Here is a 128,516-nt window from a genome sequence, read left to right on the forward strand (position 1 = left end):
TCTTTGTTCTAATTGACCAGTGAACTCTGTGGGGTGTGTCTTAGGCTGTTGTTTTGAAGAAGACAAGATGGCGTCCTCAGACATTTTGGGAGTGGGGGAGCTTCTTCTACTTCGCCTTATCTCCTCAAAACACACTCTCGCCTCCCTAGCATATTTTTCTAAATGTTCTATTTGATATAGATAGCTTTGCATTTCTTGCTCATCATCTGGGGAGATGGTATAAAATCTGCTTTCTGCGTGGGAGGATATTTTCTGTGCCGGCAGTTGCCATTCATCAATCGTTTGATAATCTGCGAGGGTCTGGGAATGGAGTGGCTCTGGCAGAGTGGGAAGTTTTGGCTTGGCCCCCAAAAATTCATAATCTCCTGGAGATATTTTAGAAGGAGGAACCACTGACCTCGTTTCGTGGATGTCGCGTCCTGTAGCTCCTTCTCCCATATTTGGCTCGGCACCTGAAGGAATTTGTTGTTCCTGAAGCACGTTTTGATCTTGCTTCTCTGTGTCCGAGGGAGCCTCCTTGTCAGAGGAAGCTGATCCTTCTGTGCTCGCCCCATCTTTCTTTTTCTTTTTTTTCTTTTTCTCCGACATTGCTAATTAGGCTTAGTCGGTTATCTTAAGATAGCGCGAAGAGAAAATACAGCCATAAATTGTAGCCATCTCAGCTGGTATCATCAAAACCAAAACTCTGCATACCAAGTTGTCAGGGGAAAAAACACCCTGTTAGAGATCGATGGACTGTGGCTGATTCCCTTCTGCATATCTTTTGAGATATTGAGAAAAATAAGTCTTTAAAAGTATTCTAATTAATAAACAAACTTTAATAATAAAATAAAACAGAAAATAACTAATTGGTTACATTTTGATAATGAAAGCTTCGTCAGCCAAAAGTTGGCTGCCGAACAAAGAAGAGAGGAATTTGGAATGTGTAACGCGTGCGCAATAAATCACTTTCAGATAAGAACCTTTTTTTGTTTTATGACCTGCGCAATAAAGCTTTCTTAGTTTAACTCTTGAGTGTCAGTTTAGGCAGTTCAGGCCTAGCAAACCTTTTAACATCGTGACAGAGACAAGGGACAGTGAGTCAGACATCAGCATAGAGTTGTTGGATGCTCATTACCGGCGCACTAATAGGCGTCAGGAGCAATTGCGCAGTTACAGGAGGTAATTGCATTCAGCTGATGATAATTAGACTCCTCTCCAGACTATAAAAGGACTGCTTGTGCACACGCCCTTTTGCAGAAGTCAACGCATGAACATGAGCATGAACATGTGGGAGAACAGTCTTGTGAGCGTGGCAGGCTGGATTGCTGCCAGTGCTTATCAGTGCCGAGTTGTTATGAAGACTTATTTGTGTTGGATTGCTGCCAAGGACCTATCTGTCTGTAAATAAATCCGGTAACTTATCTGTGGCTCGGAGTATGTATTGGTGGGGGAGTCAGAACAGAGAAGTAAATACTGGTTTAGGGCAAAAATGTTATAAATCACAGTCACATGACTGGGACACTGCAAATGGCCATAAATACGGGCTACTTGCCAAGCTCCCAAAATGTGAGCACATCACTATGGTAGGGAGGTGGTCCTCAGAACTTCAGTTACAAGTTTAAGTATCTCTTTTGTGGTCTGTCATAATTTAGAACAAGCCGCTGAGTTACCAATTGTAAGTTGAGGATCCCCTCTATTTATAGAACTCCATTAATTGCATGAGACAATCCAATCTCATGAAAGGAATTAAATTGAAATAATTTAAGTTCATCAATCAGATATCATGCAAGCACCTACCATACAATGCTGACTTCTATAGTTATACTTTCGGACTACATTTAACAAAACAGACCTGTGTTTGATAAAATGATGGTTTTTGACGTAAATTTTGCTTTTCTACTAAGTTCCTGTTTTTAGTTATCTTAGGGATGCAGAGGCAAATATCCCTTAAATAAGAGATTTCTAAGGGACCTAATATTTTCTATAAAACATATTCTACAGAAGGATAGCTGTCATTTATAGGAAATGGGAGCTTCCAATTTATCATCTCCATGCTGGATGTTAGTGGAGCTGCCATGAGACCATGGAATGGTAATAACCAATCCGCTTGCTAAAAGAGAAGATCAGTCATGCAATGCTGACACACAAGTGCAGCTGATGTGAAGAAAGGCAAAAGATAAGATTTGATGAGAGAGAGAAACTTTGGAGCTATTGAGAAGCTATCTATTTTCCTGGGAAGAGACAGGAAGGCCAAGATACTGAAGAGGTAGTAAATTGTTGGTCAAAAGATCAAGGGCATAGTAAAGAGTCCAAATGAGACATTACCAAGAAAAAAATACTTTGTGAGATCTCACACTAGTGCTGCGGATAATTAATCTAGTATGGTAAATTTACATATCAACAATATGCATTATTTTTGTTATGCTTATTTATATAATCCTTGAACATTCACTGAATGCATGATAGATTATAAAATCAAATTTTTAACTCTTCCACCAGCCTCTAAAATTTAGCAACAAATTTGAACTTATTCTTTATATATGCAGTACATAAATATATAGTCATAGTTTCTATATGTGTATTTGGGACTCTATTTAATTAAATAAGTAAATATAGCCATTACTTAGATGTTTACAATGAAAGCAGTATCACCATCTTCTAGCTTTTATATGTCTGTTTGTCTATTTGTCCTTCCCTCCCTCCATCATCAGCCTGTCTATTCTATCTGTCTGTCTATTGTCTGTCTGTCTGTCTGTCTGTCTGTCTGTCTGTCTGTCTGTCTGTCTGTCTATCTATCTATCTATCTATCTATCTATCTATCTATCTATCTATCTATCTATCTATCTATCTATCTATCTATCTATGACTTCATATTAAAGACATTCTTTGTAAAAATACATTAAAATTAAATGCCACTGTATTGAAAAAGACACCAAGCTTACATCTCTCTCTCTCTCTCTCTCTCTCTCTCTCTCTCTCACACACACACACACACACACACACACACACACACACACACACACACGTACAGGTATACAGAAAGATGAAGAAGATAATACATGCATTACTCATCTTTCATTCTGCAATTAAAAACAACCTGGAACATCCTTTAGGTTTAATTTGCAACAGTCTCTATTATGTTGGTACGATGGCACATATATTACAACAATTTAGGGTTATTGCTAATGATAAGATAGATAGAATCATGTTCCCCTCATAATGTTCCTTTTGTGGGGCTTAAGTCTCTGAGAAATTTCCATCTAGTGTCTTAAATCTATCCATACTTTAGTTGAGTGAAGTGTAAATAATAATTCAGAGAAGATTACATGCAACCACTTCTATTTTCTAAAGTAAATCTGTCTGGTTTTATCTTTTGCTGATCATCATTAATTCATACTGGAATAGAAAAAACAGAGCTTTGACTTACCATACTGCTCCTCATTTCAAGCCTTGAATTAATGAAGTTACTTAATTACTCTTTCCCTCACATTTTAACTTAAAGTTGAAAGGAGAAAGGATATTTGTTCTAGTGACAATTGTTGGACATATTTTGTTCTGCAATTATTATAAGCGCCCAGAAAATCTTTTAGGCTTAATTTGCAAGAAGGGTCTCTGTGATGTTGGCTTGATGACATACATATTCTAACAACTGAGAGTTATTGCTCTCTATGGTTTTCTAAGTAATTACTTTGCAGTAATGCCTAAACCATGGTATTTTTGATCAAGTACAAAGGAAAAAGAAAAATAGTTTAGAAGTCATCTAAATTAAATTAAGGAGATGGGTAGATAGAATGTTGTCAATTTTACTCCTAAGGTCTGGATCTCATCTGCCTGAGGTCAGAGGTGGGAATTTTAAACAGTCTTATGTGATGACAGCTAGGAATTTGGTTTTCCTACTCTTGGAGACTATTAAATGTTACCCCAAAGTGGTTCTCCAAATGACAACTGTGGGTTACCTGCAGCAATCTTTGCAATCATGAGGATATGTTAGACAAAAGGAGATAAAATACTAGGAAGAGTAAGATTGCTATTTCTGGATCTGCAAAAATGTAGGCAACCACAACATAGTACCATTGTGAAGCATATAACTTTTCTACTGTTTATTGTTAATCCAGATTTTTGTACTCTATGATGCATTGCTTTAAGAAAAAAAATATTTCTAAGGCAGATGTACTATAGGTGGAAGAAATAGTGGGTAGATACTATGTTCACACATCATATTAAGTTAAAAATTTGATTTTGGCTTAGCTCATTATACGGAACTTGCCATTATGGCTTGAAAACTAGTAGATAGAGTACTTGAAAGAAGATACAGTACTTTCTATTCAAGATGTTTTCATGTGAATGTATCCTTTGGTTTATACTTTTTGGGTAGTTCAATGTAAAAATGTTACTTTTTCATTATTGGGACTCTTGCTGGAAACCCAATTCAAGAATAGCATAGACTACTTCAGATATTTAATAGAGACAATGTCTGGCCAGATGCTCTCAAGAAGCTTAATTATTTCCATACTGTAGAAATTTCTACCAATTGCTTGCCATTTTTCATTGGTCTTCCTGCAGAACCATCCAGAGGGCAGTGAAAAGACAAAAGACAATTCCATCTCTTCAGCCTAAATTTCTTGGAATAGGGAATATTACATTCCATCTTGAACAATGCCAATGTAAAGTAATGTATATAATACACCTAATCATTCACATCATACAGATGGACCATCAAAGAATAATATGATTCTCTTCCTACAATGTTTTCTAATATTAACCTATCACAATTGTGGGGGTGGTCATTCCTTATCAGTTTCCCTTCAGTCATACAAAGGTGACTTCTTTGCATGAGCTATCTCCCCTTTAATAGCCCATCCTAAAAGATTTGCCATTCTAATTCTGCTGTAGTTACAAAGATAGTAAGCACAGGGCAACATTCCCACATGCTTGTTCTTTTTTCAAGAAGAACTAGAATTTATCTCAAAACCTAAAAGGGCAGAGCAGAATGATTTAAAACAGAAGTCTTCAACCTTTGCTGTAAACAAAGTCACCCTCGCCAAAAAACAAGTGAGACCTTCCAACTACAATTAAACAAAAACAAACAAAATCTAATCCAAACACAAGGCCAAATGAATCAGTGGAAAAATTAAGGAGCATGGTGTGCTTGGACATAGACAAGAGTAGGATGGCATATTGGCAAAGAAAGACCGATTGCCAGCTCTGATAATAAACATCACTATGGGACTATGAGATATAAGATTAGGATATTTTGGGAGAGAGCTGACTCCCTGTCTAATGGCTTGATTCCACAGAGGTTCATAAAGGTGATAGAAATTTGCTGGGGAAAGCTTGAATTTCAGTTAATAACTGCACTTCCTCTACCTTACTGTTTAAGGGCTGAAAATTCTTAAACCTCAGGGGATAACACCCTTCGCTAGAAAAGCTATAGATGAATCTGGCAGGGAAAGGAAGGAAGTTAACAATTACAAATGTATTCTTTTGTAGAATCCTCTGCAAGCAGGAGAAGGATTAGTGAGGCTTCTTTCCTAACTTCTGCCCCTTGTCCTGTTTACTGACAGGTAAACATTCTATGGAAACTCAGGAGATCATTTATTCATCCACAAGTTAATCATAAGTTTTGTGCGTTAAGCAGGCTAAAATGGACTTTTCAGAAAACGATAAGCTCTGAAGCCTATCTGTGTCCACAATATTAGAGTAGATTCTATTTGGGAACAACTAAATGCTACTTTATAAAAAGAGTCTAAACCAGTGGTTTTCAACCTTCCCAATGCCGTGACCCTTTAATACAGTTCCTCATGTTGTGGTGACCCCCAACCATAAAATTGGTGTCTCGGTTCCTAAGATCATCGAAAATATGTGTTTTCTGATGGTCTTAGGTGACCCCTGTGACAGGATCGTTCGACCCCCAAAGGGGTCTCAACCCACAGGTTGAGAACCGCTAGTCCAAACCTTACATGCAAGGATTTGTGGTTGCTACTATTATTTCATAAATTTTTATTGTGCCTACCAATAGCACATATAGACATAAATGTATTCCTTGGAAGGGCCAAAGTCCACTTTTTAGTACCCGCTTGTATTAAGACTTTTCTTACAAATACTTCTGAGAAGTAGCAAATTACCCTTTTTATTCTGATGATCTGCTGACTGTATACTATTGAGAGCAAATGGACAGTACCTATTGAAATGGACTGATTAGGGTACTGCATCTTCACATTTATAATATAAGCATATTATTATAAATGAATAGGCATTCACTTATGGTCTAAATAAGCAGTTTTATATTTAGAGGTACAGACTGCACACATGCAGATATATTCACCTTTTCAAGTTACTATCCTGTTTCCCCGAAAATAAGACCTCCCCGGATAATAAGTCCAATTGGGCTTTTGAGTGCATGTGCTAAGATAAGCCCTCCCCCCAAAACAAGTCCTCCCTGAAAATATTGCAACACAGCAGCAGCCATGAGGTGATCACACTTGCCGCCTCCTGCACCTAAAAAATAATAAGACCTCCCCAAAAATAAGACCAAGTGGTTATTTTGGGGGTCAAAAGAAAATAAGACCCTATCTTATTTTCAGAGAAACATGGTATCTTTATGTTTTATTACAATTCTCATCATCCATATGCTGATTTGGGTAGTAGTCTCACCCATGGTCACCAAGTTTGAGAAGGAATAAATTAAAAAATATTTCTGATACTACCCATTCTTCCATTATCCTCCATTAGTATGTGATGAATTTTGAGATACTGATTTTGATAGGTGCATGATAGCCTAACTAGTTTACAATTTTGCATGCTTATCTACATGGGTGCATTTCTAGAATTGTCTTTAGGTAAATGATTATTTAATATTCTCACAAAATTTAAAGCAGTTCGCATAACAAATCACTACTTTTTAAATGTTTTTGTGACATTACATTTTACTACTAGTAAACAACTCTCTTATATTAAGCCAAATACTATATTGAAATTTAAATTCTTCTTTTCCAGTGTCATAGAGAAACTTTTAATATTGCTCATAGGAAAGCCTCAAGTAGGATGCTTGGGTGCATATGACAAAGATGAATAGCTTAGCATGGCTAAATTCTTACACACAACTTTATTAAATATTTCTGTACTATTACATATACCTTTTATTAAGGCAGAATAGAAAATATATACTTTTAAAAAACCAAGTGCACATTTCGGCAATATAAATCCGACAAAGGACAAACAAAAAATATTGCCAAGCGCAAAAACATGTGTTTGTCGCAATTGTGCTGCCTTTGCCAGAAATGTGGACGTCAATTAGGAAGAATACACTTTCAATATGTGTTAAGCTTGCAACAAAGACTGCAGCCAAAAGCGGTGGATTTACCAGACGGTGCTCCTAGACTGGAAAATGTTCACCCTCCCTTTATATAAATTGTGCAAGGAAAGCCTTGTATTGTTAAATACAGCAAACATCCCTGTGATTGTAAAAGGAGCCGTCAGATTTTAGCCTGGAAAATCTCTTCTTTAAAGTGACTAATTTACTGGATGATATTAGACTAATTTCTAAATGCTTAATTTGTAAAATGGAGTGTTTTAGAATTCCCATTGCAAGAGCCAGTTTAGTAGAGTGGTCTAGGCATCAGGCTAGAATTGGAGAGACTGTGATTTCCAGTTCTGCCTTAGGTATAAAGCCAGTTGGTGACCTTGGGCCAGTCATTTCCAGTCAGCCCTAGGAAGCGGGCAATGGCAAACTACTTCTAAAATCTTGCCAAGAAAACTACATGGATTAGTTAGCAGGAGACAGATCTGACTAAAAGGCAATAATGAAATAATGCTGCTGCTGATAATAATAATTAGATTCTAGGTTACTATGAAAACACTGGATCATTTATATAGCACTTTATGCATATTTTCTATCCTGGGACCAATAAGGATCCTAACTGCTTAACGTAAACAACCCTTGGGATGAGCAGTAGATACATTTAACATATACTGGGAAATTGATGTTTTTTTCTCATTAACTGTTTTTTTTTTTTTAGAGGCAGTGGGCAAAATAGATAAATCAATCCTGGAAGCACTGTTAATTCTAAATTGAGTATATGAATCATTGCACATTTTCTCACAATATGCATGGTCTGGCTTTGACATTTTTAATTTTTATTAATTTTATTATTTGGATAATATTTGCACTTGCAATTATTGAAATTGCTTATTGAACATTTGCATTTTGTATTATACGGATGGTTTGTTATTGCACTGATTATGTGTATAGGGAGACCTTGTTTAGCAACCACAGTTGAGACTGGTAACATGGAAGCAGTTACTAAGTGAGCACACAACTATGCTTATAATACTTTCCTTTGCTTTACAGATCTGCAAAAGTCCTAAGTGTGAGGCTTGGTAACAAAGTTACTTTTTCATCGCTATCATAACTGTGAATGATTGCTAAGTGAGATGATCACTAAACTAAAACTATCTATATCAGTGATGGTGAACCTTTTTCGCATCGGGTGCCAAAAGCAGATACACGCCCATTATCACATGCTGGCGTGTGCGTGCCCACTCCATAATTTAATGCCCCCCCATGCCATACCTCCTGCGCATGTGATCCCCCCACTGCCCCGCACACGCGTGCATGGCTTTCTTAGAGCCTGGGAAGCGCGAAAACGGGTGCCACCCCAAAGGCAGAAACAGACCATTTTCCGACTTCCAGTGCCCTGGTAGGTCTGTTTTTCACCCTCCCAGGCTCCAGAGGCTTTCTAGGAGCCTGAGGAGGGCAAAAAATGCCCCAACACGCAAATTGGATGTTCGGGAATGGACTTCTGGATTGCACATTAGCCCATTTTTCTCCCTCTGGAGGCTTTCCTGAAGCCTCTAGAGGGTGAAAAACAGCCCAATGCACAAACGGGAAGTCCGTTCCCATACTTCCCGTTTGTGCGTTGGGCTGTTTTTTGCCTTCCAGAGATTTCAGGGAAGCCTCTGGAGGGTGAAAAATGGTCAAAAATCAAGCCCAAAAATCAGCTGGCGTGCATGGCACTGGAGCTGACAGGGCAATGCCTCGCATGCCCTCAGAAATGGCTCCGTGTGCCACTTGCGGCACACATACCATAAATTCGCCATCACAGCCCTATATAATATGAGCTTCTACCACAATTGGAGTCCTTGTCAGTTCAATCATCTGACTGGTAACTAAATTTGTAATCTTATTCCTATTAACTCAATCATGCTACCAATTATTACCTGAGTGATGTAGTTACTGAAGGAATTGTGCAAAATTGGTACAGTGTGGATAAAGGGGGGAAAAGGAAATGTGTGTATCAACAGCATTACTATGGGAGGCAAGCAGGCAGATGGATATATGAATGGATGAAGAGTTGATGATAGATATATTTCAATCTGTGCTAGTCAGCCATTCACTTTTAGAGGGCCACTCATTCTCTGTTCTGATGATGATGGAATAGCCATCCCATCTAATTGGAAGACAGACAGTAGGGAATAGTACTCTGTGTTCATATAAAAATGTTCAAGGGGGGACTTGTATGCTCAAAAGAAGACAGTTGACATATATGGTAAGTGAACTATAATCTGGATCAAAATTAGAGGACAATTGGATATTGTGCTTTGTTTGACTTTATACAGCTCAGCTGGGGCTGGAGCTGTCTTGAATTCAAATCTCCATGAAATTTAATGGTCTCCAAATGATGAAACAGAGTTGAAGTAAAGGTCAGAGGAGAATCTCATGGTCTTTAGAATAAAGGATATAAAACATATGCAGAGTGGAAGAGACAGAGAAGTATTTTAGTCTGTAAATCCCATTTTGCAATGGAGGAACCAATTCAAGTTGTCACGTTCTCTGCTTTCTAAATGAAATGACTCAAGATATTGTATTGCCTCATGGAGTGGTGCTGATGTTTCCTCTTCTAAGAAGTCAATTTGGTGCCCCTTGCTGGCTTGCACTCCAACTCATCTGTGGTGGCAATTAAAGGTTGCAGCTTTTCCCAGACCACAGTGAAGCAGTCTAGCTCTTGTCCTCTATGCATTACTTCTGTCCCTTCGTTATTATTCTTAGTTGCGAGATCATGACTGACCTATCACGACCCCATGGACAACGCTCCTCCAAGACTTCCTGTCCTCTACCATCCTCTGGAGTCCATTTAAGGTCACACTGACTGCTTCAATGACTCCATCCAGCCATCTCATTCTCTGTTTTTCCCTTCTTCTTTTGCCCTCAATCTTTCCCTGCATTAGGCTCTTCTCCGGTGAGTCCTTCCTTCTCACTAGGTGGCCAAAGTATTTGAATTTCATCTTCAGGATCTGGCCTTCTAAAGAGCAGTCAGGGTTGATCTCCTCTAGGACTGACCGGTTTGATAGACTTGCAGTCCAAGGGACTCACACTTTCTCCAGCACCATATTTCAAAGGCCTCAATTCTTTGGTCTTTCTTATGGTCCAACTTTCACAGCCATACATTGCAACTGGGAAAACCATACTATACATACTTTTGTTGTCAGGGTGATGTCTCTGCTTTTTAGTATGCTGTCTAGATTTGCCCTAGCCGTCCCTTACTCCTTTGCATCTCTTGCCTCACTCTGCCTAACCATATGGAAGATCTGGCTTCTTTGATCATGGTTTGTAGACAGCCCCAAGACAGAGAGCCCTCCTTTGCTGGCCCCACGCCTGCTTTTAACTCAATTTTGGAACAAAAGGAAACTACCTTCAAATGTTATTCTGGGGCCATGCCTTCTCTTCTTTGTAGAGCCATTGCTCTTTGCTCCCAGGGCACAGACAGCTGAAATGAAAGAAAGCATCGCATGGAAGGGCCATGTTGTAAAGAGAGCAAAGCCAACCTTGGATTGAAGGAAGCTCCAATACGGGACAGAGAAATATCGGGAGTCAAGTTACAATACTGAGAGGAAGGAAGGCAAAATTTCCTAACAAGAGACTTCAGACTTGAGGAAGTCTTTGGCCAAAACGCTCTTTTGTTTGGGCTGCTTCCACTTTCACCCTGCCTCCGGTTCCAACATTGTTGTTATTATTATTTTGCTCTTGTTTCGAAAATAATCGGGATAGGCGACCATCATTTGTCCGTGGGCTACCGGCTTGCCAGACTACTGGCTTCAGCCCCACTAGCCGAGCCTTAGCTGAACGTTGGCTTCCAACCATCTTTGGAGAGTTGGTGGGGCGGCTCAAACAGGACGCTCGGCACACCCGCGGCCCCCCTCAACTCGCTCATTTTTAAATTTATTTTCGCCCAGTCACAAGGAGGACGCCCCCCATTCACAGCGTGTGCCCCGATTTCCCCCCGTCCCAATTTTGCCATCTGAAGCTTCTTGTTGTCCTCGGGGAGGGAAGGGGACGGCCTATTAACCCCCTCCCCACCACATGTGTTGCCGCGGCTGCGGCGGGAGTCTGCAGAGCCTCTCGGGAGATTTTGGGGCTAAGGGGAGCGAGGAGGGGTGGGAAGAAGCCGCCGCCGCCGCCGCTGCTCTCCCGCTGCTGCCCCTCTTTGGCTCTGGGCTCGGTCTTGGCGAACCTCGGCGGGTGTGCAGCCAGAAGAGCCCTCCTCTCGGAGGCAAGGCAGGGCCCCTCCTCTTGAAACGCTGACGGGACCCGATATAATCATGATGGGTGGTGAAGTCCGCATTTGAACTTGCAGGCAAAGCGCGTTGGGTGCTTCGTTCTGCCGGGAGCTGCAGCGCTTCTCGCGCCCGGGTGGGATCAGGTGCTCGCCGCCTCAGGAGAGAGGGCGCCAGGAGAAGCCCCCGAAGGACCCGTTTCCCAAGTGGCTACTAGAACAGGAGACTTCGCGCCCGAAGGAGCCTCTGGATTACCAGCCATCGCTGATTGGGGCTCCTCTTTTTTCTCTCTATCTCTGTCTCCCTCCCCTTTCCTCCCCCCCTTTTTTTCTTCTTTTTGGTAGCCTCTGCAATAAACTGCTCTGAAAGGTAACTATACCATCCTCCTTTGTATTTTCTGCTGGTCAAGTGAGAGGGGAGAGAGGGAACATCTGGAAGGGGGTTATCTGTAAGACAAAAGAGTTTGGTGAAAGCTAAGGGGTTGGGGAGAAGAAGAAGGGGGAAAAAAGCTGATGAGGATGATTTTGAAGGTGCCGGCTCTTTCATGCTTTCTTTTCATTCATACCTTTGGAGAAGGCCAACGCTTTTCGCGGAGAAGCAGAGTGTAATGCACAATATTGATGGGGGGGTGGGGGGAAGTAGAGAACAAAGAAAAGTGGAAAGAATGGGGAAAGAGAGAGAGAGAGAAAGAAAGAGAAAGAGAGAGAGAATGGCCAGACAAGAGTTCCTCAATGGGAGGCAAGGTAGGGGAGTCCGGCGGCTCGGAAACGGTTAATGGCTGGGAGGAAACGTCTTTTAGGGTCTGGAAGACACAAAGCGGCTCTGGAGGGAAGGAGGTGCTGGGAAACGGCGGATTTGGCGAGCAGGTTGGGCTGCGGGGCTGAGCCGGGCGGTAGAAGCCGTGGAGTTGGTTTGGGGGATTCCTGGAGAACACTTGGGTCTCTTTTTCCAGGCTTGGCCGCGGAGATTTCCTGGCAAGAAAACCTGGGGCGAAGAGTTGGGGTGGGGGTGGGAGTCGGGTCTCCTCTGACCATAGTGGACAGGGGACCGGAGGTGGTGGGGCAGATCACAAAGGTCAGTGAGAAGAAAAGGCGTCGCGGATGGTCAACTTTCCCAATCCCTCCCTTGCTTCCTTCTCCTCCCGGCTCAGCCCTGCCGGTCTTACGGGGAGCGCTTCCATCGATCACTTTGGGGCTTTGTTTTAAGAGTGGGATGTTTTGTTTTGTTTTTTAAACTTGCCGGGAAAGCAACCTATGGAGCAAGGAAAATCAAGAGGGGAAAAAGCGTTTGGGAAGTAAATAGCTGTTGTGACAAACTTTAGCAGCAATGTGAGGTCCCTGCAAGGCTTTGCTGCGACGCTTGAGTAACCCATCCCCCCCCCACGCCAATTTTATGTGATTTCAGGCTCCAAGGTAGAAGTTCGAAATCGGTTGTTCTTTGAAATAAGTTGCGAGAATCTATCTATCATCTATCTATCTATCTATCTATCTATCTATCTATCTATCTATCTATCTATCTATCTATCTATCTATCTATCTATCTATCTATCATCTATCTATCTATCTATCTATCTATCTATCTATCTATCTATCTATCTATCTATCTATCTATCTATCTATCTATCTATCTATCATCTATCTTATCTATCATCTATCTAATCATTTACCTAGGTTAAAAAAAAACTAGTGTTGTTTAACTGACCCACTGATCCAGATTGCAAAAAGCAACATCCCGGGAGAGAATAGTCGCTTCACCCCAAAATGAGTAAGCCTTGGCTAGCTAGCAATGAATGCAACATGGAAAAATCGGGGGTGGGTGTGGTGTTGGCGGGTAGGGTGGGAACGGGGGAAAGGAGGGCTGCGTTTCTTGTGAATCTAAATGTGTTGGGAGATGGGAGCATTGTTTTGTCTGTCTCGGCATGTTGCTGCCGAGTCGGGCGGGGGGCGGGAAGTAAGGAAAATCGCCCTTCTCGCCTTTTCTTTTCGGAGCGTTTATCTCAGTCTTCCTGTGCGTGGCGGCAGCCAAGGAGTTCTGGCTCGATCTCTTTGGCGGGCTCCAAATGTTACAGGGGCGGTGCACGGGGGGAGTGTCAGAGTTTTTTTTACAGGAAAAGTCTATGTCATCGTCAACTAATCGTCTTCTTCCATCCCAGCTGCTTTCTTCTAGGCAGACTCTTCCCCCTTTTTCCAAACGCTGAGAAACCCTAAGGCTGGGGGTGGGGTTTTTTGGGGGGTGGGGGCTTCTTCCCCGCTTTAAAGCAAGCTGGAGAATAAGCCCCCCATCCTGCCCCGCCCAGCGGCTGCGACACACCCTCTTTCCTTGCAAACAGGAGGGACTAATCCTGCCCTCCTCCCGGCTTCCTCCCGCGAGAGACCCGCGAAGGGCTCCGCCGCGCAAACCTCTTTCCGTTGAGCGAATGAATGAACTGGCGCTCGGAGGCGGGCGGCGCGTGCAGCCTTCCCGGTTAAGGAGCTCCGGCGCTTCCCGACGCCCGGTGCTTTAAACGGAGAGCCGGGAAAGAGAAGCGTCCGCGCGTCTTAAAACTCCCAAGTCTTGGAAGTTGGAAGGGATGGCGCGTCTTTGCGCAGTTCCGCGGCTCCCTCTGCTGGAGAAACTCTGAAGGTCGAAGGCGTGAAGGAGATCCAGTCCACATAGGCAGGGTCTTGAGAAATTTCTCACAAGGGGTAAAAGTTGGTGTCAGTGCTTATCCTAGCTGACAAAAAGTTTTTGTTACTACTCTAGGTTACTGAACGTCATGGTATCAGCCACGAATGGCTAATCCCTTGCAGATATTTCTTCTGCTTCTTTTCTTTTGTTCCTTTCTCTTTCCCGGCTGCTTCTTTTTTTGCCGAAAGAGTTTCACATTAACACAATGTTTTTAATTCAGTGAATAATGTAGCTGTAGCATTCGCACAACAGATTACGCTTGATTAGTTTAACTTTATCTGCTTTAGCCTATTGTGCAGACAGATCTTTGTTTGGCTTGTGATTTCAATTTTCAGATTTCAACCCTAGTTATGGGTTAATTTCATCAAATTAGCATCATTCAGTTGCCTTATGAGCAGGTATATTTTGACGCAAAGAACACACCCCGATTCCCAGGATCTATATACTGAGTTCAAACCTTGTTTATATGAAAGCGACATGTTGCAGTTCTGGCCTAATAAATTGTCAATTTGGGATTTACTTGGGCCACGAAACTGTTTTTAAAGTCCTCTGTTCTCTCCTTGGGCTAGAGCGCCAGCTTTGGCGGGAAAAGAGGTACGATAAGGAAACGATTCTGTGCAAGCAGGGATGGGAATTTGCCTTCTGCTTCCCTTCCCTTCAGTCTCGGAAACAGCCCATTCCTAAAGACAGGCTACTCTTTCTAGCAAACTTTGGGCGCTTTGGAGTTTTTGAGTTGCACAGAAAACCTAGCAGAAAACTGTAGCAGCCCCGTGGTTATTAATCTCAAGGAGACGGAGAACTTCCGCGCTGCCTCCTTTATCTGCCCGGATTTTCTTGCCATTTTAAACACCAATGGCTGGTATTTTAAGTTCCCTAACCTCCCACATTACGGGCCTGGGTCCTCAACGAACTCCTCGGTCTGGGTTTTTTTTTAAATAAAAGAAGTGGGAACATGGTTCTCCTCAAATAAAGGGTTAGGCGGGATGGCTCCTTCAGCTGCCTCTGCAGTGAGTGATGGGGAAGATTATGTTCCAACGGCCACATTTTCCTCTTTCCCGGAGAAAGAAAAGCCTGTTCCCATTTTTGCCCATGGCGGGGGTGGGGAGAACAGGAAGGAGGAGGAGCGTGCCCCCCTCTTGCTCTGTGTGAAAATATTGTTTGGCTGGTGAAACGAGGCTGCCGCCCTCGGCGACACCAGCAGGAATATAGATTTGCCCAAGTTGCTGCCCCCAAAAGACTCCCCAGCGCGGATTTAAGAGGTGTTGGCTTTGGGAACTCATATTCCCGCCAGTTCTTCAGAAATACACCCTCTCCCCCTTTCCCCCCAGCGCGCTCGCAGCAAAGCCGGGCGCAGGGCCCTCCCAACAGGCACATCCCCGGGGCCGAGAAAAGGAGCAGCCACCTGGACGGATCACTTCATCTGGGAGGGGATCCTTTGTCCTCCCTCCTCGTCCGGTGGTGTGTGAAGCTGGGAAGTCCCAAGCCATTGGCTTGGCACCTTTTGTTTGACGGAGATGAAGTGTGAGCGCGCGCGAGAAAAAGAGGTGGTGGGAGAGAAATTTGAAAGGGAGGTGGGGCCGGGGGCGGGAGGTTCTGGGGTTTGGCATCCCGACAATTTAAGGAATACATTAAGATGGTGCTAGCGGTGGCTACGGGGAATGGAAGGCGGTGGAACAGTGTAGGGGGGGGGTCTTTAGGGGCTGCTTTATTAGCCAGCACCTTCCTCAGTAAATGGTGCCAAGAAGGAAAAGGATGAATTACAGAGTTGGAAGGGACGTTGGAGATTTTCTGCCCAACTCCCTCAAGGAGAAAACCCTATACCAGTGATGGCGAACCTTTTTTGGCTCATGTGCCACAAGTGGGGGGAGCGCAGGGGGGTCGAGTGCGGGCGTGCCACACCCATAATGCAACGCGCGACCCCCCCAGTGCGCATGCGTGAAAAACGCGCGACCCCCCCATTTTTACATGTTTTTTTTGCCCTCCCCAGGCTCCAGGGGCTTTATAGGAGCCTGGGGAGGGCGAAAAGAGCCTCCCCCGCCCTCCCAGAGGCCCTCCAGAGGCTTCAGGGGCTGTCCAGAGGCTTCCCTGAAGCCTTCAGAACGCTTAAAACCACCCTCCGAGCAAACCGGAAGTGACTTCCGGGTTGCTTGGAGGGTCGTTTTAAGCGTTCCGAAGGCATCAGGGACGGTCCTTGAAGCCTCCGGGGGGGCGGGGGAGGCTCCTTTCGCCCTCCCTAGGCTCCTATAAACCCTCTGGAGCCTGGGGAAGGCGAAAAATAGCTTTTAAAAAGGTGAACTCAACTGGCCATCACGGCCCTATACCATTTCAGACAAATTGTTATACAACCTCTTCTTTAAAACTTCTTCCACAACTTCTGGAGTCAAGGCATTCCACTGACTAATTGTTCTAACTTTCAGGAAATTTCTCCTTAGTTCTAGGTTGCTTCCCTCCTTGATTACTTTCCATCCATTGCTTCTTGTCCTGCCTTCGGGTGCTCTGGAGAATAGGTTGACTTCCTTTATGGCAACCCCTTAGCTATTGGAACACTGCTATCATGCCACATGAAGACTAGCAGGGAATTCTGGCAAGACATTTCTAAGATGAAAAGCTGTATTCTGGACTTTAGTAACCTTCAACAATGAACTGGCCTGTCTCAAAGAGACCACGGGACATCAAAGGTTTCATAAGAGCTCAACCTCCTCAGACCATCAGCATTCATAATTACTGAATACAGAGGCAAGCCAAATGCTTTTGAGTCAGCACAGAGTCAGCATCTGTCTGGCATGGCAAATTTACAGAGATCAGCCAAGAGGGGAGGGGGAAGATAGCTTTCCCATTATTATCTAAAGTTGGTTGAGAAATTGATTTTGCCTCAGTCAGTCACTGAACTCATGGTCAAGTTGGAATTGGATTTGGAAGATCATATCTATGCTTTCAACACTATCTGGCTTTCAAAAGTATATGCCTCCAGTATATGCCTGACAATTCCAACTAGGTTCCACCTTGATTATGTTTTGCAATGTCATATTTATCCAACTTCATGACCTTCAAACAGGTTGCATTAGAATTTTTTTAAGTCCAACCTGTACTAACAGATTAGGGAAACTGCTGTAGGTGATACCAGTAAATAATTTGTCGCATCACATGTTCATATCCTATTCTTCTTGTGCAATATCCATCATTGGATGTTGGCGATCCTATTTTTATCAGCAGCTGCACGAAAAAGTGTTGTTGAGTTTTTGTCCAAACCAGTCCCTTAGATTTTGAAGCCATGATATTCTTCTTCTGCCTGGACCTCATTTGCCTTCAATCTTTCTCTGGGGGATTAAGTGAATATTGGCAAAATATTTATCTGCTCTATGAGAGCATTTTTTTCCACTGTTGAATATAAGTATTGGTATACTTCTATAACTGTTCCACAATGAGTGATTAGTATGTAGACCAACAGAAAACAGAGACACTACTTTGCTCATTTTCAAAACAGTTTTATAGCATCTTAAAACTAGTACATTGTTGTATAACTTTCATGTTGTTACTATTTGTTACATCTATAAAATGTGTTGTGTAATAGATAAGGCAGACATGTGACTGGAGCTGTAAAGAGTGAGTCCAGTTGAAATATAAAACAAAAAACAAAAATGAACCAAACCTTTTAAGTTTAGTTCAACACCTGTCAGGCCCGAGCCCAGAGGTGAGAGAGCGAGATCCAATTAAGTTCAGTCCTTATTTGCTTATATTTAAAGGGCATATTTTTGCCAAGATAAAGATACAATTTTATTACCTAGATATAGCCCAAGGAATTCAAGAGTGGCTACCCTGAACCTTGTCCTCCCCCCCTCCAGTTGTGGGCTGCACAGTTGCCAAAACTGTCCCCGCTGCTTCTACAGGGGTACATTCCATCACAGTTGAGGACATGTCACTAGTTTCCCTGGGATTTTTTTTTAGTACTACTTTGGTTGTCAGTTTGAACAATACAGTAACTTATTTCATGTAGGAAGATAGACAAAATACATGACTCCTGGAGTTATGGAAGATAAACACTTACATAGAAAATATTTGTTGAGGGGTTGTTGGTGGTCTCTCAGCTTCTTTTTTGTTCCTGCAGACATTTCATTACCCAAACTAGGTAATACAATCAGTGCACTGATGTTACCTAATTTGGCTAATGAAACATCTGCAAGAAAACAATCAAGCTCGGAGAGCACCAAGGATCCCTCATTTCAGTCCTGAGCTACAAATATTCTCCTCTATTGATACAATATTTGTTGTCTGAGTGAATATGGGGACAGAATTAGGGTCTGGACTATTGCTACAGGTATGGTGGTATTTGTTTCTCTGATATATGGTCTGCTGCTAGTGAGCAGCTGATTTAGATTGGATGGCTACCTATTTATCAGCTTAACATCTTGCCTTTCCTCCAATAGCTTTAGGCAGATTATATGGGAATCCTCCTTCATGATTGACTAGTCCAGGGGTGTCAAACTGGTAGCCCAAAGCCAGATGCATCATGCAGAGGCCATACCCACCCCAGCTCCGCTAAGGGAAAAAACATCACAATACGTTACATGATGGCAACATGACGCCGCAAGTTTGACACCCATGTACTAGACCAAAGTCAACTAAGGAGCTTCCATGACCGGGAGAGGATGAAACCTTGGTTTTCCGATCCTTGTCTAACACTTTTAACTTAGCATCAACTTTGCCTCTCTTGTGTGAAGCTTTGCTTCTGTATTGTGTTAAGCATAATGTGATCTGCTTGATTTTAATATAGCATAATTCATAACACAGCCATTTTGAATTGCATGCAAACAATGGCTAATTGTTTGATGTTAAGCATAACGGACATTGCAGAGATTGATAAACAGGAACTTCCTCTTCTCTGTTTCATTTCCTTGACAGAGTACAAGAGCATCACCGATTCTCATTTTTGTGGGTCTCTCTCATTGGGTAGGGTTACACAATGATGTCATCGTATTATTCTTTTACAACACTGTGAGTTCCCTGTAACTTCATGTTAGCCTTATTAGAATAGGATTTTGACAAGGCTTTCCTGTCCAGTCCAAGGGGTGCAGTATAAGAGTATACTAAGCACTTTTGCAAAAGAAAAATAAATATAAACATTTATTTCCATTAGAAGGTCTTTATCTGTTTCTCTTCTCAATGCTCACAAGAATTTTGAATTGGGAAAAGCCTAAGCAGCAAAGAATTTTAAAAACATTCTTTAAAATAGTAATATTTTAAATATAGTAATAGTAGTATTTGCTATGTACACTCAACCTAGTCATTTCTCAGATTGTAGCCTTTGTTCAGCCAGGGCTCCAGAAATTGGTTCCATGGGCGTGGCTTGGTAGGCGTGGCAGGGGAAGGATACTGCAAAATCCCCATTCCCTCCCTACTCCTGGGGGAACAATACTGCAAAATCTGATTTCTCTTCCCACTCCACTAACCTGCTTTCCAGCTCTATTCTTCTGTTCGGGACAACAAAAAATGATCAGCTAGGAGGCAGGGGGTGGGGGTGGGGGGCAGTCTATTTGCCGGTTCTCCGGACAATTCAAAATTTCGCTACTGGTTCTCTAGAATCTGCCAGAACTGGCTGAATACTACCCCTCCAGCATTACCTGTAAAACAATCTGTTAAAATCCGATGAAAACAATTACAATCAATTATTGTATTACTTAAGTATTACCAAGTACAGGTAACTGGCTGACCAACCGCACTCAACGTGTAGTTCTCAATGGAACTGCATCTACATGGAGGGAAGTATGCAGTGGAGTACCCCAAGGCTCTGTTTTAGGCCCAGTACTCTTCAACATCTTCATCAATGATTTGGATGAGGGAATAAATGGGGAACTCATCAAATTTGCAGATGATACCAAGCTGGCAGGAATAGCCAACACTCCAGAAGATAGGCTTAAGATACAGAAGGATCTTGACAAACTTGAACATTGGGCACTATCTAATAAAATGAAATTCAATGGTGAAAAGAGTAAGGTTCTACATTTAGGCAACAAAAACGGAATGCACAGGTACAGTATAGGTGATACCTTACTCAGTAGTAGTAACTGTGAGAGGGATCTTGGAGTTCTAGTGGACAACCATTTAAATATGAGCCAGCAGTGTGCAGCAGCTGCCAAAAAAGCCAACACAGTTCTAGGCTGCATCAACAGAGGGATAGAATCAAGATCACGTGAAGTGTTAATACCACTTTATAATGCCTTGGTAAGGCCACACTTGGAATACTGCATTCAGTTCTGGTCGCCACGATGTAAAAAAGATGTGGAGACTCTAGAAAGAGTGCAGAGAAGAGCAACAAAGATGATTAGGGGACTGGAGACTAAAACATATGAAGAACGGTTGCAGGAACTGGGTATGTTTAGCTTAAGAGAAAGAAGGACTAGGGGAGACATGATAGCATTATTCCAATATCTCAGAGGTTGCCACAAAGAAGAGGGAGTCAAACTATTCTCCAAAGCACCTGAGGGTAGAACAAGAAGCAATGGGTGGAAACTAATCAAGGAGAGAAGCAACTTAGAACTGAGGAGAAATTTCCTGACAGTGAGAACAATTAATCAGTGGAACAGCTTGCCTCCAGAAGTTGTGAATGCCCCAACACTGGAAGTCTTTAAGAAGATGTTGGATAGCTATTTGTCTGAAACGGTATAGGGTTTCCTGCCTAGGCAGGGGGTTGGACTAGAAGACCTCCAAGGTCCCTTCCAACTCTACTATTGTATTGTATTGTATTGTATTAATACAAATTGAAATACCTAATAGCTAAAAAGAGGAATCCTATCTTTTTTTCTGAAAAGTGGACAGTTCAGGAGCTGATATGGAGTCCTAAAGTGGATCTTTTTCATAGCAGGAAGCAACACACAAAAAATGTTCTCCTGTGCACTAACAAGTGGATTTGGAAAAAGAGAACATTTTAAAGAGACCTTATTATGATTATTTTAAAGTCCACACGGGTTTATTCTGAGATTTGATTATTCTAATCAAACCTCAACCAACTGAGGATTTAAAGGTTAAAATCAAATGGTCTCTGGGAAACAATTCAGGTAGTCCTTGACTTATAACCACAATTGAGCCTAAAATTTCTTTTGCTTTTTGAGACATTTGTTCGGTGCATTTTGTCCCATTTTACAACCTTTCTTGCCATAGTTGTAACGTGAATCACCAAAGTTGTTAAGTTAGCAACACAACTGCTAAATGAATCTGGCTTCCTCATTGATTTTGCTTGTCAGAAGATAGCAAAAGGTGATCACATGACCCCAGGACACTTCATCTAACATAAATATGCATCAGTTGCCAAGCATTTGAATTTTGATCATGTGACCATGGGAATGCTGCAATGGTCGTAACTCTAAAAAACAGTAATAAGCCCCTTTTTTCAGTGCTGTTGTAACTTCGGTCACTAAATTAACTCTAGTAAGTCGAGGACTATTTGTGTTATGGCTTTAGCATGGTGCTACACCATGGATGTCAAACTTGATTGTGTCATGTGACGTATCATGATTTTTTTTGCCTTTGCGGATCCAGGGTGGGCATGGCCTGAACATGACACATCTGGCCTGTGGGCCACCAGTTTGACACCCCTGTATTACACTGTACTTCTAGTATCATCCAGCACTTAGTAATGTTAAACCAAACAATAAAATGATCATAGAAGTATTGAGATTCATACCCAGGATTAATGGGCATTGCTATAAAGAAAATACCTTTTTTAAATCAATGTCCTAGTTTACAAAAAGCAGTCTTGCATTTATGACACTGTCCAAGTCTCTGTAAAACTCAAGAATCAAGAAACTAGAAATCTAATTGCAATTGTTGAGATTAAGATTGTATGCAATGACCACTTAAATTCTCTTTGCTAATGTATTTCCAAATATCTGGTTTTTCTTGAAATTATTAAAAAAAAATCAGTGAAGGCTAGTTTAAAAAAAGGTGTGAAACTGGAGTTAAAGGGAATTGTACTTGTGTTCTGCTATGTTTTTGTTTAGTTCACCTAATTTTATTTTTCTGATGTTATTTGGAGATTGCCCAAACATTGCTGTATTAACGAGAAGTTAATATCACATTAGGTTCTAGTCCCTGTACAGTGTGAAAACCACATCAAATTAAATCATTCTGGAAATACCAACTTTAACATTTTTTTCTTACTCCCAGCCAAGTTTCTCTTCCACAAACATTATCTAATTAGTTAGATATAATTATATCTAAAGTACATTCTAAGAGCCATTTTATACTTTACACTGAATCATACTTTGATTTGATTTTAATGCAATACACGAGCCCAGCTTATGCCAATATATGATCTACCATAGACCACTAATAGCAGCTTATTTAGAACACATCTCATTTCTGCAGATCTAAATAAGCAAAACTGTTGCAATGGAGAGCAACCTGGTTGGCCAGCTGTAGTTGACATTGAGTTAAAAAATGTGATCTGCTTTATAACTGGCTCGTGTGATCATCTGTCACCGGGGTGGTTGGTGATTATATTATATTAATTTATTTGATTCTTTTTTATTAGTTTTATTGTTTGAAATAAGGATTTATATTCTGTAAGCCGCCTTGAGTTGCTATGTGCGAATAGGTAGCGATATAAATTCAATAAATCAATAAACTACATCTATATAACACTCATGGACTTTTGGTGTGGGACAACTTTTTTTAAAAAAAAAATCCACAGAATATAAATAATGTAAATTTGATGGGGGAAAAAAAACCAAGCGAGGAACAAAATGATTCTCTTGTAGGGAGTGGCAATATAATGATTTGGGGACTCTGCCATGTAGTACTTGGATCACTACAAGGGATAATGAGTTAATCAAGAGACCGTGATTAATTGAATATAGCCCAAATTAACCAACTGTGAGCAGAACAATTAATCAACTGGCAGTAATATGGTAAAACTGGCAATGTTAATTAAATGGAAGACATAATACTTAAGCAGTATAATGTATAGTGCACCTAATCAGTGTTAGGCAATTACCGATCCATCAATAATCTAAAAAGAGTGAAGATGATGTGATGATGAATAAATAGAGTGTAGTATGCCAAGGAGCTTATTAGTTGAATACAGTTGGGAAGTACTGCCTTAGTGTCTGTTCCCATGAAGTATAGGGTTTATTGTCTTTTTCTTCCGCTTCTCTGAAAGCATGAAATCAGAGAAGCAATTTCGGCTTTGGAATTGCAGTTTTAAGTGTATTTACTTGGGACCAAGTTTAATGGAACTGGTTAAATATGCTTTGAACTATACCATGCCAAATTTATGGGACCTAAATCTTCAGAAGATACAACAGCTATTAGCATTGCAAAATAAATCCTGAGGGTGTTAAATGTGTATGGAGCAAGGAATCAAAATATGTGAGGGCCCAAGATGGCAAAGGATGTTACTATCTTTCCCTTTTCTTAATGCAGTAAGCTATATGATTGTTTCCTTTTACTAGCAGTAATGAAAGTACCTGCCAATGATCTTTTCTGCTTCTTTTTTCTCTTCAGTTTGGATAAAACACTATTTAGGCGTTAGCAAATACATTTGTTATATTTTGGCAAGCATCTAACAAGACTTTTCCAGTTGAAAGGAGATCTCTAGTCCTTTTCTTATGACAGCCATAAGAAACAAAAAGGCAGCTGTTGACTGATCAACTTGTTCAGGAAGTAAGGAGCCATTAAGTGTACGTTTCTCAAGAAGTCCTTAAAAAACAGGAGGAGTAAGGCTCAGAGGAAACTTTCTTCTGAGATACTCACAGCATAAACTTACATGCTTTCATGAACCTGTTTGATCCTCAGTGAACTATAATAGAGGCTGCTTGCTCATTCACGCACTGGTGGCTCTGTCAAACCTTATTCTATTTTCTCCAAGTTGTAAATCAGAAACAGCTGCATTCATGCATGCATGTGAGAAGAACAGTAAATATATTGCAGCCTAAGATCCAAGTAAAAAAAGGTTTTTTTTCCTGTTTTTGCCTAAGGGCGGTCATCATCTAAGAAACTCTTATTACCCTAAGGTCTTCCAGCTGCACTGGATTACTTCTCAGTTAATACAACCAACAGCTGGGATTTAGAGTCCAACAGTTTGAAGAACAATAGATCTTGAGGGAACAAACTGGGGAGGCTGAGCAAAGGCAATTTTAGTCTAGAACTTTTTATCTGGAAATCCAGCCTGAAGCAGATGCAGCTAAAGTGACATCATCCAGATTTAACTGCTATTAGCTGATGGTATTGATTATATGACCTTGGGAAGTAGAAACGTGAATGTCTTGTCTTGGTGAACAAAAGGAGAATTGCAGTAAATTACACTAAAATAGGTTTAATAGCAACAAAAATCTTGCTTCTGAATTTGAATGTTACAGGGAATTTTAGCAAGGTTATTGCAATCTTCATGTTGCTGGAGATGCAATTAAGGGACTAATTGTTTATTTGGTTTTGAGCTATTAATGCATTTGGGGCTGATGTCAGCAGGGTGGTTAACAATTCTGGCTCAATCATTGCATGTTGAAAATCCATATATTCTTGTTGGATATATTATCAGTATTTTGTATATATGCAGCTATGAAGAATTGTGGATTCTTCAGGCATAAAATGGATAAAATTATTCTGCAATGCTGGAAGTAGAAATATACTTTTGATTTGCATCATTTGAAAATTGATATGTACTGCTTGATAATGGTTGATTTTTTTAAAACAAAAAATAATGCAGACTTTTCATGATTATTTATAAAATAATGTGCTGGCTTTTTTCCTTTCCTTTTTCCTTTTTCCTTTCTACGCTTATCAGTTTTGAGGTTGTGTTGATTCTTTAATGCTCTTGTGCATATTTTCTTTCACTGACTTGTTTAACATAATAAAATAAAATATTAGAAGATGATATACCTGGAAAGTATTTGGTCACAGCTTGCTCAGCAAACACAGCCTTAGATATTTAATGTGTTGCTGTTTAGCTAATTAGAAAACTGTATGCTCTTTTGTGGCCCTTTAGACAGCATCCAGATTTTATATTTCTTTGTTTAAACTAGAAGAAACAAAACACCTTAAAACAAGTCTGGAAACATCTGTTATATTTTACACTTATTGCAGGGAGTGAAAATTATTCTTATATTGAAATTAGTATACAATTGTATTGCATTAATGCTCCCTGAAATAAGGAATAGTTTATGAAATGTGATAGGTGACCTTTGGGTTTGGATTCAGCTAACGGTATTATGTAGAAAAGGAAGAAGGCTGTATCTAACTAGAGGCCTTCTGATTTGCAAATTATGCCTTGCTTTAAGGTAAATATAAGAATGGTCTTAGAAGGCACTTTCCTGTTTTGGATTAAAAGGAATATTGGTTATACCAGCATTTACAATGTATTGAAAGCCACTTTAGTTGGATTCAGCGTCATTTAAACTGTAAATACCATGACTATCATAAAATGTAGCATATACAATAATTTCCTTCATTGATTCTCATCTTTACCTTAAAGCAGTAGAATTCTATGGATGAATACTTAATGTGAAATTAATTATAGAAGCTTCAGTTTGAGGCTACTTTCCCCAATCCCGTTGTGAACATTTAACTATTTGTGTTCTTGCCAAGAACAATGGTGTGGAATAAGAAAATACTGGGCAATTCTGTAGTGGTGAAAATCTGACATATTTTTGGCAAGAATGTAGTAATTGGACTAAATTAGCTTCGAGCAGAATTCTAGCTTTTTTAGCTGATCTTATCTCTGCCTAAAGAATCTGTTAGGGTTTATATGCTTTATAAAGTGGCAAACCAGGGTAGGTCCATTCCATTTACTTTTCTACTTTTAGGTACAAATTTCAGGTCCAGACATTTTGTCATGGTAACACACACAAAAAATGATCATCAAGAGAGAACTTTGCTTTGTATTTTGAACATAATACATAAATAATTCAGTCTTCAAGAAGTTACAGCACTTCATAAATTCAGAGTTAAGTATCTGAAGTTATAAAATCTATACAGGTAGATTTTATATAGGTAGTTCTTGACCTACCTATAGCCACAACTCAGCCCAAAGTTTCATTGCTAAGCAAGGCATAGGTTATGTGAGTTTTGGCTCATTTAACGACCTTTTTTGCCACTGTTGTTAATTGAATCACTGCAATTTAGTAAATCATGGGGTTATTAAGTAAATCTGGGTTTCCCCCATTGACTTTGCTTGTCAGAAGCTGCTTAGAAAGGTTATAAATGGTGGTTATATGAACCCAGGGCAGTGCATTGATTATGTGCCATCAAGTTGGTGTCAGTTCTTAGTGACCACGTAGATCACAAACTAACGCTGTCACGTTGCCATCATGTGATGTTTTGGAACATGTTTCCCTTCGCAGAACTGGGGTGGGCATGGCCTGCCAATGATGCATCTGGCCTGCGGGCTGTCATAGATAGATTTTCTCCAGAATGATCTGATCCCAACCTGGACCTTCAATTCTTAATGCAGTTTTCCCATCACTGCTGTAATTCAGTCTGTCCACCTTAGTGCTTGCTCCCTTTCACCTTTCCCAGCATTGCAATTTTCTGAAGATAGCAAGCGTTAATTTATAGGAGAGTGAAATGAGCAGATAAAATAGCCAACTGATTTAAGTTTTAAAGCTACAGTAGAATAATAATAATTCTTTATTGTCAGTGCACAACATATGCACAATGAGATTGCTTGAACTCCCTCAGTGCACCCCCTCCAGCACAATACAACTCACAGTGAAGACAAAAAAAAGGGGGAGGGGGGAAGAAAATGAAAAAAAATATCCCTAAACCAATAAATCATATTAACAAACACCCGGTCCTATTGCACCCAGTGTGAACATGTTACACACTGTGGTGGGCCTGGAAATCCATCGTACTACTTAATTATGACGCTATTTTGCATTCAGGAGTCTTGACAGTCCACGGATAAAAACTGTTCTTCAGCCTGTTTGTGCAGCTGGCTATGCTTCTATATCTCCTTTCCAATGGTAGGGGAGTAATAGGATATTAGGAAATAACAGTTTATAACAAAAAACCCGATTATAAATATAGGTAGCTGACTACCTCTTCAACTTATAACCACAATTAGAATCAGAATTTCTGTTTCTAAACAAGGTGGCTCTTAAATGGTTTTATAACTTTCTTTTCATGTTTATTAAGCAAATTGTCACAGTTGTTAAATGAATCGCATGATCATTAAAACAAGTTTCCCCCCATATTAACTTTGCTTGTTGAAAAATGGCGGGAAGCATCATAAACAGTGGTCACATGACTCCAGGATGCTGTATCAATTGTAAATATATGCTGGTTGCCAAGTGTCCAAATTTTGATCATAAGGATGTGGCCATGGTTATAAGAGTGAAGACAGGTCTTTTCATTACTAATGGCTAATGGCCATTAAATAAATGGTTGTAAGTTGAGGACTACCTGGAATTCCCTTTGTTTGCCTTCCCCACACCCTAAGGCAGCTGGTCCCCATATTGTAACCTTTTCTTAGAGAACCCAATGAATATTTTGGTAATCCTTTTTTTGCCATTTCCCAGCTGTATATTATTCACTAGAATTTTGAGTCCTTTCTATAAGCAATGCTATTTCCTGTTCCCTTTCTATTCTTAGTGTGGATTTAGTCTTTTTCACAAGATCTTTATATTGACTTTTCATTGGAAACACTGACTTGGCCTAGATCAGTGATGGGGAAACTTTTCGGCACCGGGTGCCCAAACTGGAATGTCTGTGCATGTGTGTGCATGCATGCGCCTGATCACTGGAAAACTGAACACCAGTTGGCTGGCGTGTGTGTGTGTATGTGTGTGTGTGCCTGTTTTTTGCCTGTTTTTCAGGACGTTTTCAGGCAGTTTTGGGCCAAAAACGCCCCTAAAAACAGCCTATTTTTTGCCAATTTTTGCTTGTTTTTCAGGACGTTTTCCTGTGCCCCAGTGCCCCCAAAGACCAGCTGGAAACCATGCACACTGGAAACTAGAATAGCAGCTGGCAACGGTGTGCATGCCCATTGAGAGGGCTCTGCGTGCCACCTCTGGCATGCATGCCGTAGGTTCGCCATCACGGTCCTATATGCTCATAAGTACCTGAAATAGCCATTCAACTAAGTGGCATATTATTTCCTTGGATTTTTATTGAAAAGTCCTTTGTGGGGCCATTAATCCACAAAGTTGGGTTGATAGTCCCACAGAAGAATCAAGTGTGTGATAGCTGGTTACATATTTAGATGATTATAATCTTTTAAACATCCAAATATAAGCCACTAATTAATAAGAGAACTTATTTATTTTTAAAAATCTAAAAATGGTAATATAAGAATGGTAGATACCAAACAGCATCTTAAAAGAGGCTTAGATCCTTTCATCCTTGAATCTCTCTTAAAATTATACTTGCTGGCAAAGAGCTTAGAGCAAAAATAAGTATGCTTCCTTACTATTACATTTATCATTATGGAAATGTATGGAACCTTAATTATAGATTAATTCATTAATTGATTCAAGCTCATTAATAATTAAGTTATCTTTAGTTGATCATTCCAATCATTCCCAATGGCAGTTGATTAGTCAGTATGAGTAATTGCCCATATCAAGTATATCTGGTGTGTGACTGCACTGAAAAATATTTTGAAACTGAGCTTTGATGTTGAGCTTCAGGATTCTTAAGGGAAAGGAACTTAGCCATATATAAATGCGTCAGCACAATTTTATCCAAATATGGTTTGGCAGCTTGTTCAGTATTTCTATAATTTATTCTTTTTTTTTTTAACAAATGATGGAAAAAAGTAAATATAGTTGCCATGCCATGTTGAAGTCAATTATGAAATCCCATTGACTTGAATAGATTAAGTCATTTTCTGGGTTCTTTAAATGGAGGTGGTATGGGACAGTTATAATTTCCAGACACTTCAAAAAGGCCTAATTTGGGTTGTTACATTTCTCTGTGAATCATTTTTCCAGAGGGGAATGAAGTCAGATTTTTTTTGTTACAGAGTAGATTTTGAAACATGCTTATATGTAGTCCCTTTATGCTCAAAACATTTCCAGCAAACTTCTATGGCACTTCTGTCATAATGGATAAAAGCAAGTTAAAATGTGGTTTTGAAAAAAAACCCACATGTTTCAGATTGCCTAATCATATATGTGTGTATGTACACACATCTGTCAATGCATATATATATATATATATATATATATATATATATATATATATATATATATATATATATATATATATATATATATATATATATATATATATATATATATATATATATATATATATATTATTATTATTATTATTATTATTATTATTATTATTATTATTATTATTAATCCATTTTATATGCCGCACCCTCTCCACCAAGGGACTCGGGGCGGCGTACAATTTACTAATAACAAATAAATAACAAGGAGGAGATATACAAAAAGCATTATACAACATATAATAAATAAATAATCAATTAATTAAAAACAGCAAAAAGCAATTAAAAAACAATTAAAACACCCAAAGTCAAACCTAATTTAAAATTTTATCCAGAGGGATTAGAATAGCTATAATTCAGGCCATATATATGAATATGTATATAAATCTGGTCAATAAAATCCCTGCTATATTGAGAGACTTTGACAAATCTTCAGCTTACCATTTAAGACACACAGATTTCATTTTGGCCTGTCAACTTATTTTCCATCTTTCTAGGCCTCAACAACTCTTCTTCCTCAAATCTTTTTTTTTTCTTGCACACAGAGAAAATCCAAAGTCTAAGACTAAGAAACATAACATTTCTGGAAATTAGTTTATCAATTTCTCTCCAATGCATACTCATTACTTTCTACTTCCTGAATAAGGACCTGCTTTTCTTAGTACAGAGCATGGGAGAGATAAGCAAAGAGATGGCCTGAGAAAGACTTTTCTGAGCTGAGATAGTCCAATCTCTTGAACTCTTCTCCTGGATGATGTCGTCCAGCCCTCTATGTGCATGTCTGGAGACCAATTGAAGCCTTAAGCTAATTTTGTTATTCTCATTTGTGCATAAACGTTGCCAGTTACTAAAATGTTGAGATATTTCATATTATGGGTCATAATTAAGGGACACAATCAAGAAATTCATTTTGCCAAAAAAAGTCATACTTTATTATCCGTTAGACAGTAACAGTTGGTGTAAAATGAAGATAATGAAATGAAAATGAATTTTTATTTTTTACGAATCTATGAAGTGTGTTGGGAGGACAGAAAATGATGACCCAAAATCATCTAGCTGGCTTCCATGCGTAAAAAAGAATTAGAACTCTCGGTCTCCTAGTTTTTTTTTTTAAGCCTGGTGCTTTAACCATTATCAACATATTTACCGTGATTGTTTTATAAGATTATGAAAATATACATTGTGATTATTTTCTGTTCTATTTTTTAGGTCAAAATGTTTAAACATTTCTTGTGGATATATTGGACCTTATCCATAACATGTGCTCTCCACAAAGGTAAGAAGAAGAGAAAGAGGGAGGGAGAGGGAGGGAGGGAGAGGGAGGGAGGGAGGAGAGAGAGAGATTGATTGCTGTCATTAAAATCAACTTCTGGAAAAAAAAGATTTTTGATAGTGAAAATGTATCAGTTATTCTGCAGTCAATAATTGGAGAGATATAACAATATATTTTATTTATTAGTTACATTTATATGCTGAAAGTAAAACTCGAACTCATGGTCTCCTGGTTTCTAGCCTGTTGCCTTAATCACTAAAAGTCTCTGCTTTAATTACTGAAATGTAAAAATAAAACTTCCTTTTAAAAATAAAACCATGATTAATCCTTATTTTGCAGAACTTGTTACAACTTTAGTAATGTGAGATTGTTTGTCAGTACTTCTGATGACTATTATTACCATTTTATATTTCTAGTATTTCTACTGGATATATTATAGCTTGGAGCTTTCCCCACTGAGTTGATTAATAGAAGGTTTTGTGGTAATGGTTGGTTTTACTTGTGAGAAAGTCTAGCTATAATTCAAATTCCATTTAATTAATTTGCTGCTCTCCAGATACTTTTGAAAACTTTTGTCAATTTCATGCTTAAATAAAGCCAGAGTCACAAAGTACCCCAGAGTGACAATATGCTTAATGGAGTATTTGTTGGTACCTCCCAAGCGCCCTTCCCCTAATTTTCTTAAGATTCTTTTAATCTGTAGAAAATGACTGGGAACTTAGTGCGCATTAAAGCACTACCGTATCTATTGGAGTATACGATGCACTGGAGTATAAGACGCACCAAGATTTTGAAGAGGCAAATTAAAAAAAAAGTTTTTGCACTCTGCAGACCTTCCAAAATGAAGGTGAAAACGGGGCCATTTTTTATCAAAAAAAGAGGGCATGCAGCCTTTAGGAGGCTTCTAGAGTGCTCCTGGGGGCTGGAAGAAAAATGAGCCAAAAATGGCCCATTTTTCATTCATTTCTGTCTTCCCCAGACCCCAGAATCACTCTGCAAGGCTCCTAAAAGCTATACACGGCCATTTTGGTGAAGGGGGCGGGATTTTGGGAGGCAAAAAATGCTGCATTGAGTGTATAAGACACACCCAGATTTTCAGCCTCTTTTTTGAGGGAAAAAGGTGTGTCTTATATTCTGAAAAATACGGTACTTTCAAGAATAAAATCTTTTCTTTCCAACAGTTTCTTAGAATAAAACAGACCTCAAAGTCCAGTACTTTTTTGCTTCTGGGAAAAGGTATTTTGCAACCATGACAAACATTGGATGTATGTGACCCACTCAAAAGCCTAACTGTTCCCACTTGCCCAAATCAGTGAAAGACATGCTATTTATTTTAATTAATTTTGCATAAAAGTATAAAGTTAAGTGATTTAATCCCACTTGAAGAATTCTCAATTGTACTCAACAAAGGACAATTTGTTGTGATTTAATATAATCAAACTTAAATAAACTGGTATCTAGGACAGAGTTGAAATAGATAGGATAGGATAGACAACAGAGCCAATGTGATAAAGCAAAGATGTTATAATGGTAATCACAAACTGATTATCAAAGCCCTTCCCTTTTGCATATACATGTAAAGTCTATAAATGTATGTACAAATGAGTGGGGCTTCAGTTATGCAATTATACTCACTATCTTGACTTTTTTGACCTTCTCTGTGAATGGTTCCTTTTCTGAGATTAAAAGGCTTGCTGTTGCTAAACTTTTTAAAATTCCTTATTGCATCTGAGTTTTGCTATTAAGGCTCATGAGCAGTTTTTAATTGCCTCCCAAGCTTTAACAGCAAACTGTAGCTCCTTATATGAACTCAACATAGTTAACTATAAAAAGATAAGAATTATATAAGTCAGTAAACCAAAGGGAAGTGTGTTGATAATAAGGCTGCACGCATCGTTTTCTTTAGATGCTCCATTTCTTTCAGTACCACAAGTGCTGCTTGTCAAAGTGTTGTGGCAACTCACTGCAGAAGCCTCTAAGTATGAGCATGAATTGACAGGCAGCCTGAAAAGACCCTTGGATTGGCTAAAAGGAATTTTTGGGAGATATAGCCACCTTGATATTTAAATGACAGTATTTCTACTATTTAAGCCAACCCAAGGGTCTTTTCAGGCTGCCTGTCAATTCATGCTCATACTTAGATGCTTCTGCAGTGAGTATTGAGTTTGATTGTTTCTTCCATGTAGGCCATTCTTGATAGTAGAGTACCATTTGAGTTGTGCCCAACATTTCAGGGTGGTTTGTAGGGAGCATTTCTTTGCACTGTGTAAGGTAGAATATGATTCACAAAAAAGTTGAAGGGACTTGAATATATATGAGATGACATTTTAAAAACTCAACTATTTTAGGGATATGTGTTATCAGGCTGCTGAAATATAATATATTGAAGTTTGTTTGTATTTTCAGTTCATGCAATGTACATTAGGTTGCTATTGTTAAATTTGTCTGATATATAAATATTGGATATTAATAACTCACAAACTGATGCATGCAACAAGCACTTTTTAGTGGCAAAATACAAGATTTTTTTTAAAGCTATTCATTATAATTTGGCATTGCTCACTGGGCAGAATGTCAGAATAAGAAAGAGGCTGAAAGGTGGTGTATTTTTAATATGACATAAGTTGGCAGCATTGCTGATCTCAAAAAATTAAGCAGAGGGAGACTCAGAATGGATGACAACAATGAAATTCCAGAGCTGTCGAACTAGGTTGGTAAAATAAATCAGTTTTAAAAAAAAATCTTGGAAGAAGTGGTCATGTATCATTTCAGTATTTGCCAAGAAAGAACTGTTTGTGTAGACATCAAAAGGTCTGCTGATTTTGAAGATTTTGAACCTTATCTATGCCTTATGCTTCTTATATTTGTCTACTTTGTTTTAAGTTTTGGTTTTTTTTATAGCAGGTTTTTTGAGATTGGAGTGAGATTCAGCTATAGAACAATTTAGAATTTTGACAATTTAGCACTTCAAAGAGGTACAAGACCTGCTGATTGATTTCTTTTAAAGTTTTTGGGACAATCAATGACAGATCTTCCCCCCTCAGAAGATTTGGTAGACCATTCCTTTATTTAAGAGACATGCCCAGACATAGGCAGACTGAATCCACATTCCATGATGTTTTTTTTAAAAAAAACGACATAGCTTTAAACTAAACAAGCAATATTAGCATAAGAATCACCTGGAAGTTAACTTGACAGGATATTTAAGACTTTGATGGATTGGTTTGTATATACCACCTTGGAAATTATTCTTTCCATTCGGAAGCCTCTCTTTGAGAAAAACCAGTTTTGTCTTTTGAGAAATGGGTAGAGAGCAAAGGACAAGGCTTGCTATACCATTCTAGAAAATTGCCTTATAAGTGTAATAGCAGTACGAATAGCACTTAGATTAATATACCACTTCACTCTCTAAGCCAGTGATGGCTAACCCTTTTCTTGTTGCGTGGCAAAAGTATGCGCGCACACGCACACCAACACTCCCATGTGCCAGCACCCATAATACAATGTGCGGCCTCTGTGCATGCGTGGACCCCCCACTAATCTTTCCCCATGCACATGCGCACACCTACCTCAAATGCTTCCTCCCTCCCCCCCGTTTTGGTCCAATCTTTGCCGTCACAAATGGCCTGCTTTTGCAGAGGCGGCAGCAGCTCCTTCTCCTGGTAGCCTCACACTCCAGGCAGCGTCCGTCCAGCCAGCCATGCCAGCCAGCAGGACCGCAGAAGAGAGAGCCACCCCGACTGCTGCTGGCATGCCACCCTTACCGAAATCCTCCGCTCTGCCCATGCAGCCCGCCCTTCTTGGGGACCCCAAGCTGGCTTGCCCTGCAGGGCCAATGAAAAAAGCAGCGTCTCAAGTATCGGCGCGGTGGCTTGCAATCTCAGAGCAGTTTGAGCCGAGCTCAACCGTGTCCTCACCACACGCACAGTACCACACCATGCACCCTAGTTTGCAAATTCAGCCCTGAAAAGCCCTTAAATTTGCCATGCTGGATGCTGCCCAGAGTGAGGCTGGCAGGAGGAGGAGGAGCCGACCAGTCGTATCTGCCTCCCTCCCTGCCTCCCCGTGCACCCGAGCAGCCCTTCCATCAGCAGCTATTGCTGCTGTTGCTGCTGCTGCTATTCTGGGGCCTTGCTTCTCCCCCCCCTCCACAAACCACTTCAGACTCACTCCAAATTAGGCAGAGGGAGGGGGATGATGAAGAAGAGGTGGTGGCCGTGCACACAAGGATTCCTAATCCTTCCTTATCTCTCTCCGGCATTCCTCCTGCGCAACTCTGCTGCCCAGAAGGGAAGCTGCAGCGGCAGGGGGAAAGGCAAGAGTGACTGGCTGGCTCAGGCACTCAAGGGAGTAAGGCATCATTTGCTGCTGGGTGGCTAGCTGCCCCTCCTGCTGCTCCTTCCCCTAGCCATGTTGGACTTTGAAGAGTTTGAATGGCAGCTAAATGAAAACAAACACCGTAACAAAGTGTGGTTGGGGGCAAGCAAGTCCAACACGGCTAGGGGAAGGAGCAGCAGGATGGAAGCACTGAAGGAGTGATTGTTGTTGTCCCCCCTCCCCTTTCCATAAAACAACCCCCCCTCCTTCTTGCTCTTCCCTGGACCTGCATCGCCAGATGGCTGGCTCAACTTCAGGCAGTTTCCCATTCCATTGCAGGAGAGGTAGCCAGATGGGCGGGCTCTCTCAGCCGTTGCCGGATGAGGATAACTCTCTAAAAAGCCAGCTTGCCTCTTCTTCCCACCCCGAGTGGGAATCGCCGAGAAAGGGGGAGACAGACAGACAGAGAGAGGGAGTGAGGGAGGGAATCAGAGAGAGACTGACAGACAGACAGACAGACAGACAGACACACACACACACACACACACACACACAGAGTGGGAGGGAGGGAGAGAAAGATAGACAGACAGAGAGAGACACACACAGAGTGAGTGATTAAGTGAATGAGTGAGAGACAGACACACCCACATACACAGAGTGACAGAGAGAGAGGAAGGGAGGGGAGAGAGACAGAGGGAGACACACACACACAGAGAGAGAGAGAGAGAGAGACAGAGAGACAGAGACAGAGAGGGGGAGGGAGGGAGAGAAAGATAGACAGAGAGACACACACAGAGTGAGTGATTAAGTGAATGAGTGAGAGACAGACACACACACACACACAGAGTGACAGAGATGGGGGAAGGAGGAGAGAGAGACAGAGATACAGAGAGAGAGAGAGAGACAGATAGACACCCAGAGAAAATGACAGAGGGAGACAGAGAGGGAGGGAGGGAGAGAGAGACAAAGAGCCAGAGAGAGAGAGAGAAAGAAAAAGAAAAAAAAGAAAGAAAGTGGGAGAGAGAGATGAAAGAAAGAAAGAAAAACAACATATGACCACAATTGAGCCCAAAATTTTGGTTGCTAAGCAAGAGTGGCTCTCCAAATAAATTTCAATCGTGGTTTTGGCGAGATTTGGCTCAGTTGAAAAAAAAGGTTGCCCACCACTGGGCTAGTGTGGTGGTTAAGTTACTTTTCAAAAGCTATTTTTCTGATCCAAGATTTGAGAAGTTGTGCAGCGAACAACAAGCCCATCCATCCCATTAATAATTTTAAATCATTAAACGATGTTCAATAAATTGTGAATTTAAAGCTCGTGTTTAATTTATTTTTCAATTAACCTAACCTTAACGAACTAAAAAGTAGATTTCCAAATCCTTAAAAAGTCAAAAATTAAAAAAAATCGGATGTACCTATTAAGGGAGCCGCGGAAAAAATCCGAAGTGTTATGGGAGCCGCAAACCGAAAAAGATTGGGAACCTCTGGATTACAGTATTATATGTTCAAGTTGAGGTTTTGTAATTGTGAATAATATGAATAGTGTTAGAATATCTTTCCCAGAAATATATAATGGTGTTGATGGTATGGCTGCTTAGATAGTACTTACATAGGAAGTACAACACAGGTGCCTCTCAATTGTCATACATTTCATTTCACAGGTTGTAAAGGGGCTATATTTGTCTAAGCTAAAAAGTCAGATCCTGCAACTATTGATTATCTAAAACAGTTGAATTCTGAGTACATATAGACTTATGTGTAGCATGCATTGCTATACTAATATAATTTGATGTAAGTAATGGTCAGATCTGACATTACTATAGTGGGCTGATTAACCAAAGTAACGATAAACACGATGCTGGTCATACCTGACACCTGTTCCATCAGAATTCAATAGACTGTTTCTACACTAAGGTCAGAACTTAGTATAAGGTAAACTTTCTATGGAAATCTCTTTTTTCTCTTTCAATCCTTGGTATCCCATCAGCATGTATTACAGCACTGACTAACGGGAAAATAATATGGGAAATAAGTCTGATATGATGATATCTTTACAATTGGAGTAGTAGTGTGGATAGCTATCAGACACTATTAGAAGCTATTATTTAGTGACCATCATTCATGATGAAAAATTAATTACAACAATGATTCCCATAAGGGTCGTTCATAAATACCATGGGGATTTCTCAGGGTTATATGCTGTATTTGTCAATTTGTCTCTCTCTGTATGTATGTAAAATCTATGAAGCACTAAAACATAAGGTTGAGAGTCAGCCATAGGAAGGCAAGCAGAGCTGCATTATGTCATTAGCATGCAGATTATGTTATTTAGATAGTCGCATTAGACACCATTATGTAATTGTTCCATTTATGGGATTTGCCCCCATTTTTATGTTATGTTCTTGCTGCTAACAGTGCTGTATTAAATTAACAATCTGTTTGGTTCAGCATCTTGTTCCTATATTAGATCACAAAAGGGTTTAAGAGAAGTATCATTTTTCTGATTTCAGATCCAATAACTAGTAGTTTAGAAATATTACTGATTCTAGACTTGACATTAGTTCATAGCTACCATGGCCTGAAAGGATTAAGGCAATGGTTTCTATAGTTTATCTACATGGGAAGAAGTTCCTTATTTTATATGAACAAAATTTGCAACCTTTCAGACCTGCAGTTGATCCTAGCAGCTAGTACTAATACAGAGAAAAACTTTTCTATTAATACAATACAATAGTAGAGTTGGAAGGGACCTTGGAGGTCTTCTAGTCCAACCCCCTGCCTATTAAACTGCTCCTTCATTGCTTATTTTGTAAAACCTTTATCAACACTTTTCTGTTTATTTTTTTTAAACACCATCTTTCCCCAGTATCAGTAGCCTCAAAATGTAGAACTCCATAATCTCACAAATAGATTGTTTGGAACCAGAAATGCTAGATTATTTAAAATTCACCTCAATGCATGTTGCTCAGGGTAGCTGAATAAGGAAGGTTGTTTGACCTTGATGTTAATCAGATCAAGCAACCCAAATTATGCTGATGACAGATAGTTCTTTAGTTCTGAATCATATTGAGCAACAATCAATATTTTTTTCTTTATCTTCATCACTAATTATTGATGGGCTAGAACTCCATTCTAATTTCTTCCTCATTTGGTATTTAGCCACGTTTTCTCTCTAAGCTAAAAAGTCAGATCCTGCAACTATTGATTATATGTCAGTGGTCCAGATATAAGTAAACTCACATATTATTAAAATGTTCTTTATAATCCAATGGAAAGTCTTCTGAGGCACCTAATTCTTGTCTCTCATGCAGTCCTTTTCAGTAGCCTCAATTATTAATTCACACTCCAATGAAGCAATTTCCTTGCAGACCTGCTGCTAAATGAGCTTTCTGAAGTGGCTTGGCTTTCCAAGGTTACCGGTCAGGGTGATTTTGCTTCCTCAGCTTTTAGTCTATTGCTATCAGTATTCCCACTTGCCTTGGCTATTATTTTAACATGATTGCAAATAACTGAAATAGTAGCCTGCATACATTTAATCTGGCTATCAGAAAGCAATTCACTTAACCTGTCACCAGCTCCTGTTGAACAGAAGCAGTTCACTTAACTGTGTTCCATATGTTCTTACTTCCTACATTTGTAGTCCTCGACTTACAGCCAGTTGTTTTAATGGCATTTCAATTTTACAACGGTCTTAGAAAAAGTGACTTAGAAAAACATGAAAAAACATTCTTAGATGCATTAGCCATCACAATAAGTAATCACAGTTTTGGTACTTGGCAATTGGCTTGCATGGTTGCAGCATATTGCAGTGACATAATTGTGTTTTCTGATCTTCCTAGCTGGTTTCCAAAAAAGCAAAGTCAATTGGATTCATTTAAAGACTGTATGATTCACTTAACAGCCACATGATTCTTAGGACTGTGGTGATATACAATTGGCTGCAGTCATCTGATGATGACTTGTTTAATAACTCTATCACCTAGTGACTGAAATTCCAGTTCTAATTGTGTTTAAAACTTGAGGGCAATTTATATGCTAAAGATTCCCCATGATGTACTTTTGTGTGATGCTGATATGCAACCATTTTCTGGGTAAAAAGGGATTATACTGATGTTGGCTTACTGCAGTGGTGGGTTCTGGACCCTGTTCCAACTGGTACAGTTGGAACGGGTCTGGCGGCGTCCACATGGATGCGCACAGCACGTGCATGTGTCTTAGAGCCTCCACGAGCCTCCGCAACACTCCAGCTGCTCAATGGAGCATTGCGCTGGCGCTGTATGCGCCAAGCGCAGAAGCGCCAAAGACTTAAAAGACCGGTAAGGAGCTCAGGTGGGTGGGTGGGCCCTCCAGAGCACTGTATCAGAACGGTATCCAGTGCTCCAGGCAGGCTCCGATACGCCCGTACCGGGGCGTACCGCCTGCAACCCATCGCTGCTTGCTGCCTCAAAACATTCTCATTTGGAGAGAGATCATTTACAGTTAATACAGATTCATTTTGAACTTAATGGCTTTAATTAAGAATCTGATATAATTTAAGATTATAACTTGCCCATGATCATGAGGAGAAGCTCTTTTGGATTCCCACATACTTTAAATCATATAGTCCAGTGATGGCTAACCTGTTTTGGATTGCGTGCCAAAAGCAGATGGAGCGCAGGGGGGGTTGTGTGCGGGTGTGCCCACATCCATAATGCTATGCACGCTACCCCAGTGCACATGTGCATGCTCCCCAGCACTCCCCCCACTTTTGGTGTGCTTTTTCGCCCTCTCCAGGCTCCAGAGGGTTTCTAGGAGCGTGGGGAGGGTAAAAACAGCCCCCCCCTTTGGAGGCACTCCAAAGGCTTCAGGAGCTTCCTTGAAGCCTCCAGATTGCAAAAAACTGGCCCTACAGGCAAACAAAGTTAATGAACGGACTTCCAGTTTGTTGTAGGGCTGGTTTTTGCCCTCCGGAGGCTTCAGGAGGCTTTACTGAAGGCTCTGGAGGGGGAAAAAGGCCCTATGGACAAACCAGGACGTAGGGCTGTTTTTTTGCACTCCGCAGGCTTCAAGGAAGCCACCTGTGGCACGTGTGCCATAGGTTCGCTATCACGGATATAGTCTGTACATTATGCTCCTATTGTTGCTTTTCTTCCAAAGGGAAGCTGTAGAGTTACATTTAGTGACAGTGTTTTTAAGTAACACAGTTCAGATACCAGTAATCATGGTCACCTAAGCTAGGAAGAAGTAGAACTCCTTCCTTCCTTCCTTCCTTCCTTCCTTCCATCCATCCATCCATCCATCCATCCATCCATCCATCCATCCTTTCATCCATCCATCCATGTTCTGCCTGTGCTCTACAGAATTGAGCTTCCATTTTTCTCAGACCAACATCTCTTACAATGTTAGAAAAGTGTGTATTACTAACATTACAGACTGGTCATATTGACCTGAACTACAAAACTAGACATCTATAGCAACAAAATGTTGGCTGCTAAGTGATGGTGTTGTTTTTGCAGATCATATCTGCCAGAAGGAGGCATCTGCTAAGAGGAATAGAAGGGACAGAGTTCCATGTTATGTAACTGGCAATTATATTTCACTATTATGACACATTGTGTTTAATTATGTCGGTTATCATTAGAGGTTGTGGCTCATACATGATCCTGCAACTTTCAAATCCAGTGGAGAGTACTGTTCTTTTGCCAGTATTAAAACATGACTCAGTTTGCAATGTTTTGCCTGTTTTTGGAGAAGACAATATGTTATCCTTCACTTAAACAAAATATCTTGGGATAGCATAAGACAGCATCTCTACAGAGGGAGAGGTGTGAAAAAAGTAAAAAAAAGGTGACTACTACTACATGATCATAGCCATCACTGACTTTTTTTTGACACTCTCCAACAACATGGATGCCGTGTGCATAACCTTAGCAGTAGCTTTGCTCTTTCATTGGATGGAGGATCCATTGTAACTTTCAATTCCTTCCCTCAGGTTTTAGTTTTTTTAAAAAAAAAAATATCACCTACATATATTAATTTATTGAAAGTCCTCATGTACCCTGCATTTCTGAGCATATCGAATTAAAAAAAAGAAAAAAGTAATGTTTGCAAATAAGTAGTACTCATATTGTACTGTGTTGTTGTTGTTAGTTGCGAAGTCATGTCTGACCCATTGCGACCCCATGGACAACATTCCTCCAGGCCTTCCTGTCCTCTACCATCCACTGTAATCCATTTAAGATCATGCCTAGTACTTCGGTGACTCCATCCATCCATCTCATTCTCTGTTGTCCCCTCCTTCTCTTGCCCTCAATATTTCCAAGGATTAGGCTTTTCTCCAGGGAATCCTTCCTTCTCATTAGGAAGCCACAGTATTTGAAGTTCACCTTCGGGATTTGGCCTTCTAAAGAGCAGTCAGGGTTGATCTCCTCCACGACTCACCGGTTTGATCGCCATGCAGTCCAAGGGACTCGCAGGAGTCTTCTCCAGCACCATAGTTCAAAGGCCTCAATTGTGCTATAGATAGGCATTCTTTATTTATAGATATGTGTGTTTCTCAATTACCCTCAATTAATTAAAAGAAAATAAGGGCAGAGCCTGCTTTTATATCCTCATCTATCAAACCACATTGCATAAATTCACAAGGGGTTAAGGATTGGTAGAACTAGCAAATATGTAGGTTCCTGTTCCAGATGCACAGTAGGCAGGTTACATGAACAGTAGCCAACACTTTCCTTAGCCATATACTAACATTGGATGGAAACAGTCTGCTGTAAAGTGTTTGCAGCTGGAGAGATATAAAACGATGGTAAAAGTTCTTTAATCATGTAGGAACCACTCATAGTTCTCATTTTTCCCCTCCCTCCCTCCCAACTACTGAGGAATATTTTATTTGAGTGATCTGTTAAGCCCTGAGGTTGGAAAGGAAATAATTAAACGGGAACAACTGGCTGTCTGAAATATTTTTTCTGAAAAGAAAGAAAATGTTCCTTTTTTCTTAGGATACATGGTAAATATGAATTAACTCTTGCGTAGAATTACTCCATCATTTATTTTGCTGTAACGTAAACCAACTCAATAATATCCTTGGTCCACAGACCTTACTGGCTATTTGTTTTCACTTGATTTTGGAAAACGTCTTTCATGCCTTACGTCTAAATATTGGATTTATGTGGTATCAGCAGGACATAAGCAAGGAATGGAGTTGTTTTTACCAAACCAGCTCTTCAGAGTGGAGAAAAAGCCAGATCATACATTTTTATTGGGATCATTGAATTTCAATGGTCTTTGTTGAAATCCTGAAGGAGATCCAGATAAAGTATCTTGCCATGTTTAAAGTATAAACTAGGCTCCTGCACAGATTACTTCTCAACTTTCCGTTAGAAGCCCTTATATTAAAATAAATGTTGGTTCTTCTCATGGTACAGCTTTTAAAGAGAAAACAGTAAGGTGTACAAGGTTCTCAACTACAATGGGAGCCAGAATTTCTGTCATAAGTTATTGTATCGTAAGTCAAGTCAGATTCATTTTTATGACAATTTTTACAGTGGCTGTTAAGCACATTCAACTTTCCCAATTAGAAATCGGCAAAAGAGGATAGCAGATCACGACCAGGGGACTGCAGGCATCTGCAACCAGTCCTAAATGCAAGCCAGGTGCAAGTGCCTGAACTGTGATTAGGTGACCATAGGGGTGGTGACCATAGGGATGATGTTTGTGGGTGTGAATACAGGTCATAAGTCACTTTTTCCAAGGCTATCCTAACTTTGAACTGTTGTTAAATAATCATAAAGCAAGGACTACCTGCACATATTCTGTTTGCCATCTCCAGAACTCCATTATCAGTTTGAATATTAGTTGCTGAATGTTGTCTTCATCAGGTTTTAGAAGTTTTGAAATGTGATTTGAGCCAGTGCTTAGAGTCAAACGTATATTTTCTTGAAATGTTCACCATCTTACGTTTGTTTATGATTTTTAGTTTACAATGATAAAATCAGTATTGATAGACCAGAAAGGATATTTCTTGTTTTATCATTATCCTCTCACTTTGACTGCTGCTTGAGCTCGTGAGTTGCAAAGAGAAGGGATAATCCTACTGTCCCTGTCTTATAGATTGAATGTAGATCAACTTTTACTAGTTCACTCATACACTGTTGTTTCTTTCAGTGAAAGTGGAAAAAAGTCCACCAGTGAAGGGCTTACTCTCTGGAAGAGCCACCCTCCCATGCTTTTTTTCAACTTTGCCGACATTGCCTCCAAGCTATCACAACGTAAGTGAGTTTCTCCGGATTAAGTGGTCAAAGATTGAACAGGACATAGGTGGAAAAGATCTCAAAGAAACTACAGTGTTGGTGGCCCAGAATGGGAATATCAAGATTGGACAAGGCTACAAAGGAAGAGTGTCAGTACCAAGCCATCCGGAAGACATTGGCGATGCATCATTGACTATGGTGAAGTTACGTGCAAGTGATGCTGGGGTTTATCGCTGTGATGTAATGTATGGAATTGAAGATACCCAAGACATTGTTTCACTGGCAGTTGATGGTGAGAATTCCATTTACCCTACTCTTGCATTTCTTCGTGAAATTTAAATTAAACTAAAATGATATTTTTAATAGTCTTCACAGATTTGGCAGCAATAGTTTATGCCATTTTTCTTTGTTATGGTTATACAGGGTCAGTAAGGATATAATTTATCAGATCTTTTCCTCTGTTGTTTTTGACGGTTCCCATTGAGTTCAACTGGCATAGTCAGTAGTTCAGCCTTCCCCAACCAGACATCTTGCAGGCTTCACTAGATATTTCTCTAGCCTGGCAAGCGAATGAGAAGGCAGCTGAAATTTATAATTGGATGATAAATGACTATAATACCTCTAACTGATTGTAGATGTCATAAAGGCTCTTCAGATTCTGTAGTCTTGCTTTTTCTTTCTATCTCTTTGTATTTGCATTGATAATCTCCCCCTCTGAATTCAAAAGACCTGGCAGATCTCCTGAGACAAGGAGCACTTTCTAGGAAGGGTAGCTTTATTGCACAGGATAGGATAGCCCTATCATACAGGTAGCATTCAATTGCTAGCGAGGTATAACAGATTTTATAGCCAGCCATACTTGTATCATTTCGTTTCTGAATCTTAAATATAGCACATGGAGAAACCAGAAATTGTTGGTGTCTAAGGAGATACTCAGTCATCCATGTCATGGTTGTCCCAAAGGTGCTTTTCAAAAGGCAACTGGACTTTCTTTGTTTTCCTTTCCTTTCTCGTCCAAGAACCTTCTCCAGTTTTTACATTTATAGGTTGATGAGAGACTTGTGGAAAGCAGTTCTTTAATAATTGTGATGAATGTAGCATCTCCCCAGCAATATCAGTATTCCTAGTTGAGAAACATTGGTGCTTTTTCACTTAGATATTGCCAAACTAGGAAATACAGAAATCCACTCAATCCTGCCTTCCTTCCCTCAAATTAGGTATGTCCCTTGTTTCCTGTTTAGATGCATTGAATCGCAAAGCTAGTTTCTTTCCCATCACCACCAATTGGCAGAGCAGCTTTCAAGTCAATTTCAGTTGCTTTTGTTATATCAGCCATGCCCTCCCATGAGTCACAACAGTTAATCTGTCCTTCAAGCCAAGTAGAATACAACATTAAAATAACTGTCCTTTGGAAACTCAAGACTTTCAGGACAACTTCAAACAATTTGTTCAGGTCTAGATTGCCAAGGGGTGGCAGGTGACATCTTTATGTATAGCTTTTCTTTCCTTTTTTTTACAACCTCATTAAGTCAGAGTGTCAGCAATATATCAACCTTTCCGTGTCTCCCTGACAAATGTAAGGAGATGGGCTGTTTTCATGGAAATCGGCCTCCCTCTTGTATTTGAATTAGCAGCACGTGGGAAGGATTAAGTAGCAAAAAAGAGAAAAGGGATATTGAAAAAGGGAGACAGAAGATAAAAAGCAAACATCTTCCATTTTTTTCAATTTGTGGAAAGTTTCTTTTTGCAGTTTGTTTCTCTATTTTCTTTATGTGCTGCTAAAAATAGGGGTAATTAGCCCATGGGAATTTTTAAAATGTGATTGAATATGTAGAAATTCTATGTCATTTTTAAGCTATTGACAAAAGTTTGAAGTGTGTATTTCTTAACTACGTTTATGCAGAGAACAATTTAATTGAGGGTGTATAGTGACGAAGTCTGTATTCAAATTATTGTTGCTAATTAATTAATGTCTTTTTTTATTCCATGTTTACTTCATCTTTCCTTTCTCAATAAACTGTTTTTTCCTTCTTATTCCAAGTCCACTAAACTTGAATCTCCTTATTCCATGATATGCTTCTCTTGCATATGTTGCAGTCATCTGTTTTTTTACTCCATGCTTTCTTGTCTCATTTTATCTCTCTTTAAGTGCTTCCTTTGCACTTTCAACCATCTTACATTTTTCTGCATTCATATCATGTTTCTTTTGAAACAATATTATTGTCACAAGATTCATACCTTGAATTTTCATTCAATGAAATGAGTATCTCTATTGTTTCCCAAGCACACAGATTTCTTCGCATTCTCCACTTTCTCTTCTGTGAGACATCTACCCCATCTCTTGCTCCTTTTTATCTTTTCATTAATAAATTAAAGATGCGCATATACTATAGATCCAGCTTGGAATATGTGTAAAGGATCTAAGCCATTTAGACATCAAATGAATAGGAGCCAATAATGTGATACAGCTGCTGAAAAAAGCTATATGCACTCATGGTGCCAATTTGATATACTTGCACTTTATGTGAAGCCAACTTTGGGGGGAGACTTTGAACTTTGGGGAAGGGGAGGTCTTATGAAAGGATAAATACAGAGAAGTTTTTTGAATGTTTTCACATTTATGCCCTTTAATGAGATCAATGTAGAGATTAGAATTGCTTGATCTTATAGATCTGCCAACTTTTAGGGCTGCTGCCAATGTGCTTTGTACTGTATTTGGGATCCCATGCTCAAATTTACATTGCATTCAATGTAACACTTTATGACAGGGGTGTCCAAACTTGGGAACTTTAAGACTTGTGGACTTCAACTCCCAGAATTCCCCAGCCAGCCATGCTGGCTGGGGAATTCTGGGAGTTGAAGTCCACAAGTCTTAAAGTTCCCAAGTTTGGACACCCCTGCTTTATGACTTCAGCACTTTTTCATTAAAAAATGTGCAAAAGACGAAGGATGAAGGATCCATAGTGAGTGAGAAATCGAATATCTGATTACTGCATATCAGACAATTATATTTGCTATCCTACAAGTTTGTAAGCTAAAAATGCACAATTAAAAGAGACCATCTCCAACCAATTCAAGGTTTACTGACTTGCCTTACCAATCAAAAGATTGCCGCATTTCTCCCATCCCCTTTATAATGAAGAGAAACTAAGAAAAAGCTGGCATGACTTGTCCAGAAATCCCAAAGCTGGAAACAGTCTAAGATACATGTTCTTGCATTTATGTTCAATGTACTTGTCCCATGGTGGTGGCGATCTTAAAGTCTTTAAATCACCTGACTTGATAGGGAATTTTAGGCCATAACAACTAGCATTAGTTAGCTACTAAAATGTTTCAACAATTCTTCCTCTATCCATATGGGACTTACCTTACGGTACATTTAACATAAATAAGTTTAATGTACTTGACTGTTCTAAATCTAATAGTATTAAGACACAGGAATAGGCTGAATCACTTTTAAATGTGATTAGCAAATTTTGCATTGTTCCACATTATCATTGAAAGTTTTGAAGACTGCTACATAAGCTAGATGCTGATGATGTGGCACTGGGCACTGTTAATGATGACGGTAGCACTCTAATATTTGGCAACATTGACAAATCTAAAAATATGAAGGAATTTTTTTCTGAAGCCTTCCTTTCAAGAATTTGAGCAAGAACACTTAAAAGTAAGATTCAATAGCCTCATAAAGTTTCAACAAATATTTTAAAAAACATTTGGTGACTGTGTTTACTTAAAGTACCTTCATGGGCACAAGGGATTTTTGGATAATAGAATAAAAAGTTTTTAATCAAACTTGGAGCCCTTTTTTATCACTGTCTTCTTTTATCACAAAATCAAGTTGCTGAATATCTCTCTCATTCCGGTTTATTGGGGGTGGTGGATTTAAGTGGGGGAAAAAAGAGTGAAGGCCATTTTGGGCATTAAGCTAGTTAAATACATTCTGTAAGTTGTCTAGAGTCACCTGTGGTGAGATGAGCAGCACAAAATTTTAATAAATTGATTAAAATGATTAAAGAAAGAATACCACTTACAATCATTGAGCTTATTGTTATCTAGCTATTCCCAGCCATTTGTACATACACAACTTAAAAGCTATTGTAAATAACCATTTCATGTTGGAAAGCAATTCAGTGTAGTCTCTACTAAGCCTCTTTAGTTGTTTATAAAGCTTTCATAAAGATTAAAATAAATTATCACTGGCACATATCAAAGAATGAGGGCCCTTTTGAGAGCAAAATTTCAGATATATCCTATTGAGTCAGTATTTTTATATTTGCACATTGATGTAATATAAAACACCTCATAGATTCTTAAAAAAAATAGCACTCTGAGGCCTATTACTATAATTTGCCTTAAAATTGTTCTTAGTTTTCTCAAATATTTTATTTGCCCAAATTATAGCAAAACTGTTATACTACTTATTTGCTTTTGATTTTCTTATTAGTGTAACCTCTTCTGAAATCACTGCAACAAACAAGAGAAAAAGAAAACATTTTTTTAAAAAATCACATCAACTTATAAATAATAGAAGTCTTTGACCTTAGTCTCATTATAGCTTCAAGCAGAATTTTCTAACCACTTCAGCCAGTGAATGTGGTACAATTAATCCAGTAATTATAGCAGAATGTTATTACTTAATCACAAAAAAGTGTTGAATGGTATGGATATATGAAATTTAGGTTTGGATCAGAGGAATTTAAAGCAACATATTTGTCCCCCTAGTCATAGAAGACTACTTCAAGAGTAGATTGTTATCTAAAAATAAACTCATCAGATCTCTTAAAATGAGTAAAATTTATACTTAGATAAATTTGTTTATGATTAATCAAGATAAACTGTTCCCAATTTTTTATAATTAATTCTGCTGTATTTTCCTGCTACAATGCTTTAAACTTTGTATTTGATTTTAAAAAGATGCTAGCTAGGTCCCTTGAAATGACCTTGTATTGTGATGACTGAGGAAGGAAAAACACTAAAAAAAGGGAGGGAGCATTGTTTGTTCTAATTACTCTGCATACAGCTGTGAAGATCTCCAAAATTAGATTGCAATAACCTGTGAATCTGTGAGAAGAAATAAGTCATGAAACTAAATCAGGCTATTACATTTTAACAAAAATAAAGAAGTATGCTGGGCAGATCAATAGCTTCATCTATTTATGACTAAAACGCATTTGAAACTATTTTCCAGTTCATTAACTGAGACAGGGAATGTTATGGTCTGTTGCGCCCAAGTAGCTGACACTAGGCTTGGTGAGAATGGATCAAACTCTTTTATTGCTGGAGGTAGTAAACTGACTCTGGGACCCACTGAGTATTAAACCTTCAAACTTTAGTGGCACAAAGTTTGTGTCTTACAAAGAAGTCTTAGATTAGAAGTCACTCAAAAGAGTTATGACATAGTTGCAGATATATATAGCTTTATATTTCAATACAAAATCAATAGCAACATTCCATCATTGCAAGTGTAGGAGTTACTGTGTTAACAGCAAAATAAATGCTAAAACTGTTTATAATATGTGGGAAATTTCAGCGCAGTACATACATTTCTAATATACTTGCCTTTTTGTCATAATATTAAGAACCTGGCAGAATCTGGACTGCCTCCAAATGCTGTTAAAAATCTTAGCACTTAGACGTAATAGCAATATAGATTAATTATACACCTATGTGAACATTTTTAGACCCACTTTCATGACAAATGAAATGAGCTAAACTTCCCATTAACAATTTGTTCAACATGATTTGGATTATTACCATAATAAAAAATGTTGAAAATGTTTGATTTAGAACTCTTGATGCTTCATATATTAAAAAGACCCACAACAAAATGATGAAAAATGTAGAAGAAAAGACTAGGACACCTTATCATATTTTAAAATTCTGAATAAAGCCACAATCTTTATATAAGCGATTTAGCCACTGTTCTGTTCCCTTTGTAATTTTTTTTTTTTAAAAAACAAGAATAGAAATAGGTCTGGAAGATATTCAGTCTACTCTTCACTGCTTTGTTCCTCAGGCGAAGAACCCAAATAGCTGTTGTCAGACTTTTATATAACTCTAATAATTCTATATGACTATCACATTTCTTTTGAAGTCTTTTTATCTAGAAGTATAGAATAGAAGGCAAAGGATTGACCATTTATTTTTCATGAAATCTCAGGAAGATATTTTAATTTGGGTCATTTTTATTTCCATATTGGCCAGAGGCTATTGGAAAAGTACAGAAGTACGATGCAAAAGAAAAGAAAAGAAAAAGAACAATGATGGATTCTGGAGCTTGCAGATTTGTAAACTGAGCAGAAGAGAGAAATAAAAAAATATTTGTAATGTTAATAGGGGCATAGAATACAATCTTGAAAACCTTCCTTAAATGTTCTTTCTGACCTCACTGCCTAGAATAATTTCGTTCTAAATAAAAGTTGATGCAATGTAAGTTTGTTATCTTTGCAGGTGTTGTGTTTCACTATCGTGCGTCTTCCAGTAGATACACTCTGAATTTCAAACAGGCTCAGGAGATCTGTTTGGAGAATGGTGCTGTAATTGCAAACCCTGAACAACTGAAAGCTGCATATGAAGATGGATTTGAGCAATGTGATGCTGGCTGGTTGTCTGATCAGTCTGTTAGGTGAGATGATGAAGTGGGTTTTTGATGGTTCATCTAATAGCCTGGTTACATTTACGGGATCTTTCATTCACTTTACTTTATTTCATTTACTGTGTTGCAGATATCCTATTAGGCAACCCAGAGTTGGCTGTTACGGAGATATGATGGGAAAAGAAGGAGTTAGATCCTATGGATATCGCCTTTCTAATGAAACTTATGATGTCTATTGCTATGTTGGAAACATAAATGGTAAGCAACACATTTATCTCTTTTTCTTTTTAGCACTGTGCATTGTGGCTAACAAGTTGTGGAAGTGCTGAATTATTATCTGAATACATTAAAGGACAATTCAATTGAAATTTACCTTGATAGTACTGTCTGATGGTGATTCCCAAAACTAGGAAATGGCGTACAACTTGGGTTAAATGGGGCTACACTTCCCCTTAAGGATATTTAAGTTAGGGTTTCAGCCTACTAGTTGAAGTGACCGATGTTGGAAATTGCATAGCAGGAATCCTAGCCTGTGGCCTGGGTGCCCCCTGCCTGACACAAAGTTGCATTACCTCTCACAGATATTGTTAGCGGTTACCTTTCATATCGTGCATTTCAGTCAGAATTCTGCATTTCTAGGTAGACGTAATAAACTTTGGTAGTTTTGAATGAATTCTTGTTACCTTTTCTTTTATTATTTATTTATTATTTTATTTGATTTCTAGACCGCCCCCTCTCCCCGAAGGGACTCGGGGAGGTGTACAGGCACCAAATTAAAAACCATACAAATAATAATAAATATAATTAAAATCGGATTAAACTTTAAACCCCTGTACAAGTTTATAAAAATTAAAAACTTAGCCTTAAGACCAACCCGTGAAATTTAAAAATACAGACTGAGGCGGGAGAGCTGGAATTAGGCCAGGCCGGCTAGATTAAACAGGTGGGTTTTAAGCTTCTTGCGGAAGGAGCGGAGGTCCGTGGTTGTTCTAATATCAGGGGGAAGGTCATTCCAGAGGGTCGGGCCCATCACAGAGAAGGCCCTTCCCCTGGGCGTCGCCCGCTGGCACAGCCTAGTGGACGGCACCCGGAGGAGTCCCTCTCTGTGTGAGCGGATCGGCCGAAGGGATGTGTGGGGCAGGATACGATCCTGCAAATTGTAAAGAGAATTATACCAAACACTGTTCCAAACATTAGGGGTAAGTGCCATCTTTCTACACATAAATATAACATAAGTGGCCCATAACAAAAACCACTCAAGAAAGATTGAAGAAATCCCTGATAATGATAGTGATAATGAATGTTACATTGCAATTAATTAGATTACAACAATACTCATGTCGATGATGAGTATCATTACATGATTAGATTATTAATATTAAACAGGATACTTGATATTGGCAAGAATGATCTATCAGGAATGAAAAAAAATGTTTATATCCATTGACTAAAGTGAGATCAATGCCCGAAGAACCAATTTAGGCTCTTGCTACATTTCACCTAATGTGTTTTTCCTTTGAGCAGACAGCTGCTATTGGGATTTTCTGCTTTATATCCCAATAAATTGGGCAGCATTGGGTTCTATTACATTTGAAGTCTATGTGTTTAAAATATTTCTGATCTGCCTCTGTAGCAGAATGCCTTTGACTGATGCCTCCATGTGGCTCAAGTTGGCAAAAGGCACATTAAAGGTTTTTTGAGATAAGAATATACCTATTGAAGCTCTGCCTCCTCCCCTATAAGCTTAAGATGTACTTTGAAATTTCTATAATTTGTCCCACCCAGAAAAGAGATAATCGTGGAAGGGACATGTGATAGGACTTGTCTGTGACAGCACTTTATTCATGCTATTTCCTTCTCAAAGGTTTAGATTGTCTCTTTCCTTGTTTAAAATTAGACATGGCTTAACACATGAGTAATCTGAAATTATCTATATACTTTTAAAAATCTCATGTCTTTTGTAACATTCAGTTGAGCCAAACAATACATCAGTGGGCAACCATTTTTAAATAAAGGTACCTCAAATAGATTAACTCACAGAATGCATCCCAAATCCAGGACCTATTGCTCCTTTATGATTGAAATTTGAAAACGTTGCAACCACTTCTGTACTGCTGTACTGTAATTTCCAATGCTACCGGGCAGCTTCCCACATGTTGATGTGGAAACCAGCAGGAAATCTAAACTCTATTCCCTGCTGGTTTGCCCAAGTCAGTGGGGAAGCCAGCAGAAAATTGCAAGTCCAAGCCAGTGGGCAGGTAAGTGGCTGCTCCTTGGATGGGGAGGGAACAAGGAGGTGGTGTGCAAGAAGTGCAGTGACGGTTGACGGGGTGAGGAGCATTGGGGGGGTCATAAAGGATGCAGAAGAGTGTGAGGGGGTGCTCAAGTGGTGTGGTGGTCATGGAAGTTGCTTGAAAGTGCAGTGCAAATTGGGGAAAGTGTGTGAGGATGTTGCATGGGTCAGGGAGGGTTCATAAGGTGTATGAATGGCTGGCACAGTGCAAGCACAAACAGATTTAGGGAATATCTACCCAAGCAACTTGCGACCTTCCCTGCTGGCTTCCCCATTCCCTGCAAGCTCCCCACAAACAATAAGTGCAGAAGGTATCAGAAAGTTGGAAATCATTCCCATTCCCATTGCTTTTTGCCTGCCTGTGGTAATTCTGTTGATCTGTTTAGGTAAGGAAATATCTATGAAATGATAGCACAATTGAAATGATGCCACAACAGGTAAAAGTTGTCTAGTTCTTAAATCTATTTTCATTTACTATTCTATTTTATTTGTTATGATTTATATATTTTAATTTTTAATATCAACTTTGGCACTATGTTAATCTGAGTAGAGATTTACAAAACATTTTATTATTAATAAAATAAACATTTTTTTCTGCATACACCAGAATAATTGAATTGTATGTCACAAAAAGCATAATTAATGAATCATCTATTTAGAGTTCAGGTTTTTTGTCATGACTGGGACCATAATTATTTGCTTTGTTGTTCTTCAAGCAAACTGTTAGCCAGTCTCTTGCTTTTTTTGGAACAGGAGCAGTAATAGTGGCAATGGTTTTGGCGATGGTGCATGCACCTGCTATTGATTAAGAAAAAATGATCAGATGTCCTTTAAGTCGAATAGTCCAAATAGGCAACTCCGAAAATTTGGATTTTCTTAACAGTGCTTTGACTTTGGGGAACAGGCAATTAACCTTGATTAGGAGCCAAGCCAACAGAAATCACATTGCTATATATATTCCAAAGAGTGGTTTGGTTTCCATGTCAGTGTTGTTATTGAAAGACATAGGGAAACTAAACTGTCTTGCTCCTGGCTCTGTTGTTTGCCTTGAAATTTTTGCTGAGTTACTCTCAGCATGGATCCCAGCTATCAAAACATTGGAGAATCACTCTTAACTCTCAAATCCCATTCCCTTCTTTCTAGCTACTTTTCATTGCTCTAATGTTTGTGGCTGTGTCATTCACAAGTTTGCCAGATGGATTTTCTCTGTGTTTTCCTGGAACATGTGGGAAAAATACATCTAAGCTGTTTTGTTTGGGAAACTTTCCTTGGCTCTTGCAGATACATTATTCAGCATCTCAATTTCTGCAAAGGGAACAAATCCTCACCTCATTATGGATTGCAGCACTTGCAGATCTAAACTGAAAGCTTATCCTTTGAATGCCTTGATTGATTTTGGTTTACTTTGATGAATTCAATGGAATAGATGTAAGAGTTCCCAACTTTTCCAAATCAGGCTGTATTTGGAATTTTGGAGAACCTGTTGTCATCACACTTACTTCTGGAAATATAAAGCTTGATAGTGATCATTTTGCTTTGTAAAATGCTAGCTACCCCATTTAACTTTAAAAAACAAAGTACAACAAAGAGAGAACTAGGTCATACTGGGTGCCCAGGAGAATCTTTATGCGCACAAAATACTCGACATTAAATATAGTGTTGACGTTCGTGGCACTTTTATTGTTTTATTGAAAAGTTCTGCTGTGATTTAGTCATCTACATAAATAGTATCCTGTTATCAGAGATGTTGAGTTTATACTCAGGTTGTCTGGGAGGAAAGCCAGCACTTCTGTATTCACGGTACATAAACTCTGTTCTATGCAATGCCTTTTGAAAGCATTGTATATCCCCCCCCACCCAATTCAACCATTCTAACAAGATGTAGATATCTCCAGTCATTTGCTCATCTCCAATTATAGGAAAATATTCGTCACGATGAATAGAGTTTTCAGAGGAAGAGACTGTAAATTGCAAGGACTCTGAGGAATATTGTGTTCCCTTGAAATGTTGTCTTTAGGGAAGTCTGAATACCTCAGTGTTGAGGATTGAGGTTATTATCTCACTGTGAATCTCAACTAGATAGTTTTATTTTCCCCCCTGTAGCAGGAAATGATAGAAATTAGTTTATATGAAGGACATTATATGAGGGACTATTAAACATTAAATTTGCACACTCATCCCTAATAAACCTGAACTTTTAGGAATTCTTCCTGTTCTTTAAATACAGCAAGGGACATGATCACATTTATAGAGTTGCTTTGTTGATTTATGATGTTGTCTGAATTAGAACATGGTTTGCAAAAGTGAATTTGAAGTTTGACCATAGGAAAGATGAATGAGTGATACTTGTTGAGGTGCTACTCAATGCTTGGAAACTATGAGGATTAGATAGCAAGAACCAGCTCCAACTCAATCCTAGCAAGACAGAGTGGCTTTAGATTTTTGTGACCTCCTCCCCAAGGTCTCATAATATGTTATTCTTTATACTCAATATATCCCATTTCCCAAGACAGAGAGAGTGCATAATTTGGAAGTATATCAGGATTCCCAATGTCTGCTTAAAGAGCAGAGTGGCAGTGAAGACCAGAGGAGGCTTTGCCCAGATCCTTTGAGCCAATTATGCCCTTTTATTCCGTGGGACAGGGAAATCTTGCTCATGGTTACTTATGCCTTGGTTACTTCTCGATTATAGTATTACAATGTGCTCTATTTGGGGCTGCTCTTAAATACCACCCAGATGCTCCAACTCATTCAGAATGCAGCAAAGCACACAATGTTTATTCTCATCACACTGCTCTTCGTGCAACCTGCACTGGTTCTCAATTCTTTCCAGATGCATTTCAAGATCTTGGTTATAAAGTCCTACATAGCATGACACAAGATGATTGCAGAGGAGCATCTCCCTGAGGATATCTGTCCACCCTACAAGGTCATATAGAAGATGCTGTCCAGGAATTGGTCAGATATAAGACAGTATAGATTGTAACGGAATACTGGGCAGGGGAAGAGGCTCAGAAGAGACCTCCTCTGGGGGTTTTTGGAGGGGGGAGGGTTGTAAAGGAGATGGTGGGAGAACTGTACTTTCAGATATGCAAAATTCTGCTTATGTAGCTTTACAATACAGTAGAAATTGCTTATTTGGCCATGTTTCCTATCTGCTTAAAGAGCAGAGTGGCAGCGAAGACCAGAGGAGGGGACTAGTTGGTGGGGTTGTCACTAGATCCCACTAGATGTTAACATTTAAAGGAAGGAACCTGGAGCATGCCATTTTCGCTTTATATCCCAGCATCTTTTATATATGATTACATCTAAGAATCTAAATTCCTGTGGAACACTCTTGCCCTTGGAATCTGGCAGGCTCTCATTCTTTCAGCCTTCAGCTTCAGTTTTACTCCCAGGTGGAAATAGCGTGGGCTAGAGTGAGGTGGAAACCTCATCCTGGGATGAGGGTGGATGGTTTGCTGGAGGCATCCAAGAAGGATGCCCCAAGGCTCTTAGATTTTCTTTTGGTTTGATGGTATTTATTATTTCTTGGTTTTATTTTTGTTGTGAGCTGCCCAGAGTTATGCAAGTTGAGCAACCATACATATGTTTTATTTAAATAAATAGTAAAGGAATGAAGTGTTTTTCAGGGAGAAGGATCAATTAAAAATGTCTCAGTTAGGAAAGTTTTCATCTTGATTCCTGTAGTCATCAGACTCAGTGACCAAATGGCCCTTTCCAAATCTAGATTTGTCTATTGGTGCCATTTCATCAAGAATTGTTATGTACAGAAGCAAATCAGAAGCTCATTCTAGCACTGTGTTTGTTCCTTCAAACTTGATTTCTGTTTATATACCACTATGCCACATTTTGCTCAAGGTAAATTTCATCAGAACCAACAAATCGGAGCACTAGTAGAAAAATGGCGTCATTTTATTATAGCAATAATGTTAAAATTAAGTTTTCCATTTAAACCATTTGTGGAATGCATTCCTCTTTGAAAAACATAATTTGTTCTTCTATTTTTATAGGTGATGTCTTCCATGTAACTTCTCCCAACAAGGTTACCTTTGAAGAAGCCCAAACTCTGTGTGAGGAACAAGGGGCAGTTCTTGCTTCAGTTGGTGATCTGCATGCTGCCTGGAGAAATGGTTTTGACCGATGTGATTATGGTTGGCTAGCAGATGGCAGTGTGCGCTATCCTGCTTCTGTGGCAAGAATCCAATGTGGTGGAGGTTTACTTGGAGTACGAACATTATATCGCTTTGAGAATCAAACTGGCTTTCCTTACCCAGATAGCAAATTTGATGCATATTGTTTTAAACGTAAGCATATTTGACATTTTAATTGTCCTATTTATTCTAATTTACTGAGTTTTCTTTCTTATAATAAAAGCAGCTCGTGAATTGTTGCATGCAAAGGAAAAGAACTGATGTACTTTTTGTCTATGTTTGGGGAATCTCATCTCTACTTCCCTGATTTCTAGGAAAAACGTTTGCATCATTTCCCCACAAATTGTGTACAATTTTCTATGATTAGACTACAGAATAGTAGCTTAGCTGAACCTTGTGTCTTTGCATATCCAAGGAAAATCTTAACTGTTTCCAATGACTGTGTAGCCTAGTCCAACCTAATATGCTCCAAATGTGTTGGATTTCAACCACACAATTCTTACTGAGGCAGAACTTGGCCACGGATGGGGGAAAGCTCATTTAGAAGGATACAAATTGTTCCTGTTTTTTCAATAATTTTATTAGAGCTTACAAATACAAATATTAAAAAAACTAATACAAGCAAAGATACAAAGATATAAAAAACAAGAAAAAAAGTTGAAAAGAAATGGAAAAAAGAAATCAGAAATGAAAAAGAAGGTACCGTATTTTTCAGAGTATAAGGCACACCTTTTTCCCCTCAAAAAAGCGGCTGAAAATCTGGATGTGTCTTATATACTGAATACAGCATTTTTTGCCTCCTGAAACCTCGCCCCTTCACCAAAATGGCCATGCATAGCTTGTAGGAGGCTTCCAGAGAGCTCCTGGGGTCTGGGGAGGGCAGAAATTAGCAAAAAATGGATGTTTTTTGGCTCAATTTTGCCCCCCACCCCCCAGGAACACTCTACAAGCTTCCTAAGGGCTATTCATGCCCTTTTTTTGGAAAAAAACAGGCCCATTTTCGCAAAAAATGGAGCGTTTTGGGGAGGTTTGCAGAATGCAAAAACTTTTTTTTAAAATTTGCCTCTTCAAAACCTTGGTGCATCTTATACTCCGGTGCATCTTAGACTCCGAAAAATACGGTAAATAAAATATGATTCCCTCTCCCTCCAGACATGTTATTAAAAAAAATGGGTCAATTTATCACCTTCCCTAGTACTTCAATTAAAAAGAACTCTTCTTCCCATATTTTATCCCTTATCGATAGTCACATTGCAAAAACACATCCTTTCATTCTAATCAGCGAGTTTCTATCAAGAGCTACCTGAAATATTCATGCGTTTTAATCTTAATCAAAAAAATCAATTTTATCACCCAAACCTAATCACTTTCTCTTGTCTACATGCAAATAAACTTAGCTATACTGATGGTGATTTTGAATTTACATCCACTTTTTCCTCTGCTGTCTTCTTTTCCTATTCTGTTGCTCCTTTTCTTATCTGCCATATGGTGAGTAGCCAAAATCATTAGGACTGGCATCTGCCATCAATGTTTCACCTATTTAAAATATGGATGGTATAACTAGTGTTCTTGATTCAATACAATACAATACAATACAATACAATAGTAGAGTTGGAAGGGACCTTGGAGGTCTTCTAGTCCAACCCCCTGCCTAGGCAGAAACCCTATACCGTTTCAGACAAATAGCTATCCAACATCTTCTTAAAGACTTCCAGTGTTGGGGCATTCACAACTTCTGGAGGCAAGCTGTTCCACTGATTAATTTTCTAACTGTCAGGAAGTTTGTCCTCAGTTCAAAGTTGCTTCTCTCCTTGATTAGTTTCCACCCATTGCTTCTTGTTCTACCCTCAGGTGCCTTGGAGAATAGTTTGATTCCCTCTTCTTTGTGGCAACCCCTGAGATCAACTTCAAGCCTTTTTATCCTTTGACTTTTTGAGGTGTGAGATCAGAATTTTGAGTGCATGAACCTGAATAAAAACATTGTTAGGGAGCAGTTTGATCAAAGGTCTAATGTCCAAAAACAGCATGATATTTGACATCTGAAGTGGAGCTTTGGAAATGAGTTAAGAGAGCTTTTCTTGGATTGTTGCTGCTGTTACCTTTGTTTCCATCAAGTATTTTTAAAAAGAAACTCCTTATTATAAAGAATACATTTGGATTCTTCTGTTGTAAAGAATATATTTAGGGTACAAAACAAAGCGCAGTTTATAATTATAGTAATTTAGAAATGGTTAATTGTGGGGTGAAGGTGGGATCGGAGATGTACATTCAGCAGCAGGAAAAGGGAAAAGCTAGCTAAGAAAACTTGCTAGCAGCAATGTCTGGAATACAAGGGTGCATGTTTGTACAGTAAAAATCAACCTTTTACTGGGGCCTCTTTACCAGTTATCTTGAAGTAGAAATTTTTATTTACTCAACCCTTGAGCTACTTGCATTACATAAGTAGCATAATATGAAAACCTCAAGTTTTAACTCAGTACACCAGAAATCAACTCACTCATAGAATGTTTGTCACTATCAGCAGAGTTAGGAAATGATGAAGAGTGATGATGCAGCAGGAATGAATTAGACCTGCAAGAAGCACGCACACGTGCCAACACCCACAATCCAAAGCCCCCCGCAGGCCCCACCCCCACATAAGTGCATGCTGTTTTCCAGAAAGTGGGAAGGGGGACAATGACTATCGCTCCTTCGCCCATTTCTCCATCTGGCCTTTTCCCTTCCGGGGTGTGCATGTGCCTCCTTTGGCTTGAAAAATGGCAACAGGTGAGATCTCTCAGAGACAGTTGATTAACATTGAGCTCCACCAGCTGCTTTCAAGTGCTTTTGGCCATTAAGACGGGCGATGGTGTACAGGGTGCACAACTTTCTGGAAAACAACCCCTCCCCTCCTTCTTGCTCTTCTCTGGACCTGCATCACCAGACTGATGGCTCAACTTCAGGAAGCTTGCAAATGTGCCACAGCCAAGCGCTGCCACCTTCCTGGCCCTTTTCTCGACAATTCTCACTTGGAAAAAGAAGAGGCAAGTGGGCTTTTTAGGGAGTTATCCTCACCCAGCAGCGGCTGAGAGAGCCCGTCCATTTGACCACCTCTCCTGCAATGAAATGGGAGGGAGAACTCTTCCCAATCCCTTTCCCAAGTAGCTGAAGGAGAGTGTGACTCATAGGGCTTGGAATATTTCAGCTTAATAGCTTGGGGATGGCCTTGGTGATTGTTTTTGGCCTCCCCCACCCCATTGAATGGGGTAAATCTGCACCCCCTCTGCATGCGCGTACTTCCCCCTCCCCCATGAATGCACATGTGATCTTCCCCTACTCTCCCAAGCATTCACGCGCATCTCCCACTAGCACCAGAGACCCAAAAACTAGCTGGCTGGCAGGAGGCACACGGGCATGCATGGTGGGTCTGAGCTGGGTGATGGCTTGCATGCCAGGAAACAGGGCTCCGTATGCCACAGGTTCGCCATCATGGGCTTAGAGGAAATTTTTGTTTTTTATGGCCAGCCAACAGCATGGTGCCAGAAGAAGGATTTCTGAATAGTATATGGTACAATGAAATATATAGCTCCTAGTCATTTTCAGAGCTGTCCCCCGCTATCACCATTAATTTTTTGGCAAGATATTATTTAGCTGCAAGTCATCAATGTTGCCATCACCATCTTCCCACTGTCTCTATCCTTTCCCACTTACTTGTTCATGTCTCTTCTCTTTTCTGCTATGTTTTCCTTTACACATGGCTATCCCTCTCCAACCACTGAAATGTTTCATAGTCACTACAGTCTCACAAATGCCCATAGATGCCATATTTAGTAGTTGTGGCTATTAGTTTTGTCTGAGAGAGTTTATTATCAGAATAACAGAAGAACAGAGTTGGAAGGAACCTTGGAAATCTTCTAGTCCAACCCCCTGCTCAAGCAGGAAATCCTATATCAGGTCTCCCCAACCTCTGATCTGTGGACCAGCATCGGTCTGTGGCATGCCAGCAAACTGGCCACTCAAACAAGCAAAGCCCCATCCATGGAATGCAGGCAGCATGTGAAAACATGCCCCCTCTGATTCGCAGAAAAATATCTCCATGAAACCAGTCCCTGGGCCCAAAAGGCTGGGGGCCATTCCATTGCAGACAAATGGTTGTTCAATCTCTTCTTTAAAATTTCCAGTGTTGGAGCATCTACAATTTCTGGAGACAAGTTGTTCCATTAATTGATTGTTCTAACTGTCAGGAAATTTCTCCTTAGTTCTAGGTTGCTTCTCTCCATGATTAGTTTCCATCCATTGCGTCTTCTCCTGCCTTCAAGTGCTCTGGCCCAGGAGGCTGCAGGGAGGCCTATTAGGCCCAAAACAGGGCACGGTTGGGTCATGTGCACGGGTGTGGGGATGAGTGGAGCATGGGGGGGAGTCATGCATGCATGCGTAGGAGTTCGGGGCCCCAGGGGTTGTCACGTATGCATTGTATTACACAACGACGAAAAGGTTAACCAACACTGCCTTAAATGAGTCTTTTTCATATTATAATGAACAGTTCTAGCTTCTCAATATTCAAGGGAAAAGCCATGATCTAATGGCAAAGTAAATGTTTCACAGGTGAAAGGTCTCTTATGTTGACTTCACAATGCCTTACAGGATAGTTGGAAAAGAATCATGAAATCTGGATGCTGCCACATAGGATATGTGTTAGAATAGATCTATTGCTATTGGAATAGGCAATGTTTTTGGTGGAGAGGGGAACACTTTTTCAGACACTGATTGTAGCAATCCATTATTTTGTTTTGTAAGGATGCTCATCAGTGGTGGGATTCACTTATTTTTACCACTGTACGCCGCACACACGCTTGCTCACTTTGCACTCGCACGTTCTGTGCATGCGCTTTGCTCTTGCACGTGCCTTCCCTGCATGCGCCCGGCCTCAAAAACATGGCTAATTAGGACGGCATAGTACATAGAGGGGGCCACATGCAATCTCCGTTACCAGTTCTCCCAAACTGGTCCGAACTTGGTGAATAACACCCAGTGGTGGGATATAACCGGTACACCCAGGTTTGGGCGTAACGGTGCCTGCTGGGAGCACCAGATACCATTCCAGTACGGTGCTCTGGAGGGCCCGCGCTTCTTACCTGTATTTGAGCTGTTCGGGGCTTCCGTGCATGTGCACGGATCATACGGCTCCTGCACGATTTTCCGCCAAGCAGCTGGAGCGTCATGGGCAGTAAGTACTAATGCGTGTGCTATGCGCATGTGCGTGTGTGCTGTGTGCATTCATGTGATGGATTTCCGGCCCCATTGCACCGTACATGTTGCAACATGATCCAGAACCCACCACTTGTTCCACCTCTGATGCTCATAAAGTTAAATTTAGGAACGAGCCAATGTTTTTTTTTTCTACAAGCAGTCTTGCTTACTTTTGATTAAAGTTTTTTTAAAATGTCAGTTTAGGAGATATGAGTTGTGGTCTCCAGCTCCATAAAATATATAATGTTAAAGAGAGCATAAGTGACATAATGTTTAGGATATCGAATTATATCAGCAGGACTCAAATTCAGGGTCACTTTTAGCCATAGAAGCTTACTAGGTGGCTTTGGGCCAATTATCCTTTTTCCACATCACCAAGTTTTTGTTGTGGGAAAACTGAGAGGATATCACTTTTTGTGTACTACATTAAGTTCCTAAAGGAAATGCAGGACCACCCTTTCCAGTTCCAAAGAATCTCAAAACAGCTTTTTTCAGGTTGTTAAAAAAAAAACTACATAAATTTGGACAGTCTTTGATGTAACAAATGGTTAGTAAAATAATCTGATTTCTTGCTCTAAGCAATCTGGATTTTTTTTTTATTGGGAACAAGTGTCTCATGTATTGCATCAGAAGAAGCACAAAAAGATATCCCCCAGAACACTTGAATTAAGGAATTCAGTAATGCAAAACATCTGTACAACAACAAGTTGGTTAAAGCTGGTGGAAAGCCTTAAAAAAAAAGCCTCTGTCTGGATCATTTTTTAAAGACAAAAGGCAGATTAATTGTTGTGAATGTCTCCTTTGAGAAGAAACAGCTTCAACCTAAATCCTCTTTTTTTAGCTTACAAATAAAATTTGGTTTCCTGAATGATCCTGGTGAAGATCATTTGGTACGCAGTAATGATAGTCAAATAAACCTGATTTTTGCAAATTGGCAAAACTCAGCTGAAATCTACACAAGCATCTGGCTAAACTGAAATAAAGTTTTTCTCTTAATGAACATGTAATATGAACTTTTGGTTTTTGTTAAACCTTTTCATGAATATTAAAATACCTTGTAAACAAGAATAATGAGACAAGTTCTAAATATGAAGTCCCTGTGAAAAATTAAATGTACTGTAGTGAGAAATTTAAAAGGTGAAATAAAAAGCACAAGCAATCGACAGAATAGGGCAGTGTTTCTCAACCTTCTCAACTTTAATCTACGTGTGGATTTTAAATCGCTAGCCAACAAGATTGAAAAATATTGGAATAGGACATTATCCATTTTATATATTCTTATTGCCTGCAGCATCCACGTGGAAGGTATTCAAAATAGACAAGATGGCGGAAGCAGTGCTGCAATCCAAGCTCCATTGATATGATGTGCGTGTTCAGAGGTGTGGAACTTGGATTACAACACTGTATCTTTTTATCTTTTCGCTGAAAAATTGTGTAAAGGTCCTTCTTTAAACAATTGCAAAGTAGTCAGGGAAGAAAATTATTTGTCCCTATTCCTTTGTAACCTTTGCTTCTAATTCTTTCTTTGGTTTGAGGGCCCTGCCTATATACATCATATACTTTATATGGTTTTTATATAGCTGTTGCATGAAATTATTCTGTAAATCATGATTAGGACAGCGCAAAGTCTATTAGAATTACTGCTGGTTCTTATCATTGCATTGAAACTGAATATTCTCCAAAGTCAAGGAAGTCCTTGCTTACGTGCATTCTTATAATGGAAGATATTGTTATGAGAGCCATTCCTTTGAAATAAAGTGAACTGCTAGTATAACAAACTTGAGTAGACTGCTTCTACCAGTTGTAGAATGGTTTATTGCATTAATTTCCAAAACCTTCAAGCAGAACAGTTTATTCAGCAAAGCATGAAGCTTTCAAACCTTCCTTCAAGTTCTTAATGTGGTAGCTATAAGCTATAAGCAACGGTGTTACTGTTTTGTGTATAAAACACAAATTATTCATTAATGCAGAATTCCTGACTCCAGATGAGTAAAAATAATCACCAGTTTAGAGAACTTAAGGGCAGCCATTTTATCAGTCTGGTATAAAATTTGCATCCAAAAAATAAAGGACAGTGATTATGAATTTAATTTTGTTCTCAGAACAGTTGTGTAGATGAAATCAACATCTCAGAAGAGTTTCATGGCTGAAAATGACTGAATTTAATTTCACAAATTCTGCTGCAACCTGTGGCCCATCTTTACCCAATTAAAAAAAAACTTAATTTCAATTAAATACCATTTAGGGCAAAAAGCTTCATTGAATTTACTTTTATACAAAGTATTACTAATACAAGTCTGATTTTATGATCCTAAGAGGGTTAACCCATTCCATAACTCAAATTAAATAGGATACCGATCACTTTATTGATTTATATCTGTGGAAAATTGATTCATTTAATTTTAATTACTCTCTTCAAGGCAAGCTCACCAAATATTTTTTTTAGGGTCATGGGCTGAGATAAAGAATGTGTGTTCAGTATGTCTAACATTCATTTTGGATTCAAGCTATTATAATTATAAAATGCAAAACTGTAGAGTAAATATTTCTAATTTGTTTATCATTATGTTTTTCTAGGTAAAGAGAATGTAACAGATTTTTCAACGGTTGAACTGAATATTCCTTTGGAAAGTGGATCTGCCAAATCGTTAACTGAACTAAATGTAATTCCTCCAAAAACTACACTTCATCCTTATGTATCTTCACTCACCTCAGAAATGGTTATGGTAAAACAAGAAAAGAAGGAACCTCGGACCATTAATTTATCTACCCTTCTACCTCAAACTGTTACAGACATTTCTGATTTGTCAAAAATGACCCAAACAGAAACTGTAAGTGACTTAGTGGAGATTACATCTACCCAAGATATTTCTGATCTCCATGAAGCAAGTTCTGAAAGTCCAATTGAACAAATAGAAGTAGCTCCAATAAGAATTTCTGTGGATGCTGTGAATAACCTGAGTGTACCTTTAGAAACAAAGGAAGAAACACATATTGGCACTCAGCCCAGCAAAATACCAGTAGAAGCAAAAAGTGATAATAAATTCACAACTGTTGTCATTCCAAAAGAATTGCTGACTAGTATTTATGAATCTGTAGAAGAAGATAAAGTTCTTTTGCCAGATCAGAAGCTAATAACATCTAGTACCATTTCTAAGGTAGATAAAATTGCATCTTCTACGACAATCTTAGATGAAAAAGCCACAGATACACCACATTCAGTAGCAACTGCATTTGAAAGCAAAACAATGTCTACCCCTGCTTATTCAACGGGCTTTGAAATACCAGTGCTTACAACATCTGACAGAATTAGAGTGGTACACTCAACAGATTCAGTGGAGAAGGAAGAGCACACAGAAGCACCTGTGGTTTCAGAGAAGATGAAAGATACTGTGACATTTATTCCAATACCGACAGCTTCAGACGTATCTTCAGGATCAGAAGTATCAATTGGTGAAGGAAGCATGTTTGGGTCTGAGTCTGCCACAAGGCACATGCCTTTTGCCACAAGTGTAAATGAAGTAGCAGGGTTCTTTACCAGCTATGGACCTGAAGTGTCAAGTCAACATCACCTAATAACACCAACACCAGATTTACAACAAGAAACAATTGAAACGGATGCAAAATATGATTGGACTAATGAGGAGAATACAACTGAACAGCAACCAATCTTCAGTATTTCAAGAGAAGATTACCCAGAAATGGTCACTGAAGGTATTGAAATAAAACAACCTTTTATATTTACAGATACCACAAAGACTGCAACTCCTGTTGCAACTTCAGAGAAAGACTATAGCAGTTCTTTGATTTCAGACACCATAGAAAATGAGATTTCTAAAGGTATAGTTACTACTCATGCAGCACTCACAGAAACCCTAACAGAAGTCATTCCAGGGATTCAACAGGAATCTGTTACCAGAGATCTAATTATGCAAACATTGGTCACTGACCCAGCTTCCCCCACTGTTGTTCCAGAATTATATTCATTACCTGAACATGATGTAGCTGCTGAAGGATCTGCATATGAAATAAATCATACTACTACAGATAAAAGTCCTGGTATAAAAATAAGAGATTACGACACAGTCACACAGTCTGAGTTGTCTCCTGGAATCATTGATCCCAAGCTGATCGCAACAGGTGTTCCTCCCATAGAACCAACTACCAAAAGTGAACACAGGTCTTCCTTGGACAAATTGGTAGTTCCCATCTCTAGAGAAGAAGCTGCTCCTGTCACTAAAAAGTTTGATATGGGGGAAGTAGATACTTCAACTCATAGCCCAGAAGGATCAGGAATAAAAGAAGAGGACATAGGAATGGAACCCATTTCATTTTTAGTTAGTGCAACAAGCAAACCAATGGTGGTAACTGGCGTTGGCACCACTGTCGGTACTGCAGTAGATAAAACCCCACCAACGTCAGCATCCAAACTTTTAATTATCAAAACACAGCCACCTCTGATTTATAGGGAGCCTGATGAGGATACAAGTAAAGATGTGCTGATAATTGATGAATCTATTTCTCCCATTAAAACTACTACTGATGATGATTTTACAGGCAAAATGGTAGAGCCAGAAATTGATACTGAATATTTTACCTCATCAACTATCACTGCAGTTTCCCAGCCCACAGGACCACCCACAGAGGTGTTAGAGTCTCAGGAAGAGCCCCCAGCTACTTCAGAGGTTGCTACAGGGTTGGAAAATGAATCTAACATACGTGTATATGTTGTTGCTATTCCACAAAATGATACAGGTAAGATTTTAATACTGAGACTGGATGTTCAAACTAATGTGGATATTTGGCTTCGAGATATATGACAAATTATTTATATATAAAGTAGTTCTCAATTATTGTATGCGTCTTTTATATCTGAATATTGAAAATGGCTCGTAATAGGATATTACTAATAGTTGCTGGTTACGTGGATATGGAAATTGTTACTATTGTTAGATGTTGATACAATATTATTTGAGCTTACTGCTTAATATTACCATATCATTTGATTGACATTCATTACCTGTGGAACAAGACATTATACTTTTCATGGCTTCCACACCATGCATTACTACTTGAGGTAGCATTGCATTAACATTCCATAGTGTGTAGCTATTAACAATGGCATTTGCAGTGCTATCAGCTAAACAAAATACACGATCCTTTTGTTTGTTTACATCCAAACACATTATGAAATTTGGGGAAGGAAAATAATATGTAAATTGGAAGGTTATAATCAAGCCTTTTATTTATTCAGTTTTAGCTGAAGGCACTGTTTGTGCAGCTTTAATCTGGGTATTCAGAACAGAGATGTCATCAGATTCTGAATTATTATGATGATTTCTTCTGAAAGGTGAATATATCATTACTAGAAAAAAATCTTAATAGTGTTGTTTGTAGAATTATAATATATTATTACCCTTTTCAGTTTCCCCCCTCCTAAGCAGCCCATTACCCTTGTAAACTTCACTGAATATTCCTTTCTGATTATTCCATAAATAGAATATCTGTTGTTGCCTGTGTCTGTTGTTTTTCATAGTGAACATGAATAGATTGGCTTAACCTAGAATTACTTTAAGTGCAATATATTTATTTATTTATCATATTTGCATAGCTGCCTGACTCACAAGAATGTGACTCTAGGTGATGTATAACATGAAAGCTTTTGTTTAAAAAGTCTCAAGTGATTGGATTAGTTTCTTGTCCCTGGGATCCTTAAGTCTTTCCATTGTTAAATGAATATTTTCTTATCTTTTTCCCAATGATATAAAATGTATCCAGTTTGCAGATTATATAATTACAGTGCTTTGTACACTAGTTAGCATTGTACTAATTTTATCAGTAGTTGCAAACTAGACTAGGAACTTAAAATACCTTGGAAGATGATAAATGGCACGGCACCTCTACAACATTGGATTTTAAAGAAATAGTAATTCAGGTTAAGGATTGAAGATCTGGGGAGTACACCAGGAAACAAACCTCCTCAGCAAATTTTCTATTTAAGAATTGTTTATTGAATGACAGGTTCATGGATTAAAGTGAGACTTGTCGTTTAACAGCAGTTTAGAAAGTACTGAGACTATGACTTTTGTTATATTACAAATAATTTGCAAGCCAGCATCTTTACATAAATGATTGAAAAAGATGTTATTACCAGATTTCACACCAGCTGTGTCTTAATTTTGTTTTAAAATATACGCTTTCAAACAATTTTAAACTAATCAACTATTTTATGAAAAGAGCTTCCTATTATTTTTTGGTGTTGTTGCACGTATGAGTTAAAACTGGTCATTTTGTTGATTTGAATAAATTAAGCCCTTTGATTCAAGGATTTGGTGGGGAAGCTGTATGTCACAGATTTCCACAGTATTGTGTTTTTTGAAAATCCAGCCACAGGGTGTTCAAAGATCACTTTGAAGACTTCAGAAGCTAGAAAATGTGGACAATAGTCTTCTAAATCAAGGATAACTTAAATAGGAAGGTGTCTTGTAGCAAGATTGGGGCATGTATTTGGATCAGTCACTTATTGTTAAACCTATAAGACTATTGGGTATCAAATATTAACATTGTGAGAGGAACTGAACTCAAACTTGTTTATGAATTTTCAGACCTTAATATAAAAAAAGTAATGCATGGCTAGTGAGATTGAAAATTATTTAAGCAAGTTCAAAATTCCTCGCAGTTATTTATTTATTATTTATCAAATGTATATGGCTGTCACACAAATGTCACTCTAGATACTGTACAATAAAACCAATAATTAAATCATTCTTCAAAAACCATTTAGAAAAGAATGAAGCATAAATAGAAACAAGATCACAAGAGATAATGCATCAGGATCTTACATATGAGCTTCCAGTTATTCAAGTAGCCCCAGGCCTAATGAAAAAAAAAAGATTACTGGGAGATTTTTAGAATTAGAGCTAAACTCATTGGAAGGGGTTAATACCCCAAAAGACAGGTGCTATAGTACAGTTCTGGACTGTTTATGAAAGCACATAGATGATAGTTGATTTGAAAGTCTTTACAAAAGGGATAGAAAGGCTTGATTTACATATATTTAATAGAATCTATGAAATCGATCTGATAATACCTTTAAATTTTTACAGAAAATGTATTAATGAAAGCTTTTTCTCTTGTCTTGAGTATTAATTGTTTAGTTATTCACTGAGACAAAAATAGTGAATCTTATATGCAGAACTATCCAATCCTTTAAAAAAGATAGTGAGACGCATATGGAGAATTTCATTAGTTATCAGTAGAGACCCTCTTAGTCATTTTTAATAAGAAAGAACTATCCATGGATAGTTCATTACTAATGTAAGGATTGAATTTCATCTAACATTCAGTTAAGTATTCTGTTTCATTCATATTTAATGAGAAAAAAATTCAGATACTGTTAGTTTTCCAAATACTTGTTAGGCATCATGAGCAAAATTCTAAAACAATTAAAGTTAGTGTTTATTATAGTTCTTGAGAAAAGAAAAGGATTATATACACACAGAGTACATTAGAGTGCCAAAACCATCTAAAGAATTTAAATGTTTTTTTGAATTCTATGTGTTAAATCTTCTGTTTGATAACCTCTATAAGCTTTTCTGATCCTGGACATAATAGATACTTGTCAGAAGGCAATTTGCTTGTGATGGTCTTCCACCATGGGAATCTAAACTTGTCAGATTATATTAACAAAAGCTATCCAATTGGTGTCAGGCTAAGTGTTAGTCAAGCTGTCAAAATAACCAAACATTTGCTTTAATTTTGGGTAACCCAGTTCTAATTAAAGGCTGAAACAGTGTTAGAAGTGCATATGGGAGATTTTAAAAAAACTATATTAAAGAATCTTATTGGATTTTTTTCCTAATGGCCATAACAGACATAGAGCAACCGCCTATTCCAAAATGGGACGTGTGTATGTGTGTTTCATTTTGCAATGTTGCCAAGAAAACATGGTTATTACATAGAAATACCAGTGGTCTCCCTGTAGCTTTTAAGATATCATGAACCCAATAAGTCATTATTATTTTACAACTTGATATACTATCACCTAAATGATTATGGGTAGCTTACAAAACCATAAACATATAATTAGTGGTATAACACACTTCTATTTTTTTTAAAAAAGCCAATCATACTAACTTTTAAAATCATGCCTTTCACATGGATGAAATTCTCAATACAGGTTTCCACTGTTAAAAAAAATGTAAATGGAACAAATCATTTCTCTTTTCAGACATTATTAAAACACAAACATTTTGTTACTCTTAAACATTGTGAAATTTGGATCACAATGGTCAAAGGGAAACAAACTGATACTAGAACAGGATGTTACCAAATCAAGGAATTGATGAAACTCTATCTTCCAACCTTATCCGAATGAAAAGGAGGCAGAAGAAATAGGAACATGATTATAAATAGTAGTAACATTTAATAATAGCAGTCCCTAGAATTCTTTCGTAATGAGTTCATAATCTTGTTACCTGAACTCTTGTGTCCTGGGGACTGCATTCTTGCAGCATTTTGTCTTGTGAGCAAAAAGAAGTCTGACATAGACAATGCAAGCTAATCATTATTAGCTGAAGAAATATCCTGAGGCAGCGCAGATATGGGTCATTGCTCATTAAACCAAAGTCAGAGCAAATGTTCTGTGTGGTACTATAAATGTAAATAGGTTTATGCAATACAAATATTTAAATGATAATTAAACAATGACACTTTTCAAACATATTCAAATGAGCTAATTTTAAAGTTTAGAGTCATTTATTAAATAATTAACCTTGCAAAGCTTTTGGCTTTACAGCGAGAATCAAAATCATGGTTGAAAAGAGGAACTATATATGGCACAACATCTGTATTTGTTTCTTTTTAATTTACTAGTATTCTCAATTTACAATAAGCTATTTTAATGATAAAATAGTGATAAAAGCTGGGGATCATTGCAGCAATGACTTAGTACAGTACCTAATTTTCATAGTGATAGGCATCATTTAATTATAATACAGTAATGTTCTTAAATCCCCTTCAGAAGTAATTTGTTTCTCAAAATTTTCTTTGATATAACTTGATGAAAATGAGACAAACCTGAGCCTGATTAAACAAGTAATGCTCAGTAAACAAATATTTTCTACTCAAAGTGATAAATAGAGTTCAGTAATGTGCATATTTATTATGTATTGCATGTGTTACATGATCTTACTTGCCACTGAGTGGTTTCTAACATTAGTTTTTCTTGGAAGTTACTGACTGTGGCAGCAGTTCGAAATAGTATTCATGGTTCTGATTAGTTTTTGTACTTTTAATTTTGCATGATATATTTGCATCATATCAACAGTTTCAAAACTTTTCCTTATATAAACCAATACACAGTCACTGAAAGGTTTTGAGAACTTAAGGCAAAGCAGTGGACCTCCTGAAGTAGAAGACCAAAACTCTACTTTTATTTTTTCTAAAGGACAACACTCTCATATGATTGCCAAGTGTCTTGATTATTTTTAATTTTAAGTGTCATGATTGTTTTTATCCAAATTTTACAAGATTTGGATAAAAACCTGACTCGCTTGCAATCATATAAAAAATTAAACTATGGATAATTAATAGCTTAAAATTTAGCTTAAAGAATGACAGAGGTGAGCTACATTATGCTCTGAAGCATTGCAGAACATCTTATACACACTTTATTTTGACCCAGTGCTAGTCTCATGGACCACCATATGTTTTAAAATACCACTATTATATTATTAAAATGTAAATCAATATTTTATATCACTTTAAACTACCAGATTAGCTATCACTTAATTCGATGTATGGGTTCTCAGACAGAAGTCCCACTGAATTCAGTGAGTTACTTCCAAACAAATAAACACAGATTTGCAGCTTTTGAGATGAAGACACTTTCTTTCATTAATATTTTTCAGATTCTTGGCTTCAGTGATACATTAACATCAGCTTCTTTGAAGAAAAGATGCTTTTTGGATTTCTTTCCTGTGACATTAGCTGATAACCAGCTGCTCAGCATTCTTTATTAAGCTGACCAGCTCATTAAGTTTTTTATTTTCCAGCATTGAGAATTTTAAATGACCTTCCACTTTCAATATAAAGTAAATATACTTTACTTTAGATTGAAAGAACACAGTTCCCACTAGTGATTCTAAGCATAAAAATGCTTAGATGTTTGACACTCCTAAATGTCATTTTTATTTAATAGTTGATATATGATTAATTACAATAAGAGATAAAAATATTTAAAAACCTTTACCAAAATTGCTAAATGTAAAAGATTTCATAGATTTTAGTAAAACATGTTTGGAAAGATTCAGATTTGCTATTGAATTCGCTGATTCTTAAAGTGTGATTGTTATATAATACTACTGCTTCCATGGATAATGCATTCTTATATTTATCTCACTCACCAGCTATAATATACTATTTGAGAAATTCTGCTGAACATTTTAGATCAAGACATATAAAACATGTGAGCTTACTAGAACCCCGACTTCCTTATTTTATAGCCACTGTCAAAATAAGAAAGGTACACTGTACCTACACACAGTGCCTGAGTATAAATTTCATTACCAGTTTGTCCCTTCTCCTCACCAACAAAATTCTTTGATTAACAGCAGCATAAGAAATCATATTTGATCAAGTAAGGTCATAGATACCAATATATTTATCAGTTTAGGGACCGTGGCATTTCAAAGTTTGAGAATCCCTAATGTACTGTGAAGCAGGTAGCCATTAGTAACGTCAACTGGAATTCTAAAGATGTATTGTTGTTGTTGTTTTTTATATGCAAGCTCCAGAGTGAAAATTGCCCATGGTGATACTATAATCATGCCAACATTTCTTTATAAGGGAGCTGTGAAGAAGAATTGTATGAATATTGCAAAAGAAAACATGGTTGCAAGTTTGTGTAAAATAGAGGGAATTTCACCCCAGAAAAGTTTATTTGTGCAAATTGTCTTTATATCAATTCAGTATTATACAGACCAAGAAAAATGAATGCCAACTTGATGTAGATAGCTCTTTGATACCTACTGAAATGCTTTGATCTTCTACATGTGCCTAAAACAGAAGTTTTTATTACCCTCTATTAATGTTTAGGCCAGGTCTGCACAACTGATAGAGAACCAAATTTAAAATAATTGGTGTGTGGTGTTCAACAGTTAGGAGTAAAATGGCAGCATTGTAGCTGGCAGTGTTTGCAAGGTCTAGAGATGCTCAGTGGTGTGCCTTTCAGAACAGAAATGTCTGTGAAAACTTAAGAGGTAGTAATGAGCCCTTCCTGGTGCCAACAGCATTTTATTGAATGAATATGGAATATTTGATACATTTTTCCTTTTAATGCATTTCATAGTATTGTTTTTTATATGATATTAATTACTACCTATAACAAATTGAAATGCTAAAATTATTATTAAAGGTTCTTTGTTTTACAGATTCATTGCCTGGATTTTGGGATATATTTGGTTACCACATCCATCATGAACTAGATGAGCCCCCACTAGATGAATCAGCGACTGAGGAACCCTGTACAGCAAGTCCTGAGGATGTTAGTGATGATATCCTCATTGTCGACCCTTTCTATCCTGAAATATATCATCTGGAGGAAGATGAGAGTGAAGAGGTTGACTGTGAAAATGCTACTGCTGTCACAACTCCTCCACCACTGCAGTTTATTAATGGAAAGCAGCAAGTGACCCCTGCACCTAAAGATATAAAAGCTGAAGAAGCAAGAAGTGATCAAATTTTAGCGCATTCAAAAAATGTAAATTTTCTGCATATCAATGAAACTAACATGGTGTCTGATAATGAGTTCTTGGCCACAATACAGCCAAGTGAATCAACTGGAGATACTGCTGCTACACAAAAGCTAAGAGCAGAATATGATATCGTGGAAGAAGTATTTAGTGGAGACTCAGAAACTACGCATAAAATTCATGAGATAATATATCTCCATGGCCAGTCCTTATCAGACAATAATGAGAAATTGATACAGTCTGAAACAGAACACTTAGAAGATTTAACTGCCCAGCCTGAATCAATAAGTTCTGCTTCTCCCCACACAACAAACATGGAGCTAAAAGAAGACCCTGAACAGTTAATTCTAACAGCTTCTACTCAAGGTTGGTTACCTCATTCTACCACTGAATACTTAGACACTGGAGATGACATGGTAGCTCAACATGACACTTCTGTTCTGCAAGAAAATTATAATACAAGCATTAGACATAATATACTTAATTCTTATATAAATTTATTGACAACCACTTCAAGTACTAATTTATTGAATATATCAGAAGGGTCTGGAGCTGTTCAAGAAGATGGTTATAAATCAACTAGTGCATTAATAAAACCAGGAAGACAAGAAAAACATCTTCGTCAGGAAATTTTCTCAGATGATGGAAATCCTATTCCACCTAAACCTGTGCCTTCTGCTTCACAATCTCCTGCTTCATTGTATAAAGAGACCATGTTTATTGATGAACATAGCCTTGTAGAATCTTTTACTACTGACTCTACTACTGAAATAATTTTGAGTACTACTAAAAGTCAAATTAATATGGAGGAAGATAAGGAAGACAGTACAAGCTCTATGTCTTTAAATATGGAGAATTCAACTGCTTTCAACACAGAAAACTTGTTTAATAACAATGAATACTTAAGTGATAACATCAGAGTTGTGAGTGAAGGATCCATAGCTGTCACCCAAACAATCTCTCCTCTCAAAACTAAAGAAATAACAGAAAATAGATTGTCCATTAATGAAGAATCTGGTGATGGAGAATTTTGGAGGAAACCTAATAAAGAAATACTTTTGGGGGGTCCTACCAGCCAAGTGGTAAGTATAGACTCCCAATTTCTAGATGCAGGTTTTGGAAGAATTGATAGTATGACTCAAGCCACTACACAGACTTCATTTCCAATGAGGTCTGAATATGAAAGCAATAAAGGAGAAGAAATAGGTAGTATTTCAAGTGAACCACCATTGAATCATGCAATTCATACTAATCATACAATGGATGTATTGGAGGCTGAATTGTATGGGGAGGCTACAGACACTAGAATAGAAAGTCAAGTATCAAAAAATGAAACTTACAGCCAAAGAGCATCAGATAAATCAGAGGCAAGTGTGCTATTGCCATTTAATGACAAGTCTGTTGTGGAGACAAATGAAGAAGTGATAACAACTATAACAATACAAGAGCAAACAAATTTGTTTGAAACATCTAGTATGGCAAATATTTCTCCTGCTATCAGTGTAGGAATGAAGTTAATACCAGAATTAATAGAAACTGATAGGACTGCACAACATTCCAGCAGTACTGCACAGGATTCCATAGTAGTGACAAATAACATAACTCTGCAGAAAGGAAGTTCTGAATTCATAGTAAATGAAGGAATGGAATCTCTTCAGTTGGAAGATAGAAAAAACATTTCTCCAACTACCTTTGCCAAAACAATTGATCTTGTGGAGATAGGCTCTGGAGAGGAATCAGTTAATGACACAAGTAGTATGATGCTGGAAAATTATACTTCCACAGAAAAAGAAATTAATAGTAAATTACCATTGATTGAACCAGGTTCTGGAGACGTAGATTCTATTACATACTCTTCTACAAAAAAACCAGTTTCATCTGAATTTTTGGTACAAGAATCTAAAAATCAAATAAAAAATGAAAGTGAGGAATCTAGCGTGGTATTTCAGCATCCATTGGTTACAACATTAAACATAAGTAGTACCACAATAGAAACATTAATGAACCAAAATATTACAGGAGAGTTCGTTAATAAGTCAAAAATGGAACAGGAAATGCCAAATGTATTGGCAACAAGAGCTTCTGATAAAACCCCCCATTTGGAAGGAGAAATATATTATGAAGAAAAAAGAAAACATATAGAAACAGAATCCGTAACACAACAGTCAGAAATTTCTGGTACTTCTAAATATAATACACATGCAAAAGAACTACAATTTGATATTAATTCTGTTACTGAATCTTTGCAGAAATATCCTCCTTCATATGATAAAACTGCAAGCACTTTATTAAGAAATGCAGAGAAAGAAGAATGGTTGGAAGAAAAGATTACTGCTACCAAAGACAGTCACACCCTTCCACCCCCATCTACAATGTATAGACCAATAACCACAGCAACTCATGTTCCATTTTTGTCAAAACAAGGCTCAAAAAATGAATTATTTCTGGTTCATACTACTGCCCCTGGAAATTCTGCTACATTAAAAGAAAGTTCTAATGCATTAAAACTTGACATTCCTTATCCTAAAAGTTCAGAAGAACTTTTTTCAGAGGACCAACATGAAGAATTTGAGAGGCATACTGATGATTCCAAATATGAATTTAAATATCCTTCCAAGCTAGAAGACAATTTGTCTTCAGCCAGTGATGAAACCTTTCCTGTGTTATCTATTGTACATACTGAGACATCTACTATAAATTGGTTCATTTCTGAAGAGGATCAGAATAAAGAAAAATCTTACCAGGGAGAAAAAAATGTACTAGCTGCAACGGATGGAACTTCTCAAGGGAAAGCCTGGACGTTTGTAAAGCATGAAAATAAAACTTCTGCTTCAAAATTATTTATTGACCCCCCTTCCAGTGGAACAATAGAAACACCACATACCACTTTATTATCCAAAGTGTCGAGTGTTAGAAGCCATGATGGTTCTGGGGAAGGATCTGGCTGGCAATACGTAATAGATAAAAAATCTGAATCATTTACCCAGTTGCCAAACTGGGAGCTACCACTTCTAACTCCTCCTCATTATTCAGATATTGAGAACACAGGTGACACAATGGGTGTATCCCAAAAAGGACCACACACTCAGACAGAGAAGCATGAAAAAACAGCAACATCTGATAGTGACATCTCAGAGAGTTTTTCATATGAGAGTTCCACAAACAACATAAAAGACTATGAAGATCTTATCCCTGTAGCTGGTTTCAAAAAAAATTATTCTGAGGATATATCTAGCTTCACTGATATTATAGGAACAGGGCATGGAGTAATACTTGATGAAACAACAATTATTGATGCTGATAATTTGAAATCAAATTCAAATATTGAAGACATTATAGATCATACAACTAAAGGGCCTGGAAGACACTCAACATATAATATTTATACATCAGCAATTAAAATTCAAAATACAACACCTGAAATGTTAACTGATGATAAAATTACAGATAATCAAGGCAGTTATGTAGGTAATAAGTTCATACACAGTGAATCTATGTTATCTGATAATACCCCAACATTAGAGGTGGGTTCAGGAGATATTGCGTTTTTCACAACAGAAAGTGAAATTTCTCAGGATCCACTTAAAACATCTATTCTGCTTCCAACACTACCTCTTCTTGTCAGTTCTACCATATCATCTCCAATTAGTTCTAATGAAAATACCACAGATGTAGGAGATGGCATTGAACGTACAGAATCTGAAGAAATAATACAATCCAAATCTGAACAACCAACACCGTCAGATAATCAAGTAGTAGCTGATGAAAGTGAAATTACCACCATGTCAGGAGAGGGACAAGTACAGATAGATACAGAGAAACCTGTGGTTCTTCCTTCAACTCTAGCAAACATGATTCTAAAAACAGGACAAACGTTGACCACGTATCAACCAGAAGAAAGTACTGTTTCAAATCAGCTGATTTCACAAAATGTAACAAAAGTTAAAGAAATAAGCTATGAAGGAATGAAAACTGAATTCACAAAATCAATAGAAACAGTTACGAAGAACTTGCTTCTCACAACACAAACACCCAAACTGCCTGTGACTGTGCATTTACTCAATGGTGTTTCTGAACACCCAGAGGAAATCATGCAAAGTTCTTCATCATCAACTGATTCTAGCAAACATGGTTTGCCAGCACCAGAAACTTTTAGAGAAGTTAGTGCTGACGCAGCAGTAACTTACAAACCTGCTCTGAAAGATTTGTCCAATAATACCGCATTTCCTAATGTGGAAATGGAAAACAGTTTCCTTGAAAGTATAACTACATCTCATGGACATGTACAGGAAACAAAAGAAATGCCAAAAGATGCTACAGAAAAAACAACTCTTTTTGAAAAATTTCTTTCAAAAGGTGTGATACCATCAAGCTTTTTTCATTCTGATGCTGAAGACCTGTTAGAGGAAGAAACTCCCGAGAAGGTAAAAGAACTAAATCAGTTAGATGGAAATAGTGCGGATGGAAGTTTGCTATGGATACATAGCACACCTTCTTCAATTCCACATGAGAGTAAAACAGGTGGAGTGTTTGGTGCTGATGGGGAAGCCAGTGTTTGGCCAATCTCACCGCCACCATCTGCAAATAAAACCGTGAAACTTCAAACAGCCCAACCAGAGTCAACCACAATTTCTTCAAACCTTGTAAATGAATATTCAGGTCCTGAAAGCATTTCTGCTTCAAACAAACAAACAATAAATGCAGAGGATGTAAATGCAAATGAACTTGTAACTCCACCATTTTTACTTCTGGATGTTACCAATGGATCAGATTTCCTTATTGGTCAAGGTGAAGGCTCAGTTGAAGGCTCGGCAATTCAGATTCCAGGTAAGAGAAAAGCTGTTTAAGTGCATCCTTTCCTCTGCCACAATTATTTATCAGAAAGTGCTTGCTTGAAGATAAACTGTGACGATAATATATGTCACACATTATATGAACAACTGTAGTATGTGAACTGGACGATCATTGGAATGGTGACAGAAGTTTCTATTATGATAGCTAGAGCTAGTTGTCTCGTTCACCTGGTACATTTGTGCATTCAAATGTGGACCCTGAAAAATTCAGAACTGGTTGCATGAAGAAGAAGAAGAAAGATATTGCATGATTTAAATGTGAAATGTTTGTCAATATTTTGGAATAGAAAAATTATTACTAATGCAATAATGTTAGACTTTTGGAAATCACTGAATCATAATGATATTAAGAGATACAGCAATATATATGTGGCTAAATATGAAAGAGAAATAGTTATTTTGTAGGGAAATAGTGGAATTCATTTTTATATCCAGATCTTGAAATGAAAGCTATTCGTACCGGACAGCAGACTGAATACCAGTTCTCCCTTGTCTGCTTTCCCTTCCCTGGAATTTGCAATAATTTTATTATTTTCCATTGTGCTCACATGCAGTGCGATTCAACTTGTGAAATTAGTATTACTGTGGATAAAGTATTCATACAGATAAGAGATTCATGAATTGGATAGCTAGCTATGTAAGAAATTTAAATTCTGAGAAATTTATTTATTTATTAGCTTTTTATCTGTGGACATCCATCATATTTAGCTTAGATTTTTCCCAATGGAAAGGATTTGAGAAGATTTTTCATAGTTTTCTATTGAAGGTTTTGCACAAAATAAGTAGTCAAGGCATAGAATATCTGATCAGTAATTATATTTAAAAACATGCAATTTGGGCCTGATATACTTCTTTTTGACACAATAGATTCACATAATTACTTAATATGTGGGTGTCATTCTAGTAATAAGTGATAGTTTTACCTATATTTAACCTTTACTTAAGAATACAAAAGCAACCTGAATGAAACCTTAGAAGTTTTTTATTTGACAAGACAATAGATTGAAAAAATGAGTTGACTTCTGGGTGATATTTTTTAAAACAGAATGTCTTATAAATTGATTAAACATAGTGTGAATTGAAAGGTTGTGCTTATCCAAGATCACAAGTCACACTGAGAAGATAACAAACAAAATGTACGCTATAAGAATTGTTGTTCTGTCTACCCAGTCATTGCACATAAACTAACTTCGTTCAGATAATACATGTTTCATTCACTGTGTACATGTTTTAACTATTTTGGCTATAATTAATTGTCATATCATATCAGCTAAATCCTCAACAAAATATTAAGACTGCCAAAATCAAAACAAAGCATCATTGAAGTAAACAAAATATTGTTCAAAATAAATTTTCCTGATGTAGTATATTCATTTATATTATGAAAGCATGAATTATTGTTACTTGTGCTTATCTTGTGCTTAATTAATTATATTTACTTGCGTGCTTATAGTGTTTAATCTGTTAATGTAGCAGATTGCAGCACTTGGGATGCATTCAGAAAAGCTTTCTGCATAGAAACAAACTAACTTTTCTTTTTTTTAAAAAAATATAGCTATTTTCAATGAACTCATTTTTACAGGCCAAGATCTATGTAAAAGCAATCCATGCTTGCATGGGGGCACTTGTTACCCACGTGACTCTTTCTATATCTGCACCTGTATGCCAGGTTTCAGTGGTGATCGTTGTGAAGTAGGTAAGAAACAAATGCTTTGCTATTTTTGACTGTCTAGTTTTTTTTAATATGCAGAAGAAATTCAGTAACGAACGTTAAAGTTTAGGCAATAATGAGATTTATATCAACTATACTCAACTAGCCATTCAGCAAATGCAATCCATGTTCATACAAATGGAATGTCTAAATGTAAAACATTATAAAACATGCATTATTTTCTATACTTTTCTAATCATGCTCTACACAATGGTGTTGCATAGTAAGACCTTTTACCTGTTTGTTGCTGTTTTCCTTTTTCCTTCAATAAATAAAAGACCATAGCAGGTGTAAATAATAGATAAGCAAACTATAATATTAATATCTGGTTTTGATAAATGGGTGCTATAAGGAAAAATACTGACCTATTTCAAATGTATGTGTCCATTAATAGCTGCACCTAATTTGCTTCCAGACATAGTATCAGTTTAGCAGAGCCTTGGAAACAGGAAGACAAAATTTATTGATTTTTAAAAATAATCTTCTCCAGCTGGTGCTGTGCACATATATTGGAATACACGCTAGATAGATATTCTGAATTTTTAATCAAATATATTTAAAGGGTACCAAATAAGGAAGGATGTTTCAAAAATGCCCATACCTTCCCCTATCTAATTAGAAATACTCTGTGTCATCCTTATTTAATAAAATCTATTAAAAACAAGAGTTTTTGAAGGCATGAGAATGCTTATTAAATTAATGAAAGAAAGGGTCTTTTTGTTTGCTTAGTTTGTTCAGCCAAAGGCATGAAGCAATTTTCGTAATAAAAGATTTCCTTATTCTGATGGGTTTGTTTCCTGTTATTTAATTATTCCATACAACCTGGATTTTTACTTTTTGAAGAATTGTGACGTATTATTTCATACATTATTTATTTTGAATGGGCAGCAAGATAAAGATAAAATAAACAGCATGAATGACAATGCCTCCAGCCATTAAGAGGTACAGAAGTTCAGTGTTTCATGTTGACAGGTTAGAACAAGTTGGACACTTGGCAGCAATAATTACCCAGATTTTTCTTTTGAAAAAGGAATTGCTGTAATATATTTCCCCCCAGCAGTTCAAGTAGTGACAGGTAAACTGAAGGTGCAGGTTAGAGATTTAGGATGGTTTTTAACAAGGGCAGGTTGATATGCTGCATTTAGAAAAGTTCTCTGTGTGGCAAGCATATTCAAATGTTGGGCAAAAAAATTAAGTTTATATATTGGGATGCCTGAAATCCATTAATAAATTATTCTACTTGATATAATACACACACACACACACACACACACACACACACACACACAATGTGAAAGTGAGAATAGCTGTTGTAAACCATTATTTGTTTGTAATTTTCTTGAATAGATATCGATGAATGTCAATCCAGTCCTTGCAGAAATGGTGCCACATGCATTGATGGTGTCAGTACATTTACTTGTCTTTGTCTTCCAAGTTATGTCGGAGCCCTTTGTGAAAAAGGTGAGAGACCAATTTGAAATGTGCAGTTAACTCAATCCAACTTTTGAAATAATCTATGAAAGGTGGAAAAAAGAATCATCCGCCACAGGGATGGGATGAATGCGTTTTATTTCTTTGGGTATTATATTATTTATTCTAAATATTTAATACTGCCTTTCTGGAATCATATTTCACATCTACACACCACAGGATAAATAAAAATGACTTTATGTAGGCTTTACTTTTTCTTCTTGTGTTCAAGTCTTTGTTGTTGCTGATAATTAGAGAAGAAGAGAGTAATTTATTTACAGCATTTGCTGTATTTTTCAGACTATAGGATGCACCGGAGTATAAGACATACCAAGATTTTGAAGAGGTAAATTAAAAAAAAAGTTTTTGCACTCTGCAGGCCTCCCAAACCCTCTGCATGCCTCGTTTTTTTTTGTGAAAAATGAGGCATGTAGGTAGTTTGAGAGGCCTGCAAAGGGCTCCTGGGGGCTGGAGGGGGGGCAAAAATGAGCAAAAAAAAAAGCTCATTTTTCACAAAACTGGCCCTATTTTTTGCAAAAAAAAAAAAAAACAGGGCATGCATCGGCTTTGGGAGGCTTTTTTTTTGCCCTCCATAGTCCTCAGGAGCACTTTGCAGGCCTCTCAAACCCTCTGCACATCCATTTTTGCAAAGGGGGCAGGGTTTTGGGAGGCCAAAAATGCTGTATTCAATGTATAAGACGCACCCAGATTTTCACCCTTTTGGCGGGGGGGAGGGGGGAGTGCATTTTACACTCCGAAAAATACAGTAGTTTAATCAGCTACAAAAACTTGCTAAACCAAATGCTATAAGAGACTGTATTTTGTTAAGAACAGTAATAAGTGTTAATGAGATCTGGAGTTTGTATTTTTGAGGAATTTTTACAGGATGCTGATGTAAAGTTAAACATAAGAAGGATGATCAAAATAATCATGTCTTTTTTGACCCAAATGCCATGTCTAATTTTCAGAAGATGTTAATAGGAATCTTTATGAAATTTTGATAGTGTTACACTACGTGATGTTTCTTTACTATACATATAGTATAATAGCTCTACTCTGCAATTTATGCATCTGAATTGAGTCCTGAACAAAGCAAAAACATTTCTGAGCTAATACAATGTTTCCTTTCCTTCTAAATCTGAACTCCTTCTATTGTAAGAAATATCTCAGATTAACTTTTGGCAAAATGACATTAAGAATAAACACAAGTTTTTCAGTGTAGGTTGATGTCCTGTCCAAAGGTAATAAAGAACGTTCCAAAACAACCAGAAGGAGTGAAAATTATTATTCTGTAGGTTGTATTCCTTTGGTCATAACAGCAGATGTAGGAAAATGGTGTCTTATGTTTCGAATCTCACTATGACTGGATTTATTCTCACTAGAACAAAATATATAATTTCATGAATACTGGCAGGTTCCAGGCTGGTTTTTTTATCCTAATCCTACTGGGTGAAAGGCTCTGAATTTAAAAGTGCTTATGGAAAGAAAAGAAAAAAATCCATGAGGCTAAAAGTACTTTTGTGATACATTATTTTTTAAACCTAAGGCAAAGGATAAGATTCATTGCAATTAATTTTTTAATAGCCTCATTAATAATGGAAATAATTCAGAATTCAGCTCTTTAACATAAGATGACAAATGTTATTTTTTGAGCAGTTAATTTGAAAATACATCTAATAAATCCCAAAAAAGTTTTCAAATCATTATAGCTTTAATGTGTCATACAGTTGAAAGTTTGGCCTGGGGAGTTTAGGTGCATGATTAGGGAGATCACCCCCCTCCCCCCGCTACTTTAGGAATTAAGTCAGTGTCATCAGATATACATAGAATCAAGCTTTGTTCTAGAATAAAACTGAAAAGAAAGAAGGTAAAAATATATATTTAAATAGTCACATGCAAGGCATTCTGCGGTGAGGAACTAAAAATATAGAGCTTCTAAAATTATAGACAAAAGCCAGTTTGGTGTGGTGGTTAACATGCTAATTTAGAGCCCAGGAATCTGTGAGTTTGATTACTGCCTTAGACATGAAAGCTAGTTGCTGCCTTCAGCCCTATGAAGAAGGTACTGGCAGGTCACTTTGAAAAATGCTGCCAAGGAATCTACACAGTCTTTGAGTCACCCAGAATCAGGCTCAGCTGGACGAACCATTAAAAAAAATCACAGAAAGCATCTTAGAACAGCCAATAGAAAAATATACAGGGATAGATAAAGATGGGACAGACCAGTGGTGGGTTCCGGCCAGTATGTCCCAGTACGGGCGTACCGGTGGCATCTTGGAGCAGCAGCCACCGTCCCGGAACGGTGTTTTTGAGGGCCCACCCACCCACCTGCATTCATTCCTTACCTGTATGTAAGCTAACTAGGCCATTTGTGCATGCGTGTGCAGCATATGGCGTCTGCGCAATCTCCACCGAGCAACTTGAGGGTCGCAGGGCGGTGAGTGTGTATGCGTGCACAGCACGTGTGCCCGAGGTGGACACCCAGCCCCATTGCAGCGTACCAGTTGCGACGGGATCCGGAACCCACCACTGGGACAGACCACAAGCAGCTCTGATACAAAGAGATTCCAACTTGGACAAAAAAAATTGGGCACAAAAAACTCCCATGCAATGACTAAGCTTGCATAAAATAAAAGATGCTAGAGATGATAAAGCATTGACTAGCAAACCTAGAAATCAAACTTAGCACAAATCTTAGATAAAGTTTTCCCATTTCCCTAGCAACTAGATGACTCCAGAATACAGCTTCTTACTTGGGTAGTTATCTTTCCTGTAAATACCTGCTTAAATCTGAAGCTGAGGCAAGGCGTTACTAAAAATAACTTGTCCTAACTACTGGAAAAGAAGAATTGGATAATCTGTTTTTGTCGTGATTCAGAGCATGGAACTATCCCTTGTGTTGATGTGGGTTGACATATTTGTTTAAGAAGATACATTTTAGGAATATCTGAGTTCTATTAGCTGGTAAAGAATTCCATTCATAATGACCAACTGAGGAATTCAAATAAGTGAATACTTATTTCCTTGTTTGTTATCTAGAAAGTATCTTTATGCGATCTATATTAGGATAATTTCCTCCATCTAGTTTTTCCTCTGTGGGTTGAAAATTCTGGAGGAACTTAAGTACAAACCTTTCCAGTCCATAAAATAATTTAAAAGATACAGTGCTTACCAAACAGTTCCAATGTCATGTCATTCACCCTAGCATCATATTACCTAAAATAAAAAAGACCGAAACATATAATTCTGTTTTAGAGAAAGGGCACAAGGAAGCTTGCTGTGAATGACTTGTGTATTGTTGGTTTTTGCAATTTGAACTGATATGTTCTCAAGAATTCATGCTATGTAAAGCCCCTTAATTAATCCTCATTTCTCCATTGGAAAGAACTGACCCAAAGTAATTTCACACACTGCAATTTATTGTATTTTTCAAAACTTACTTTTCCCATCGATTTCAGTAAGCAATATTGGATATTACGGTAAGTATGAATAACACTGGATTATGTATACTCACACTTGGCCAATCAGTCCTCCATATTCTATTGTTCTGTGGCTTCAAATTTAACATTTTTCTATAATTCTGAAATGAAAAAGACTAAATAGTATAATCTCAAAAATAGACTTAAGACTGGTTTTATACACTCCAGAAAACCCTTGCAACCACAGCTTTAGCAAAATTAAATCCAGTCCTACCTATATCTTCTGGATAATGACCCTAACAGGTTGTGCTTTTCATGCAGCAAAGTGAGTTGTTAAATGCAAAAAGAGAGAGAATTCTGTATTTAGCCTCTGTCACTTAGAACAATGTTTCTCAAACTTGGTACCTTTAAGATATGTGGACATCATCTGGCTGGGAATTCTGAGAATTGGATCCCACACATGGTTGCCAGATTTGACAAACACGCAAAGTATCAAATTTTACAAGTAGATGGTAGCATGGTATAGAAGCCGACCAAATTCATATTTAAGTTAGTAAAATGAATTATTATTGTACTGGCAGAGTAGATTCGTGACAGTAAACTTCATGATTAGTAGTTGGTGGTGGCTGTTTGTGTTCCAATTTGTAGTACTTTTTGGCAATTTTTGCTGTTTGTCCAAGTCAATCCCAATTCATCTTTCAGGTCTTTAGTTACTCCTCGGTGTCAGTGGCTATGTAATGGATAGCTTTAATATATTTGCTGATGCTCATATTAGTTTAATCCAATATGCCTTTTTAATGTGAATTGTGTCACATTTTCCATTATCTCTAGTCAGTATAAGGCATTAGCATTAAATGCTTCCAATAGTGCCACATAGCAGAATGTGAATAGATCCCTTGTGTCAGAATGACATTTGTAACTGATGCTGTTGACACATGTTAAATCACCTCACTGAAAATAACAGCTGTATTTCTCTTAAAAACATGCTGAGAATATTATTCAGTGAGATCAGGTGCCTGTCCAGAGTTTTTGCTCACACTTGTGATCCCACAGTGATCAAGACCATAGAAACTACCAGGCAGGCTATAATACACCCAGTGGTGGGATTCAGTCAGTTCGCACCACTTCCGGAGAACCGGTTGTTAATCTTCTGAGCAATTTGGTGAACTGGTTGTTGAAAGAAATTAGGGCAGAAAACTGGTTGTTATTTGAATCCCACCACTGAATGCACACCAATATTTTCTCCTTTTTCTTCAGCAGCTAATTCTAAAAATGACATTATCCCAATGCTGGCAGTACAGTAATTATAGCTATTGGGAGTGGTGTCTATAATAGCTTTGCTTAAATCCCTTTAAAAGTGTTAGTATTACTATGGCCTTTTGTGTAGTAAGCTCCACAGAGAAAGACAACTGCAATGCATTGTGGGAGCTCCAGCTTCTTAGTAGGCACTGAATTCTGTATCAAGGAGAGGTATTGGAACACCAATAGTAGATTATTTATTTATTTATTTATTATTATTTGTGCTAGGAAAATTTTAAGAGTGTTCTGTCAAGGGATTGAATTTGTGTTATGATTTTGCCCTACCCTAGTATATTCTTCAAAGGCATAAAAAGAGAAAGATATTACCAATAAAGGCATAGTAGACACTTTGATAAGTGTGTTTATTCTGCATGTTGCTTCCATTGTGTGTAATTGTTGTAACATGTGCAAACTAACAAGAACTCCAAGGCAAGAGTGACAATGTCACTACGTTTCCTAATAGTACAAGAAATGAAGGAACATATAATCCGGCTTACAACGATTACTTCTTTACTGCTTAAATGTATGGGCTTGACTTTAGATAGTAGTTTTTGGAAAAAGTAACTTCATACTCTGAAGAAAAGCAGTATGCCCTGTATAATTATTCAAGCATTTTTTTTTAGCCAGAACAGAAATTGTAGTTTAATTTAGAATCTCTCTGTCTCTTCTCTCTATTTTAATTCTTAGTAGTTTGATTTTGTCTGTATGTGTCACTTTTTCCTGGCAGTCTAATAAAATTTGACTTACTGTAGGTTATAATGTTTATTGAATGCAGATATGGAGCTGAAACTGCTACACAGATGTAATTTCAAGACAAATCTTACAGTGTAGCTAAGCATAATCTATTTTTTTCTGATGCTTTTTGTCTAAAGAGTTACCTTTTGAAATATTTGCAAGTACTGTCTCTGCCTGTAGGTTTAATTTTGACAGTTGGGGGGATAGCCATGCTGATTCTTAAAGGAGCTTCTAGATCTTGCAGCATAGATATGCTAACATATTTTATCTCAGAGACATCAGCTTGGAAAATTGAGATTATTCGTGTTCTTAATAAGTCACGTTTTCTTATTCTACATCTAAACTCTGATATTGATAGTTATTGAAATAGACGTTGCTATGGTTTTTGGCTACTAGTAAAGTTTTGAAGAAATGCTGCAATGGTTACAGCTGCTTCATTTCCCTAATAACTGTGTTAGAACAACAATTCTGTCTGCCATTCAACTGCAGACCGGTTCTCAAACCCATTTAATCATGCTGCAGATATAAAATATGCTGTCTGTGTAAAGGTGTTTATATACTGTACTCATCTTCTAAAATTAAGAATGAACCTCTGCATTGGAATAACTTCTAGATTTAGTGAAATATTTAAAAAAAACATCATAAATATATAAAGAAGAACTTGAGTTCTTTTACAGCACCTCTTAATTCTAAATGCTTGAAGTGAAATCCACCTCCACAAAGTTAAGCTCAACTCCCAGTGAATTCATAGATGGATTCATGTTTGTTTGCTTTCCTATGGCGGTGCCATGGTGGCGCAGTGGTTAGAGTGCAGTACTGCAGGCTACTTCTGCTGATCACTGGCTGCCAGCAGTTTGGCAGATCGAATCTTGCCAGGCTCAAGGTTGATTCAACCTTCCATCCTTTTGAGGTATGTAAAATGAAGACCCAGATTATTGGGGACAATATGCTGACTCTGTAAACCGCTTAGAGAGGGCTGTAGAGCACTATGAAGTGGTATATAAGTCTAAGTGCTATTGCTATGGCAAAGAGAGAGGGAAGATCAGAAGAACTTTTGCCAATGCTTTTCCCTGTGATGGTTTTCAACTTTTTAGGCTGGTTTGTAGTCCTTATAATACTTGGTAGCCTCCTATCCAAATACTAACCAAAGTCAACACCATTTAACTGTTTATGGTCAGTTAGGTATTCCCACCTGAAATATTAACATTCTCACAAAATATGTCATTCTATGGTCATTGCTGGTATTAATCTAGTATCTATCTACCATGATAGATGCCTTAATGCTAGATTAGATTCAGAGAGTTTAATTCCAACCTCTGTGCTTAAGACAGAATAATTCAGGATGCTTAATGGAAAAATATATTTAATTGGAATTAAAGTAGCACTTTACAATTTAAGTGTGGAATATTTTCAGGTTTGCAGTTTTATTTCCATTCTTGCCCACCGATGAAAATTTAAATGACTGTGTGATCCTATTTTTAAATTTTGCTGGATTAGAATATGTACCCCTCCCACTCTACCCAACAATACTACACAAAATAAAATTGCACCTGTGTAAAAAGTTATACCACAGGGGATTGGGGGATACACACTTGGAAGATATAAAGGGAAAAAGCTATACATAAATTCTGCTTTTTTTACAGTTTTCATTGCAACAGCAACCTCTGTTAAAAAGGCAATCAATTTCCTGTTCCATCTGGAAAACTTTCTGCTTCCAAAATGAGAGCTTACAGTTTTGGCTCCAGAAATAGCAGTTACTTGTCTAAAAACATCTTGTTCTCCACAAGCTTTTGTGTATATATCACTTGAAGTTTCTAGGCCAGTTTTCCTCAACTTGGTGAGCTGCAGATATATACTGAATTTCAATTGCCATTGTTTAAATACATCTGGAGGGCGTCAGGTTGAGGAAGGCTGTTCTAGATGGTCAGATGGTTTGCCAGACCACGATGAACTCCTACAATGTACCTTTTAATTTCCAAGCCAGAAAAAAAGTTTCTTTTCCAGAATGCTCTTTCTTTCCATCGTGTTACGTATTGCTGAAAGCCAGGCATCAAATCATCAGTACATGCTGATGTTAAATAAAACACATAAATGACACACATGCCTTAACAAAATTAGTATGTGCTACTATTCGTTTTCATATTTCTTGAGATGAAACTTGTCATTGGATATTTCTGTTTGATTTATTTCAATGTTACACGGTTAGTGGGCAATTCTGGTCATTGACTATGCATGTTCAGTGTACATTTTTATGTTTGTTCGTTGCAGACACTGAGACCTGTGATTATGGATGGCACAAGTTTCAAGGGCAATGCTACAAATACTTTGCCCATCGCAGGACGTGGGATGCAGCTGAGAGAGAGTGCCGCCTGCAGGGTGCCCATCTAACCAGTATCTTGTCTCACGAAGAACAGCTGTTTGTAAACCGTAGGTGCTTTCTGTTGGAGGGCAACTGGGAGTAAATTACTGTAAAATAAATAACTCATAGGACACTAAACATTTTCATTATCATTCCTGAGATATTCATTTTATCCTTCATTGCTAATCTGTTCTTTTCATTTCCAGCTCTGTAATAGCTGAAGTTTCAATATTTGCTGGTATTGGGAGAGAATATTCTTTACTCTGAATAATACTCTAAATACTGAATAATTTAGTTCGTGGAGAAAAAAGAATAGTAAGCAATTAGAGTGACACAATTCATTATGAAACATTTATTTTGATCTTGCCACTTAGACTGTTTCATCATCAGACACTTAAATACTGACCCTCAGAGGACAAATAACTTCTTTATATCCTGTTAAAAATAGCTAGCATTTATGACAGCTGTAATCATGCTTGAAAACCTAAAGCATATAAATACTGTTCATTAGCTGAGTTAATGTTTGGGTATGATATTCAATCTAAATACTTTCTTAAAAGAAAAGATGTATTTCTTTTCAGTATCAAGTTTGATTTCTCTTTTGAGAAGCAATGAATTGCTGGTTTCCTGCCAAGCCATTTGGCATAGCCCTATCCCTGGAAAGTGCTTGATGTTAGCAAGAAAAATACATGATTGAAAAGAACAGTGTATACACCATAGCATAAATGCAAATTAATTGGGAAATATAGGTTGTCCATGGTACAAGAATTTCTATTGCTAAGGCAAGGTGGTCATTAAGTGAGTCATACCCAATTTTAGGACATTTTTGTTTTGTGCGAATCACTGCACTGTTAAGTGAATCCTATGGCTTTTAAGCAAATTATGTAGTTGTTAGGTTTCCCCTAGTGACTTTATTTGTCAGAAGCCAGGTGGAAAGATCAGAATTGGCAATCACATAACCTTAGGATACATGCAGGTTACCAAGCACCTCAATTCTGATTACTGGACCATGGAGTAGCTGCATTGAGGACCGATCATAAGTCACCTTTTGTCAGTGCAATTGTAACGTCAAACAGTCACTACATTAATGGTTGTAAGTTGAGGACTACCTGTAAAACTAGGAGCATTGTGAAGGCTTTTTTGCTGAACACTGAACATGCAAATCAACTTAGATATCCATGTGTTTTATTTGTGCTAGTGGATGCTCTATTTTGTAGAAGGCATTTTTATCATGTATATATGGAAAGATATAAGTAAGGTTGCAAATATTAATGCATCTGTGTATCAGCTGAAGATGCAGATTTAAATATAACAAATTTCCAAAGCAAGCTTTTTTTAAAGTAATTGTTACCACCTTCCCTTTCAAGGGGGTGTATTGCTTTTTGAAACAATCTTGCCATTCAGAGCATTCAACAAGAAAAATAGATCAGTTAAAGTATTGTTAGTAAGAATATCTTTTATAAATATTCATAGCTCTTAGAAGAAAGAGCTAATAAACTCTTCTACAAGAAACAATAGAAATAAGCTTGACAGATATCACGGGGAGGCTGATTTCATTTCTTTTTGATTTTTAGAAAATTCACTTTAATGGTAAAAAGTTACTAAAATATATAATTTCACTGTAGGCATAGGACATGACTATCAGTGGATTGGCCTAAATGATAAGATGTACGAGAGTGACTTCCGCTGGACTGATGGCAGTGTGCTGGTAAGAGACCACTTCTGGCAAATATTGTATGATTGTGATACTGCTGGCTGTAGTAGGAGTCTGATATAACATTATTGTTTCTTCTTACTATAATTCAGGGGTGGGGAACTGTGGCTCTTTTGCGACTTGTGGACTTCAACTCCCAGAATTCCAGAACCAACATAGCTGCCTCAGGAATTCTGGGAGTTGAAGTCCACAAGTCGCAAAAGAGCCACAGTTCCCCACCCCTGCTATAATTGATGATGTCAAATAATAGTACATAGATCATTTTGGGTTTGAGGAGTTTGCGCAAAACCTTCCTCATTCTGTTAGTTCAAATTTTTTGCTTCTTTAAATTCTAGCTGAACTTATTTCTCTTAAACTGTGCAAGTTCTCTTTTGCTCTCCCTTCCTAGGAAAATAATTCCTGTGTTAAATTAAATGGCAAGAACATGTAAAACTGTCTGCTTAAATCCATCTCTTTTTTACATTCTTTTACCTTGCTAGTCTCTAGTCCTACCAACCAAAACTTGATGCGGTAGACCCGAGGGACACTTTTGACTTACATGATAACGTCAAATAAGAATAATTACAACAGCTCTTTCTTTGAACTCTTTAAAAATATTTAAAATGGTTTCATTGATGTCTTCCATTCACTTAAAAAAAAAAAAAACATCCAGTCACTTCCTTCAGTCTTGTCTTCTCTAAATGAATTTAAGATATCACAATCCATTCCAATTTCAATAAAAACTTTAATCCAATATTTTTTTAATCACAAAAACTAGCCTGAATGCATTCTTTTGCAGTCTGATGAAGTCAGGTTCTAGATGGGTGCTATTTTGCAGCATTCTGGGCTTTTAACAAAGAGTTGCTTTCCAGGGCAAGATATCACGGATGAAACAGTAGACAGTCCTGAAGAAATCCAGCGATGGTGTCTTCTACTTAAACTGCATTGAATAAATATTGTCTGCCTGTAGTTCTAGGGCAATGATGGCGAACCTTTTAGATACTTGAGTGCCCAAACTGTGCACATGTGCATGCCCAAACTGAAAGGAAACACCATGGAGACCTGACCTGGGGCAACGGTGAGCGTGCCAGCAGTAAAGGCTCTGTGTGCCACCTCTGGCACGCGTGCCATAGGTTCGCCCTCAGAATTCTAGAAGGAGGAATTCATTGTGTAATCCAAGCGCAGCTGTATTGTACATATTCTAGTTCAGCTCAGGTGGAATATGGCATACAGAGTTCAAACTGAATAAATGAAGCTGCACCACTACCTTAAATGCAGAGACTTTGAAATGAAACATTACTTTGCTTTACAGAACATAAAACAAAATATAAAAGCAAAGAAAACAAGACTTCAATGCATTCAGCAGACCTTTTCATTTTAATATATAGGCTCATTTTTATCCCATTTAGGATACGCCCTTTCATACATAAAACAGATGCTTTATAGGAGCTGAATGTGTATTGTTGCAAGACTGTGCTTGGTATTTGCCCTTCTATCATTAAGAATCAAAGGAAACATCTGGTTCTTGTGTTTCAGGCATATAAGAATGGCTCCCTTCTACATATCACATATGGCAGCCTTAGAAAGACGTTACTTAAAAAAATCTGGTTTGACTGAATTCCACAGGTTTAAGATGTGTAGATTTCAGCTCCCAGAATTCCCCAGCCATTTGAAATCCACACATCTTAAAAGTTGCCAAGTTTGAGAAACGCTGGATTAATCTAAGAGTGATGTATTTTAGTTTGGGATGACTTGTGTTGGCTTTTTTTCGTGGGAGCAAGTTCTTTTATTCATATTTTTTGAAGAGCTGCTACTTGTTGTAGCTGACTGTGGAAAATGAAAAAGGCAAGCCTGGCTTACTCTCTCATGTGCTGGGATATTTTATGGCCGGAACTAATATGCTTTATTATGTCTCAGACACAGTTTCTTTTGGAGTGTGGCAGAGGGGAGTTTGTTACTAACCAGTATACCCTTCCATCATTCTATCACTATTCTTGTGGACTCAATTAACCTTGTTTTCCACCCGTGCTGTTCCCCATCCCTTCGTGGTCAAATATACTGTATGTTGCCACACTTTAGTATTTTATTCAGAAGATCATTTAGTCTTTAGACTAGTCGGTGTTAAACATGTGATAAATCCCAGTGTTAGGCAGCCAAGAACCACATGACAATAACTTCCAGACTCCAGGAAATGAAATGTTAGTTCAAACTTGTAGCAAATCTCGGGTGTTAAATTTTGGTTTAAGCTTGAGATGAAGAAGAAAAAAACATTTTGTCAAAAGGATATGGCTATCTGCCAACTAACATTTTTCTGATTGATTTCCATCCCCCCTTTTCATGCTTTTTAAATAATTTCTTTCTATTTTCATTTGTACTGATTTTTCAATAGTTTTACATGGTAAATAGTTCTTTCCAGTCTTTTGACAATCCTTTATATCATATGCATGTGTCAAAATGAACTATTACTACTATTGCTAGATCTTAATTAATTACTGAAAAACATTGATGTATTATTTTATTTTATTTTATTTATTTCTTGGATTTCTAAACCGCCCCCTCTCCCAAAAAGGGACTCGGGGCGGTGTACAGTCAAATAAAATGCAGATAAAATACAATAATATAAAACAATTAAATACTAAACATTTGGATGGAGGAGATAAGACTGTACAAGAAATAAATATACTATAGAAACCCTAAAAAACATCCCCAATTAAAATACCCAAACCCAATTGAAATATCCCCGGGAGACAAAACTAAGAGAGTGCCAGGCTAGCTGATTGAAACAGGTGAGTCTTTAATTTTTGACGGAAGGAGCGGAGGTCGGTGGTAGTTCGGATGTCGGGGGGGAGGTCATTCCAGAGGGTTGGGCCCATCACAGAGAAGGACCTACTCCTAGGTGTCGCCCGCTGGCATTGCCTAGCGGACGGCACCAGGAGGAGTCCCTCCCTGTGTGAGCGGATTGGTCGTAGGGACGTGTGTGGTAGGATGCGATCCTGCAGATAACTAGGTCCTATGCCATGGAGCATATTAGGTTTACATCCAGAATCATCTTTTCTTTTTAGCTTTACAGTGTAAAAGTGGTTGATCTTTATCGATCTTGCTCTATCCTTTAGTCAGAAAAGGTTAATTTGATCTTAGAAAATTACAATAGCAAGTTAAACAATAAGCACTGAAGGCTCAGTTCATTATTTTTTTCCTGATGTAATTAGAAGCCATTTTCTTTTCTTTTTTATTACATAGGGCTTTTTTAAAAAAAGAAAGAAAAACTACAGCATTACTAAGGGTTTCTGAATGGCATTATGTTCATTAATACCTTTAGAAGTCAGGAATTCTCAACCTGGGTTAAAGCTTTTATTCCTATTTAAAAAGGGAAGGAAAATGGAAAAACCAAGAATATTTACAATTAGGAAATTCTAGCCTAACAGTAACTAACTGATTGGAAGAGCTCCCCATCTTATAATTTGTTTCTGGGAATAATATCTAGTGTCATTAAATTTTAATTAAATAAAATGTAAAATGTTGAACAGCATATATTTGTATAAAAAATTGTTACAATTCTTTTACTTAAATAAACTGCTGACAATTGCCGGTGACTCTTTGAGTTGCAGAGAATTCTAGAGGTTGCAGCTCTGACACATTGGAATGATCCAAAGTAGGGTTGACTAACACAGCATTCATTTCTCTCACAATTACTGTAAATTCAATCTGAAATGCTTTAGTACATATAGGACTAGAGTATGTTCAAAGTAATGGCCCATAAAACAATGTGTTAGATAACATTTAAGAATCTAACTCTTCATTTTTAGAATTCTCTGGTTACGTTTTCTCAGGGGTATTAATCAGCTGCTGTAAAGGTAGCAAAATAAAAATAAATATAGCCGTCTTCATTTTCAATATGCTGCACCATATCAAAAATAGTCCCAGCAAGTGCAATAAGGGCTCTTGGCAAGCAAAGCTTTGGAGGTTAAAAAAAAAAAGTTAGGTCATTCCAGAACTAACCACAAGCCACCACACTGATTTTTTGTAAGTGAAACAAGATTATTTATATCTATCTGCACAATAATGCCTCCATATTTTTTTAGATTGAGTAAGCCACCCAAAGGGCAGGTCAGGCAAATATTAAAATTTATCTAGATAAAGAAAACACATATGAACCCACTTGGCTGTTCCTCTTGAGATCTGTAATGTTGTGAAGAGGAGTCTCTTATATTCAGAGGAAATGATTTAAAATAAAAACAAGTCATGCTTCTGAATAAAAGAAACATCCAAACTGATTTTGATTTTAACTCAAGCCAGTTGTTATATTTAAATTCTCAGATTGGGAAGTTATCTTTGTTGGTCTATTTGTTTACTCTTTAATTTAAACTACTATATTTGATTTTAAGATAACAACAAAATCTTTCCTGAAAACTGAAACTAGGTTCAATAGAAATCTTAGGATTCAAGACAGTGAAAAGAAAATATTAATATTTCAGATGGCTCATCCAAGATTATGGATGTAGCCTAAATTCTAATTCAAAAATAGGCTATCAGAAATGCTGTTATGAGTTTCTATTACATCTAAATACATAAAATCTCTTCAGATTTACAAGCAACCTAATGAGCTGCTACCTTTTTTTGTTGTTGTTGAATTTCTTATTGCTTCATTAGAAGCGTAGGAAAAAAAACTATGCTTCAAAGCTGGAGAAACTTGGATTCATGCCAAAACCAGGAAAATTCCACCTATACATGAGCATACAAGGGTGAGGGTGGGGGTAGGTAAGCGATGATTAAAGACAGCCTAAAGTATGATTTTTCCTGAAGTTGGTTTCCTGTGGCTCAGGCTTCATAAAAAGCAAAATGATATATGTATGCCATGGATCAATGCAACCCCTTAGACATCCTTAGAATGTATTCAAAAACTTTGTTGAGAAACTGAATTTCAAATAATGCAATAGGATTCCTGACTGCCAAGTTTGATACCATCAAAGCATAACTATGTATAAAGAGGGGAACCTTCCCCCCAACCACAGATATTGTTTTCGACTCTTTTCCTACTGAACTTGTTTCACTATTCAAGACCTTTGCAAACAAGCATGGCAGTCTAAGGAGCCATTCGTGTTTTGGATTAAGCAGACTGACCCAGAGTGGTGCCTTGGGCCTCTTTCTCACAAGGGGGAGTTATTCACATCCTCTGGAAAATACTGCTGATAATTAGTACTTTGTATGGTGGTGAGCTCATTCCCATTACACAAGATTGGGGCTTTATTAAATGAACAGGGCGGCTTCTGCAGCCAGATTGTGTCTCGCTTCTGGCCTGCTAGCAGCATTTAAACAGGGGAGTTCCATCTTAAAGCTGTCCAGAGGCCTCTGTTCATTTGGCTTCCTCTTCAGTGTAGACACATTTCACATGTTTGTTACATGGGACTTGAGTGTGGCAGGGGAAAAAGGCAATGTGAAAGCCAAAATTATTTTTTAAGTCCAACCTTCCTTCCTTCCTTCCTTCCTTCCTTCCTTCCTTCCTTCCTTCCTTCCTTCCTTCCTTCCTTCCTTCCTTCCTTCCTTCCTTCCTTCTTTCTTTCTTTCTTTCTTTCTTTCTTTCTTTCTTTCTTTCTTTTGGAAAATCAGTGCCTGGGTTCCTTTTAGAGAGAACATAAAGGAGGAGTTGAGAAAATCCTCTAAGCTTGCTGTAGAGGAAAGTTGCCCATGAGAATTAAATAAAACAAATAAATGAGCTTGAGAGTAGTGTGGGCAGATTGCACACAAAAGGCCTGTTGTGCCAGAGATCCTTGGAATCCTGTAATAAAGGGATTTTGAAAACTGAACAGAAACTTTGGTCTTCAAAATATAGAGGTATTTGAAATAATACATTTGGTTTCCTCTAAAGAGGGAGAAAGCCTATTGCTCTACTTACTTAAAATATATTACTTAATATCAAAAATCATATTCCGCCTCAGACTAGTACAAAGGCCTTCCAAATAGGCTTTGGTCTGAATTTTTTTGCTTAGCAAGACAAAGTAAGCTCTTATCTACAAGATAGATTAAATGTAGATTTGGCCAAGAGATCATTATTTTTTTAAAAAAACCTGCAATAGCTATTAGAAGAAATTCTAAAAATGAGCAATTTTGAGGATAGGTATTTTTAAAATATATTTATGTGGGTACAAGTAGTCCTTGACTTATGACCACAATTGAGTCGAAAATTTATGTTGCTAAATGGGAAATTTATTAAGTGAGTTTTGTCCCATTTTGCGACTTTCCTTGCCACAGTGTTAAGTGAATCACCGCCACTGTTAAGAGCACGGTTGTTAAGTGAATTGGCTTGCTCATGGACTTTGCTTGTCAGAAAGTTGCAATAGGGGATCATGTGACCCTGCAGCACTTTAAATGGACAACCATTTAAATATGAGCCAGCAGTGTGCAGCGGCTGCCAAAAAAGCCAACACAGTTCTAGGCTACATAAACAGAGGGATAGAATCAAGGATGGTTGCCATTTGCTACCTCCTGCTGTCTTCTCCATTGACTTTGCTTTGGATGCTGGCAGTGAAAGTCGCAAATGCAAATCACTAATGGGATGCTGCAATATTGTGATTGCAAGCTCCTTGCCAAGCACCTGGGTTGTGATCATATGGGTGCAGGGACTCTTTGGTGGCTGCAAATACAAGGAAACATAGTTAGGACTTTTTATTCAGCACCATCACAACTTTCAAGAATTTCTGAATGTGTAGCTATTAAGCAAGGATCCCGTGTATCAGGAATCTTTCATTTTATTGTTTTTAAACAGCAGGGTTTTTTAAACCAACCTTTTAAATGAAATTCTCATATTACATCTGTTGTTTTGACAACCATCTCAATATTATCCTCCACAGAAAACAGATTCATCTATGACCAATACTTCTCAAATATGCAACTCATCAAATTGTAATATAATACCTTAACAATTTGAAATGATTCAGTGTTGATGTTTATTTACTCTTTAGAATGATTTGGTAAGAGAGGCCAGGTTTTTTTAGATGATCCAATGTTTTCAGGCTCCCATCTTAATCTCAAAGGAATCTTAAGGCAGGACAGCAAAAATAAAAAGAATTCCAACAGTGTCCAATCTTTATCTTGTACCCATGAGAAAAAAAATAGAAGTGGGGTAGAATAATGAGATTTAGGAATGAGAATCAAGAAAGGTGCATTTTATCTGCTGGTTCCCTGAGCTTTGTTTTCTGCAAGAGTGCTAAAATGAGGAATATGCAAGGAGAAAGCAATGTGCGAGATACAGTGATTTGCATAAAACAATATTTCCCAACCTGTGTTCTTACAGTAACTCCCAGAATTCTCTACAATTGTTATGCTGGTTGCAGACGTTTGGAAGGCATTTCTAGATATTGACTAGTATTGATTTTAAAAGTACAGTGTAGTTTTATAGTGAGGGCTGAAATGCATGTTAATGCAAGGGATTAAACTTGGAGCTTGTAGCGTTATATAGTTGTAATCCCCCATAATACTATAAAGGAAATCAGTATTTTTCCCTTGTATGGAAATGGTTTGGGCTTAGTTTTAAAAAACAAAATCTAAAATCCTATAGCTAGAGTTCCATAATCCCTAAATTGGGATATTTTATTGCCTAACAGTGATATAAAATATGCATTAATTGTGTATTTAAGGTGTTTGCTGGGACAATAAAGAATAGATTAATAAATTAATACTTCAAATCCATCAAGATTCTGAGCGTATCATTTTGAGCCACGTTTTAATACATTTTTCCTTGATTTGTATACTGTATTCCACATGATACTGGATTGAATTTATTTCAGAAATCATAGAAAGTGTTACTGTATGCCTCTTAATTAATGATGAGTAGCATAGACACATTTTGCCTGAAACATACCAATTACATTTTTTCATTATTTCGTGTTTTAAATTGTCTGCCAAATGAAGCCATGCTATGCAAAATTACATCTCAATTCTCTTTTCCTGTGTATTTTATATTTGAATTGATTACCATGTTTCCCTGAAAATAAGACAGGGTCTTATTTTCTTTTGACCCCTGAAATAAGTGCTTGGCCGCATTTTCAGGGGGCTTCTTATTTTTGAGGTGCAGGAGGCAGCGAGTGTGGTCACCTCATGGCTGCTGCCGTGTTGCAATATTTTCAGAGAGGGATTATTTTTTTGGGAGGGATTATTTTAGTGCATGCGCTCAAAAGCCCAATTGGGCTTATTATCTGGGGAGGGCTTATTTTTTTGAAAACAGGGTAGTTATGCGTGGACTAGCATTTTTATTTATTGTACTTGTATTAATTAGTATTGCTTTTATTCATATTACTGATACTATTTATTTATCAATACTATTTATTCAAATTACTATTAATATTACACGTAGGGCACATTATGCCACAGACAGAAGTTTAAAGATTGCATGGAGAAAAATATGTATAAGCATTTTTGGTTTTTGCAAAATCTAAATGTAAAACAGACACACGGATTTTGGCAGTAAAAATAACCAATGAAATTCCTGTTAGCTTAACACTACCTTGGTTGTATTTTGACAATGAAAATATTCTATTTACTATTCTCTTTTTAAAAAATATATTATGTAATGTTTTAATGGTGTTCCTTTTAATTAATTTTATGGGCTTGATTTTTCATGTTTGGATATACTTGGTTCTATTTTGCAAATTACTTTTGGTATTCTTGTTAGGAGTCTCAAATAGCATGAACTGCTTCTGCAACTTGCTGGCATCTGGAATATAAATGGAGAAAAATACAGCAGACACTGGCAACCATATTTCGTATAGTTGCCAAGAAATTTGTATGGGTGTGACCATGTAGTCTCCAGAATTTGAGCTTGACATATGAACATATTTATTACTACATTATACAGAAAAATGAAGTGTCCATTTGTTCTTCATACTTATAAGGTGGGAAATAATGGAAATGAGAACTCTAACAGTATGTTCTAAATATTTTGGTTGAACCATTAGTCCAACAATGAAAAATTGTTAAAACTTGTACAATTCGCTGGCAAAATATTTGTTTATTTATTGACTATCAGCAAATGTAGCAAAATATACCATTAAGATGAAACATTCAACTAAGGCACAAAGTTAATCATAGAGTTAATTTCTGTGGACTTTTATTGAGCAGCAAAGGAATGGTATATTTCTAGTATAATGAAGTTTTTAACAATTTAATCAAGGACATTGATTAGCCTACAAGAGTAATGATTAGACAGCACCATCTACTGGCTAATTTTAGTGGTTCTGATTAAATATTCATTGGATTGAAGGGGATTCTTTAGTTTTCAAACTAATTTTCAGATGCGCAATACTAAGTCTGCTTAATCTTTTTACATAATGGCTCTCATTGTTACTATAGTCAGCTGCTCTCAAAAGGTTGAAGATATATACAATATGCACTTACCTAAAAGTAATGGCTCTAGTTTCAGAGAAGCCAATTTTCCATTAGAGACTCAAGCAAGCTGTAATATTTTTGGTGTAAACCTGGATTGGCAGCTGTGCAGGGTGTCATTTGACCCTTCAAGTATATATAGCATATATATTTGGAAGGACAGTCATTGAAGACAAAAAAGAATAAAATGGAAATGGGATAATGGGAGCCCTAAATAGTGCAAAAGTATTTAAAGATGAAAAAAAAAACATATTGTTCCAAGAGAAGAGAAGGCCAACATGTATGTTATTCAAAAATACAGTTGGAAAGGGTAATATAGGATTTGGGGTGTACAAGGGCATGCATATAGCTTCTGTTGGGGATGCTTAAATGGCTAGGACCTTTATATTTCCAAAATTGAATCTGTCAACCCAGTTGAAATTTAGTAGGGAGGACTTGTTATTTCAAGGAATAGCATAGAGACATTGTATTCAAGTCTTGTTAGTAATGGTTCCCATATCTGGACAACCTACATGCCCCAGTAACATAGTATCCAGACCACTCCTTGCATATTATATTTTCAATAGAGCATAACAATAAAATTTCTCAGAAAGGTATTGGAGGATGTTTAAAGATTCTTCTATTCATCGGCAACTAATCAAATAAAGATTTTTTCCCCCCTGAGATTGTGCTTCAGCTGTTGACAGCAGCCACACAAGCCCAAGAAAAAGAAAAAGCTACTGCATAGTTTTCTGGACAAGCATTATGTGTTTAGCCAGAATATTCTCTGACTCAGTTCTGCTTTGCAAATCTGTACTTCTGCAATCAGCTTCATATATTGACTAAAATGAGTATATCAGAGAAGAAACCTAGGATGCTGGAAGGCCGCCCATGCTATAGACTGACGCAAGGAAGACTGTAGAGTAGAAAGAGAAAAATATGAATGGCAATAGCGATTTAGGTTCAGAGAAACTTGTACCCGAAGAGGTCCAGGTAATTTTTGTAAATGTCCATACATAGGTATCTTTAGTGATCTTCTTGACTACGGCAGGAATATGTAGCTAAATCCAGAGCATTATGGGAAATTTAAAAGTGGAATAAAAATAAAACACTAGATTTAAATGGACATGCTTTTCTGGATCTGATATTGAGTTAATAACACGTCAGTAGAACCCTTGCAGTGTTTGTATTACAAAATTCCTGAGCTTGAACATTTTTGAAGTAATTGCTTGAAAAAAGAACTGTTTCAATATCATGACTTCATGCATTATGCAGCAATATAGCAGGATGTATTGAATTTTGCAGTTTTATTAGCAAATTCAGCTGCTGAGGATTCAAGCATCATCACTGTAACATATGCAGTTTGATATTGAAACACCTAATCAGTTTTGAAAATATGCATTCAAATGAATTCTTTCAACAAGAGAACAAACTAAGGAAAGATCTTGGATTCTTGATTGAATTTGTTTGTGATAATCCCAGCAGGTCACTTGTCTAATAGATGGAATATGGTCATGGAAAGAAATTGTTACTAAATTATAGGGGATAGCATAGGAAATGCACTGTTTAGATAACCAGCTCCAGACAATTTTCTGTTACAATGGAAGAAGTTTCTCAGGATATAGAGAGGATTATGGAAAAGGAAACACTAGTTAGTGGCACCATATAATTAAGGTTTCTGGTGCCATGTTTCAAACTTGTTACAAATAAACTCTATTTAACAATTGCTTAGTTTTAATTTACACAGCAGATAATTGTTTAGATACCAATTGTGACTTGAGCAATATTCAAAGTTTAAAGAAGTATGAGGATTACTTATTAATTATCAAATCACTAAGCTGTTAAGAAGGCATGCATGAAATGTGTGTCAGCTGAATGCAAATGGATAAAAATAGGAATGCAGTCATATAATTAACTATGCTAAAGCATATAATTTAACAAGTATCTTAAACTGGACAAGGTTTCTCAGCATAATTTATCATTTGGGGTTGAGGAAATGGGGAAAGAAACATGCACACTGTTGAAAATAGTATAATAAATATAATAAAGCATGAACATTTCCAATTTCAGTTTATTATTTGTTCTTTGTGGAGCATATTTTCCTGTATTTGAAATATGAAAAGGAAATTATCTATATTGCCTTCTGAAAGAATGCCTATCCCTTCTCCAGCCTTTAGGCTTCCGTGGCCTATATCTTTTGTCATTTAATTGGAGCTGTTGCCATGTAATACTCAACGTTAAGAAAACTAAGATCATGGCATCTGGCCCTCTCAATTCCTGACAAACAGATGGGGAAGAAATGTGTAGTGACAGATTTTCTTGGGCTTCAAGATCACCGCAGATGGGGACTACAGCCAAGAAATTAAAAGGCATTTGCTCCTGGGGAGGAAAGCTATGGGAAATCTAGACAGCATATTAAAAAGCAGAGACATCACCCTGCCAACAAAAGTGTGTATAGTCAAGGCTATGGTTTTCCAGTTGCAATGTATGGTTGTGAAATTGAGACCATTAGAAAGGCTAAGCACCAAATAATTGAGGCCTTTGAACTATGGTGCTGGAGAAGACCCCTGCGAGTCCCTTGGACTGCAAGATGATCAAACCGGTCAGTCCTAGAGGAGATCAACCCTGACTGCTCTTTAGAAGGCCAGATCCTGAAGATGAGACTCAGATACTTTGGCCACCTAATGAGAACAAAGGACTCACTGGAGAAGAGCCTAATGCTGGGAAAGATTGAAGGCAAAAGAAGAAGGGGATGACAGAGAATGAGGTGGTTGGATGGAGTCACTGAAGCAGTCGGTGTGAGTTTAGATGGACTTCGGGTTCTGGTAGAGAACATTGTCTATGCAGTCGCAATGGGTCGGACACAATTTCACAACTAACAACAACTACAATGCAGTGAGAAAAGAAAAAAAGATAGGGAGAAGTATGTCAGGGTTCAGAAGCTCTGAATTCAAATGTAGCTGATTTGAGGTTCCACGTATCTATATATACTTTGACTATTTGAATGAAGTAATTACTTAACAGATTGTGGGGCAGATTGTTACTTTCTTTTGAACAGTTTGTGGAAACTCTTATTCTACTTTGTCAACTCTTGTCATGATATCTATGACTTTAGAAAGACTTAAGAACAGAGTTATGAATATAGGATTTTTGCTTCTTATGTTGTTTGGAACCACCCTAACGAAATGCAAGTTGTCTTTTAACAGTGAGGACTACTCTATAAGCTTTATATTGCACTTGTATTTTTTTCCCCTTTAATCAAATCCAGATTTGTCCTGGGGCAAGATTACAACTCTGGAGTTTAAGTTGTGATATCTTGTCATGAAAGAAGGCCATTCACCTTTCTTCATTTTCTTCACATTAATCTGTGTGCTCTATTTCTCAGACAGTGGGAGAATTTAAAGGTTGTGTTCCCACATGAGCTGTATAGCTGTTACTATTGCTTACAATCTTCCCACCTGGGTATGCTCAGTTTCCTCAACAAATCGGCATTTGCCACCAAATTTGGTTTTCATTTTTACTGAGCAAAAGAAAACAAAATCTAGTTGTCTCACAAAGACTTGGCTCATATGTTGAAATGTTGAATGGATTTGTGTTACACCATGCTCTAATTAAAGCTGAAATAAATGTTCCTGAAGCTACTATGCCCAAATAAGGTAATAAAAAAATGGTTTTTATGAAGTTAAGAAAGCAGTTAAAGGATCTGTATTAAGTGAGTCTGGCACTGGTAAAAGCAGTGTGAGAATTATAATGCCAAAGCAAATGTGCACAGTGATGGTGTCCAGTATCAAAACTTTTTTTGTTTGCAAAAATTTGCCAATTTCATGTAGCAATACTGCAAAATTTCCCAAGACTTGCCTACAACTTAAATGCTACAGTATTCCTGGCTTTTGTACAAATGCCACTTCATAAATACAGTCAATGCAGCTTCACAATGAAAGCAATTTGTGCACCAACATCTGCTGGTATTGTTCCTATTGGTAGTAAATTACAAAATACTGCATTCTGAAAATATGGAATTGGCAGTCAGGAAAACCTAGACAAAACAGTAGACAAGAGCAGTTGGACCCTTCGTCTACTCTAGCCAAACTCAAGTTGATATTTTCTTCTGCATTGAACTTGGATGCTGGTAGAAAGTGAGGGTAGTTTGTGAAGTAATTCTATTATATGGGCACATATAATTATATGCCACTAAATTGATGTTGGCTATTTTTTGGTCAGTGTTGAAGGCTGTCTTAATATTGTGTTTGTGGAGAATTTTGCTGATTTTATCTGTGGTGCCTTTGATGTAAGGGAGGATGGCGATGCCGTTGTCCTGTTCTGTGTCTGGGTTTTGGGGGGGAGTCTCCCTTTGGATGAGGTTGGTAATTGTTTTTCTTTGGAATCTGTTGGAGATTAATACGTTTGATAGAGTGTGTAATTCAGTTTTCAGGTGGTCTTTGTCGGCTAGGCGTTTGGTTCTGGAGATGAGGGTCTTGGCCACAGAGTTGATCTGAGTTGCAGGGTGGTGATGGGATTGTGCGTTTAAGTAGCGGTTGGTGTTTGTTTTTTTCTGGTAGAAGGTGTGTCTTAGGGAGCCATTGGGTTTTTTGTAGATTAGGATGTCCAGAAAGGGAAGTCAGCTTAAAGCGTGGTCGGAGCTGCCGTCTTTCTATAAATCTTGGTGGGGGTGTGTGGAGTGCTGGCTTTGTTTCAGTAAGTGGAATGATTGGTTGTGTGGTTTTATCATGATTGGTAGATTGGTGGTGATTGTTACTGGCTGTGTGTCCGTTGTTGTTTTGTGTTGTAACGGCCTGGGTGGTGGGTGGGGCTCATTTGTTCACTAGGGCTGGTTTCCAGATGTCAGGTAGGCGGGAGGCATCATCACGTTTATTCATGTTCTGGGAATATATATACCCACGACATACATATATGCTGGTCTTGTTGTATTTGGGTATTTTCCCATATAAGATTGAGATTGTCTTTGCAATGTTTCGGCGAGGTCTCACTCACCATCTTCAGGCTGGTGTTTTTGTCTTAAAATGCTCATTTGTTGACCAGAGCCCCACCCACCACCCAGGCTGTTACAACACAAAATAACAACGGGCACCCAGCCAGCACCAATCAGCACCAATCTACCAATTATGATACAACCCCACAGCCAATCAATCCACTTACTGAAACAAAGCCAGCACTCCACACACCCTCACCAAGATTTATAGAAATATGGCAGCTCCGACCACACTTTAAGCCAAAAACACCATATGATATTTTTACCTTTTTCCAAATGCTAATTTTTTTCCAAATACTAAAAACACCAGCCTTAAGATGGCGAGTGAGACCTCGCCAAAACATTGCCAAGACAATTTTACACCGGAAAAGACCCGAATACAACAAGACCAGCATACCTACACCTGTGAAAATCTACGAATATAGATAGATAGATGATAGATAGATAGATATAGATATAGATATAGATATAGATATAGATATAGATATAGATATAGATATAGATATAGATATAGATATAGATATAGATATAGATATAGATATAGATAGATAGATAGATAGATAGATAGATAGATAGAGATAGATGATATAGATATAGGTATAGGTATAGATATAGATATAGATGATAGAGAGATAGTGATAGAGAGATAGAGATAGATAGATAGATGATAGATAGATAGATATTTAATGGTTCCAGTAAGTAAACAACACATTTAGTTCATTAACATTATTAAAAATGTACTTAAAATACTGTGTTTGGATTACTTTATAAAAATTAAAACAAAAGAATTTGAACCTTTTTACAAGTGCACATATGGAACAACTCCAAGTGCTGAAATGAAAAAAGAAAATAAATCCTTGTCTTTTACCCATTTATGGGATGGATTGGTTGCTAAGTGCATAGCATTTGTAGACATGGTTATTTCCATAAAATTTATTTCTAGTAGTAAAGGAAAAGAAATAACATCCCAAAGGACAGCGAGGTAGATTTCTTGAAGCATTCCTTTTCTTTATTCCCTTTCCTTATCATTTTTCATAAAAAAAAGAACCAAGCCAAAAATAATATACAGGTAAAGGTAAAGATTCCCCTCGCATGTATGTGCTAGTCATTCCCGACTTCAGGAAACGATGCTCTTCTCCGTTTCAAAGCCGAAGACCCAGTATTGTCTGAAGACATATCCGTGGTCATGTGGCCAGCATGACTAAATACCAAAGGCTGACGGAACTCTGTTATCTTCCCACCAAAGGTGGTTCCTATTTTTCTACTTGCATTTTTACATGCTTTCGAACTGCTAGGTTGTCAGAAGCTGGGAGAAGTAATGGGAGCTCACTCCGTTACACGGTGCTAAGGATTCGAACCACCGAACTGCCGACCTTTCTGATCGACAAGCTCAGCGTCTTAGCCACTGACCCTCTAACATAGTCCATAGTCCTCGACTAACAACAGTTCATTTAGTGACCATTCAAAGTTACAATGGGACTGAAAAGAAGTGACATGACCATTTTTCACACTTATGACCATTGCAGTATCCCCATGGCCATGTGAGCAAAAAGATGCTTGCCAACTGACTCATATTTATGACAGTTGCAAAGTCCTGGGTTCTACTCATCTGTTGCGATCTTCTGACAAGTGAAGTCAATGGGGAAGTCAGATTCATTTAACAACTATGTTACTAACTTAATTACTTAACTTCACTTAACAAGTGTGGAAAGTTGTTAATGGGACAATTTTTTCTTAACAAGTGTCTTGCTTAGCAACAGAAATCTTGGGCTCTGTTGTGGTTGTAAGTCAAGGACTATCTTTACTGTAGTTCTGACTGTGCCATTTAGAAAGAATCTTGATGCCCTTTAGAATAAGTCAAGAACATCTCTAGAAAGAGTGCAGAGAAGAGCAACAAAGATGATTAGGGGACTGGAGACTAAAACATATGAAGAACGGTTGCAGGAACTGGGTATGTTTAGCTTAAGAGAAAGAAGGACTAGGGGAGACATGATAGCAGTGTTCCAATATCTCAGGGGTTGCCACAAAGAAGAGGGAGTCAAACTATTCTCCAAGGCACCTGAGGGTAGAACAAGAAGCAATGGGTGGAAACTAATCAAGGAGAGAAGCAACTTAGAACTGAGGAGAAATTTCCTGACAGTTAGAACAATCAATCAGTGGAACAGCTTGCCTCCAGAAGTTGTGAATGCCCCAACACTGGAAGTCTTTAAGAAGATGTTGGATAGCCATTTGTCTGAAACGGTATAGGGTTTCCTGCCTAGGCAGGGGGTTGGACTAGAAGACCTCCAAGGTCCCTTCCAACTCTACTATTGTATTGTATTATTGTATTATTTTCAGGAAATATGCACCCAACCAGGATGACAAACTTTTTTGTGGGCAGAGTAGGGTAGGACTGGATTTAATATTTTAATATTATAAACAAGATAATGTTGTAGACATCCATAGCAGATTTGTTTTGAGAGGAACCTCCAAAGCATCTAAATATACTTCATAGTAACTTTATAGTATAATTTTATAGAACAGGTGATGCAAACACAATTTTGATTTCATAGGAATAGAAAGGTTTGCATTCTCCTGCTGTGGTAAAAGTGATTTTCAGCCTTTCCTATTAAGTGCATTTTTAAATGGTACACTTTATATCTGTAGTGGACCAAAATATTCTGATTTTTTTTTCTGATGACAACATTTGCAATTTGTCATCAGCTCAGTTTATTTTATTCAAATACAACTTTGGCAGGTTTCACATTCTGATTATTTGTGTTTTGTCTTCTGCAGCAATATGAAAACTGGAGACCAAAACAGCCAGATAGTTTCTTTTCTTCTGGAGAAGATTGTGTCGTTATAATTTGGCATGAAAATGGTCAATGGAATGATGTACCATGCAATTATCACCTCACTTACACGTGCAAGAAAGGAACAGGTAAATAAGTCCAATTTAGACCTATGCAGTAAACATTGTACTATTACTTTTAAAACTTAAACAAACTTGTGCGTGCAACATTTGGTGCTTTGAAAAGTGGGCAACTCATTACAAGTTGAGCTAGAGCAGTGAAAAAAATGGATATAAGAAATTATACACTTAGGAGCTCTTAAATAATTTAAATATTAAGTTACTTTCTGTTAGATGCTTGCTTCAACTACAGTAGTTTCCACCAAGGTCCTCTGTTCCGGCGGGAACAGTGGTTTAATCCCATTGGTCAAAAGGTCTGACAGCTCCATATAAAAGGGCTGCTGTCAGACTCAACCTTCGCTGGTTTGTTCTTACTTGTATTTTACTAAAGAGCTGTTGTTGCCTTTTAGCCTGTGTGCCTTTCCATTACCCGATCTAACACTTTCTTGTCTTAAAGAAAGAAATGTAGTTAGTTTCTGTACCAGAAGATTAGAACGTATCTAAGAAGGAACAAAGAAACTAATAGCTAGGTAAATTTTCATTCTAATTAGATTACTGAAAATCATGATTAAAGATAAAAAGATCTTTAGAAGATCTAAAGAATCAGCCTGAGTATTATAAAACTTTTCAAATCAGCCTGAGTATTATAAGACTTTTCAAATTCTTAGAGTTGAGTAAGCATGTGAACATGTACCGTATTTTTCGGAGTATAAGACGCACCTTTTTTCCTCAAAAAAGAGGCTGAAAATCTGGGTGTGTCCTATATATCGAATACAGCATTTTTTGCCTCCCGAAGCCCCGTCCCTTCACCCAAATGGCCACGCAGAGCTTTACGGGCTGTTTTATGCTCAATTCCCCCCCCCCATCCCCCAGCAGCACTCTATAAGCTTCCCTAAAGCTATGCATGTATTTTTTTTGACCAAAAATGGGCCCGTTTTCCCAAAAAAACTCTTTCTCCCTCCCTCCCTACTGTATCTCTCTCTCTCTTTCTCTCTTTCTCTCTCTCTCTCTCTGTCTCTACCTCTATCTACCTACCTACTCTCTCTCTCTCTCCCTACCTACTGTATCTCTCTCTCTCTCTCTCCCTCCCTCCCTCCCTCCCTCTTCCTCTATCTACCTACCTATTTTTTTTTAAAAAATGCCTCTTCAAAACCTTGGTGCGTCTTATATTCCGGTGTGTCTTATACTCCGAAAAATGCATTAAGTTTTTGTGAACATTGAAATTTCAAAAGGTTTTAAACAAAGTTATTTACCAATCTGTGCCATAGTAATCATGGGAACATCTTATGTCTCTTGTTGCTTAAAGTACAGAAAATAGAAAGGAATGGTCCATGGTTGCAACTGAGTTATATAAGAGGAATTCAAGTCTGATCAATGAATGCTATGTCTTTATAAATCATTTAAAGTGGACAAACTGATAGTTAATGACACCCAATTATTTAGTGTGCTTACAACATAAATAAATATCAAAGACTCTAACATTATTTTTATAACTTGAAGGAATATGAATTGAAATGATCTGTGAAGTTTGATATAAGGCTATGCGATACACATTGAGCAAATTATTTTAGGCACCCAAACAAAACTTGGAATCATTACAATATTCATATATTCTGGCCACTTAGATCGTATATTACCACCATTAAGTACAATGTTGTTTTATTCATGAATTAATGGTAACATTGGGCTAATAGTGGAACCTTCGTGTCATAGTGGAGCATAGAGTTTTATGACTGATTAGTCATTTGTATATTGTGGTGAACAAACATTTTTATAGCACAAGGAAGTCAGTGGTGGGATTCAATTTGTTTTCAACCAGTTCTGTGGGTGTGGCTTGGTGGGTAGCATGGCATGGCATGGCTTGGTGGGCATGGCATGGTGGGCACAGCAGGGGAAGGATACTGTAAAATTTCAATTCCCTCCCCACTCCAGGGGAAGGTTACAGCAAAATCCCCATTTCCTTCTGATCAGTTGGGACTCGGGAGACAGAGAATAGATATTGGGGGGGGGGGGGGGGAAAGTCAGAGGTGTTATTTACCAGTTCTTCGAACTACTCAAAATTTCCACTACCAGTTTTCCAGAATTGGTTAGAATCTGCTGAATACCACCTCTGAAGGAAGTGCTACTATATCCAAGTATGTAATATGATGCAGTATAATATACACAATTCAGCTTTTTAGAAACTTGTAGTTTTCTACTAGAAAAATGGACAAAAACCTTTTCAAATAATATATATAGGAATTGTTCAAAAGAATCCTCTTAAATTTGATAATATATTTTGCCATGTTTTCTATTTTGATTGGTTTAAGTTTTATACAATTGTGTGTGTGTGTGATTATTAGAATCTATGGTCTAAAAATCCATGGATGGATGAGTAGATGGTCTTGTAGTGAAGGCTGCGATTGACTGATACATTAAAAAATACATTTTATAAAAATTTTAATTTGTACTTTTCAGTTGCTTGCGGCCAGCCACCAGTGGTAGAAAATGCAAATACCTTTGGAAAGATGAAGCCCCGTTATGAAATTAACTCATTGATCAGATATCATTGTAAAGATGGCTTCATCCAGCGACATGTTCCAATAATCAGATGCCAAGGAAATGGTCGATGGGATTTACCTAAAATTACCTGCATGAATCGTGAGTAGATTATGTGGAGGAAAATATGATTGCTTATTCTTAAATTAGATATTTGCCGTCCTGGTGAAACCTTCTATAAGATGAAAGTAAAACAACTTTTCTTTCCCATAAAGTATCTTCAGTCGTTACTCTGACCACTGAATTTACTTTATTCAATCTCTTTGTTCTGTGAATTGGGCAACTGAATGATTTGATGCTTACCTATAGAATGGGAAAAATGATTACTATGGAAGAGATTATAGCACACTAGCCAATGTCTGAATCTGATTATACTATATATATTATACATTGCATTCATTCATCCTGCTTATATTTCTGTTAGCGCAGTTGTAAAGCTTTCCTTCTTTTTTTCGTTTATTTTCAGCATCTTCATTCCAAAGGACTTATTCTAAAAAATATTATTATAAAAATTCTTCACCAGGAAAGGTAAACTCATTTAATTCATCAAAACATTTTCATCGTTGGATCAGGACATGGCAAGATTCAAGGCGCTGAACCCACTCTGGTAAAAGTGGGACATTTGCCATGCCAGAATGCCCTAATTTATGGTGCCTTAAAAAAATAAAGGATTACCCAGCATTTTGGAATACATATGGACCTGAGTACTTACAACACATATCAATGATGGCTACAAATGAAAATATTGAAAAGGGAACAATTTCCAGCCTATCTAGTATGTTAATTTCTATATGTCGTTGGTGAGGGATTATTTGATTCTTTACCCCAGTACCTGTAGTAATTAAACTCTTCCATTTTAGCACCAATGATAATGTAAATAAGATGATTTAATAGTGTTTAAGTGTGTTGTATTTTTAAAAAAACTGTATATACAATAAGATGTCAAACTAAGTTCAGGCTTATTTATGACCATTTGGCTTCAGAGATCTTTAATCATTTATGTTGCTTGTCTTGGAGGTACTTTACTAGGCTGGAAATAATTTTAAACTGTTATCAGTAATCATTTTGTAAACATGGGAGACGCGGCTATTACAAGCTGAAGATGAACTGTGAAAGTATTTCGGTCAAGAAACAGCTATTTTCTAATGAAGAGCGGTAGAATTTATGGAATGAAAAGCTTTCACAAGGAATATGAAAATAAGAGCAACTTGGAAGAAGTGACTCCAATATGGAACTTGACTTTTGTCCTTTCTAGCCTTGGCACTGATCACGAAGGACTTGAGGACTCTTTTAAAAAATTGACAAGGAGGGCCTGTAGGATTAATAACAATAATAATAGTAATAAAGGCTAATAAGTAATAGTAATAAAGGCTAATACTTTAATTTTCAACCAGGGCCATTTTTTAAAAATATCAACTTTTCCAACACTAATCATGGGTCTATTTTACAGCTCTCTGCATTTTAAGATGGAGATATATAGACCTACTTTTTTGTAAAATAAAATTTAAAAAAGTAAATAATTTTGTATATAAAATATCTATAACCATTTTTAATCTTTTTTATGAAGTAATAAATGTTTGTGTATGAATGCTGCAGCTGTGAAGCGTACATAAATAAATGAAGTAAGCCATACAGATATAATTTATTGGATGTTCTTTCTATCCTGACAGCTGTCAAGCTCCACTAATGCATTAGGAAGAGCAAGAGTTGGTTTCAAATGTTTTTTCTGCTTAAAGGGAAAATAAAATCTAATAAATCAGATCATTTATTTATGGTAATATGAATGATAGTTATGTGATAATCATGATCTTTGCCTCTGAAAAATATGTTATATGCCCTTAAATATATTGTATGTTTTTCTTCAATGCGGAAGACAGGAATTATCTTTTCTTCAGTACTCAACCTCACACAATCTACTAGAGCAATTAGCTGTAGAAGAGGATAATTTTAAAATCTGTGATGATATTTATTGTTACATTTATTCCATATAAGACTGCACATTTACTCATCTAGTTTGCCTTTACAGCTTCCAAAGTGGTCATAAAGGTTATGAGTAGATTCCATAGGTATTCAAGAATTGGACTTGGATCAACTTTATACATTAGTTTTATGTAGGAAATATTTTCTTTTAATGCAATCTCAAGTAGTATACATTTATAAGAGTTAAATTCTGGTTTGGCGTCTTTCACATATGGTATAATTCCTACATAATATTATAATATTATTTAGCTGAATTACTGCTATAATGAATCCACATAATGACACAGTTGAGGAATTCCCTATTGTATGATGAGCAAAAAATAAATTGATTAAATTGTGGAGGAAATCTGAACTATCATTCTACGAAACAGAGTAGTCTTATGGTAGTATTCTGATATTGGATTAAAATGAGTACATCACAATTTTCATCTTTGGATTTTGCTGTAGTCGCTCTTGCTAAAATTATCCATAAATTGAAATTATTTCAATCAATATTTTGAAATGTAAAATTATTCAGAAAAATCAGGCTCTATCTGATTATTCTGATCTGTCATAATTTCTTATAAAAGATTATCACTTTTAAAGCCATGTATATATTCCTGGTTTTCTTTAAATTCTCTTTTTTGCTATTTATATTCTGCCTTGTATGTGTAATGTGCATCTTTCAAATTTATATATGATTCTGACTCACCAAAGAAATTTGCTCCAGTGTGATTTCTCTAGTTTATTGCATGTCCTTGAAATTTAAGTCGATGTAAGGTCTGTTTGTGCTCAAGAGTGAAGTCAGATAATTAAGAACAACAAATACTTGATATACAAGCACTTTTATACTGTTTTTATTACAACTTAATATCTTTTTAGCTGTTTAACCCAAGTCAATAAACCTTTAATGCAAAATTGAGTAGACCACAATCATTAGATAATGATTCATTAAAGCTGTTTTATAATATACCACATGTATATAGTGAATGTATAAACTAAGACTATTCTCAGTTAATGGTACATTTTGTACTATTTTATACAAAAATATTTCCATGTAGGTTTTGTTGCTGTTTTTCAGTATTTGTACTTTCGCTCTTTGTTTTATATTAGCACACAATTCAAAGCTTTTAGGCCAGAAATTTAGCAAAGAAAAATAGGGAAACGAAAAGCTATTAAATTTTGATCTAACCCAATTATAGCAAAATATCTTCAAATGATGTGAAAACGCAGCAGAAACATGATCTATTTGTGCTGTATATAAAAAGAAGCATACCTAACCTTGTTCTAAATGAAGTCTATTTTCTTTCTTTGCCATATTGATTCAGGCAATGAACAAGAATAAATATTGTCTAGACTTCTTTTTACAACACTACATTTTAACTATGCCATGACCTGGATGGAATTTCATGTGTACGGGCATTTCTTCCTCATTTTCTCCTTGCTTTGCTCATCTGCCTTCAAGAAAATTATTCAGGATTAATAAACTTCTCTCTGTTCTTCTCTCATGTGACCAGGTGTATAGTGCAAAAGATCAATGCTTATTGTTCATGCAGCTGCCTTCAAGCTGTTCCACTTTTCCCTCAGTGGCCCATTAAATCTACCTCATATAGAAAGGGATTCCAAATATTGCTGCTTCCCAGTGAGAACCTGACACTGTGCAACTAGATGTTGAATCTTGTGATGGTGCTGCAACATTGAATGCTGCTTATTGCTACCTATTTGGTCAATATTCACAGATTCACTAGGATAAATAAGTAATTATCCTAATGCAGCTACCCCTCGTTAATTGAACAATTATAAAATATTTTATAAAATGATACAAGTAAATAACAAATCTCAGCACTCAAAAGTCAGCACAGGAAGAAGAGGTCTTTATGAGCAATAAATAGTTTTAAATTGTCTTTAGATTTCAGAAGAACAAAGTGGTATTTAAACATTAGGCTACACTACGTCTATATTTAGCCAATAGTCCACAAAAGCAATGGATGGGAACCAATCAAGGAGAGAACTAACGTAGAATTGAGCAGAAATTTCCTGACAATGAGAAAAATAAACCAGTGGGACAACTTGCCTCCAGAAATTGTGGGTGCTTCAATACTGGAGGTTTTTGAAGAAGAGAGTGGACAACCATTTGTCTGAAATGGTATAGGGCTGTGATGGCGAACCTATGGTACGTGAGAAGACCAGCGCTCTGTCACCTGTGAAGACCAGTTCACGGGTACGAATGCGCATGCCAGAAATCCAAAGACCAGGTGGCTAGTGGCATGTGCACATCGGGCAGCTGGTCTTTGAGTTTTGGGGGCTCTGGCATGTGCGTGTGCTCCCGTTTGGGCAGTCGGTGCCAAAATTTTGCCATCACTGGTATAGGGTTTCCCCTCTTGAGCTGGATTAGAAGACTTCCAAGGTTCCTTCCAACTTTTATTGTGTTACAAGTATTCCTTTGGATTGTCTAGTTCTGGCCTTTGGCTTTTGCTTGGAATCTCTTTCAATAGGCTGATGAACTCCAGATAACCAAGTCACGTGAAGTCCATCTCCATCCAATCTTAACACAACTACTTACATACAGTACATATATACAAGTTACCTGTTTAAGACTTGTTTTGTACAGAATATTAAAAATATGTGGAATGTAGTCCCAGAGTAAGAGACTATTTTACATTGTGGGCATACTTGGAATTAGCATTTTGTGAGTGCTCTTAATAAACTCTCTTCATAGTGACAGCATAAACTTCAAGCAGCCCAATCCAGTTTAGATCACCATTTAACTGTTTGATAGGCAACTAAATAAAAATAGATTTGTGAGAACCTTTATGCTGGCTGAAGATGATATTCAAGATGTCTATATTTTACCGCACATTTCATTTTTTAATGTCTCGTTTGAGTTCAACTTCATTTTTGTTGTCTTCATCGACATATCCATGAAATTTTCCAGGCAGGAATTAATGAGAATTTTTTCTATATGCTGCAAAATATGGAAACAATCAAAGTCAGTACTTTGCTTAAATGTTCATTTTTATGTACATCAGTGAAAGATAGAAATGTCAACCCTGATTTGTTAAACAGCAACAAGGTTCTAGAAATAATCCTTTTTAGGAAAAAACAACAACAAGCCTTTTCATTTAAGGTTCCAGGAAAAATTATTTCCCTTAAAAATGAACATTGGTATATCTGAAAATAGTATACAAATGTACTATGTACCAGATTTATTATTTATTCTTCCTTCTCCCTATTTCCCTTTCTCCCCCCCTCTCTCTTTCTCTTACACACTTACACACATACTCATATAAAAGTATGGTTATGATCAATAACCAGAAACATTACAAAAATGCATAAGTAAAATAATGCTTGGTCACGTTTGCATTTTTTTTTTCATTTTCACTTTAGCAATGGAAATGTTTGTTATTATTGAGTTCTGAGGTAATAACGGCACAGCAACAGCAACGGTCAACTATTTATTAACTTCAGTATAACAGAACAGAGAACTAGCCGGCTGACAGCTATTTATACCCACAGCTGTCAGACCGGCAACCAATGGGAGCTCTAGTATTGTCCCGCGGAGGAGATTGCTTAAATAGACCAATCAGGGGTGAGCTGTAGGATGAGTTACTGAGCGCCACCTGCTGGTGGACGCTTCCAGGACATAACAGTTATCACAGAGATCATAATACTTTGTGTCAAAAAGAAGTAGCAACTTGCCCATTTTGGATATATAGGTAGATCAAATCTCGTACACATTATAGTAAATACTGAAAAGCAGAATGTAATAGAATATGTTCTACTGTTTTAATCTGTCAGATTCAGATTATCAATCAGCACTGAAAATGGGATGCAAGAGTATTTTAAAAAGGGCCAAAGGGAAAACATTGCATATAGCCCTAAAAATGATTTCAACCTGAGAAAATAAGTGTAGTCAGGTAATTTTCAGGTTTCATAGCCCATATGTCCTATTCGTTCTGATACACTATATCATGTAATCCTGGGCAAAACATGTTTAGCTGTTCATGCATAATAATTCTAGGGAATTCTACCAAAAGCTAGTATTTTCTTTTGATTGCTTCCCCATCAACCTTGCTGATGGTGATCTGCCAGAGTAATTTTTTGGGGGTGGGGGGTGGGGAAGCTGGCTCATAAGCAAGTAACTAATCATTTATCTGCACTGTCAGGCACTGTAGTTTCCTAATATGAGTGGTTCGGCATTCATTGTGTATTACAAAAATTCACAACTCAGCTATAAGTATAAGCATTAATGTAGAAAGACCAAAGTTTATTATAAGCTAATTAACATACTAAAATTGACTGTGATTTTTGTAAAATATGGTGCAATGAATAACTAGTTGGTTGAGTTCATCCGATAGGCATTAGTAAACTAATTTACAAATCATGAAACTTGGATTCCATATCTGTGCTAAAACAAAAACCATATTTTGATATGCAATTTATTAATGTAGACATATGAAGGAATGTTGATAGGAGATCAGAAAAAGTACAGTAGTTGGAAGGTTAATATCTTCTGGAATGGGTGATGTATAAAAAAAGGATTAGTACACTTCTTGGAGGATTTCTTTATTTGTTTATTTAAAACATTGGTGTAGCGGTCATGTTACAACCAGCTAATTTTTTTCAATCAAAAATTAAGACAGCCACATAAAACCATAAAACAAAAACAACAGAACCCTGGGGCCTAGTCAAACTTCTGATTTGGATAAATGATTACTAATTATTATACGTTATACCCAACATCTGAATCAGTTTGCTTGAAAAGAAATAAGAGACTGTTCATTCTTCTTATGAGCTTACTAGAGCTATTAAACTGGCTAGGATTGAAAACTAATTAGCTACTGACCTGATCCAGCAGAACTATGTCATTCATAGTTATGTTCTTTCTAGTGAACTAAGCATTATATAGAAAAGTATGGCCTGAAGACTTATTAGGGTGGCAATTTAAAGTAAAATAACCCCTTTCAGTCTTTCTCAGAACCCCAAAATAGATGAATGCAATCTTTGGTTGCAAAATGAGTCAATATGCCCAGAAAAATCCCAAAGGATAATTTCACTGACTTCTGATAAATGAATGAACTAAGTAAATATGTATAGTGTGGTTTTAATCAACTCTTATGTTTGGTAAACTATAGTTAACGGCATACTATAATATACAAGTCCATACAGTTGTGGCTTATTCAGTAATTATTCAGTTGTTAAGTATGGTTTAATATGATGAGTTAACCCAGTTGGAACTACAGCATTCCTTCTGACAGAAATGTCCTTAATTTTATCTGAAAAAAGGAATATGGATATCACTACTGAATCATACTTCTGCACATTAAATTATTAAATGTTCTTCCACTATTTCAAACAAAAACTAGGGATTTACTGCATGCCCTTTATATATTTTGTTCCTTATGTCACCTGAATATGTAAAATATGCTAATAATAGCTGAATAAAACAGTGATCTTATTTTTCGGTCAGAAAATACAATTTGGGAAAATAAATGCCATCATTTTTTTAAAGGTTAACTCTGTTGCAATTAAGGGAGAAAGCCAAAATTAATAAGGAAGTTTTCAAAGAACTTGATGGCTTGAGATAACGACACGAGTTATGGAGCCAAAGTCTTTTCAAGATGTATCCAAGGAAAAGAGTATAAGCCAAGAAACATCATAACATATGGATAACATTAAGTATTTGAAGAAGTGCGCTGCTGAAATGATGCCTCGGAGCTCATCTGGATCAGCCGTTGAACCATTGTTTAAAAAAAGGTTGTCAGAAGACTATCTACTGCCAGAATATGACCTTGAAACCAAATAAAACAGTGCCTCTGCCTCAGCTGAGGTCTTTCTTTTCTGCAAGTTGGCCACAATGTTCTAGAAATTAGACATCTTTAATTTCTGCAGAGGTGTTGCTGTGGGTTTGCAGTATTCTCACAAGCAAAGATGGACAAATGCAATAGGATTGACTTCACTCTTTTTCTAAAACCTCAAGCAGTGGCTTTCACAACTGGGGTAAAAGTTAAAAATGGTAATCGAGGAAGTACAATAAAAAGCTCTAGCCATTTGTGTATATGCCAGCATATGCAAAGGGATGGAGCTTTGATTCTCCTTCAACAATTACCTTTACATTTTTGACAGTTGCATACTACTCATCCTTGAAAACAATGCAGCTCTAAAATTCTAGTTTTTTTTCTTCATTGGTTTGCTTGTTTTTGTTTTTAAATCATTCATATTTTGGTAGACATTCACACTACTTTTGAGAGAGGATTCTTATTATTATGCATGTTGTTTCATTGAGGCTTCTTTTGTTTTAATGAGCATTCTCCACAATCAATTTTATGCTCATTTTCCTATCATCATCATCTTTTAACGACACATAATGCCTTGCAGTGTGGAGTCTGGACAACTGGATGGAACTAGCAGAGTATTTTAATGGCCAGATGCCCTTCCTGTCACCAATACAGAGTTTTGTTCAGCAGATTTATTCTCAGAAATATTTGCCTCTACCTAGGACTGAACTCACACCTTCATTGTGAGGTGAGAGCTCCACCTCTAGGCCACTGCACCACTATTTTCATGAAATCTATTAACTTTTAAAATAGGTAAAGAACATAAAACATGCTCAAGAATGCAAATATTTATCTATAATATGCTTAAGTTATGGATAATAAAAAGTGACTCAGCAGATGGCAGTACCTGACTAACTTTGACTAGATTCAGAATTAAGCAGGGCTGGCCCTGCTAAGCCTCTGAACTAAAATCTTAATTAAATATTAGAAATGTGGGACAAGTTGGAAGATTAAAAAAAACATTTAAGAAGAAAGCAATAGAAAACTACTTGCATATCATTGCTAATGAAGGTGCATGGGTTTCCCCTTCTAAGCATTGAACACAAGTTTTACATGTCTTGACTTTTTGCACTAAAATAGAAGCTGAGTAAATGTCCCACTCCTCTCTGCTAGGAAAGTATGATTTGTAAAGCTACAAACTTGTGTAAAGAAATAAATATTTTACCAAAAAAAAAAAAAAAGATTTCTCATACAGTGATTTAAAAATCTGTCCGCTGCTGAATTCTTAATAAAAGAATTCAGCTTTTTCAAAAGACAAGAAATGGATTTTGGTATAACCTGCAGATACATAGCTTTGTCAAAAGGAAGAAGAAGAAGAAGAAGAAAATTTTAGCGATCCAAAGAAAAGATGGAGAGGACTGTAAAGCACTGTGAAGCACTATTGCTAGTAGCCTGTAATTCCTCGAGATTTTGAGCATATCTGATAATTTGATCAAGCTACCACTAGATGTCAGGCACAGGTGGCCTATGTTGCATTGATTCTGTTTAAGAAATTAAACAATCCAGTAGTTGAAGATCAACCTTAATGTTCTGCATGGAGAGGAATGGCGTAACATCAAAAGAGTTGTTCCTATGCCATGTCAGCTGCAAGGGAGGAAAAACACCATAAACCATAGAAGCAATATATCTGTTTAACCAAAGTGTTACAAAAGAGTTGATTTTCTGGGAACAAAAAGGCAGAAAGAATTATACCACTTTGAATTCCTGGAAGAAAATCATGCTCTCTATCTAATAATAGACATGGCTGCTGGCTGGCTGGCTGGCTGGATAAATGGATGATAGATAGATAGATAGATAGATAGATAGATAGATAGATAGATAGATAGATAGATAGATAGATAGATAGATAGATAAGATAGATAGATAGATAGATAGATAGATAGATAGATGATAGATAGATAGATAGATAGATGATAGATGATAGATGATAGATGATAGATGATAGATAGATAGATATGATCAGGATCAGCCCTGGATGGTATTTTGTATACTCTTTATATACTTCCCTTGGATGCTGTATTTATGTTAAAGACTTTCAGTATCATGATCAGCCATGATGGAATGACATATTCACCATTTCCTCTTGGATGTTCTTCAAGTACTTTTAAGAAGATTGTTTTTGTGTTTAAGATGGCAAATCTCATGTTTTGGTCTAATTAACAGTTCGATATTATGTGTACTTTTGTATTTGACTTCTGGAGTCCCTAGCTGCCCCAGTTTTCTTCATTTGCAGGCATTGGATCTTGACAGAGAACCAGCTGACAGAAAGTCCATTTACTATCATTTTCACCATGATTGCTAATTTTTATTTAATGAATATTTGTAAGATCCAGGAAAAAGAAACTGCAGGTTCTTTGGTACATACTTCTGTTGCTTCATGTTTAAATTATTTCAGTAGTTGCAGGGGTGTCAAACTGGTGGCCCCAGGCTGGATGAGTCACATGCAGGCCACGCCTACCCCAGCTCCGTGAAGGGTAAAAACATCACAATACATCATGTGACGCGGCGAGTTTCACACCCATGCAGTAGTGCCTAGGTCCTTCTGGAAAGCAACTCCATCCTGTTGAGTCTAGCACCACAGAACTCTTTTACTCGGTAAGTAATGAAGTGATACAGCCAAAGTCACCATTTTTGGAAGAAAGACATGATAGACATTGAAGGAGATTAGGCATGTCAGAAGCTCCCGCTTTGTTTTGGTGTTATGTGCATCATGTATTGCCTGTACTTTGTCCTGGATTATCAATCATAATAATTTATTAAACCTGTATGCCATCCAATTTCAATTTAGGCAGATGGTGAAAATTTTAAACATCAATGCCAAAATCAAGGGACACGTTCAGTTCTAATTTTCCACTTCTCCTTCCCTGTAATGAATACCAGAATTATCAAAACATTGCAACATTTCCTGAATTTTAGTACCACGTTTCTCCATTGTTCATTACATAGTGAGAAAATAATCAAAATGTGGCTTAATATACTTGATATTCCAAAAGACAGAATCTACATGCATTGTTGGAATAATCCAAGAGCCACAGAGATTCCAAACTGGAGCTGCTTAGCTCAGAATTCTCTCAGATGAGTCATAACAGTTTGGACATCTTCTCAATCAGACAGTTCTTGATACCTTGATCTAAATCTAGTTGTGAAAAAAACATTTCCCTCAGAACATATAGTTAATTGCATGCAGGCACTGGAGATCTTCTGTTTAAGTGACATATTTAAACTACACTTACACAGTCTCACCTTTTTGTTAGTTTTATCATTGGTACAATGGGCATAGCCTGTTGGATCTCCTTGGTAACTCCATATGTAATAATTTCAAGTTCTCTACTTTTTTCTCACACTAGGCAAAAAAATATGCCTGGGGCTTTTATGAAAGTTGGCACATGTAAGGCTTAGCTTCTAAAATGTTCCAAAATTCCAGTGTTGAGATAAACTATGGAGATTTGTGGTATAAACAGCTAATAGTTTTCCAATAAATTCTGTTGAACTCATTTATGAAATGTACATGTTTCTTTTTTTCCTCAGAAAATGTTATTATGTTATAAAATAAGATACAAAATACAAAAGATAATAGGAAGGCAGTGAGGGATAAAGGGGGAAAGAGAAGTGAGGAAGGGCTGTGGAAAAGAAAAAAAGTGTTGACTTCTGACATCTGTTGCAATAAAATAAAACATTAACATCAAACTGCAACTTTTTTGCTTTTCCATAGTAATGTAAACTAGCCATTTCTATCAACACATGTCAGTCTAATTGGTAAAACCCAAAATCAAACTTTCATTTGATCCCCACCACAAACACAAAGTTCAGAACAAGTCTCCATGTGGCAACAAAGGTATATTCTTTTTAAAAAAATCAAAACGGTCAATTTAGCCATTTCTGCCAACTCATCAGCTTCTGTAGCCATTCATCCATGGTGGGAATCGAACAGTCCTTCAAATTTTGAGCATACAGTTGTCTTGCTGTGAAATGTACATGTCTCATCATCTGATGGTGCAGATGAGAAATTAACTCCCAGTAATTACTTGAAATATCAGAAGTTCATGAAATGTTTTTGATATTATGGCAGTAATACAGGACCAAACAGTGCTTTTTATAGCAACTTTTGAGTGTAGCTCATTTATGGACTCAATTGACTACCTTGTTTGCTTCAAGATAAAGGAAACACCTTTTTCCATACAATTCCCAGGAATCTGATTGAAAAATAGCAGACTATTTAATGTGCTCAAGAACAGCACTTCTGTTTTATGTATACTAGGCATAATCTGTTCAGGTTTTCATATAGAGATTTCTTTCAGAGTACTTGACTGCCAAACCACTTTCCAGCTGGTCTTCAACCTTCAGAAAATCCCATTCTTGCCTCCAGATGTTGTGTTGTGATGAAAAAACTGAAGCAACAAGGCCAAATTGCAATTGAAAAAGAATGCTATGGCCCAAAACATGTGTAGGGTGTTATTAATATTATTAAACATTAATATACATATTAACATATGTAGAGTGATATCATTAATAAGAGTCTAATTTTTATGTGATGAGCATGTAGATGATCTAGATGTTCTGACAGAGGTGATTGCACATGCCTTAATTTTTTCATGGCTAGATTTCAATAGTCTACTGGCAACTGTTCTTGCTTCCCCTCTCAGAACCTGATCTTAGTCCAGAAAACTGGAGATTGGGATGCTCTGAATCTTCTGCACTTTTCCCTTGAAGTGTGTATTCAGATTTACGACAAATAGATGGCTTACATTTTCTGTCCCATTTTTGTGGCATTGCTGGGAATGCTGGTATTTATTTTCCTTTCTACCATTTTAAAGAAGCTTCTCAGTGAAGGCAGCCCGGCATTTTCCAAAATGGAATATGCATTAGAACAACATCTGAGTCAGAACTAATTCTGTGACTCAAATTATAATATATAGGGAGGCAAATTAAAAGAGTCAGCTCGAAACGGTATGCAATTTTATTCTTTTGCTTGGGTTAGCATAAGCTAATAAAATAGCGAACATAAATTTAATTGTGTGTGGTTGGGCATAACCTTCACATAAATATGCAAAACAAGAGCCCATTACTGTCTCTGTATAACCTTTGGGCAGAAATATTATGTCTGTATATTAAAAGGTTATGCATCTATCATCTCATTGAGAAGAAGTGAATGAAGATTTAATGGTCCTTTGACAGTGGGTATGACCAAATGATTTCTGTCAAATAAACTTATTAAATAGCTTTTTATTCTGATCAATAATTCAGAATGGGTGAATAAGAACTGAGACTCAGGCGTTCTAAGAATAATAATAGTGTTTATGAAATGTTGGTAGGGAATACAGCTGCATTATGGCTGGCACATCAACTTAGCTATGAAATATATTTTCATGGAAATTCTTTAATTTCCTACCTCACCTAAATAAAATTCCTAGGACTAATTCCATCCATTACTTTTATCACATTTATCATCCTTTGATCATATAGCTAAAATTGTGAGAATTTATAGTATTGGTAGATTTTCCATGGCCATAATTCCTAGATTCCTCAGTTATCTCCAGGGTTTCTACAAGACAAGGCACAAGGCAGACGATGAAACAACATTCTGCTTTTTTGGTTTGTAAGAAAGAGCTGTCCTTATTAGGGGTGGGTTCCGGCAGAGACTACTGCTGGATGAGCTCCGATGCGCTTATTTGCACAGTACAAATAAAATTGCTCTGCGCATGCGTATAAGCAAGTAACAAGATGGCAGTGACTACAGTGCCACTGGGAGAACTGGTTTGGGGGCATAGCAGGCCTGGATCATTGCCGGTTCCTGCGACCCAGGCTACCAAGCTACTACCAGTTCAGCTGAACCGATCTGAACCAGTAGGAACCCACCACTGGTCCTTGTGGTTTTTCATGTGTTTAGCCAATGAAGAGGCATAGCAAATAGGAAAAAAAAAATAGAAAAATAGCGAATATAGAAAATAGGAGCTGGAAGAAGTATTAAGTTTAAGAACTATTATTAAATTTGCTCACTTGAGTTATTTAAGTAATAAAGTATTAAAATCGAATGAATGTAAAAATAAAATAAAAAAGCAATGATTTATATTGTGGCCCAGCAGTGGCCGGCTGAGCTGTTGGTGGACTCTGACAGCGATGATCCTTATGGGACTGCTCTGGAGGATGAAGAAGACTCTGGAGGAGTAAGAGCAGGGACTAGAGAGGCCTGTTGGCCACCAGGTGGCATCTGAGTCAGAGAGCAGTGAGGAGGAACAGAGGGAGGTTGTTCCTGATATGCCTGTGCGTAGAGCTGAGAAGAAGAAGGGAGCAGCTGTGGAGAAGACGTCATAGAAGGAAATAGGGACAGCTGGCTACTGTTGTGGCCCCTCCCAAAGAGCTTACAGGTGGAGCGATGGGAGGTGAATCTTTGCAGGACACAACAGTCCACTTTACTAGCCGTTGAGAAAACATTCTGTAAGTCTAATCTTGGTTTCTTGAAGATAGCGTTCTAGGCTCCTAGCCAAGGGATGGCGTTATGTCTGTAATTAGTCGTGGCAAACAGCCAAGCCTGTGTCTGCATATTCATTAGAATCACAGGACAGAACAGATTTACATACAGTTTGGGTTCAGAAAACCATGTTTTATATAGTACTATAATTTTAAAGTAAACAATATTGTTTTAGCTAACAATTAAAAAGAAGGGAAGGGATAGGAGCATGCAGTATTTTAAATTTAATTATTATGTTTATAAGTAATGAAAGAAATAACTTACTGGTGCATGCTGTGAGATATACCAGGTCTACAAAATAACTCCAGGAAGTACATATGGGATTGTAGCCTTTACAATTTCATCTATAGTATTAGTTTAAAATACTGAAGGGAAAGGTTCTTATATTTTTGTCTTGGGCTGATGTTCCAAACATTTTGCTCTGATGACTTTTACCATGCAAGGTAAAGGAACAAATGTTCATCATCAAAATGCTGATGATATTCAACAAATGTAATATATTTCTATCCAGCCCTACTGAATGAAATTGAAAATCAGCCTCAGAACAAGCAATTCCCTGTTGGATTTATTTTCCATGTTCTTAAGTTGTAAAACAGCCAATGACTACATGAGCAATAAGTGGTAAGGTGACAGATGTGCTAAGTGTTTTGCCATACTTACTTGGCCATAGAATTTTCTTTCACTGTTGTGCAACAACAAAATAAAATAAAATAAAACCAGACAGAACTTAAGTACCACTTGTCATAAATGTTTTATAATGAAATAAAAATATAGTTATATAAATATGTGCTTTCGTGTGCATGATTATATTCTATCTCCCTATTGCCACTTATAACATATTTGCATTTTCCTTGACTTATAACATTTTCTATTCCATCCTTCTTCAGCTTGGTATCCTGGTTGAGAATTGTGGGTGGTCAGTTCAGAGCATCTGGAAGTCACCAGAACGGGAAAAACTCCTTTATCCCAGCCATTTTTCATTCAACAGACAAAGACGGCACGAGATTCATTTAAGAAATCTCTCCAGAGTTCATGTTGTGACTTCTCTCTCCCTCTTCCCCACCTCCTTTTTAACCAAGATATTCTGGACATAAAACAGAGAAGTACATTGTGAAGACCAAGTCATTTTTGAGTAATTGGAGTTGCTGTGGGACTGTGTATGAGTTATGTAAAACCAGCTGCAGATGCCAGACCAAACCAAGTTGATCACAGCCAAAAATGTCAAGGAAAGTATTTCAGTGTTCTCCCCCCCCCTCCACCTCTTTTCTCTCTCTGCTATTGCAAGTCTGAAATAGTCATAGAAAAGTTCTCTTGGAAGTAAATTGCAGAAATGATCTATGTAAATATTTTAGTTAAGGGCGTGGAAGAGGGAATCACCTTTCTCATACACCCGAGAAATATGTGGGGGGAAAGTGGTAATGTTGTTTTGGAGGTTTGCTTGAACATTTGGAAGAAAAAGAGACACTGTTGCCTTATTTTGCTTCTTGGCAAAATTGTTTGAAAGAAAGCATATATAGTTGAGTATAAAAAGGGAATTTGTTTAATGCTTCCTTTGAAATCAGGCAGTACAACAGGGCATTAACACCCAGAAAGACATCTGTAAGATACGTTATTCTGATTATAATTATTTTAAATTATAATTATGCTGCTATGTGCTTTTCCTCTGCATGAATATTGCCTATGTGAAACTTGGTCCCTCTCACAGAGATTGGTTCCATTTATGACAATTCTAGACAATGTTAGTGGCTTCAGACTCTCAGTTACTGCTTCAATAAGTAGATATATTTGAAATTAAAAAAAACCCATTGTGCTAAACATATTATAGAATTTATCCCAAAACACCTGAATGTTTTAATTGCAATTATATTGCTCCCAACAATCTGGGTCTGGCCTCGGAAGGATGGAAGGCTAAGTAAACCTTGAGCTGGTCAGAATTGAACTGCTGGCAGTTGGCAGAGTTAGCCTTCAAGACTGCATTCTAACCACTGTGCCACCATGGCTTCTAATAGAGCAGAGTTTGTTATTATCGTTGTTGTGCTTATGGTTAGTTGTACAATCAATCAGATGCTTAGACACCTGTAGAATTCTTGCCAAGGATCTGAAATAGGCAGATGTTGTTGTGTAATAATATTAATGGTATTGTTGCAGGATCTAAGCCATTCCAAGTAAAACTGACTTTTGCAATTGACTGATTTTGTCAGTGCCGATGGTGTTCAAGTAGTGCTCCAGATATTTTGAAATTACACTTATTATTATTAGCATATTGTATCACTTGGTCTTAATTGTCTAAATGCTTTGATATATCATAAGATACCAGCCTTCTCCAGTTGATGCTCTCAAGGCCAGGGATATTGGAGTTAAAATCTGGAAGGCACCAATTTGGGGAATGCTGAGCTCTTTACCTGTTTATTTCTGGCATGCACAAAAGTAAAGGAAAAAACCAAGGCTTTCAGATCTCGGTGTGGAAAAAAAAAAGAAACTTTTGCTTACACTTGGCTCAATTGAAGCAGAAATCGACACACTGAGTAGTTAATGCCTTCCTTGTTCTCAGCAAAGCAAGAGTTGTGGGAAGAATGGCTATGCATAAAGGATTTTGGAATTTAAACAATCTACCCAAGAATGAAAAAGAGAAAAACCTCAAGGAAAATATCTAGGAAAAAACTTCTCCAGTCTGGAATACACGTACAATAAATAATTCATTTAAGATCTTCAACTAAATTTTTAATGCTACAGTCCTAACTCCTAGCACAGCTCAGGTGGTTGACCTTAGATGATCTTGAAAAAGCTAATCAGGCTTATACCTGGGTAGTATTTGGATTGAATGCTGTTAAAAGAACCTAAGGCTGTTGATTAGAGTTGGAAATTTAAATACATACCAGAAGAAGGTAATGGCAAGCCACTTCTGTATATCTGTGTACAACTGGGATTCAAGCTCAGCTCAATTAAATCTTTTTTCTTTTCTGAATGCTAATAGACATTCACTGCTGTTCAAATAGTTGAAAAGACGGACATTGAAACTGCATGAAGTTTGTGACATTATTGACTTATTTGTGTTCTATAAGATCCCATGGCCCATCAACTATCTTCTAAGGGGTGACAAACTCAAGGCCCAGGAGTCAGATCTGGCCCATGGGGTACTTAGATTTGGCCTGTGGGGTCATCCTGGAAACAGTGAAGGACCGGCCCGTGGTGCCTCTGACAGCGAAAATGAAGCTTGGGAGCTTGTTTTCGCTGGTAGAGTGCTTGGGCTGCCACAGGCGCCCTCAACATGAGTGACATCAAGCTGGCCAAGGCCATCCTGGCCATGCCCTCCAGCCAGAGATCAAACACAACCCTGATGTGGCTCTCAATGAAATCGAGTTTAATACCCCTGCTCTAAGACAACCTAGTTCCCTTAGTATTACTTGCTTATAGTACAGAATCTTGCATCAGAATACTGTATATATGTAAAGAAAATTGTATTTAATTTTCCAAAACACAATGATTGCTTTCTATTACAAATCCCCATATGTTTCACATCACCATTTATCTATGTTGTTTCATCTAATAATTATATTATCTTAGTACAGTTGTAATATACCACATTATTTTAGAAATCTCATAATCACCACCTGTCATCCACCAACATACCCAATTACACAGTTTGGTTAATTTATCAAGTAAATATCTGAAATATTCTCAGCACCAACTGAAGAATTTTCTATATTAAACCAATAGAAGAGTA

General features: G+C 37.4%; 1 protein-coding gene across 7 annotated transcripts; it reads left to right on the forward strand.

Moving 5' to 3' along the window:
- The first annotated feature begins 11,583 nt into the window (after positions 1-11,583).
- Positions 11,584-113,413, forward strand: VCAN (versican). Of its 7 annotated transcripts, XM_081942670.1 has the most exons (16): positions 24,164-24,420; positions 25,998-26,136; positions 30,576-30,644; positions 43,101-43,478; positions 49,640-49,814; positions 49,915-50,042; positions 56,091-56,384; positions 64,038-66,215; positions 72,893-78,040; positions 79,649-79,762; positions 81,125-81,238; positions 88,969-89,127; positions 90,685-90,767; positions 107,875-108,019; positions 110,447-110,629; positions 110,994-113,413. In XM_081942670.1, the coding sequence occupies exons 3-16, from the start codon at positions 30,584-30,586 to the stop codon at positions 111,122-111,124; spliced, it is 9,291 nt and encodes a 3,096-aa protein (XP_081798796.1). In that variant the 5' UTR covers positions 24,164-24,420; positions 25,998-26,136; positions 30,576-30,583; the 3' UTR covers positions 111,125-113,413. The 7 variants fall into 7 exon arrangements, with proteins under 7 accessions (XP_081798795.1, XP_081798793.1, XP_081798799.1 ...); XM_081942669.1 differs by lacking the exons at positions 24,164-24,420; positions 25,998-26,136 and adding an exon at positions 11,584-11,904 and having other exon boundaries at positions 30,578-30,644; XM_081942667.1 differs by lacking the exons at positions 24,164-24,420; positions 25,998-26,136 and adding an exon at positions 12,252-12,401 and having other exon boundaries at positions 30,578-30,644.
- Positions 113,414-128,516: the final 15,103 nt, after the last annotated feature.

Source organism: Natrix helvetica (genome assembly GCF_964273705.1).
Source record: "Natrix helvetica genome assembly, chromosome: 2".
Classification (NCBI taxonomy): domain Eukaryota; kingdom Metazoa; phylum Chordata; class Lepidosauria; order Squamata; family Natricidae; genus Natrix; species Natrix helvetica.

What these genes read in the sequence shown, in the direction of transcription:
- VCAN (XM_081942667.1), top strand. Translation starts at nt 12,267, where the DNA reads ATGGGAGGCAAGGTAGGGGAGTCCGGCGGCTCGGAAACGGTTAATGGC. An exon ending in CTCGGCAATTCAGATTCCAG is followed by an intron (nt 78,041 to 79,648) that starts GTAAGAGAAAAG and finishes TCATTTTTACAG; the next exon opens with GCCAAGATCTATGTAAAAGC. An exon ending in TAAAATTACCTGCATGAATC is followed by an intron (nt 110,630 to 110,993) that starts GTGAGTAGATTA and finishes GTTTATTTTCAG; the next exon opens with CATCTTCATTCCAAAGGACT.